This window comes from Strongylocentrotus purpuratus, unplaced genomic scaffold (assembly GCF_000002235.5).
Source record: "Strongylocentrotus purpuratus isolate Spur 01 unplaced genomic scaffold, Spur_5.0 spur5_scaffold_7, whole genome shotgun sequence".
Lineage (NCBI taxonomy): Eukaryota > Metazoa > Echinodermata > Echinoidea > Camarodonta > Strongylocentrotidae > Strongylocentrotus > Strongylocentrotus purpuratus.
The window spans coordinates 27408800-27552978 of NW_022145613.1; the positions used below are offsets into that span (position 1 = coordinate 27408800).

General features: G+C 37.3%; 6 protein-coding genes across 6 annotated transcripts in view; 3 read left to right on the top strand and 3 right to left on the bottom strand.

Annotated features, from left to right (window-relative positions):
- Positions 1–21119: 21119 nt before the first annotated feature.
- LOC583821 (carbonic anhydrase 14-like) lies at positions 21120–38459 on the bottom strand. Its single transcript, XM_030974906.1, has 6 exons — positions 38206–38459; positions 26966–27148; positions 26582–26739; positions 24265–24366; positions 22730–22969; positions 21120–21484 (listed from the first exon to the last, which is right to left on the bottom strand). Exons 1-6 carry the CDS (start codon positions 38264–38266, stop codon positions 21266–21268), a joined length of 963 nt encoding a protein of 320 aa, XP_030830766.1. The 5' UTR covers positions 38267–38459; the 3' UTR covers positions 21120–21265.
- Positions 38460–46983: 8524 nt separating this feature from the next.
- LOC115919993 lies at positions 46984–50194 on the top strand. The gene is made up of 3 exons (XM_030974788.1): positions 46984–47301; positions 48671–48960; positions 49212–50194. The coding sequence occupies exons 2-3, from the start codon at positions 48724–48726 to the stop codon at positions 49311–49313; spliced, it is 339 nt and encodes a 112-aa protein (XP_030830648.1). The 5' UTR covers positions 46984–47301; positions 48671–48723; the 3' UTR covers positions 49314–50194.
- Positions 50195–54331: 4137 nt separating this feature from the next.
- Positions 54332–65818, bottom strand: LOC574582 (disks large-associated protein 5). Its single transcript, XM_030973987.1, has 11 exons — positions 65723–65818; positions 63974–64166; positions 63096–63154; positions 62469–62604; positions 61804–61905; positions 60567–60715; positions 59850–60010; positions 58590–58688; positions 57730–57943; positions 57032–57297; positions 54332–56386 (listed from the first exon to the last, which is right to left on the bottom strand). Exons 2-11 carry the CDS (start codon positions 64123–64125, stop codon positions 56282–56284), a joined length of 1443 nt encoding a protein of 480 aa, XP_030829847.1. The 5' UTR covers positions 64126–64166; positions 65723–65818; the 3' UTR covers positions 54332–56281.
- Positions 65819–70001, bottom strand: LOC115919896 (transcriptional regulatory protein AlgP-like). Its single transcript, XM_030974502.1, has 5 exons — positions 69902–70001; positions 68498–68652; positions 67645–67737; positions 66497–66634; positions 65819–66070 (listed from the first exon to the last, which is right to left on the bottom strand). Exons 1-5 carry the CDS (start codon positions 69999–70001, stop codon positions 65819–65821), a joined length of 738 nt encoding a protein of 245 aa, XP_030830362.1.
- A 6199-nt stretch (positions 70002–76200) lies between these two features.
- LOC105445695 (biogenesis of lysosome-related organelles complex 1 subunit 4-like) lies at positions 76201–82977 on the top strand. The gene is made up of 5 exons (XM_030974792.1): positions 76201–76391; positions 78665–78735; positions 79549–79650; positions 80396–80518; positions 82859–82977. The coding sequence occupies exons 2-5, from the start codon at positions 78694–78696 to the stop codon at positions 82973–82975; spliced, it is 384 nt and encodes a 127-aa protein (XP_030830652.1). The 5' UTR covers positions 76201–76391; positions 78665–78693; the 3' UTR covers positions 82976–82977.
- A 58102-nt stretch (positions 82978–141079) lies between these two features.
- The window catches only part of LOC578571 (ras-related protein Ral-A), a 14659-nt gene continuing 11559 nt past the window's right edge, over positions 141080–144179 (top strand). Inside the window, exon 1 of the mRNA XM_030974923.1 lies at positions 141080–141280. Coding sequence (XP_030830783.1) covers positions 141176–141280 — 105 coding nt within the window. The 5' untranslated portion in view covers positions 141080–141175. The remainder of the gene's footprint in view (positions 141281–144179) is intronic.

The window sequence follows — 144179 nt, forward strand, 5'->3', positions numbered from 1 at the left end:
GGAGGGGCTATGCTTTTCTTTTCACTTGTAGATTCATCAACAATGGATTACCAGCCATAAAGTCTGAAAAGGATTCTTGAGAATTCTTTCTAAGAATGTAGGCCCCTGCTTTAATCCGATTGTGACATTTTCTCCTTCAAAATGGTGTCTTACGTAACCAGATTGTTAATGCTTTTGTAAGGAAGCAGATTTAGCTGTTTTAACGGTTATGTTACCCCAAACCCCCAAGAAAATGAAAAGACGCATGTTTCAATGGATACACTTGGCTTTGGCGACTTAAGTTGAAGATCGGTATGGCTGGAAAGGTCACCAAAGGGTCATGATAGGTCCAGCTGAAAGAATCGTCTCCACAATACTTCGGTATCAAAAACAAAGTTGAGTTCTGAAAGAAACTCTCTTGAAGCAATAGACCAGTTTACTATAACATATTCAAATTTTAGACATACTTTTATAAAAAACAAAGCTTGTTTCTGCCAACCCGAAAGCTTGTCCGAGGCTTGCCGACATAGACACAAGTAATGTATGCAGATTGGATTTTGATTATTGTAATGGAATAATTTGTCACTTTAGGTCGCCATGCAGGAAAGAAACATCCATACATTTGAAAATGTTAGTAAATCGGTCTAATGGGAAAGGTTGATCATGACGGTATCAATTAAATACGGTGTAAATTGGTGTATAGGCCTACTGTAGGGTTTGGGAATAATGGAAATTATAAGAACTTGCTAAAGTCGAATGCAATGTACATAGAAATGAGTCTATGGGGCTACACAACCATTTGGCATGAAAGTGTGGTCTATTTCTTGTCATATTTTGAAGATGAGGGCATTTGAAGAGCTATCCTTTTTCAGGGAACACTATTTCTATCATACTCTTCCACGCAAACATAAAAAGAATGAAAAGCTCACAGATAAATGTTTACCTTTCCCGGAACTTGAACTCAACCTTCTCTTTTAGAGTTATCCAATCTCATAGACTCTTTGATATATAAGCTTGGGTAAAATCCTGTTTGTCTGTAACATTCTTGAACAAGAGGCATTGCAGACAAGAGGGGCTTAATTTTCACGTCTCTGGAATTATTTAAAGACCGGTAGTGGTGTCAAAGATCCAGGCGGGGATCCAGGGGGGTCAAGCGGGCCTTGCCCCCCCCCCCCCCGCAAAAAAAGGGAGAGAGGGAGAGAGAAGGAAAGAAGGGAAAGGGAAAGAGGAGAGAAAGGGGAAAAAAGAAGAGGAAGAAGAAAAGAAAAGAGGGAAGAAGTCTCTGGATTTATTTAAAGACCAGTAGTGGTGTCACAGGTCAACAAGAGTAAAATAAACTTACATTTTGGAAAGATACATTTACTTTGCAACTATGGTAAACCTGGCAGTCGTTCTCGGAATGGATTTACTCTTTACTACCAAAAAAAAAAAATTGTAACAAACTTCAACGAGATGCACTATACATTAAAAGGGACTTTGATATGTTCCACGTCTGTGTATCTACTTAAAGACCAGTTGTAGTGTCATAGGTCAACAAGAGGAAAATAAACTAACATTTTGAAAAGATACATTTACTTTGCAACTATAGTAGACGTGGCAGTCGTTCTCTAAAAAAAAAACCTCATGTTTTGTAACAAACTTCAACTAGATGCAGTTTAAATCAGAGGGGACTTTGATATGTTCCGCGTCTGTGTATCTATCTAAAGACCAGTAGTGGTGTCAAAGGTTACAATTCAAAAAAGATACACGTACTTTGCAACCGACCGTGGTAGTCGTTCTCTGAATGGATTTACTCTACAAACTGACTCTTTACTCTAAGAAATCCTGTTTTGTAACAAACTTCAAATTGAGGCACTTTCTATCAGAGGGGACTTTGATATGTTCCACGTCTGTGTATCTATTTAAAGACTAGTTATGGTGTCAAAGGTCACCAAGAGTCAAAGGCTACAATTTTGAAAAGATACTTTGGTAACAAGATGTGGCAGTCGTTCTCTGAATGGATTTACTCTAACTGGCTCAAAGTTATTTCATTGAAAATATGTGTTTTGGTAGTCTGCCAGCACAGACTCTCATTTGACAGTTTACCACTTAATTATTTCTAAACCCTGGAGCAGAGCCTGGCACTGGCAGTTTAAGTATTATATAGACGCGCAGTAAACAGTGGTGTCGGCATATAGTATCTTAGTTTAGTCAACGACTAACAAGGATTCTCGCCTGCAAACTATATTTTTGGATGATGTTTGACTGACAAAACCAGGATATTTCCTTTGGCACTTTAACAAGATATTAACCTCTATATGGCCTAGTTAAAAGAGGTATAACCCAACGAGAATAAAAATCCTGGAAAACTTTATGACCCACATCGTAACATAACTTAAAGAGAAGGTTGAGTTCTGGGAAGAGGTGAAAAGTAATTTGTGAGCGTTACTCATTTTTATTATGCAAGTGTGGAAGAACATCAGATAAGACATGTTCCCTGAAAAGCATGGCTCTTCAAATGCCTTCATATTCTAAATATGCATGTAACATCGTAAAAATCAGGGGGGCGGCTTTTTACGCCACGTGTTCGTGTAGTCCCATATACATCTTTCTGTGTACAGTGTTTGTAACTTTACCAAGACTTGGCAAAATTTCTTATCATTTTGATGATTCCAGAACCTTGCAATACACACAAATTCTTATATGCTAGATGATCAACCTTTTCTGATCGATTCCACACCGTTTCTTTCACAATGCAATCGCATGACCAGAACTCAACTTTATCTTTAACACACCGCACTTTCATTGTGTATAAAAGTTGTCTGTTGAAAGTACAAGCTAGGAGGATTCAATTACACACTAATAGTTGTTGCCACGCCCTAGTCTCCGTGGCGGAAACTCGCCCACTTGTACGAGCTGCTTATATGCAAATCACAACGGGCCCGGACTGACATGACAATTAATTAATGATACATACAAAAGATTGCCTGCTATACAATCGTACCGCAGAAAAATAACAAATAACAGTACAGAACCACCCTGTACTCAATGACATCTTAACATTATCTCTGCTGTGCTCGAAGTGAATCATGGCTTTCTATACTGTCATCATCCTTATTTATTTTAACACGCGCTACGATCAGATTATGGTACTATACATGTATTTACAAAGTTCTTATAATGTAGCCCGGGATTGTAGCAAACAAACGAGATCAACGAAGTATTTCGACTAGAAAAGCATTCTGGGGATCACTTTTAAAAAAAGGGGGAGGGGGTTATGATGTAATAAGGCTCCACAATATTCCAACTTGGGTTATGCAGGATACAAGTTGAAAGAATGTAAACCATACTCTGAAACCTATGTCAAGTCTGAAACATTCAATTATGAAACTGGCGTACTGATGGTTGCCCCCCCCCCCCCGAGAAAAATCATTGGTGGGATTATTTTGTCGGTTCACAATTCCGAAGGTTTGTAATACCGAGACAAAAATGGCACACTGGAATCGTTTTCGGATTTACGAACCTTCGGAATACATGAAGTAATGAACCCTATTTCATTTTTCAGAATTATGAGTCCCCTAGTATGCAAAATGCGTGTGGAGGAATTATCAACCTTTTACCATTTTATCTCGGCTATAACATTCATAAACCAATTCAAATACCTTTCAACAAGGAAAAATATGCATTCTTTATTCGCCTTCGTTTTAAACTCGCGGTAGGCATAATGATTATTATTGTCATAGCTTTATTCCAATTATCAAACCCTGAATAATTGTACATGTTTATTAGAACTTTTTTCAATAGCATTTATTCATAAACTGAAGACTTGTATTTCACATTCATATCAAAATATTAAACAAAATCAGATACAGTAGGAAATCTAAACAAAGGTTTACCAGTTTGCTTAACTTCTAGTCTGTTTCGTAGTTCAGAAGCAAATAAAAAGCTTATGAAAACATCTTCATTGATTCGTGGTGCATTCATAATACGGTTGTGTACAAAACAGGACAAAATACCATTAAAGGGATAGTTGAGCTCTGTTTTCAGACCGCAAATGCCTTGCAAGTGCATGGTTATTGCTCTTATTCTTATCTATAACATTTCTAGTGTCCTTTTAGAACCTAAAATTGCTATGAAGGTAATTTTAGACCCCAAAATATATGAAATTAGCCAATACGATCATACCAATTAAGCTCCACTTTAAAAAAAAATACGGTGACCGTAAATTAATTATCTAATTAAAAGTAGCAATTCATGGGCCGGCTGGTTGTGCGTAATATAACCAATACGAAAATGCCAACAAAAAAGCCAACATCGGTATTGGCTGAAATACGATGTAAAAGGCGCTGTTTCGTCTTTTCAACGGCTTTTTCAAATTATCTAATATTTGTGGTGGTACACAAGTATTAGAAATCGTTATATTTATGGATATTTCAGCCGTCTCTGAACCGATTTTGATGAAACAAAGATGATTTTGTCATTTAAATTGTATGTTCTTTCAAATTTGACACTCAGTTTTTCATTATCTCACAAAAAAAATATTTTGTGTAGCGCCTTCTGCAACAGAGCTCAACCATCCCTTTAACCGTAACTGTGGCACCATTGATGTAAGATAATAACAGGCAGGGATTACACTGTCTACCATGACATATGTAAACAACGTTGTCTTCTTGGTATCAACTTGGTACATCATTATCTGCTTAGTTCATTTTCGGAACTTTCTTCACTGCGTTCTAACAATAACCAGTGGATTATATAGTGAGCGTACACTTCAAACTTGTTGTGTAACGACTTTACACAACAGATGGGTGGTTCACTTCTACGGTTGTGTTAAATTGTGTTTATAAAAATTACAACAAGGGCTTTTTTAACACAAACTTAAAGGGACTTGGTAACATTGTTCAGATGAGAGAAAATGGTGCTAAGGTAGTGACTTCAATGCTAGATGTACAATTAAAGATAATATGAAAGTTTGAGTGAAAACAGACCATTATTCTAAATAAAAATTGGGAAAAATTGAACTGATCTATTCCTTGATTCTCCCAACTATATTATTACAATTCAATTACATTTTGGTGAATGTAAATCTTCATAAAGCAATGAATTGGCTTTATATACCATTCCAGGCATTTAAATATTGACATTTTGAAAAGCCTGTCCTATGTCTTATTTCCATGGAAATAAGGGGGGTGTTGCACAGAGACACCTTCAAAGAAAACAATAAATATCATTGTAGTTTGAGAATTTTCTCAGGATTGTTTGCTTGTTGGAGGGTTAGTACATGTTAGAAGGTTAGTAACATTTCATACAAACATTGCGCAGTTTTTTCATCAACCTTCGACAATGTTACCGAGTCACTTTAACACAACCCCCGTGTAAGGAGTGTACCACCAAACCTGTTTTTTTTGTAAAGTCGCTACACAACGAATTTGCAGGGTAGCATGAATTCTGGAATGGTATTGAATTTCATCTATTGTTATACGCACGCATCATTGCCATCCATGGGTGCACGTGAGAATGGCGTCATTTTCTCAAGAGAAAGAAAGGGTCATAAACCAATATCATAAGGACATCAACTCTGACATCCCCAACCTTGACAATGACAATGAGTACTCAAGGGTTCGGTGACACAAAGATGTAACTCCATATTTTGCCAAAAATGAGTATTTGATATAAAAATGTTCAGAAAAATGTGGGCTTTCCAGGAAACACAAAGACTTAACTCCACCCAACACCCCATTGAAGTCAATGGCTAGTGAAAAATAGACTTAACTCCTTAAGGCCCAAGTGCTCAGTGACACATAAAACCACTTTTTCTCAAAATGGAGTTACGTCTTTGTGTCACTGACCCCTCGTAATGTTCATGCCAATATATTGTGAGAGAGACTGTGTATAGTGTATAGGTCTATACACAAAATCATGACCATTACACTTCTGGTTAATCCGAATCAAAGTTATCACAACAATTCTTAATATGCACCCAGATATTTTGTGCTACTTTTTTTCGTTTAAAAGCTAAGTCATCAGAATATACATAAGTATGTGCTCATCAAGTAGAACCTTTCAACAAAAAACGAAGACCTTGTTGATGAACAGGGCGTACCGTTAACGTTAGGATTATTATCTGAGTTAGAATATTTGTTTTTCTTACTTTTGGTTATTAGTATAATATCTGTAGTTATGTTGACCATTTGTTGCCTTTTCATTTTGTAATATCTTAGATATGTTGAATGTTGATTAGTGACCATATACATGTACTTGTAATGTGTTTGATTTGTTGATATGTGCGCCAATGGTGCCTTTATTATGTTGGCAGAGTTGTGCGCAATATAAATGAAGAATTATTAGAATTATTATGTAAACGGACGTCTTCCCATGCATGAGTATTATGGTTTCTTAAGATTTGCATTCATAATGATGTGATACTCGCGCAAAAAACTAAATAGAGAAGTCACAATGGAATATTTATGTTGCAAAACTTTATCACACGTTCGCCCACGACACGTTGTTTATGAAAATCTCCCGTGCAATACTTTTGTTACAACTTCGTTCCAGTAAGTAAAACATAAGAAAAGGACGCCGAATAATATATGACAAGAAATCCGGTCTCTTAAAAAAAAATAATCAGACCAGAAAAGCTGATGATTACAAGAAAATCCATCATGAGGCAATAATATCCAACCTTTGAAAAGGCATTGACAGCTGTAGAATATACAAGGGCTGAACAATACACACTTTTAGAATGGAACATGAAGTAGGCCCATTGCATTTGTTTGCCTAGTAGCTCACGTGATTGATTTTGTTGGCAATGTTTCAACATTCCATAAGTTCACTTGTATATTTGTATGTTTCACGATTTGGTCAACGTGTAAAATATGAAGGAAAGTTGTAACCGTATAAATATTCTTTTGTTGGGGGGGGGGGGGGGGTTAGGGGCTATGAGGCACAATCAGTTTAATTAAAGTGTTACGAACATGACGAGAACAACTAGTGAAATATAAGATAAGGAAATTGGATAACCTGTATAACTCAATGACACTTCTTCATTTTGTTGATTTTAATTTGTTGATTGTGACCACTGTTAAAATACAAGCGTTTGCCAAATTCGCAGTGAAAACGAAGGAAAAAGGGGAGCTTTAGAAAAAATATATACTGAACGGTTATATCTTGATTGAAACTTTGAGTTTTTTCTTTTTTGAAGCGATTCGGGGTTGATTAAACCATAAAGAAGTTGAATATTACTTTCACGCTGTATTGTAACTATAGCAACGACTAACCCAAGTAATAATGATTGTTATTGTCGAGGGAGGGCCTCCAAACGGAGAGCGTTTGGAACTCGAGTAGGAGGGTGTAGACATTTGATTCATGGCAACGTCATTGATGGCGTAGCATGGGTCTGAAGTACAGCTACTCGAGTTTCAAACGTAGACACGAGGGGCAGGGGCAACTTGATGGGGGGGGGGGACATCGGTTTAATTCCTTCTCGGATGAAATGCAAATTAACGAGTCCGTTATTTAGAGAGGATACTGGAGGGGATTCGTAACGTCTTCTTTTCATATCCTCCTCATTCTCTCACTCTCTTTTTTCTCTAATTTAATTAGCCCACCCTCTTTAATCGCCTTTGATTTGGGATACACGTACCCCATACCCTCTTATGGATATACACAACTGTAAAAGTAGATAAAGTGGAACGGGGTGAAATTTAATAGAAAAAGAAAAATTGTCGACTCGAAAAAAGAAGAGTACAGTGCACTATGCAACGAAGTATACCTGAGTTTTGTGCTTTCATGCCACAGATTCATCGTCTGTTCAGTATAATCTTATTTGGTAGTAAGACCGGCTTAAGAAGACAAAAGCGCATTGTCATGTCAGGTGAATTATGAAAATCTCATGGTTTAACCATATTAGGCTCTCTCTCCCCTCTCTCTTTCTCTTCCACACGCACGAACGCAGTCGTAAGTCAGCCGTAAATCTCTCTTGATAACACTACTATGTTCATGAAAGTTTCAAGTCAGCCTGCAAAGAAATAAAGATCATGCCCCATAATTATTTAAACCGAACACTAAACTTTTACCTTATAATTATGTTTCTCGCTTATCATTCGTTTTAATTTGGTAACCGTGCGGAAACGTGGACCTGCCCAATATCAACGAAAGAAAAACATCAAAGTGTTGAAAACCCCGTGCCCAAGCTTACTACAGCAGCTCAATATTATTGTCACGATTTGGGTGGCCTTGTATATTTCTACCTCATTGTTACCCCATTATCATCCCCGGGAATGAGAGCGATTGTCGCCAATATATAGACCTTGAAGTTAATAGTAAATTAGCTTTATCATGAGATCATAAGCCTCGGCTGTTGTTATATTACAGACAATGCACAGGATCATCTTAAAAATGAGCTGAAAACGTTAGGGTTCGAGAGTCCTTTACGTAATCACAGCGTATCTTTATGCGAAGGAAAAGGAGACAAGATAATACCTTTTGACATGCAGAGGCCACAATAATGCCAATTTGGCTGAAAATCGGGTTGAGGAATTTTTTGGTTTCATAGCATTTTCCTGTGCTTTTCCTTTCGACGGCAAAATATGGGGTAGTTATGGATTGTGGAGAGAGAAAGAAAAGAGAGAGAGAGAGAGAGAGAGAGAGAGAGAGACATGGTCCTTTGAATAATCATTTAGATCGATATCATTTTTATTCATTGGTAAGTTATGGTTGACTTATTTCTGCCTCCTTTTTTTCTCAGTTTGATCGCCCTGCAGACAAAAAAAAGTATTATTAACTCTGCATGCCTACATGACACATGTCAAAAACAATATATATTTTTTAGTAGGCTATAAAGGATTAAGAACTCATTTATTAATGAAATTAAAGGGATTGTAGATTTTAAAAAATATGCAGAATTTGATAGAGATGGGTTTTGTTCAATTTGTATTCATTCTTTTCTCTAATAATAAAAGAAGTACATACAAACACTATCATATATACACATCATTTTAAAATGCAAAATAAAAGGTAGTTTATATCGATTCATGCAAATAAGTAGAGCAAATGAATAATCAACCATCATTGAAAGCATATTGAGGTTTGACAAGTCAATGGTCGCAAGAATTACAATCAATAAATTATATATTTATATAACTATGAATGAATAGATATCAATTATCTTGGTGGAAGTGAAAAGGTAGCGAAAATAACAGGTTTTCGAAATACACTGTAATAACTCAATCATTTACACAGCTGATAAAATAATATGCTTACAAACTACATGCACATTGTATTGATCAAATGATAACAAGTATAATTTGAACGTTCTCTTGAATTAATTAAGAAATCTTAATGAATTCCAAACAACTCTCCCAAAATGGCGAAATGATTTTGGAGATGACTTGAACTTAAACTCACATCTCCCGGAAGTTACTCTCCATTCATGAAATTACACATTTTAATGAAATTCGTGGTTTAAAGGATGTTTATCTTTAATCAAATGAACAAAACTGGAAAATACGTATTTTCCAGGTCTCATGCGTGAGGGCATATTATGTTAGCAACAAGAATATGGTGAAAACAAACAACAAATAAAAGGAGAAAATGCGTGGTTGGTAGTAGGTCTTCAAATGATATGAGAAAATCCCAATTTCTGAGAAATAATAATGAAGATACTTTCTCGCTCACAGAAGCCTTATCTGGATCCAAGGAGGTAAATATTTCGATTTCTTTCTCTCCTCGAGGATACCATCACTGCGATTACTCCCGTCTGCGCATATTTTTTTTACACAACTGTTTAGCCACTTCAGTCAAATATTCTGTGCAAACGAATAGAGACAGAGTCTAGCATTACCCTTAGCAGTTTTGTTGGATTGCTGGAGCTGTACATGTCTACATACTCGTTATTTGTTTCGGGTTAAATCTATCCTCTCTTCTCTTTCATTATGTATTTCTGTGTTCTCCTTCAATCTATCCTCTTCTCTTTTGTCATGTATTTCTTTTTTTCCTTCAATCTATCCTTTTTCTCCTTCGTTGTATATTTCTTTGTTTTTCCTTTAATATATCCCCCAGTTCTCCTTCGTTATGTATTTCTTTTGTTCTCCTTCATTCTAACCTCTTCTCTTTTGTTTTATGTATTTCTTTGTTTCTCCTTCAATCTATCCTTTTCTCCTTCGTCATCTATTTCTTTGTTTTAATTTGATATAGTTTCCCCGGCCTTAATTCTCGACCTTCTTTTTGTATTTCCCTGTTTTTCCTTAGTCTAGATCTATGATCCTCTTAGCTCTTCAATTATGTATTTCTATGTTCTTCCTTTGACCTATCCTCTTCTCTTTCCTTATGTGTTTCCTTGTTTTTCCTTCTCCATAATCCTCTCCATTATCCTTGTAAGTTTCCCCTTTCTATCATCTTCCCTTCCCTGGATGCGTGCTTGGCGGCATAGTGCACTGACTACTTAGACTCTTTCACCAGAGCACTTCTTGGAATTTTTTCGCGAAAATGGCTAAACAGTTGTGTAAAAAAAATATGCGCCTCCCGTCTAAACTGTGCAAGAAAAGGACCGTCGAAAGCTAGGGCGAACCGATTGAGGTCAATCGGTTGTACGTGCTTGGTGGTATAAAGAAAAAGAAGAACAAAATCTGTGCAATAAATCATTCCTAGTAGATGTTTTTTCCTTTTCTCTTTTCTTCTGGGCATTGGTTGCTTGGGCTTCTGTTGCCATCATGGGCAGTGATTTCTCGTATTGACCGTCGAGCGGGAAAGGGTTGTGCGGGTACACCCCAAAGAAGATTTTGCAGTATTAAAATTTTGTAATACATGTGTATTCTAGTTGATATTCGCTAAAAAATATATCGTTATTTACAAGTGCATTGTCTTTAGATGTATGTTATAGATCATTTTCGATCTCACAGGCAAATCCAAATCTCTATTCTTTGTTCTCCTATAGAATGTGGTTACCAGTCATTGATTTGCCTCCAACACTGTGTTTCTCGATTTTTTTTTAAGTTTTAGAGGGGAGGCCGAGCTACGACACTTTCGTAGTTGTTAGTTCGGATTCAAAGGCGCCCGTCTCTTTCAATGTTGAATATTTGAGTGTTGAAGGGCTCTGTGCGCCTCCAGTTCTTTCCGGATCGTCCGTCCCCACTGCGAGCGAGACGGGGAAAGTAGCTCATCCATTTCGCAGAATTCCTTTTCAAAAGATCTTACCTATTGTACTGCACGTGCATGTATATAAAAAGATTGGATTATGTATAGGTGTGTTATATAATAAAGGCCTTTACCGCATTGTATTATAACGACTAGGTTATGTAATCGGTTTATGAAAGAGGCATTTTAAAGGGAATTTAAGTCTACCCTGATAAGTTGGTTTCAATAATAATATGCACTGAAAAATGGGGGAAACAGGTCAGCGAAATTTGAGCAAATTCCGATTAAGAACAAAATTGGCAACTCTGTGACGTATCTTGCGAGCTCCCTTTCCATTTATTTGCTCTGTACTAAAAATTTAAAAAATCGATCAGAAATGTTTATTTTCCCTGAAGAGATGTTCAATCATACATGCACCCTAAATATGAGTATTGCAAATAATTATGTTCCTATTCAACCCCTGTATGGTGACAAATTAATTCCGTAAACAATTTTATGAAATGTTATGTACAGAGCAAATTAGAGAGGAGCTCGCATAGATACGTCACTGTGTTGCCAATTTGTCAGTTTCACTGATGACAAATTCAAAAATAACTTTTTATTCTTATTATTGATCGGATATTTCTCTATTAACTTGCACAGACTTGCACTGCTTTCATTAAAACAAAAACCAAACTCATATCAGGGTGGACTTCCCCTTTAATGTTCGCGATCTACAATGCCTCAGACTGTTACAAGTAACTGAACACAAGCTACCTCAGGGTCGATATCAAGAGACAGTCCAAGGGTTTTACCATGTCAACACGAAAACCTTCCTGTAAGTTTGTGCGTGGTAGAATCATTGCCTATTATTACCCGGGCCTGCATGTAAAATGTATTGTTAGAGGTGCGTGTCGAATTTCAATTAAAAATATAAGCCCGTTCAAAGAAACTTGGCATATATCCAGTGGGAAATTTAGGGGAACCAAAGTAGCATCGAAATGATAATTAGGAATGTGTTTATAAACACAATTTGAAGAAGAAAAAAAAGAAAGAAAATTGCAACTGGAACTAACTTGAATGGATGACACGTCAAAAACAACAAGCAAACACGAAACCAAACCAAATCAAAAAGATAAAGAAAGTGGTAGAATATTTTAGTGCATCCCTTCTCTCTCTCTCTCTCTCTCTCTCTCTCTCTCTCTCTCTCTCTCTCTCTCTCTCTTCTCTCTCTCTTCTCTCTCTCTTCTTCTCTCTCTCTTTCTCTCTCTCTCTCTCTCTCTCTCTCTCTCTCTCTCTCTATTTCTTTCTCTCTCTCTCTCTCTCTCTCTCTATGCCATTAGCACATTAAAATAAAGTTACCAAAAAAAGAATACACCCCTTATCTGCATGTCAGATGTTTAGTTGATTAACATATGAAGTTGTGTTTCTTTTTTCCATTTCGTGGATCCGCCCCAGTTACTGTTCGCTTTACCAACAATTAGAAACATTATAGGTGTCATTTATTGCCAACTTGTTTACGACACCATGAATATGGCAAGTGTCCAACTTATTTTTTCTTCCTCTAACCCTCAAGCGAGGTTTTTTATTTCCATATTTCAATACATATTTACATTAATTAAAAATTAATACTCAATGGTTGAATGAAACATAACATGGGCTAAAAATTACAGTATCTTCAACAATTCTTCCAGCTTAGGATTATTTTCTTTGATAACAAATTCATAACTTGGAATAATCTTAGCAACGGTCAGTGGTCTATTTATATTTTGAGCTCTGGTTCCTCCTGCGAAAAAGAAAGTTAACAAAATATGACGAAAACCAATCAAGATTTATATCTAGCTTTTTAATTTTTTGTTTTGTTGGGGGGGGGGGGGGGGAGGGGGTGGGGTGTCCAGAATCTGGCCTATTTAATTTTGATCTCCATGCACCACACCAACGCTACCACCCCCTACTTACTTGCTACCAGCCGAAGATGGCGTAGGCTGGGCTGGTGCGACTGGTGAGCGTATAATGAGTTTCTTGATAACGCTATCTTCGGCGGCTTGAACAGCTATGAAGACTGGACTAGGACTGGTGGAGGGGGGGGGGGGGGGGGGGGGGGGTAACTTCCTCGCGACATTTACGATGTATACAACATAGGGGGCGGTCTTCATGCTTAGAAGGCCCATACGTACTGCTCAAGTCTTTGTAACTTGATCTTCCCTCATATATGATGAATTCTGGAAAAGCGGGAAAATGTTTTTATACTCATAAAAGAGTAATTAATCTCGGAAATTCATGAATAGATACATGTGCTGAGTCTTTCTGGTCAAATTCCTAGACTCTGATTTTGACCCTTACTATATATTTCTTCCCAAGACATTTGATTTGATTTGATTTGATTTTATTTATTCATCATCAATAACATCAGTGATTAAACATTTGAATACATCGTGAATGGTACATGTTCATAAATGAATATTATAGATCATATTAAAGAAAAACCTAACAAAGTATTGATATGCTAGACATATGTCTTTTCTCATAGAATATAGAAGGTGATGAAAAGGAGCCAAATAATAGCACATGTGCTAGTCGAGTCTGGCCCCTGTTCTTAGCACACACTTGGCAAAAATAAATATATCATTATCAAAAAATAAAACTTGACAGTAGAAGTATACATGTTGAGTAATACCGTAGCACAATTTCTACACTCCAAATATAATTATGAAGAGGATATACCAGGTTAAAAAGTCATAGATACATGTATCTACAGATTATTTATACAAAAAATTGCATTTTTTTGACAAAAAAAAACAACAAAAATGTAATATGGAGATTATTTACAATATATACATGTGTACTTGCATAATTCAATCACTTATTCATCAAGTAATCGTTGAGATGTTTACGAAAAGTGTTTCTAGACCCTTTGTTTTTGATTTCATCGGGAAGTTCATTCCATAATCGGGTTCCTACACAAGTTACTGAAAATTTGCCTTGTGTTGTCTTATACAGTGGTATACGTAGATGGCCCTTTTCTCTTTTCTTGTATTGTATCTATGCTCAATTTTATCACAATAATCCGTCAAACAGTGAGGTAAATTATTATGTACTAGGTCATACATAAATGTACATAGAGACAACTCATAGAACTTGTTAATATCTAAGATTTTCAATTCGTAAAACAATGGTGCTGAAAGACTCATAAAATGGCTAAATGTGATTGTCCGTATGGCCATCTTCTGTGTATACAGTATGCAATTTAAGTGAGACTTGTAAGTGCTCCCCCACACTTCAATTCCGTATGATATATGAGGTTGAATAAAGGTTTTATACAACAACACTAGGATATTTCTAGGCACAAAATGCCGTAAGCGGAAGAGGATTCCTACTTTTTGTCTGATGCATTTATTAACCATTTGTATGTGGGGTTTCCAAGTCAAGTGTTTATCAATCTTTATCCCAACAAAGAGCGAAGAATCAACTTCTATTATTTCAGCTTCTGATATAGCCAGTTGCCCTTGAACATTAATCTGCCGTCTCTGGTTTCTTATTAGCATATAACTCGTCTTTTGTAAATTAATTGTCAGTTTATTAGCATTACACCAGTCTGAAACAATTTGAAGATTTGTGTTCACTTCAGTCATATCAATTTCTTTTTGCCCTTCAGGAAATGTATGGAATAAGTTTGAGTCATCCGCAAAGAGTCGAAAGTTAAAGTAACGTGTAGCAAATGGCATATCATTAATATAAAGTAGGAAAAGCGTTGGGCCTAGGACAGAGCCTTGCGGTACACCACATGTTAAAGGCAGCATGGGAGATGTTACATTTCCGTACTGTACAAATTGAAATCTTCTATAAAAATAGTCCTTAAACCACTGTAATGCTATTCCTCGTATTCCATAGTGTGAAAGTTTGCTGTATAAAATATCATGATTAATTGTATCAAATGCTTTCTTAAAGTCTACAAATATCCCAAGTGTGATTCTTCCCTCATCCATTGAATTCCTCAAAGTGTTAACTAAATTTATCATTGACAATTTTGTACTGTATTTTTTACGGAAGCCATACTGGTGCTCATATAATACATGATTTTTTTCAAGAAAGTCAAGAAGCCTATTATTTACAATTTTTTCAAAAACCTTCCCAAGAACAGGTAATACTGAAATAGGTCTATAATTTCCTGCTTCATCTTTAGGTCCTTTCTTATAAACAGGTGTCACTTTTGCTATTTTAAAGGCATCTGGGAATTTACCAGAGGTGAAAGACAGATTGAAAATAAATGTAAGGGGAGAAGTTACATAGTGCACAGCATCTTTTATCAGCTTGATTGGCATATTATCATACCCACTAGCTTTCTTTACATTCAAGGCTATTAAATGGTTGTTAACCTCAGTCTCAGTAACTGGTTTCCAGAAGAAAGATTTGTCTACACCATCGTCTAAAACTTTCTCTGTATTACGATTTGTGTTTGGTATGGCATTCGCCAAATTTGGACCAACATTAACAAAGAAGTCATTAAATGCATTTGCAATATCTTGTTCATTACACAGGGTTTCATTAGTACCAGTATCATTCACACACAATTTATCCACCACTGTTGGCTTAAACGAATTGTTTCCACCACTTAAAATCTTGTTTACAGTCTTCCATGTTTTGCTAGTATCACCCTTATTTTCAAGGAATATCCTACTATAGTAATTTCTCTTTGAGTTTCTGATTATTGTAGTTAACATATTCCTGTACTTCTTGTATGTTGTTAAATAGACAGGATTGTGGTTGGTGGCAAGAACCTGTGAATACATTGTATGTTTCTTTTTTATGGAATTCATTATAGCTTTTGTAATCCAAGGTTTCTTAGGTTCGTTCTTTCTCCTTTTACCGTGTTGAGCTACAACTGGTGCATGCTCATCACACACTTTTGTCATGATTTCACAAAAACGGGAGTATGCGAGATCAGCATCATCCGCTGCATAAACTGATTCCCATGTTATATTGGCAAGCTCAGCATGGAATTTTGTAACATCATAGTTCTTGTAAGAATGAGACATTAATTTTCCTCGGCAAGACTTTTTCTTAAATTGTATATTAGACTTAAAAATGGTAAAGATCGGAAAGTGGTCTGTAACGTCAGATTCAATTATTCCTGCATGAATACTGGGAACATTCATATTGGTATATATATGATCAATCAAAGAGAAGCCATGTTGCGTTACTCTAGTAGGAAAATTAATCAATTGATGCATGCCGATACATTGCATGGAGGTGAGAAAGTTATCAGCTGCCATTTCATCGCCTAGAAGATTGATATTGAAGTCTCCAGTTAGCACACATTGACTTTTGTCTAATTTCAGATCATGTACAATACTTAACAGACTATCCTGAAACTCATGAATATCTGTATTTGGCTTGCGATAGATGACACCAATAATGATCTTCTTTTCATTAATTACTACTTCCAACCAAAGTGATTCAGCATGTGCTACTTCAAAATTTCCCAAAAGCCTGTATTTAAGGGAAGAGTGAATGTATGCACCAACACCTCCACCTCTTAAAGTATGATTGCGGCATTTCACCTCTAAAGTATAGCCTTGTATGCCCAAGATGGATGTGTCTGGTACGCTCCACACTTCAGATAAACATATTATATCAAGTTGTAAAAGTGAGCATCAATGCTGTTTATTCTCATTGAAATGTTATATGTACAAAGATTTCCAAAGTATTTTTATATTCTTTAGTGGACTTTGAGCAGATAAAGTATCCTCATTTATGTGACTTTGATTTTTGCAATGGCATCACTATTTTGGACCGTTGGTAAAATAACACTCTCGCAAATGTAAGTGCCACATATGTCCCTGTACCCAACACATGTGCCAATTAATCCACTAAAAAACAATGTGTGTTTTCAGCCATTTTGCTATGTTCACAAAAACATCTAAAAGTTGTTAGTTTTAAATAGAGATACAGTTAACTCTGCATTACTGAAAGTTGCACAAGTAGAATTTTCCCTAATTCAAAATCATTTTGTTTTGTTTTGACCACACTCTGTAAAGCATGTGTTATTTTCACTTCCTAAGTCAATTTTGCTTTCTAGTAACTCAAACTACTTGTTTTGCAATCCCAATAGATTCGACTTACCTGTATGCAGAGTTTACCTTATGACTAATACTATTTTTTTAACACAAGTTCATAAATAAAACAAATAGCGGGACACAGCTTTTATCAGTGTTAATCATTTATTTTATTTACATTTGTGGGTGTATCATAATCATAATCGTTTACATATTTACATTTCCTGTTCATAAAAAAGAAAAAAAATATGTTACACATGTATCAACAAATCAAATTTAGGGATGAAAGGATCGGTATCGACCTTTGAACTTAATATTATAGGACCTTAGATCAATATCAATGCAATTATGCACTAACGATTTCAGGCTGCATTTATTTAAGAAAACTAGACAAATTGAGACTTTTCCATCTAAAATGTTGTTAGATTTCAAGCCCATTTACGATGTATCCAACATAGGGGGCGGTGTTCATGCTTAGAAGACCCATACGTACCGGTACTTGTATCATTTTCGCTCAAGTCTTTGTAACTTAAACTTCCCTCATATATTATGATTCATTCTGGAAAAGCGGTAAAAGGTTTTTATACTCATAAAAGAGTACTTAATCTCGGAATTTCATAAATAGATACATGTGCTGAGTCTTTCTGGTCATATACCTAGACTCTGATTTTGACCCTTTCTGTATATTTCATACCAAGACAATGTTAAAGTGACTCGGTAACATTGTTGAAGGTTGATGAAAAAATTTATTAATTTATTAGGAGTGCCAAAATGAAAAGAATTTGTAGTTGAAATGCCAACCTGTATGTTTGACTGTGCTGCGAGGGAGTGTAGCGACCAAGCAGACAATGGGCGCGGTCCAGGGGCGAAGCCCCGAAAGCCACAGCGGGGGTGCAGGGGGCAGAGCCCCTTGAAGCTTGTGGATTTTAGGTCTTTTTTAAAGCCAATATGTGACACTTTTAACACCCATTTATTCCAAAATATATCAATAATAATTGTATATTGATGTGAAAAAAAATAAGTACAATTCCTGGGTGAAATTACACTGGCGGTAAATTTATATGTACACTAATAATCATAAAGGTGGATTAATTAGTTTAACCCCAATTTATGGAATGATTTTTACAATGATTTATTCCTAATAGATCTGAATGATAATAAACGTTCTCAGATTTTATTGAATTATAATTTGCGAGTGTTTGTTTTGCGTGACAGCTAAAGCATGTGTATTCTACTATGCTAATCAACTAGGGGACCTACGCCCTTAAGTCATAACTGGAAGTAATGAGGATTAATGCCTCACAAAAGGGCACTAATATGTATATTAGTGCCCTTTTGTGAGGCTGATCAACACGGTTTTTATCCTGGGGCCTCACCTTAACGAGACCGTTGTTTAGCCACTGAATCATGACTGTACTCAGCGGGGGCTAGGGTACGCGGCCGCCCCCACAAATCCAAAAACAAAGAATGTACAATAAATTATCAATAATTCATTGCATTTTCCCCCGGTCGCCAAAAGGAAACGTTCCTCTGGAGATTCGGTGCCCTGGGATTTTATACTAAATTCTTCTTCTAAATTCTGTATTCATGCAACCGATACTATGAAGGGGCAGCTTGTGTTCAGCACACGAGCCCTCCCCTCCCCTTATCTATTGTAATGCATTCTTCTAATATTTGTTTCTCCTGTATATTATTCTCTCTCTCTCTTTCTCTCTCTCTCTCTCTCTTCCCTTTCTTTCTTCTTTCTTCTCACTCTGAACCTCATCATGCCCTTCTCTCGCGTGGTCTCTCTAATTAACAGTTTCTAACTACTTTCCGTTCACAGTCTTTCTGTTTATAATACACTGTTGCTCATAACGTTGGAATAATAATTGTTGCTTAAACATCTTTTCACGAAGTGATTGCGACAATATGGTTTACATTGTTAATAGATAAATTTTATTATTTTCTCAGAACTTTACTGATCATTCTCAATGACTCTTTAAATTGATCTACAAAGTTCTGAAAAGATAAAAACTTTATCTACAATAGTAAACCATAATTATCAGAATGCCCTCATGAAAAGAGATAAGAAAAATATTCTAACTCTCTCTATAGATGGGCAACAGTGTACATGCCTTCGTGTATGTGTGTCCCAGCTCTTTAATATATATCTCACCCCCCTCTCTCTCTCTCTCTCTTTAAAGAGGGGTATTTTGGTAGTAGTATTGTCGCTGTCGTGAAAACTCTCATCCATGTTATTTCCCACTCTCCTAATTTTTCTCTCATTTAGGGTTGCATCATGCACACTTATTCGAGTAATAAGGGATCGACTGAGACTGGCAACCGAATCTCGATGAAAGTCAATAAATTTCTACAGCTTCCAAGACCAAAACTTGACAAGGAACTTACTGAATGAAGAAAAAAAAATCATATAAAGGATTTTATAATTTTACACAATATTTTAGGACAACCCTACACAATCAATAACCCTAAATAATGTTATGGCACAAACAGCAAAATCTCACGTTGTAAAGAACCTATATATTACTTCCATATTTTGTAATGAAGAACACTTTTATTAAGAATATTATACAACAAGACAGAAATGATTATTATAGTCCTTCAGAAACGATAAAGCTTTCTATGTGATATAACATAATAAATGACATACATCGACTATGCATCGTCCTAACCCCATATTCTTCGAACCTCACTAGATTATGGTTGCCAATTAACTGAAATAATTTTGTTGAATACTCATTATTATGTGACCAAATCTCTTAAGCAAATATTACTTAGCAAGCAGGGCCAACATCATTAGGCATTAATAACAACAACATTTTATACAGCGCTAAACATCTACGACGTCTCTAACCAATTTACAGAAATATTATTATCCTAGTCATCAGATTTAAGCATGTCCACTCCCATTCCAACCCGGCGTCATTTTACAGACGCTCAAAATGCTGAGCAATGTCCAATGACTTTCGCATTCTGATGGGATTTCAAGCGACTAAGAGAAATTTCCCCCAAAAAAATCTTATTTTTTTCTCGCTTGCTTTGCTCAATCAAAAATGAATTTTCAGACCATCACACCCAACTACAAAGTATGATGCTTAAGCTATATATTATATGATGACGAGAAACAAATATTGAAATCATCCCTTATAATGTAATCATAATATAGGGGTATATACCAATATCTAAAAACTTGTATATTTTCGCTTTGAGTTTGCCCTTCGAAGGTACCCTTTTTTGTTGGTGTCCCCCCCCCCCCCACAATTTTTAGGACAACCCCCTCAATTTATTTGAAATTTAAAATTCCCCCCCCCCAACGGAACGAAAATATCGATCGGCCTAATTTTCGGGACAAAAAAAATGCTCTTAATGAGAGTATTACAAAGCAAATGTAAATAAGGACATTTTTCGCGACACATAGTATAAACTAACAGTACTGTTTCACATACATGAATACCTTTCTATAAAATTAAGTACTATATTTTTGAAATCGTTTGACCGTTTCCCATGTAATAATTATAATAAGTGAAAGACGGCTAATTTATCTGCTTGGCACAAACACTATATAAGTATATTCTTCTTTTGTTACGATAATACATAGTACACAATTATGTCTATTATTTTTCATACACAGAAAGACATTTATAACAATCAACAGTACTGTAAGAAATTTTTAAAAGTTACCGCTAAGACCTCAGTAACATCGATACAAGGATTCACATGATTCACAATCAAATTTACAGCTAGGGAGATCAATCAAATAAACTCATTTTTTTGTTGTTGACAGTTGTCGAACAGAAAAAGGGATATTGTTTTCACTGTTAAATACATTACTCATATTTTCATTTATTTTCTCAAAGCGATCAGATTTACTTCCATTAACATTCAGAAACTGAAGTCCTATTCATTATAGATTAAAAAAAAAGTTCATTAAACATGTACCAACCAATCATTACAAATCAAATTGAAATGAGTTTCTTTTAAGGTCAAGCACCACCACCCCCCCCCCCCCCCCATCAGTGAAAGCTGTTAGATTTGACAGGAATATTGTGTTTAATTATTCATATTTGTTGAATCCGTAATAACTTAATTCCCCAGTAAGAAGAAGAAAAAAAAATCACGTCAGTGTCTGATTAAACCTAAAAGCGATTGAACAACATACAAATTGTAAGTGCCACGATAAACAGTGCCCTCATCGGTGAGATGGTGACTGCACCGCCATCAGTAGACTCGGGAGTAGGTCTGCTGTAATAGACTGTGCGGCCATTCAGAGGTTGAAGGTAGCGGTAGTTGTCGACGACTTCGTAATTGCCTTGTGCGTCAGCATGCTCGCCGTACACGGTGCGGAATATGTCAAGCTGTTAAAAGAAAAAAGCAAACGAATTAATTGTTATTGAACTTTCTAGAAGTAGTCATTCCGAATCAAATACTTAGACATGATAAGAAAATCGGAAGTTGTAGCTTGCATCGGAATGACAAACTTTCTTTCTTTATTCAGCCAGTTAATGTTACACTGCTCTTGATTTCAAGTTTTTACTACTACTTCTACCAAACTATTACTGCTTCTTTTTCTTCCACTACTACTACTTCTCCTTCTACTACTAAACTACCACTATTAATACGACGAGTACTAATACTATACTCTTCTACTACTACTACTACTACTACCACTACTACTACTACTACTACTACTACTACTACTACTACTACTCCTACTGCTGCTACTACTACTACTACTACTACTACTACTACTACTACTACTACTACTACTACCACTACTACTACTATTACTACTAATACTACTGCTGCTGCTGCAGCCGGGGGGGGGGGGGAAGTGAGCACTATTCTTTTTTACTCAACAACCCCCCCCCCACCCTACCCCACCTTGAGCACAAAAAAGGTTAAATTGTGGTTACAATTAAAAAAAAACTTTTGTTGTTGCTGCCAGGGGTGGGGCACCTCTTCTTTTTTTTAAAGGTAAAATTGTTGATACCATCTATGTTTTTTACTTTTTTTGCCAGGGGTGGGGGCCCGTGCCCCCTGGCTCTAACCCTGGATCCACCACTGACTAAACTTCAACTATTACTACTACTACTACTGCTACTACTACTATTACCTCTACTACTGATATTACTATTACTACTACTACTACTACTACTACTACTACTACTACCGCTGCCGCTACTGCTGCTACTACTACTACTACTACTACTACTACCACTACTACTACTACTACTACTGCTTCTACTACTACCACTACTACTGCTACTGCTACTGCTACTGCTATATTCACTTCTTCTACATTCAGGAGAATAATAATTAAAAAGAGCAAAAACGTCAAAACGATGGAACTTGCTGTGGGCCTAGATCGTGCCTCGGGTCTGCCAAGGTATTCTGCCCCCCCCCCGGAGGAGGAGGATTTGTTGTGCCCAATACGTGAGAAAATATTTAGCGGCGAATTAGCCAGCCGGTGCATAAGCGGGGTGGGGGCACTATTTTTATATATATATTTTTTTGGTCAACGGGGGATAATGACCATTATTTTTTTTACTCAACAAAAATCAACCCCCCCCCCCCCCTCGAGACCCCATTCTCTCACTCACCTGAGCCTGGGAGATAGAGATCGTGTCTGTAAAGATGGTCCAGATGATGGCCTCGTTGCAATCGGGCACCGCCTTGGAACCATTGTAACGGTAGAACTTCGACAGGTCAGATGGCAAGACGCTGCGGATTGGGAACGATGGGAGGTTGCCCTGGCCCAGGGAGGTGACGCCAGAGGAGTAATTGGCGATCTGGCTGATGTGACTCAGGAAGGGATCGAAAGCAGTGTTATGTTCGCCAACCTATAGATGGGGGAAAGCGGGAGAGAGAGAGAAAGAGAGAGGGGTAGGTAGGGAGAGAGAAAGAGATAGAGAGAGAGGGGAGAGGTAGAGGGGAAGAGAGAGATAGGGAGAGAGGGAGAGAGAGAGAGGGGAGAGAGAGAGAGCGAGAGAGAAAAGAGAGAGAGAGGAATAGGGAGAGAAAGAGAGAGAGAGAGAGAGAGAGAGTAAAATCTTTGCCATAATAAAAATGTACAGAAGACAACAATTACTAAAAATGTCCGAATTTTAATCCTCTTACACCGCTCTTACGGACAACTTAACAATATTACAGACAAGCATACCTAGAAGACCAACTATAATGAATGAATATGATACTCGACTTTACACTGGTAAACTTCTCTTGATCATGCACAAGATCTGGGCGTAGACATATTGGAGATGCAGCACAGTCATCGTGTAATACCCAATGTACATGAGGCGTCATTCTACTGACGCAAGGCTGCGTCAGCGACTGGCGCGGCTTTTGACGCGCCATATGAGAATGGGGTACCAGAAAAAGGGTTTGAAAAGTAAACAATGCCTCGGAATACTCGTTTTAATTGGCACAAAGGTCTATATTAGCGCAGGAAAAATAACGAAATCGTAATGACCCATCGTTTGCAAACTTGGCGCTATATTTCAGCGTATTTACCGGTCCTTATACGCCGCCCTTATGGCGATATATTCAAAAGCGATATTAGAGAAGGCAGTCTGGCGCAATAGACCAGTTCACGGTTAGCACATTACTGCAATGACCCTGAATATCCACAGATCTTCAAACATGAAGAGGTCCCACTTTGTAGATTTTGAAATAATCACTCCTACAGCGATGGAGGTGCTACATAAATAGCCCTTTTCCCCCTTTTCATAGAATACTTCAACCTGTGTATCATGGAGTGCATAAATGAATAATGATTACATAACTTTCATGAGCACGTATCCAGTATTTTGTTTCAGTGTATTTCACAATTTGTTCTGCAATGACCTTTATCTGCTCATGCTCAGATTGCAACCGTGAACTGGCTTATTGAATCGTCGTCTGACTTTGATGACTTCCGTCATGCGTGTGGGTTCGAGTCCCAGTTAACTCGAGGTCCCATGTGTAAGAGAATGTAAGAAAATCACAACCTATATAGCAATTCTCACAAAGAGTAGGGTGTAAACAGGGATTCCGGTGTAAACTAATGTTCGACACGCAGATGTTGGTGGTAAGCTGCATGGCCCATTGAAGATTTACAGTAAAAGAAGAAGAACAGAAAGAATAGGGGCGCTCTTACCTCAATAAATGCACCCAGTATGGTGGCTGCATCCCACTGCATGCTGGTCACAGCTGCCGTGAGATCGGCGTATTTGGACTTGTCGTAGTGAGCCACGTGCAACTGAATAAATGAATAATGCTTTCATAATTATGATTGATAATTTATTCTAATCCACAAAATTAATGTGGCCAAGCACACCAGCAATACAGTGAATTAAAATAGAAAATAATAATAAACTAGATTTGTAATACTTGTTTGGAACAAGTATAGGTGGGCTAGTCCAACTAAAAGTTGAGACAAAATGAATGGCTTATTTGAGATAGCTAATTGTCTCAGCTACAACATACTTGAAGTTCAGCATAAACGAAGCTAAAACGACGGAGATATTGCTCGCGAAAGACGGGAATGTAGAATCCATTTTTTGAGAAAAAATCATGTCCCATAGAGAATACACGCAAAATGTGAAAAAATGACATGCCTCCTTTAATCGCAAATATACGCCATGATGCCTTTATCAAAATGTAAAATTGTGGGTATTGCATTTGAAGACAATCGTCTCAGCTATACATATCAAAATTGTGAAGAAAATCGATTTTCCAAAAATATGCTGACGTCATAATATGCAAATTGAAATTTTGAGTTCGGAGGCCATTATGATGACGTCATGAGTTAATTGAGGGTCAAATGAGACATGAAATCATATCTCCGATTCATACTCTATCAAAATATGAAAAAAAATTGGGGTCACCTTGCATTCTAAAGAGCTACTATGGATTTTGATTAGGCATGTTTTTGCCCATAATATATGCTATGTATTACAAGAGTTCGCACGCACGGAAATTTATGTTTAACGGTCGATCATTCCGTCATTAATAGTCATAAAGAGATAAACATGGTATCAATTTGTTTGTAAAAATATGTGGAATATTATGGAAGAAAAAAAATGGCGATTCTATGTTGTGCAATAGTTTTACGCGCGAAAACGCGCACGCATGCGCGTGTGCGCGATTTTTTATAAAATGCTTAGAATGGCCTAAAACGTATATGCAAAATGATTTTGAGACGATTTTGAGCATTTTAAAATTTTGCATTATTTGACCTGAAAGTGACCGGACGGATATTGACCTTGATCATGATAAATATGAATGAGAAATAGCTTTTGGTTATGAAGATATGATCATGTGTTGATTTTCGTAAAATTTTACAAAATGGCGCCTAGATGATGTCATCAGTGAAGGTCAATGTTAAAAACATTATTGTGCTTTGTACATATGCCTATACATATGTGTGCCAAATTTGAAGGCATTTTATTGAGCCATTTTCAAGTAATCATGCTTACAAAAAAGTGGTTCAAAATAAGAAAAATAAAGAATAATAAATAAATAAATAAATAAAGGCAATTCTTACGAAATTATAAGGTGGTCTGTACGTTATACAGCCCACCTGATAAATAAGAAAAAAAGAAGGACAGTACAGAGACATAATACAACCAAACAACCAAACGAATATCACGAACGTTCACAAAACAAACGGGGCGTAGCTTTATCTTCTTTTCCTTCATTTTGTTGTTCTTTTCGTGATTATCATCATTTAATGTAGTTACACCTTGACACCATTGAGGTCGATTTACGTTATGGAACTCCCGACATCCTTCGACCAGTCACTGCAGGGTCTAGTGGTTCACACCAGGGGTGTACGCAGGATTTTTTCAAGGGGTCGGGGGGGGGTTTAAAATATTTAGCTCCCGAAAATTTGAAAATCGCGCCGGCCGAAAAGTCGCTCAGTGGGGGGGGGGGGGGGGGGGGGGGGGGGGGGGGGGGGGGGGGGGGGGTAAGGGGGACACTTTTTTTTTTGGTCTCGAAATTTCAAAATTTGACATTTTTCATCGTGGGGGGGGGGGTAAGGTCACCTTTTTTAGGATAGCCGTGGTATAATTTTTTTTTTTTTATTTTTTTTTTAAATTAATTAAGAAAGAAAAAGAAAAAAAAACTAAAGGGGGGAGGTTTTAGGTTTTTTTAGGGGGGTTTACACACATAAAAATACCAAGGGGGGGGGGGGGGTTTGAATTTCGATAAATGCTCATATCGTATTTTCCTATTTTCATTTTGCCTTCACAAGAATTATCTCACCAATGGTCGTACAGAATGGTCATACGGAATGTCACAATACACATGTGAACGATGTAATCTACATAATAACATCATTTATTGTTTTTCTTTGTTCAGTTCACTTAAAGGAGGAAAATATCCTGAAACTATAACATTTATCGAAAGGAAATTAAAAACAAGGGGTCACCCCTTCCCTCTGACGACGCCCTGCACAGTTTATGACTCACCTCAGCAGGGTAGGGAGTGCTGTCAATCTGATGTTCCGAGCCTCCAGAGTTCATAGACCCCCAGTGGAAGTGAATATGGGTAGCTGTGTAGGTAGTAGGGAGACCGCCCCCAGAAAGCTTGTATAAGTCCTCAACGTCATCATGAAATTGGATGACAACTACATTGGGAGGAGAAGATAAGAGATGAAACAATGGTTATATTTTCATAGCTTTTACACGTAGCTTGTAGTCATTTCATTCATCATAATGTAGTCATGCTATAGTCATGCTGTTTATCATTATAAAGTCATTTTATCTATCAAAATAGAGTCATAAAATGTTGCTTTATAATTACTTAGTCATGTTTTTTCATCAGAATATAGTATTTGATTTTATTTTCCTTACTTTTGTTCCCGTTGTTTACCAAATCCATGTTAGTGTTTTCGTCGGTATAGCCATCGAGCACGAAGGAACCGAGATCAGTGGTGGTGGCGATGCTGGAGTTGATATTGATGGGCGACTGGGAGTTACCATTGCATTGGCTACCCGAAATGAGAGGCCAGGTTTCTTGGGTATGGTATGACCAGTCTGCAAAGAACAACCACAGAAACAGTTTTTTTTGGTTTTTTTTGGTTTTATTTCCACTTTTTCATATCAATACAAAGAAAGATACAAATAAATATGATGAATAACATGTAAGTTTGACAAAATTTGTTTCTAGTTAAAATAAAAGTTTCATACAAAAGGGAAAAGCAGGAGACCACATGTCGTAAGCGTAAATGCTTGAACATGACCGTGGCCTCTGCCGAGTTAACAAAATAAAAGAACAACCCATGCAACTGCATTGTATTCAATGTTAAATAAGATATAATTGAAGTGATTTAAAGTGAGCATGGCTGAATTAATTTTGAGCGAAAATAACAAAACAAATTTAGTGAAATATTTCGTGTTGGGAATTGCATTTGTGCAAGGTGCAAAAATTTAGCTTGGTGGAATAAAAGTTCATAGTCAAGTTGTCGTATTATCATCATTTTATCTTCAGTTAACTATTCTGATTAAACAGTTCTTATTCACATTGCTGTACCGTTATCTGTATTGTTTTTAATGTTATCATACCTTTAAAAATTCGATAGGAGTAGCAGTATGACAGTTAGTAATAATAATAGTAGTAGTAGTAGTAGTAGTAGTAGTAGTAGTAGTAGTAGTAGTAGCAGCAGCAGTGTAGTATATTAGTGGTGCTAGTAGTAGCAATAGTAAATTAGTAGTAGTAAGAGTAGTCGTTGACGTAATGGTATTGGTAGCGGAAGCGGAAATAAAAATAGAATGTGGAGGGCCAATAACATACTTAATTATAAACAAATTTAAGAATTACATGTTGCGTCATTACCTAACTTCAAGATTTGCATCAATTTGAAAATAAATGTCTTTTTCTTATTCGGGAATGATTCATTAACACTACAGTTAGACGCAGGAAAAGAGGGAAAGATGAAAAATGAGGTTCCAATGAATGATAATTAAAAAAGTTAAAAGAACGTTCAGAGCACTGATCTACAACACCATATCGTAGATGCTGCTAAACCATTGTCTTTCATTTTCTCTCTATCGCGTTTTAAAGCGGGACTGCACTACTTGTAGCTACCGTGCGCCCTCTATATAGCAAACAATGCCTAAGCGGTACCCGTTGGTCCCCCATGATCCCTTTTTTCTTGTGTTAATTGAGAGCTGATTTGATGAGATAACCACCTGTCAGTGACCACGCAGCAGGGGTGTAAATCCGTACCGAGGAGAGGGGGGATGATCGCCGCGATAGCCATCACATACTAGCACGAGCACACGCCCACACTAATTTACGCAAAACACACAACACTTTTTTTTTTTTTTTTAACAATTTTGTTTTATTTCTCCAGATGTGTAATACAAACCATGACATACAATTGAATAAAATAAACGTGTTCAATATTGATGCTTTTACATAAACATAATTAAACACAAACTTATTTGCAGTATAATATAACTTAGCAACAAAGTAAACGTATAAGTACCTAAACATAATATGTAAAGTGTAAATGTTATTTACTTATATATTACAAAAAAAAACTTAAACAAATCTGGAGGTAATTTTACTGAAACAATCCTGCCCCCTCCCTGCCCCCTCCATCACACAAACATACTCACCCTCTATCACACAAACATACTCACCCACCCACACACATACTCACCCACCCACCCCCCCCCCCCCCCACACACACACACAGTACTCACTCAGTGGATGTCTGCCAACATTCTCAACTCAAGAAAAATATACTAAATAAGTTATCCAGGCCGCAAAATCGAGTTACGCTTTTAACAGGCTCACGGTGGAGAAGAAAGCAAATCTTAATTAATCTTAAGCTGCTCCCACTTTAAGAAATGTGATCCTAGCTTTCCCATTTTAATTGCTATTTTCTTTTCCTCATCCCTATACTTAAAATGCTTTTTTTCATCTTTTCTAAAGTTAGTACTCGCCCCCCCCCCCGATCTTGACATAAATGTAACATACTTCACCATGAAAATGATAGTATTACACATTTTTATTCTATATGAACTACCTACCAACCCAACAAATATATCTCGCCATTCTAAATCTTTAATTTCATCTAACTCAAAAAGTTGTATTAAAGCCTGCCATATCCTTTGAACGCTCCCACAAGATAAAAATAAATGTTTGTATGTTTCTATTTCCTGCTTACAAAACGAACATAAATTATCACCAACAAAACCAAATCTATGAAGATGCTCATTAGTGTATGGGTGCGTTCAATCGAATTTTCGAAGCTAGAATCACAAACATGAATCACAATTCAAAACGCCGTTACAAAAAGCAAGGTCACTGCGGTTTGCGTTCAAGCGATTTTTCATCAACGCTGATTCTAGCTCATTGCGAGCCAAACCACTGCGCAGTATGGCCCAGGAACTTCGGCGCGCGCTTTCTGGAATTGTTTACGGCCGACTGTCGACTGCTGTTTTGAGCATAGATCGCAATAATAAGACAAAGAATGAGAAGGTGATAGAAGGAAGAAACAAAGAATAACATAAGGAAAGACAGAAAGATAAAGTCGATAGAATGATTAAAACAAAGAATAACATAAGAGAAGGTGAAAGAAGGAAGAATCGAAGAATAACATAAGGAAAGACAGAAAGAGAGAGTGATAGAATGCTTAAAACAAAGAATTACATAAAAGGTGATAGAAGGAAAAAACAAAGCATAACATAAGAATAGAAGGAAGAAACAAAGAATAACAAAAGAGAAGGTAATAGAAGGAAAAAAAAAGAATAACATAAAAATAGAAGGAAGAAACAAAGAATAACATAAGGAAAGACAGAAAGAGAATGTGAAAAAAGGAAGGAACAAAGAATGACATAAGGAAGAACAGAAAGAGAAAGTAATAGAATGATTAAAACAAAGAATAACATAAGAGAAGGTGAGAGAAGGAAGAATCAAAGAATAACATAAGGAAAGATAGAAAGAGAAAGTAACAGAATGATTAAAACAAAGAATAACATAAGAGAAAGTGATAGAATTATAAAAACAAAGAATAACATAAGAGAAGATGATAGAAGGAAGAAACAAAGAATAACATAAGGAAAGACAGAAAGAGAAATTGATAGAATGCTTAAAACAAAGAATTACATAAGAAAAGGTGATAGAAGGAAAAAACAAAGAATAACATAAGTATAGAAGGAAGAAACAAAGAATAACATAAGGAAAGACAGAAAGAGCAAATGATAGAATGATAAAAACAAAGAATAACATAAGAAAAGGTGATATAGAAGGAAAAAAAGAAAGAATAACATAAGGAAAGACAGAAAGAGCAAATGATAGAATGATAAAAACAAAGAATAACATAAGAAAAGGTGATATAGAAGGGAAAAAAACAAAGAATAACATAAGGAAAGACAGAAAGAGCAAATGATAGAATGATAAAACAAAGAATAACATAAGAAAAGGTGATAGAAGGAAAAAAAACAAAGAATAACATAAGAATAGAAGGAAGAAACAAAGAATAACATAAGGAAAGACAGAAAGAGAAAATGATAGAAGGAAAAACAAGGAATAACATAACGGAACAGGCCACGATGGTATAGTGAACGCAAATTGCATGCAAAGCGGGCGCGCGGTTTTCCCAAACCGGAAGAGGCTTCGTCATACAATCATGATTGAGAACTCCGTCCGTTCAATCGAATTTTAGCGACCGTGATTCTTTTGAATCATGATACAAAACGCATCTTTTTCAGCGTTTCATGTTTGTGTTTTCAAACACGTTTATTTTTACGACCGACGAAAAAATCGCTTGAACGCATTGCGTTTTAAACTAAACGTCTTTAGAAACCGTGATTCTAGGGTGAAAAAGTGTCGATTAAACGCACCCTATATGGCTCCATGCAATAATTTAAATTGAAATTCACGTTGTTTTCTAATGAGTATAGTAATTCTTGGTCTAACAAATATTTCTTTTAATTCTTTATCTATAAAATCATAATCATTTTGCCCATCCCTTACCTGCAAATCATACGTTTGTTGCAGTGCTTTGATAAAAATAATCATAGATTGTTCTTGAACCCACATCCACAAACTTTATTTTTTTACTAGAAATATGGAAATAAGTATTAAAGCTTATCAAATCAACCTCGAGGAATTCTATTAACCCTGAATCATCCTTCCATAACCTGGGTATCGCATCATAAATATCAATAATCATAAGCAAATTATTACCTTTCATACCGAGGTTCATAAAATATTTAACAGACTTAACATGACCTTTCTCAACCAAATGATTCAGTTGAACAATCCCTCTTTCAAACAAGTATCTATCAAATATACTTTTTCCATTTATACATATATTCTGATTATTAAAAATAATTGGATTAATATAACCCTCCAAATATCTTAAATTACTTGTCTCTTGCCATGCTTGCAACATTTCCATATAGTATGGTGGAATATCTAAAACGAGTTTAATCTTTTTTAAATCATAATCACATAAAAAAATAAATATACCACCCACAAACTGTAAGCAATGATCAAAAAACAATTTCCATCCCAAACTTTTCTCTCCAATTATAAAAGACGTTTTATCCACATTATGCGCTGTATTTTAACGGACATTTCAAAATTAATCATTCTTAATCCTCCAAAGTCATAATCCTGATACATTATTGCCCGTTTAATTCTATCTTTCCCCCTCCATATGAATTCAAATGAAATTTTTGCAACTTCTTTATATACCCAATGAGGGACAACAACGAGAGATGAAATATAATTTAATTTTGAAAGCGCATAAGTTTTTAGCAAATGTATTTAACCCATAATAGTTAAATCTCTTTGTTTCCACCATACAAGCAATTTTTTTATTTTACTTAGAATTTCTTTATAATTCAAATCATCTTTTAATCTTCGATCTAATGAATAACTAACCCCTAAAATATGTATTTCCTTAACCAAATTTCCAAATAAAGGCCCATCAGGTTTGTTCTCATCCTCACCCATCCACATAAAATGTGTCTTTGTTTTATTCACTTTAAGACCACTAATTTGTTCAAATGATTCAAAAATATATTGCAACCTTCTAACCGAATCAATATCCTTCAAAAATATTGTCATATCATCTGCATATTGCCTAATTTCAGATTTTCCAAATGCAATCCCTTTAATACCGTTGTCCCTCCTTACTGCATGCGCCAAAATTTCGAAGGCAACCAAAAACAAATATGGCGATAATGGATCCCCTTGCCTTACTCCCCTTTCTATTTCAAAATACCCCGTGGAGTGACCACCGTTCATAACACAACTTCTTATCCCTTTATACAATAATTTTACCCAAGAGCAAAATGAATCTCCAAAACCGAACAATTTCAATATTTGAAATAAATATCTATGAGATACAGAGTCGAAAGCTTTCTCAAAATCCACTGCACACAAAAACCCTTTCCCTTGTTCCCCATAATGCATAGAATAAAATAACATGTCATCTATCAGTCGTACAGCTTCCCCAATATTTCTATCTTTTATATATCCAACTTGATCATGATGAATTATTTCATTTAAAACCTCTTTCATTCTTTTTGCTAGAACTTTAGATACAATTTTATAATCTACATTCAAAAGCGTGATGAGTCGATAATTTTTTATATGGAGAGTATCTTTCGCTTCCTTCTCAATTAAGGTAATTACCCCTTGTTTTTGAGATGCCGTTAATTCCCCCTTTCATATGTTTCATTCAATACTTCTACTAACAAATCACCCAAAGCTGGCCAAAAAGTATAATAAAATTCAACTGTTAACCCATCATTTCCCGGGGTTTTATTCAATTTCATTTCTTTTAAAACTTTCAAGCATTCATCTTTAGTTAATTTACCTTCACAGATTTCCCTATTGTCTTCATTTAACTTTGAAATATCATTAAAAAAGAAAGGGTCGTTTTGATTTATATCAGCCCTTAAAGAATATAAATCTTTATAAAATAGTTTAATTTCCTTTAAAATTTCCTCCTTATCTCTAGTAGTTTCCCCATTTTCTTTGTACACCTCCCTAATTACACTTTTCCTTTTATTCGATTTTAACAACTGTTCAAAATATTGCGTATTGTTTTCTCCATCTTCAAACCAAGGTGCTCTTGATCTTATTTTAATGCCCTGTCGAGAAAAATCATACAATTTATTTAGTTTATCCCTTTTCTCCTCAATACAATCAACAATATATTTAGTGGGTCCCACTACCAGTTCGCCTTCTAAATCCTTGATTTGTTTCTCTAACAGTTCTATTTCAACCCTCCTTGCTTTTGCCTTTTTCCGCGAGTATGTTATAATAAATTCTCTCATTTTCATCTTTAAAAAATCCCAAAATACTAATTTATTCAAAATCTGTAATGACCATTCAGCTTTTAATTCCTGTATTTCCTTATTCATCTCTTCAACAAAATCTTTATCCATACATAAACTACTGTTAAATTTCCAATATGATTTCCCAAAAACAAACTTATCAACCAGATCATTAAATTCTAGCCTAACGCCAGAATGATCTGGCGTAATAGATGTCAAAATCTCACACGTACCCACCAATTTTTCAACACTACAAGGTATAAACCAATAATCTGAACGGCTTTGCACCACCGGCCAATTTTGTCGAAAAGTAAATTGCTTTACATTCGGATTTTTTTTCCTCCATTATATCTTCTAAATCGTATTTATTTAAAAATTCCTTAATCAAATCAATAACCCGAGATTTCACCGGTGTTTTTGACCCCACATAATCTAATTTTCCATCCAATATACTATTGAAATCACCTCCTAATAAAACTAAATAGTCCCGATCACACTGATCAAAAATACTTTCATCTAACTTCTACAAAAAATTCAATTTGTAAAGTTTCTTTATCTCTCGTTGGAAAATAAACATTAACCAATAGCATTTTAACCCTTTGTATTTCACCTTTAAAAATAATGTATCTCCCCTCTTCATCTACTTTAATTTTTTTCTTCTTCAAAATCTAAATGATTAGAAAATAAAATAAGAACCCCTCTACTATGGTTTGACCCATGACTAAAAAACATTGGCCCTCCCCAATCTTGTTTCCACCGCTCTTCTATCTCTACTGTACTATATGTTTCTTGTAAGAAAATTATACTATTCTTTTTAGTTTTGCACCATTCAAAAATATTCACTCTTTTTAACCTATCTCTTATTCCTCTAACATTTAATGTCATGAAAGATAATTTCACTGCCATGTTATTTTATGTGTAACTGTATCCAAAACCTTACATCGATAAACTCCAAAGAAACTTCCACATAATCTATTTCCACCGTGAGCAAATGTATAGAAAAAAACTATCTGCAGCCAAACATACATGCATACTTATCGTCGAATTATATAAAAAAAAATGCAAGCAGAATCCACCCCGTACCACACAACCCAACGCATTCATACACACAAGCATATTCACTACACACACAACACCCCCACACAAAACAACCCAAATCTGCTCTTCGGTGTACGTAAACATCCGAGAGCAAGAGCCTCCCCCTTTCCCTGCCAATTTAACTAGACCAATGACAGAACTCCTCATCTCAATTCTAAACATTTCTTCTTGCACAAGTCGATGAGAAATACGTTGTATTGTTATATAACCGTAATCTAATTATAAAAAAAAAAAATATATATATATATATATATATACATATATATATATATATATATATATATTACAAAGAGCTTTTATCCCTTAACAAATGCCTTAAATTGTATTACGGAACCCGCTCGTCATAACTAAGTTAAATGATTTTCCTAAAATGCATTACAGTGAATTGACCGGCCCGCGTACCTAATCACAATACGCACCTTCTAATCAAAAATAAAAACACGATCCCAATAAACCAAATTCCCCCAAACGACACCAGTTCGGCAACCTAATAAACTGTTCGTGCAAACCGAACCCATCATGCTATCATTTACCAAGTTCTATAATTTGCATAATATGCCTCACCCATGAATGAATAGACCAGCTCACGCACCTGATCATTTTGTATGCACTCCGTAAAAAAACTCCTAAAGGGCGTTCCCGACAACTCGAAAGAACACCAAACGTCAGCCCGACATAATGATAGGCAAGCATGCATACCGGATCCCAACACGTTCCTCCCTCTCAAAACATCACACCACCACCTGGCTTTAAAAAAAATAGTTTTGGCTGGGTGAACAGATCGGACCATTATCCAGATACTCGAATTGTTTTCACTTTACAGAAAAAGTTTTAAATATGTATCAGTCATTTACTAAGATATGTGAATTTACATAAAATGCGTTATCGAAATAAAGCTCATTGTAATATAAAAAAAAAAAAAAAGCCGTCGTTACCCAGATACTATGGCATTGTATAAAGGCGTTGCAATATACATCGTGAAAGAAAGCGGACGTTCAAAAGAGCATTCAATCATCTACCCACCTATTTGAATTTACATAGACTGTGTTTAAAAATAAGCACCTCGTAAAGGAAATGTCTCCTCTCACCTAAGGCGTGCCCAGGATTGTAATACAATCCCGCTGCCATTTTATATCATTATGCCAAGTTATATACTTTGCATGAGTTACAAATGATGAACGGACAGGCCCTCTCACCAATCATAATTGCATACCCCAAAGAGAAAGGGCGTTTCCGACACCATTTCCGCCATTCCGAGAACCCTTTCAATTCAGATGTGGTCTTGCATTTGAATTTGTAATGCTATGTTTACAAAGGTTTATGGAAAGTACCTTGCAATAAAGCTCATTGTAATACCAAGAGCCGTGTTACCCAGATATCATGTTTTGCATAAATAGGCGTTACCACAAAGTACTTAAATATCGTGAAAGAGAACAGATCCCCCCCAAAAGCCGAAGTTTCCCAGATACTATGGCATTGTATAAAGGCGTTGCAATATACATCGTGAAAGAAAGCGGACGTTCAAAAGAGCATCCAATCATCTACCCACCTATTTGAATTTACATAGACTGTGTTTAAATATATTGAACTAGTCGATATACTGTTTAAGCACCTCGTGAAGGAAATGTCTCCTCTCACTTAAGGCGTGCCTAGGATTGTAATACAATCCCGCTGCCATTTTATATCATTATTATACCAAGTTATAAACTTTGCATATCATGAGTTACAAATGATGAACGGACAGGCCCTCTCACCACACACACACACACACACACACACACTCTCTCCCGCGCGGAAGCTTTGGCATTTCATTAAATTATTAGAGAAAGTAGACGATTTGTTAAACCGTGCTCGACTCTTAATCTTTGTCTGAATTTGGTTTACCCCTCCCGCGCAAAGCGCGGACGTTTTGACGTTTCGTTAAATTATTAGAGAAAGCAGACGATTCGTTGTACCGTTTTCGACTCTTAATAAGCCCTATTTATCTGAGTTCAGCTCCCCCCTCTCGAGCGAAGCGCGGAAGCCTTGACGTTTCCTTAAATTATTAGAGAAAGCAGACGATTGGGTGTACTGTACTTGTTCTCGACTCTTAATTCTCGTCTGAATTCAGTTTCCCCCTTCCCGCGCGAAGCGCGAAAAGCTTAGACGTTTGATTTAATTATTATAGAAAGAAGACAATTCGTTGCACCGTTTTCGACTCTTAATAAACCCTATTTGTCTGAATTCAGTTTCCCCCTCTCGCGCGAAGCGCGGAAGCCTTGACGTTTCCTTAAATTATTAGAGAAAGCAGACGATTGGGTGTACTGTACTTGTTCTCGACTCTTAAGTCTCGTCCGAATTTAGTTTCCCCCTTCCCGCGCGAAGCGCAAAAAGCTTAGACGTTTGATTTAATTATTATAGAAAGAAGTTAATTCGTTGCACCGTTTTCGACTCTTTTTGTCTGAATTCAGTTTCCCCCTCTCGCGCGAAGCTCGGAAGCCTTGACATTTCCTTAAATTATTAGTGGATGGACACTCAATACTTGACGAAAGTGATGAAACAAATATCTTAAAATATACCAAAACAGTGTACCAAAACGTTGTGTTAGTGATAATGAATAACAAGACAGGTACATGTAGTAACTAATTTTAAACCTAATTGTTGTCATCAAGATATACTCCATGGAATCATTTCACATAAAACTAATGACAGTAATAAAGCTTGTATTGCAAACATGTCTCCGAGTCTTTGTAATAGTGAAATAAGATATTCCTCAGTTTCAGGAGAAAAAAAATCCATTGCAATCTAGTCAATGATTTTCAGTCAAATATTATTAGAAAGTATGCGACAAATCGGGCCAAATGAGTTTTAAAATTAAATTTTCTTTCAACTTCTGAGGGGGCCACACCCCCTCCTCATACACCGCTTCATATTTTACTCCATTAACGTGTCTCCCCTCCCCACATTAAAAAAAATGATTGACGCCCCTGCTACATTTAACAACGGGGAATTTAAGTGTTTGCCGTTTAAGATTTCAAATGAAAACTTGTTAAGGATGATTATCGTTACATGAAAATTTGATATATTATTTCCGTAAAGTGAAGCGTAAAGAGTAACGTCAGAGTAGCGACCGTCCGATTTGACAACGGGTCGATATTTAGAGAGTTAATTTGGTAAGGAAAAAAAAGATGGCATGAAATTGACGAAAATTGACATATCTATTTATCTATCTATCAAGGTGTGGAAGTTGTTTGCAATATTCCCACACACATCTCTGTTTTATGCCATTCTCCATGTCGAATGGATAAAAACGAAAATCATTTAATTCGTGTATCTTTGACCAATAACTATTCATTACGAAGTAGGTGGATAGTAGGATATTGGGCATTGACAGAAAGAAGAGGTAAGGAAAGAGAACTGCATTGTCTACATGTATTCTTTCAGAATCTCATTCTCGGGTAACGTCCAAAGAAAAGTATAGCTTCGGCAGAGATGGCTGGAGGAGAGAGGGGTTAATGATAAGGGCCTGGAGCTGGTGGTGACGGCCAGAAACGGAGGGACACCATGACCGCCACAGAGAGAGAGAGAGAGAGAGAGAGAGAACAACGAAAAAAATAAACCGTCAGTCGAAAGCAGATCCACATGCACGATTCACAATCACGTTTGTGCTGAAAATGTGAAACTTTAAAAACAAAACAAGTATCACTTACTATTAACACCAAAAACAGCAGGAACCACCGCCAACAGAGCAACGCAAACGAAGAACTTCATCTTCAAACTTATTCAACTTTTCTGCTAGGCAAGGAGAAAATTGTTAAAAATTGGATTTTGTCACAAACTGTCGTAAAAAAGGAGTTACACCTGCTGTTTATATCCTTGGGCCAGATATCGAATATCAGGCAAATGCTACGGGATGTCGTCCTTCTACCAGATGGGAAGAGGGTTTCTGCAGTGGTCCGGATGAACGGAGGAGATGCGAATGAACTAGATAAAGTTCGGTAAGTTTATATAATGTGCATGGGGCTGTCCACGGATGTCGATCTCAATCAGTAGGGACTTTTAGATTTGGACGACGAGAACGTGGACTGCTAGGTGTGACATCCTTATAAGGCAATGTGACGTCCTTTTAAAGGCACTGGCAGTCCCTGGCAGTGCCTGTCAGTGCCCGGCAGTGCCTTAACCTTGAGGTTTTCTTTGATTTCTCAATGCACGTAGTTCAAGTTGGAACATATTTTTCTTACCTCTTTTCATGAAATGATTGTGACAATATGATTTTATTTTATTCATGATAGATAGAAATCATAACATCATGTAAGATATACAGCTTCGCATAAAGTCAATGTTGCCTTTCGTATTTTTTATTTGATCCATTGTGGAAATGTGTTATAGAGAACACTTCTTGACGGCCGTCTGGAGGCCGCCAGCCAGGATAATACAAGTCACGTAAATATATAGACTGTTGCCCTTCAGTTTGAAACATATTTTTCTTACCTCTTTTCATGAAATGATTGTGACAATATGATTTTATTTTATTCATGAAAGATAGAAATCATAACATCATGTAAGATAAACAGCTTCGTATAAAGTCAATGTTGCCTTTCGTATTTTTTATTTGATCCATTGTGGAAATGTGTTATAGAGAACACTTCTTGACGGCCGTCTGGAGGCCGCCAGCCAGGATAATACAAGTCACGTAGATATATAGACTGTTGCCCTTCAATTTGAAACATATTTTTCTTACCTCTTTTCATGAAATGATTGTGACAATATGATTTATTCTTGATCAAGGCTCAAAATACACGGGAGGGGGCGGTGGGCGATTCGCCCCCGTGAGCTTCATACTCGTCTCCGTCAGATTGCTCACGGGGGCGATTGCAAAATTAAATATCGCCCCCGTGGAATTATAAAATATAGATTTTCTTTTCTGTTATAACTTTCACACACTATTGAGTTTCAACTTTCAAACCTTAAAAAATGAAATGGAACTATATGGAAATTAGGTTAGCGTGCATGATTTCTCGCTCGAATTTTAGCAAAGAATTTAGGAGTATCATGGGTACCACCAATTCAATGGAAATTTGTATTAAAAAAGAGCCCCTTTCAGTACTAAAAGAGCCCCCGTAGACAAAAAATTAATTTGAGCCCTGTCTTGATAGATAGAAATCACGAGAGGAACACGCATTTGTACACTGCATTTTGTCGGAACTGTGCTCCTCTTAACATTTTGTGATTATATAGTCAAACCTGTCTATAAAGACGCAGGCCACTCAAAAGAAACTGAAAAGTGGCCACTGTAGACAGGCGGCCTTTCTAGGCAGGTTCTAAAACACACATTTTTTTGCAAGGGTGACAAAATTAATGCACACTATAGAGAGGTACAATTTATAGAGAAGTGGTCGCTAAGACAGGTTTGACGACTGTATATATTTATATATACATGTATGCAAGGGTGTCGATTTGTATCCGTGGTTGGGGGGGGGGGGGACGATAGGTGCCGAAATAGTTTCCCCCTCCCCGGCGAAGCGCTGAAGCATTGACGTTTCAAATTATTAAAGAAAGAAGATGATTCGATGTACCATTCTCGACTCTCAATCCTTGGTTGAATCAAGTTCCCCTTCCTCCGCGCGTAGTGCGGAAGCTCTGACGTTTCATTAGATTATTATAGAAAGAAGACGATTCGATGTACCATTCTCGACTCTTAATCCTTGTCTGAATCAAGTTCCCCTTCCTCCGCGCGTAGCGCGGAAGCTCTGACGTTTCATTAGATTATTATAGAAAGAAGACGATTCGATGTACCATTCTCGACTCTTAATCCTTGTCTGAATCAAGTTCCCCTTCCTCCGCGCGTAGCGCGGAAGCTTTTACGTTTCATTATGTTATTAGAGAAAGAAGACGATTCGTTGTACCGTTCTCGACTCTTAATCCTTTTTTTCCTACGTCCTCTTTCTTTCTTTCTTCTTTCTCTTGTTTTTTCTTTTGGGCCGGCTTTTTTTGAGGGCGACCGCTCCAACCGCCACACCTGGCAATGCGCCTGCCCATCCCTTCCAAGTTATTAGCTTTTTCAAGACACCCTCAATAAAGATAACATTTCAGAGAATATATGAGAGTGGTAATAAAATTAATAACATGCTAAATGTTAGTCCTGACTCTTGCCTGCAGTGTAGGCCTACCAGACTGTTATCATCTAAATTTAGACAATAATGAGGGATATCAAGTTCTGAAAGTATTATGTTACAAGTGGGCAAATGCATTAATAAGTAACCAGGAAAGGTTCATGTAGACAGAAAATTCTTTATTTCCTGGTGATAGAAACATAAATGTTATGAATATTGATGTCTCCAAACAACAATCAAAACAAAAAAATAGTTCTCATTAGTAAATGAAAAACATATTGCTTTTGGTTCTTCATTTGACTCTCTTCCTTCTTTAATATTGAACAACTGAATCGTCTCTGCGGGAAACTCAATTCAATGAAACAGAATATCACTGATGCAAAATTTGGTTCTCAAAATGACATAAAATTTCCACTCCTCATGCATACAAACTGTCTGTTTCTTAAAAACATAATATAAAACTTACGTTCCAACTATCAAACAACAAACTTCCATTATCTCCTTCTTCACCCAGATATACTTATCATACCAGATACGCTCTAAAATATAAGCATAATATTCTCCTAAGGCCCTGACCATGCAGAGCACTATTTTTTTTCCTCAAAAACTATAACTTAATCTACTTCTTGCTCTCAAAAGCAAAATCCTCAAAATAATCTTAGTGATGTGGCATTCTTAGAAGGTGCATTATTATTATTGGAAGGGTGTTATAAACAAAACGTCAAACTTAATAACATTCTAACCTTCAGAAAAAAACCTTAACTATCTTATGCCTGTAACGTTTGAATATAATACAGAGGCCTACATCAGCTTTTCAATAAAAGATAATAATAATTTGTGACATAATAATCTTTCTCATATACGGTTGTCTCATTAACTTCGTTTTCTATTGATATATGTATGTATTATGAAAATGAGATAGCAAAATGTGTATATTGATGGTCATCTTGCGAGTAATAACCATTAACTACTCTCATCGGGCTCAGTTTTCTATTCATTTTTTTTTGATGGTGAATTATCGGGGGGGGGGGATGATTGTACAGGCCATCCCCCACCTGAAATATTGGGGGGGGGGATATATCCCCCCACCCCCCCCCCACCCCCCGGGATCGACACCTATGCATGTATGTACATAATACAATGAAATAGAATACATACAGAACATTCCAAGAACTTTCTAATGTCCGTCTTACTATCATGTTTGTAATCTGTGTATCAGAGAAGGAAGTTGAAAGCATCATTCTTCTTCAAAATTTGTATAAACGTTGGTAAATTAAGAGAGCTGAATCAACATATTCATGGTGTTGACAAAATAACCCAAACGTTCCTTGAAAGTTAACCCAGATCGGTTTATCAAGCTTTAGCCCTCCTTAATCCTTTTTTCCTACGTCCTCTTTCTTTCTTTCTTCTTTCTCTTGTTTTTTTCTTTTTGGCCGGCTTTTTTTGAGGGCGACCGCTCCCACCGCCACACCTGGCAATGCGCCTGCCCATCCCTTCCAAGTTATTAGCTTTTTCAAGTCACCCTCAATAAAGATAACATTTCAGAGAATATATGAGAGTGGTAATAAAATTAATAACATGCTAAATGTTAGTCCTGACTCTTGCCTGCAGTGTAGGCCTACCAGACTGATATCATCTATTTTTAAACGAAATTTAGACAATAGTGAGGGATATCAAGTTCTAAAAGTATTATGTTACAAGTGGGCAAATGCATTAATAAGTAACCAGGAAAGGTTCATGTAGACAGAAAATTCTTTATTTCCTGGTGATAGAAACATACATGTTATGAATATTGATGTCTCCAAACAACAATCAAAACAAAAAAATAGTTCTCATTAGTAAATGAAAAACATATTGCTTTTGGTTCTTCATTTGACTCTCTTCCTTCTTTAATATTGAACAACTGAATCGTCTCTGCGGGAAACTCAATTCAGTGAAACAGAATATCACTGATGCAAAATTTGGTTCTCAAAATGACATAAAATTTCCACTCCTGATACAAACTGTCTGTTTCTTAAAAACATAATATAAAACTTACGTTCCAACTATCAAACAACAAACTTCCATTATCTCCATTATCTTATATTACCCCCCCCCCCCCCCCCCGCTTATTCAGCGGCTGGCTGAGTCGTTGCGAAATTTTGGACCCGATTTATAAATGTTAAACCCCCCCCCCCCTTGAAAAAATCCTGCGTACGCGCCTGTACTACAGTCAAACCTGTCTTAGTGACCACCTCTCTATAAAAGCCACCTCTATAGTGGCCATGTATTTTGTCTCCCTTGAAAAAGAAATATGTGTTGTAGAACCTGTCTAGAAAGGCCACCTGTCTACAATTGCCACTTGTTTCAATTTCCCTTGAGTGGCCTTTATAGACAGGTTCGATTGTACTTTGATTTATGAGTCCCATTGACCTCATAGATGTCTGTCTAGTGGACCCTCCTTCTTCTTGGCTGTCCATATCACGTGCTCTCAGGATAGAGGGCTCTCGGTCTAGTACTGGGATGTCCCTGCATGGGCTGCTTGTCAAATTCAAATTAGTGTTATCAATATTACGTTTTACTCTCTGCTTGCTTGGTATATGGTTGATGAAATCACAAAATTATATTTTACCTATGAGATTGTTTGGCATTTATCCATCTTTTAAAAAAAATCTTTAATAAATAGTATGAAGCACATGCATGAAACACATTATGAACAGATTGCCTAACGATATTAACTCAAGGCCAACGAGAATATTAATTAATATTTGCTTTTTGCGGTATTTTTTCTTCCTAACCTTTAAGTCAACATTGTTTGAATCCTGTCTCTCTGTTCTCTGCCTCTCCCTCTTTCTGTCTGTCTGTCTGTCTCTCTCTCTCTCTCTTTCTTTCTTTCATTTATTAATCACAATAGAATTATAACCCACGTCAGCCCACCATCCTTCAATATGGTACAAGTGGATGCAGAAGTACAATCAAATAATGCACCTTTCTTTGTCCTGTTGTCTCATCTAATGTTCTATTCATTTCACAGATTCATAGACCTGTGTAATATCTATGTGGGTTCCAAGGTTCCATAATGTTAGTGACGCCACGGGAAGCTTGTGAATTTACTTTAAGTTTGAATTCTATAGCCGAAAATATTTCACAGTTTCATTCAATTTCTGTAGAATTTAAAATCAATGGGAAAAACAGTGACGATCAGAATGTATACATATGCCAACCCGACGTGAACGGAGTGAGGTCATCGCAGTAAAACAACAGCCCACGATACTAACAAACCATGGAAATGTAAGGAAATATGGAGAAAAAAAAGACAGTTTTGAAAAGGTCCATGAGGTCAACTGCCCATGAGACAGACTGACAGACAAAACAAGTAACTTATGGAATATATAAATATATCGCTCCTGTGGGCTGTCAGTCTCGTTGGACGTCGGTCTAGTGTTACTTTCAAAGAGCAGACCTTACAAAAAAAATCTATGATATTCCTATGGTACGGCTCTATGGTGAATGGTATTTCTATGATATATTATATGGTAGAATATATTTCTATGGTATACCACACAATTGCTGAATGGTGGAGTTCTATGGTCAATGGTATATCATTGATGCCGTCCTATGGTGTATGGTATTTCTATGATATATTATATGGTAGACTATATTTCTATGGTATTTCTGTTGAATGGTATCCCTATGGTGGAGGATATTTCAGTGGTAGCTCTATGGTGGATGATGACTTTATGGTATATCTATGGTGGTTATGTGACTCTATAATGGCTCTAAAGTGAATGGTAGATCTATGGTAGCTCTATGGTGGCTGTATGGTGTATGGTATTTCTACGGTATGTTATATGGTATAATATATTTCTATGATATTTCTGTTGAATGGTATCCCTATGGTGGAGGATATTTCAGTGGTAGCTCTATGGTGGATGATGACTTTATGGTATATGTATGGTGGTTATGTGACTCTATGGTGGCTCTTAAGTGAATGGTAGATCTATGGTAGCTCTATGGTGGCTGTATGGTGTATGGTATTTCTACGGTATGTTATATGGTATAATATATTTCTATGATATTTCTGTTGAATGGTATCCCTATGGTGGAGGATATTTCAGTGGTAGCTCTATGGTGGATGATGACTTTATGGTATATGTATGGTGGTTATGTGACTCTATGGTGGCTCTTAAGTGAATGGTAGATCTATGGTAGCTCTATGGTGGCTGTATGGTGTATGGTATTTCTACGGTATGTTATATGGTATAATATATTTCTATGATATTTCTGTTGAATGGTATCCCTATGGTGGAGGATATTTCAGTGGTAGCTCTATGGTGGATGATGACTTTATGGTATATGTATGGTGGTTATGTGACTCTATGGTGGCTCTTAAGTGAATGGTAGATCTATGGTAGCTCTATGGTGGCTCTTAAGTGAATGGTAGATCTATGGTAGCTCTATGGTGGCTGTATGGTGTATGGTATTTCTACGGTATGTTATATGGTAGAATATATTTCTATGGTATTTCTGTTGAATGGTATCCCTATGGTGGAGGATATTTCAGTGGTAGCTCTATGGTGGATGATGACTTTATGGTATATTAATGGTGGTTAGTGACTCTATGGTGGCTCTAAAGTGGATGGTAGATCTATGGTGGCTGTATGGTGTATGGTATTTCTACGGTATGATATATGGTAGAGTATATTATATGGTATTTCCGTTGAATGGTATATCCCTGTGGTGTAAGATATTTTAGCAGTAGCTCTATGGTGGATGATGACTTTATGATATATTACTAGAGGTTAGTGACTCTATGGTGGCTCTAACGTGGCACTTTTTACATAAAAGGGCCCCTTTACTTTAAAAAGTGCCCCTATTATTTTTTTTAAAGTGCCCCTTCCCCTTTCCATCTCTGATAAGTGCCCCTTTTATTTTGATACGTACCCCTTTTCCTTCGATACGGTCCGGTTTTCCTTTGCAATAAGTGTCCATTTTCCATTCTCATAAGTGCCCTTTTTTCATCTCTAGTAAGTGCCCCTTTTCAGATACGAGAAGTGCCCCTTTTCACTTTTGATAAGTGCCCCATTCACCTCTAATAATTTCCCTATTCAAATCTGAGAGGGGCCTTTCCCCTTTTAATAACTACCCCTTGTTTAACTTGGATAAGCGCACCTTATATTTTCACATGTGCCCCCTTTCCTTTCTAACAAGTGCCCCCGTTTAAAAGAGAGCCCCTTTCCTTTATCATAAATGCCCCCTTTTCATCTATGAAAACAGTTACTTTTCATTCTCATAGTCCCGTTCTATCTTTAGTAAATGACCCTATTAAATTCTGAGAGGTACTCGTTTTATTTTGACAAGTGTCCCTTTTCCTCCTGATAAGTGCTCTTTTCATCTTCAATAACTGCCCCTTTTATTTTGACACGTGCCCCCTTCCCTTCCTAATAAATGCTCTTTTTCCTTCTTTTAAGTGCCCCATCCCCTTCCTATATTTACCCCTTTTCATCTCTCATAAGTGCCCCGTTTATCTTGACATGTGCCTCTTTTCTTTTTAATAATAGCCACTTCCCCCTTCTCATAAATCCCCCCCCCTTCCCCTCGTATTAAATGCCCCTATTAAAAACTGATCGGTGCCCATTTTCGTACAACAAATGAACATTTCCCCTTATTATTAGTGCCCCTTTTTCATTCTCATAAGTGCCCATTTTCTTTTCACCTCAGATAATTACCCTTTAACAATGATACGTGCCCCATTTTCACCTTCTGATAATTACCCGTTGTAATTTGACATGTGCTCCTTTTCTTTTCTAATAAGTGTCACCCTTTTCGATAAGAGTCCCCTTTTCCTCTCATCACGTGCCCCTAATTTCCAGCTACTAGGAGCAATATCACCCAAAGCACACTCGCATTTCTAGATGTTATAATTATGGTACTTATCAAAGGTCTTTTCAGTCTTCTGTTATGATAATGTAATAAACCCATCAGGATTGGGTTTTTCTTCTTTATAATTGATGTAATTTTTCGCACTGCGACCTCACAAATCTTATTTATAAAGATAAAAAAAATATTGAAATCATCCCTGATAATGTAATCACAATATAGGGTGTATAAACAAATGTTATTTTTTTGTTTATATATATATTTTCGCTTTGAGATTTCCCTTTGTAGGTGCCCTATTTATTTTCTCCAGAAAGTGCCCTTTTTTGCTGGTGCCCCCCGGCCCCCGCCCCCCCCCCCACTTTGGAAGTCGCTCCGCTGCCTCTGTTTGCACTCAATTAGTCTCAATCAATAAAAGAAATCATTAAATAAAAAATTCTAAACCAAATTGTAACAAGTAATGTATATCAGCAGAAAGTAGATAACAAGGACTGTTTGCTGCCACCTTGTGCCCAAGATTTGAATAACTCTTCTAGCCGTTGGTCTCTAATTTCTACTCCCGGTTTCTACTCACTGAAAATGCTTCGCAAAACTCCAAAATATGTGAGGAAGAGGAAGGTTTTCAAAGGAGATCAATACCAGGTATTACAGAAGAGTAACATGAATGCTGGAGAGGTGCCAGAAGAACTAACAGCTAATTCAGAGATCGAGGAAGCTTTCCCTGAATAAGTGTTTGGACAGCCCTATTTTTGGCCCTGGTCCCACATGTGAAGATCCGCGTCATTAGTGGCCCACAACTTGCAGCTGCTTTGCAAAAGGCTCACGTGTGTCTGGAAGGTATGTACTTACTATCAAACAATATTTTTAGTTTGCAAACTGTTACTTTGAGATTGTATTGCATGCTCAAGGGGTGAATGGCTCAAAAAGACAAATCAAATGATTAAGAATAGGCACGGGAAGCTCCGGCTTGGGATACCTGCTCCGGCCGCTAGTGCTATAGATCAGTGGGGAAACGCATGGCGCGCTTGCTTGCTTCCTATTGACTTTGTACATGCGGCCGAAAACTACCTCCGAAACAGTGAAAATGGAAATGAATGTTGTCATGGCAATTCATAATTTTTTTTTCTGGGATTCTTTCTTTGTTTGAATAATAATAGTATTTGCTTCATGATTTGAACAAGAAATGATAATAAATAGGAAGTAAAGAGTCCAAAAAATAGGATTTTGTCTTAAGTGGCCGAAAAACCCCTCCTTTACTCTAGACTCTATGGTGAATTGAAGTGGGGGCATCGGAATGTATAAAAATAAGGATGGGGTCTAAAGACTACTCCAGCAAAGCATAGAGAATAAGAGAGTCAATGCTATTGCGTATTGACCTTAAGCACTGCACTACGCGTTAATAAGTAGCATTTGCTCACATAAATAGTCAATACACTCTCAATAAACAAATGCACACAATCATGCCGATGTGACTAATCGGCATGATTGTGTGCCTTTTGTGTATTGAGAGTGTATTGACTATTTATGTCGATGTGGCTGATCGGCAAGTTTGACAGTAGACTTACAATTTGAATTTTTAAATTATTCTTTCTCATATTGGTACGTTAAAAAATTGTATTTTACTGCTATTTAGGTGTCATCAATTGTCACTAAAGTACTGATTTTGAGTGAAATTAGTTGAGTTTTGGGCGCTAGTTCAGAAGCCTACCCAAAATTTGACCCGTAACTCCGGCGTGGATACCCAAAGTCAAGTAAATGTTCAATAAATGTCCAAATAAAGATCATGAGTTACACGTTGTTATGTTGATTACCCGTTTCGTGTCAATTTTCTTGTTATTTTTGGAGAATTTTGTGGTAAAACATAATTGATATTAGTACACTTTTTCACAGGTTTCACGTCAAACTGCTGCACAATACAAGTGCATACCGATGGTGGGTTGCGGGCGGGCGCACGTCTGTGTGAAGTTATCTACCGTAATGAGGATCCGAGACATTACGGTAGATAACTTCACACAGGCGCGCGCCCGCCCGCAACCCACCCTCGGTATGCGCTTGTATTGTGCAGCGGTTTGTCGTGAAATCTGTGAAAATGTTTATTTGTGTAATACTACATGTATGTCATAACTAGCACTTTGTTATTATTTGGGGATTGTGCTTTTCAAAATATTTTCCCTGTTTCATAAAGTGTTTTGGATATCTTTTACAGGGCATCTCATTCCTCTGGAAAATTTGTCAAAGAGGAATTGGTTGAACTGCGCCATGGTCCTTGGTTTCTTCATTTGCAAGAAGGAGAGGACATTCTCTTCATCAGAAAATGAATGCGAAGGACGTGGAAAGTCTGCAGAAATAAACCGCAGAGCTACTCTGGCAGCAACGGAGGTTGGTTTGGCACGGGATAGCTTGTGCGACTTGCTGACCATCCTCGGAACAGCCCCACTAGTCGAAGCCCCTAGCTACAACAGGCACATAGCCACTTTATCTTCCTTATCCCAAGAGGTTAGTCACCAGCCTTGTGTTTTCTTCATTACATTATCTTAGCTGTACGTACATTTAATCAAAACATATTTTTATTTCTTAGTTATGGTCGATAGACAGTATAATACATGTACATCAATATCCCTTCTTGTCAAATCAAGGGATGAAAATTAATCAAATCTAAATATTTGTAATAGAGTCTAATAAGTAAGGGGCCTGAGGGAACTTGAAATTTACTTGTTATTTATTACAAACTCTTTTTTTTTTTGCAGACCAGTAAGGACCAGAAGAAGAAGGGCCATGGACAAGGATCTGACCATCGGGGAAAATCATTATGTGGACGTGGCAGTGCCCTACCATGGAACATGGCATAGACGAGGTTACACATTGAATCATGGGGTGGGGGTAGTGATACCGATCGATACAGGAGAGATTGTTTGACACAGAAGGTCTATCAAAATCATGTAAACAGTTTGAGTATAGAAAGGGTTGGGTCTTCAGTGTTCTCAGCCAGAGGGACCTTGATCGCCTTCAGAGATTCCAAAACTGAGCAGCAAGGCTTGTCTTTTCTGCTCCTCTTCGAACTCACATACAACCTCTTTGACTTGAACTTCATTGTATACATGTTTATACAATGTTTTAGAACATTTCTGTGCTGCAACTCAGTGCCTTAGTTTTTATTGTACATGTTTATATATTTTTAACTTGCCTTTCATTTTAGTCATGTTTACATACACACTATATATGACATTTTAGTTATTTAGAGGAACTAGGGTGATATATATGTGGGTATTTATTACACCGTAAGTAGTAGAATAAGTCCAAGTAATATGTGTTGCAATTATGAACTTGCCTTTCATTTGAGTTTTTATTGTACATGTTTATACAATGTTTTAGAACAATCCTGTGCTGCAACTCAGTGCCTTAGTTTTTATTGTACATGTTTATATATTTTTAACTTGCCTTCATTTTAGTCATGTTTACGTACACACTGTATATGACATTTTAGTTGTTTCTTTTTAACTTGCCGATTATTTAGAGGAACTAGGGTGATATATATGTGGGTATTTATTACATCTTAGTAGAATAAGTCCAAGTAATATGTGTTGCAATTACGAACTTGCCTTTCATTTTAGTTTGTAGTGTACATGTTTATGTGATATATTTTTTACTTGCCTTTTATTTTAGTTTTTAGCATATGTACATGCATACAACTTTTGATATAAACCAAATACATCCTGCCACTTTCATTCAATTCATTTTTTTAATAAGCATCATGTGTGTATTGGAAGTTAACATTTAAGTTTAGATTTCTCACAAATTCAATATATTATAGTCACCGTTCGGTTTACTATAGAACACACTACAGCCACCATTCTGCTAACCATAGATCAAGACCCAAACTACCATTCTGAATATACCATTTCAAAATGCTACAATTAAGCGTAACATTTTGTTGCAAATTTTGAATGGTAGTGAATGGTAGATGAATGGTGGCTCTATGGTAGATGAATGGTGGCTCTATGGTAGATGAATGGTGGCTCTATGGTAGATGAATGGTGGCTCTATGGTATATGAATGGTGGCTCTATGGTAGATGAATGGTGGCTCTATGGTAGATGAATGGTGGCTCTATGGTAGATGAATGGTGGCTCTATGGTAGATGAATGATGGCTCTATGGTAGATGAATGGTGGCTCTATGGTATATGAATGGTGGCTCTATGGTAGATGAATGGTGGCTCTATGGTAAATGAATTGGTGGCTCTATGGTAGATGAATGGTGGCTCTATGGTAGATGAATGGTGGTTCTATGGTAGATGAATGGTGGCTCTATGGTAGATGAATGGTGGCTCTATGGTAGATGAATGGTGGCTCTATGGTAGATGAATGGTGGTTCTGTGGTAGATGAATGGTGGCTCTATGGTAGATGAATGATGGCTCTATGGTAGATGAATGATGACTCTATGGTGGCTCTATGGTAGATGAATGGTGGCTCTATGGTAGATGAATGGTGGCTCTATGGTAGATGAATGGTGGTTCTGTGGTAGATGAATGGTGGCTCTATGGTAGATGAATGATGGCTCTATGGTAGATGAATGATGACTCTATGGTGGCTCTATGGTATATGAATGGTGGCTCTATGGTAGAATATGTAGGTGTGGCCTAATTTGAATAAATGAATAAATTTGTCCCAATTATTTTAATTAGTTCTATGGTATTTGTATGGTAATCTATGGTAGATTTGCTATGGTGTTTGTATGGTGTACCATAGAGATTTTTTTTGTAAGGGTCATATATGAGTTGCATCAATAATGAAAGAAGAGGATCTAAGCTTAACAAAATATGTGCCATTTATTAATTATAATTGCGATTAAATTATGATAAAACATCGATAATAATTCTCGGTTTCGTTTTTTCTAGCACCTGAACCCGAAATAGAGCATCGTCTCATTATTGCTCCCTGTTGACTGTTATAAAGTGCTGTGAAACTTTATAAAATAGAGTCTTCATTTTCGTTATAATAAACTATTAAGTCTTCTATTTTTTTCTCTCTCTCTGGCTTCATATTACGCATTATTATTATGTTTATTGATTTAAATATATCTTGTATTTCTTGTCACTTTTTATTTTTTATTTTTTATATGTATCTTTTTTTTTGTTATGTACCAATCATTATTGATGACCTGTAAATAATGTGATATTAGTTTTGATTTAATAAAACATACAAATACAAAAAATAAAAATTGAGTCTTCGTAGAAAAACTGCCGGGTGTATTTTTTATACTGGGCTGTAGTACATTAACGCTACGAAAGATCGTATAATCGTATAATTAAAGACACGTTGGAGGTCCAAAATACGTATGAAATAAACATATAATTATAAGCATCTGTAAATCGGAGCACCAGACGTCTGAGTTGGCTATCGTATGGAAGGTAATTGAGAAAAAACGGTCCCAGGGCGAACCGATTGAGGTCAATATCGGATTTACGTGCTTGGTAAAAAGAAGAAGAAAAAATATTAACAAAGAGCTTATAAAAGAACAATGACCGATCTACTTGGACTGACGTAAACTCGCGTGAACGAAATTTACTAATTTTTATGATATTTGCAGGAGTGAAATGAGTGGCTAAGACCTGTGTACGACTCGTTCCGATCTACCAACGAGTATCAAGATCTTCTAACGAGTGATAAGAGTTTTCTACGAATTATGCGATCAATTAAGGGGCGGGAAACGCATAATTTTGGCGCTCTACAAAATAAAGATTGATGCCAGAAGCATTTTTGCACTGCTGGAGGAAGAACAGCAAATTATGGTGCGCTCGTCATGCTCAGCACCCTGCACTCTGCTCATTCGAAATTCGAAATTCGCCGTAAGTCCCCGCGCATTAATCTCATGGGCAGCTCGGCATGACTCGAAAACATTTCAACTATACAAGAACAAGAACGCGGGGGGGGGGGGGTGTCTGAAGGAGATGTGCCCTCCTCAGAACTTGAAGATTCTTTTGAAATTGATGCATAAATGGCTCGAGTTGGTGTTTACTTCTTGCCAAATTAAAACAAGAAACAACAGCAACAACGCAGGGGGCTGTCTGGAGGAGGATGTGCCCCCCTCAGAAGCTGAAGATTTTTTGAAATTGATGCTTGATTTGGTGCATGATTTTATCCAAGTTAAAAGTTCAACCAACAAGAACAGCTCTTATCAAATGTAGGCTGGCTCAGCCCCCCCCCCCAAAAAAAATGTCCAAGGTCGGTTGAACTTTTTTTAGACCCCCCCCCTTTTTTGTATTACCTCGATCGATTACATGTATGTGCCCCCCCCCCCCCCCCCACATCAAACGCTGGCTACGTGCCTGGGCTGGCTTACATTTAATGATGGGAAATGCTAATTACAGTATTACAAACATACACTACTTTTTATTTACTTCTGTCAAAAGAAACTACAATTTACGGGGATGATTTCGGGCAAATGCGTCAATTACTTTGTTTATATCTTTATCAATATCTCTGTTTAAATTGATGCGGGAAGTGAAGACAAACGTTTTTGGGTCATTGTTGATCGCAAGTACGTTTTCAGCAATCGAAGTTCACTAAATGAACGCTCATCAGAAACACTAGTAAGTGCGAAGGTCACCATATTTTTTAGAGGGGTCATTATAGATGAATGTGTCGTTTCCATTGAACAATCAGCCATGAGGTTTAGGAGATACAAGGGATTAATTTGATTTTTTTTTTCTTCAGTTGGTGAAAGGTTCTCCGTCGTCAACCAATGTTTAAACTTCCGGTGATGTGAATGTATAATAACGCGTCTATATCTGATCGCCTGATTTGGCTTGCTTTTCTACCTTTTCTCTACCTTTATTTTTTTTTCTTTTCCCTCTCCCCGCCCTCCTTTACGTCATAATTTACATTTTATAGTTCTCTTCCTCCTGGCCTTCCTCCTTCTATATATATTTATTTGTACATTTTGAAGGATATTATGCGAAGGAGCATAGCGACCGAGCGAGAAGATGTTAACATTTGTATTAGTCTAAACGCTGCACTATTGGGCCCTACAGAGCCTAAACGTGTGTTGCAGTCTTTAGTCAGTATTTGATGTACCATTTAAAAAAAAAAAAAAAAATTGGGGGGGGGGGGGGGGGAAGGCACTTTTTCAAATTTTCCGGGGGAGGGGGGGGGGGGTCGATTCCACACCGTTTCTTTCACAATGCAATTGCATGACCAGAACTCAACTTTATCTTTAAGATAAAGTTGAGTTCTGGTCATGTGATTGCATTGTGAAAGAAACGGTGTGGAATCTATCAGAAAAGGTTGATCATCTAGTATATAAGTATTCGAGTGTATTGCAAGGTTCTTGAATCATCAAAATGATAAGAAATTTGGCCAAATCTTGGCAAAGTTACAAGCACTGTACACAGAATGATGTATATGGGACTACACAAGCACATGGCGAAAAAAAACCTACCCCCCCCCCCCCGATTTTTACGATGTTTCATGTCATATTTAGAATATGATGGCATTTGAAGAGCCATGCTTTTCAGGGAACATGTTTAATCTGATGTTCTTCCACCCTTGCATAATAACAATGATAACGCTCACAGATTATTTTTTACCTCTTCCCAGAACTCAACCTTCTCTTTAACTTTAATTAGAAAAACAGTTAACTCTGCATTACTCTGTCGTACAAATCCAATTTTCCCCCAAGTCAAAATATTTTTTGTTTTACCACATTATGCAAAGCATGTGTTATTTACACTACCTAAGTAGTATTTTGCATAATTCAAACTATTTTTGCAGTCCCAACAGATTCCACTTTAATATGAAGAGTTTACCATATGAATAATACTATTTTTTTACACAAGTTCATAAACAAAACAAATGGCGGGACACAGCTTTTATCAGTGTTAATCATTTCTTTTATTTACATTTTGGGTGTATCATAATCATAGATCGTATATATTTACATTTCTTGTTCATAAAATAGAAAAAGACGTATGTCACACATGTATCAACAAATCAAATTTAAGATCGACCTTTGATCTAAATACTATAGGATGTTGGATCAATATCAATGAAATTATGCACCTACGATTTAAGGCTGCAATTATTGCAGAAAGTAAACTCAGACTTTTTTCATTTAAAATGTAGTTAGATTTCAAGCCCCCTAAAAGTACTGTTATATGATTAATAGCAAGACTAGTGAGTTGGAACAAACACTTTAGATCACATGACATGATGACCATATTAAGAGTTGTTCACATATGCCTTGTTATACTGCTGGGGTAAGATAAAATCTCATTTTATCTGAAGAAAGCACATTTCTGTATTTATAACAAAAAGATATCAAGTGAGAACACATGAAGTTGTTGCATTTAGATCCTGTTTTTTTTCCACCCACTCACAATCTTGCCATTTTTGTACATGAAATGAAAAGAAAGAAAGAAAAACACAAGATTCAAGGGTATACCACATTTTAATTGAACGCACCTTATGTTGTTGGAAGATGTGAGCTGTTGGAAGATACAAAATTTCAACCACAATGTTAAGTATCACATGAATTCAAGCACATTTTACTTGGCTTTTTCCTGTCAAATTTGCATAAACATGTATATGTGTATGTCCAATGTCGGTTGTCCAAACACTTTTGAGGTAAACATTGATATGATTTTCTGTTTGGCCTATAACTACATTTAGTCTATAAGTCAATGCAATTCACTATTGGCTTGATTCTGGGGCACTTAAATACAGAAATACATGTATACAAGACATTCCTCCTTATGTGAAAGTACAGTGCATCTAAAAACTATTTACATTTAATATGATGATATAACCTTAATATAATATAATCTCAAGACCAAATGATTACAATCCCTGTATATCTAAATATTCAAATTGTCAGTGGAAGTTAGAAGATGACATGGATGAAAAGCTTTACGTTAATATAGCCGATAGAGGATAAATTTTGCCCAATAGAAACTGACTAGCTTCTCCGCTATTATCTGGACAATGCCTGTGAGAGCTGTGACGCCTTCACGGGCAAAATTATCCTGCTTTTAGAAGGATAATTCAGTGGAAGCTAACCATATAATGTAATTAAGTAGAAACTCACGCCGTTCCCATAGAGTGCACATAACGGAGAGAAACCAGAAATCGGAGTGATCACATGATCAGAATATTTGACCCCAACACTAAAATCCCAGGTCCTAGCAATCCCACAATGCTCTAAATGATAGAAATGAGCGGCTGCTTTAAATCATGTACTTAACATTGTATTCATACTGGTATTAGATGGCTCAGATAAAACAGACAAGTGATAAGTAGTGGTTGGACATGTATCAGTCCCAGACGACTCACTCATTACTTGCTTAAGTGGTGCTGTCTTCATTAGATCTAAAATTCCCTGCGTGTCTACAGGATACCATATGATGGTCACGTGACTGAGGCGGTCTAGTGTTGACAAAGCAGACTGGACATTTATCATTCACAGATGATTTATTTGTTACATAATGTTTTAGTTGATTATATTCCCTTCAGTATATAGACTTGTCTGTACAGTCTCATGTGCAACAGCTGCTCTTCCATAAGATTGGTCACATGATCAAGATGGTCACATGACTAAGGCACGACGATGACAATTACGGCTGGGCTGGACACCTTTCACCCAGGAATGATTCTCTCATTACAGTTTCTTTAATCAAACTGTTGTCTTCATTGCATCTAGATTTCCATCTACCGAAATGTCAGACTCATGTGCAACAGGTGATTGCCTCAAGATAGTCACATGGTCAAAATGGTCACATGACCAAAGCGGTATGATGACGATGACAGCCAAGGTGAGATCTATCAGTTCCATGAGATAAGATCCTGGACCGGGGCTCCTTTCTCTGGGGTATCCTTCTCAGGTGTGAAGAGGGATGCAGCCTTGCTCAATCCAAAGCCCATGGAACTCTGTTAACAGGACAATCAAGATTGAAAGAAACAATGTCTCAGTGGATGTTATGGAGACATGCAGTTACGCTACTTTAAAAAGAGGAACTCACAAAATGTAAAGCAAATGGCCCACATACTAACAACTGAACTACAGAATTATAATTCTGCAGTTTGCAAAAACATTCTGCCATAAAAATAGTCATTGTTGAGAAATTGCCAAAGCTTCAGACTTTACAGCACTCTTTGGGTCAATTGTTTATCACTGTCAGCATTCCAGAGATACTGCTAGATTTTCAGATAGTATACACAAACAAATACATGTATCAGATTCAGAGTTTAACTGGTTCCAACATACATATCAATATAACTTTTTGTTTAATTTCTCATCAGATTTTATATAAAATCTTTAGTCTACAATCTACAATCTTTCTTGACTCTTTCTATCAACCAGAACTAGAATGTTAGTCAAATTCTTATGGTCTAAGAACTCTTTGATCTTCTTAGAGATTGTCATTTAGTTCTTTACCTATCTTTCTAGTCATATTTTCTTGGACTAAGAGTTTATTTGGTCCTCTTCCATTTTGGATACATTCTTTCTTTGCAGTCCTGAACTTATCTTTCAGAACTGGTCCTACATGTTTGGTCCTCATTATCTGGTCTTACCTTCCTGGTCTTTCTCCTGATTGGACTGCAGAGATTGGTTAATGGACTTTCCATCATCTTGGTCCTCTTGGACTGTAGAGCTGGACTACACAAATTGGATCCTGGACTGGCCATGATGGTCATCTTCTTCAGGGCTGGACTACACAGAGTAGATGCAGGACTTGCCATGATGTTGGTCCTCTTTAGTAGGGCTGGGCTACGCAGATTGGATGCTGGACTGGCCATGATGTTGGTCCTGTTCTGTAGAGCTTGACGACTAAGTCCATCTGGAATAATCACAAATATTTGTTAACGAACCTATGTATTTTCATTAAGGGGTAGTTTGGGAGGACTACGGCAATTAGCCAGGTTTGAAGTATGCATTTTTACCTGTTTATTACCAATGTAAGTCCCCTTCTTGGGGAAGAATGAGCATTACTATTTTTCCCCCAAGTCCCTTATGCATGGTATTAGTGCGAAGGATGAGAATGATGATGATGATGATTATAATGACAATAACAACAACAACAACAACAATAATAATAATAATAAAGAGTATTTTATAAAGCACCCTATCCTTTGTGCAAAATACTCAAGATACTGGGAGAGTATATTGGTTGAACCGGCAAGAACCCTGTTTACATGTCTTCTGCTTCTTATTCTTTGTGAAATTTATTTAAAATACTAAATGTAAGAAAATGGAATCCTCAAGCACATACCTTCACGGAGCTCCTTGGTCTTGGCAGGAGTGGCCTTCCTGGCCGGGCTCTCAACCTTGAAGAAGCCTCCTTCAAAGACCACCTTCTCCGACTCCGCCTTTCTCGTTGCCTTGGCCTGCATCGCTGCCTTGGCGGCTAGGAGCCTCTCCCTTGCAGCAATACGCTTAGCAGCAGCTTCACCTCCGACCAGCTTCTTGGTAACGGGCTTCTTCTTCTGCAAAAGGGTAACAAAAGAATGGACGGCAAAATTACGCTACCGCAGAAAGAGATCTTGGATTCATGCACACACCAATCATATGTTTTTGTTGTTGTTGTTGTACAACACGTGCTCAAGCGTCAATTTCTCTGCAGTCAATATCCTACCCTTACCAAACCCCTAACCTTAACCCTGGGTCAAACTGTTTACAGATGAAGTCCTAGCTGCAACACTAGTGCTACTGCCCTTTGGCAAGCTATTAATCTTTATTTGAAACCCAAAACCCAAATGCAGTAAATAGTACCTGGTAGCAAGTAATTCCTTAATTGCTTTCACCTTAAGACAAGCTTGAGGGATAAACCCAAGGTAATATTATATACTGTGTGGGCACCTTGAGCACCCTCTGGGCTGGATATCTGCACAGTAAACGTGTTGTTATCAATATAATCTAGTTATTATCATTTTAATTATAATGTAGTGCTATTTTAATCCACACTAATAAAAGTTAGCTCGTGAAAAAGTGCTCAAGTGTGTCATGTCATGCACAGTTTACAATCCTAGTGTTCAAATATATTATTACCCCAGCTTTAGCATGGCTGCCGTTGAGCTCTGATATTATGTTTCTACCAGGTACCCACTAACTTCCCCTGATTATAAATCTTACCTTGATGATCTTTGGTTTGTCGACCTTCTTCTCCTCTCTCTGCCAGTTATTAGCCTGTAGCTTCTCAAGTTCCTTGAATAAAGTATCTACATCCTCCACCTGTAAGAGTGTTTCAGATCATTTTAATCGTTAGCATTTTCCGAAATTCACAGAGCTTTAATTAACATATCATACAGGAAATTAAAAAAGATAATATCATGAGCAAGAGAGAGTGTTATTAAAAATCAGATCAAATGAAAAAAATAGGGCCAGAACAGAGACAAGAAATATGAGGATTCAAGAGAAAGAGAGAGAGACACAGAGAGAGAGAGAGAAAGAGGGGGGGGGGGGCTCAAGAGACAGAGTAAAAGAGAAAAACAGGGAGAAAAAGAAAACTGACCAAAATTTAAAATATTTGGATACAGGGGGGAAGGAAGACAGAAAATATACCACACAACATAACACTCCAGATTATTATGCTGTTTTTCGACCGGATTGAACTAGTTACATTTCCTGTGTTCCACAGTCAATGTTGATTTCTGTCATTCCTTAACCTACCGGTATACTAATTTCAATACACTTATATCTATAAAACTAGATGGAATTCGACTGCGCGCAGTCGAAAATGATGCCTCCGTCATAGAGCAATTTTACAAACCAAAACAGAAGAAATTTTTCGAATTCAAGTTCAATTGTAATCCATTGACAGGTTCTCAGAATATCGTGATTACAAGCAATTTCTCATATACATATATGACCCTTTGATCTTTGACCTCATGACCCTAAAATCTACTCAGTTCATTGGCTCTGCAAGATGTCCTGAGTTAAATAGTAATCCATCTGTCAGTTCTAATGAGAATGCGTTCACAAGCTATTTTTGCATCATAATGAGCCCATGATCTTTGACCTTTGACCTTATGAACCAAGAATCTACTCAGTTCATTGGCTCTGCAAGTAACATACATGACCTAATTTTGGCAGGAATCCATCAATCGGTTCTTGAGATAACGCGATCACAAGCTGTTTTTGCATACATAATGTGTGCTGTGGCCTTTGACTTTTGACCTCATGACCCCTAAATCTAATCAGTTCATCGACTCTGCAAGTAACATACATGACCTAAGTTCGGCAGCAATCCATCAATCGGTTCTTGAGATAACGCGATCACAAGAACGGGACGTACGTACGTACGGACGGACAACCCGAAAACATAATGCCTCCGGCTACTTCGTAACGGAGGCATAAAAACAAGTGTAAGATTGATAAGTGAGTGTCACTGACCTGGAAGTAGATCATTTCCCAGAATCCTTCTAGGTCAGAGCAGTGGGTGACCTTCTCACCGAGTCCAAATTCACAGTTCTTGACGAGGCCTAGGAACTGCTTGAAGCGCTGGTCTATCAGGAGTTTGGCCTTACCGATGGAGCTGCGGATCTCGCCAAGCACTGAACAAAGATACAAAGGGGATGCAGAAGGTATTCAAAACAACTGGAGATTCTTCCAATATTACTACATAGAGATCAAGGCTCATATATTCTTCTAATTCACTTAAACCTAAGACAAAGGCTAAAGTCATATTAAACAAAGGGATCGCTAAGACCTCTGTCTAACTTCCTCTGTTGAACTTGACTTTGTAGTGAGCTTACTTTCAGTTTTAGTTGAATACTAACCCAACAGTTTATACAACTGTAATAGGATGTAGATGAAATAATAGCTTATAAACCTTATCAACTGTGTACTCGTAAAGGTCGTCCAGATATGACGTAGTAAACCGCCGCAAACAAAAACTTTTTGTTTTTATAGTGTAAATTAATGGCAACTGCGTACAACAAAGTTCCTGGGCATATCAAATAAGCTCTGGGTTATTAGATGGGAAATGTCAAGCGTATTTAACTTTACTCAACTTAAAGAAACGGTCGCAGGTTTGCAGCATCATATCTGAACAAGGTCTTAGTGTATATAACGAAAACAAAAGAAAACCAGATGGACATAAAGCTTTACCTTCCTCTGATAGTTTGTTGTCAGACATGATAGTCTCCCAGATGCTGCACCTATCAAGCAGTCTTGTCGTCTCTGATGATACCAGGTTCTTGAAGTACTGCAAATCTTTTTCCTGCACTGGTGAGGCATCTGTGCTTTCTGAGGGTTTCCTGAAGAAAACAAAGGTAAAGGAGAAGAGGAGTCGTAAAATGGGATCTGTTATTGAGTTTGGATTGTGCACAAATCTACTCTGAAGCCTTTTGCACAATCCCATCGATGACTCGATGGATTCTAACCTGGAATCTCATTATGATTAGAAATACAAATATAAAGGGAGTGGATTGTTGGTTTCCATGTGCAGAAGGCCATAATTTCTTACACCAGACTTGGTAGAAATACCATTAATGGTGTACAAGTCTGCACACAGCAAACCCATAGGCCAATCAAGAAATACCCCTTAGTCTCTCAGAGAGTCTTCGGATGAGGGAAAAGTCAGAGCACTACATAAGGCCCATTGGTCATAAAACAGAAGGCTAATCCTGATGATTGACAACACCCATAATTCGGTAAATACTTGGACGGTGTCAAATTCCCCACGAGAGCCCACTACTATGCATCTTTAAAGAGAAGGTTGAGTTCTGGGAAGAGGTGAAAAATAATTTGTAAACTTTATCCTTCTTATTATGCAAGTGTGGAAGAACATCAGATAAGACATGTTCCCTGAAAAGCATGGCTCTTCAAATGCCTTCATATTCTAAATGTGTCATGTAACATTGTAAAACTCGGGGGGGGGGGGGGGGGGGGGGGGGGGGTAGGTTTTTTACGCCACATGTTCGTGTAGTCCCATATACATCTTTCTGTGTACAGTGTTTGTAACTTTACCAAGACTTGGCCAAATTTCTTATCATTTTGATGATTCCAGAACCTTGCAAATGCTAGATGCTAGATGATTAACCTTTTCTGGTCAAAACACTGTTTCTTTCACAATGCAATCGCATGACCAGAATTCAACTTCATCTTTAAACAGTAAAACCTTCCTCGTTGAGATTGCTATATCATGAATATATCATTTGAAATTGTGGCATGTTGCAGGCCTTCTAGACAGAGAAAATTCTTCATTTAGGGATGGTCTTGTAAACTATCAAACTGAGTTTAATTAACCCTTTGCCTACGACACCAGGTGGTCCCTGTATCAAGCCTATGGGACTTTGACAATGCTGTAGTCAACAGGTTAAGAACTGCCTAGCTGACTTCTTACCTCTCTACTGGCTCTCCTGTCACAGCTTCTCCTTGTACATCCGTTTCCGCTTTTGCAGTGTCTTCCGTTTCCATAGCGACCTCTTCCTGAGGCACAGGTGTCCTGAAGGCAAAGAAATCAATCAGTTCCCACAGCAATGAGAAAGCTAAAACATCTAAACTACATATTCAGTGAATTTCTATCTCCAATAATTGCTGTACCTAAATATTTTGTTTAAAAATTCCTTTCCCTGTTTATCAACATCTACAATCAAAATCAGAGAAAGAGAGGGTTAAAATTACAATGTTAACCTGGCGTTGTTTCACAGAACCATCATAAGTACAATTTTGACGACATCCCATTGAAATGTCTGTAAATTTTAATACACACCTTTCAATGGGATGTCGGCGAACTTGAACTTGTACTGTCAAAACGCTGCCCAGAATACGAAATTCTAGCTTTAGTTGAAGTTTATATGCTAGAGAAAAGAGACATGCTAACAATCTTTCTCCCCACAATATTTTCATGATTTTCTTCCAAACAACAATTTTTTTCATTCTCTTTTAGCCTCATTTCTGATGCATATTGATACCACATTTATACAATGTTGAGACAGTTATCATGCAGCTAAGAGATCAATTCAATGTCAGGTCTATTATAAGCTACCATCCAAAAGTTCCTCCTACCTCTCATTTTCAGTAGTTTCTGGCTTATTTTCTGTCTCTGGTTTCACATCACTTTCTGTTTCTACAGGTTTACTTGTGTCCGTTTCCATGGCGAAATCTTCCACCTCTGTCAAGATTGGTTGTGGAGGAATAGGTCCTGAAATGCAGAAAAGAAAATCTTTATTCACATCATCTTGCAAAAGTACTCTGTGGTTTACAATTATTAATGTCTCTTCAAAGTGCTACGCTGGTTTGGGCCAAGCTGATAAACTGCATTGAGAGAGGTGCCTTCAGATAAAAAAAAAAGGCATTGTCTAAATGCAACAGGAAGGGATGTGAACCCTAAATATCGATGACAAATTTGCTGCCAGCCAATCAAATGCCTTGATTCTATAGTAGCTTGTAACAGCTTCTGTAACTTGTTATTGATAACAAGTTATATAAAACAGGGCCCAGCTGATGCTAATTCATGTTCAGAACTCCACAATACTTGGTAAAAAATATGGAACAGCAAGAGTCCAATTGTTGTGGACTTGCCAAACAACAAGTATGTTGCAGATATCCTCTCCTCTTCATCTTAAGAAAATTGTTGTGACTCTTTCCATTGCTATGTATTCTGGCAGCCTATGCTGTACCCCTACAACTAACCTTGTTCTTGCTGCTTGCCTAGTGATCTCAGTGGTCTCAGTGAGTATGGAGTGGAGCATCTACATGGTATTATTGAGAATAGAATTGACTTTACATTACTAGGAAAGTTTAAACATGACTTACATGAAGATTTACATCAGTCAGCTACACAAACAAAAGACATTGGTATGTCCCTTCCCATCAACTGACAACCTGCTCTCAATAGCATTGCATGTTTTTATACAATGCCCACTAACATAATTCAATTACATTTTTAAGAAGTTGCTATGTCAGAAATCTCCAAGCAATGCCATGAAGAGAAGGGTTTCAATGGGCTATACCATATGACAACATGCAATGCAAATGCAATAAGTTACTCAGTGGGTGAGGACATACCACTGTCTTTTGTGAACAGGTGGTCAGTTGATGGGAAGGTACATACCAATGTCTTTTGTTCATCTAGCTGACTGATGAATGACTGGCATGATGATGTCACAAATGTCATTGCTTTTGGAGGGTTTTTTATTAGGGTTGAAGCTTAGCAGGTAGAACAAAAGTAATACAAAAAATGATGTAAAATAAAAAACAAATAAACAAAAAAGTCAAAAGATCAACACAAGTCAACATGATGCACTATCTGAACTAACAGGAGTGAAATGAGATCCGGACCTCTACATGAAATCACCCTTAACATCAATTTTAAAAATTATAACCGATGCATTGAACAGAAGCGAAGCTAAAGTCACCTTCAAAGAAGGGCTTAGTGCTGTGTTGGGCTTTGCAGTAGAGAACGATTAATGTGTGAGCTGGGCTGATGTGATGGTAGTAAAGGGGACGTTGGACTCCTTTGTGAGACCACCTTTAACACTTACAAAAATAGGATGAAAATATGAGCTCACCTTCGCTGAGAGGGTGTTAATGCTGTGTTGGACTTTGCAGTAGGGAAGAGGAAGATTGATGCACTAGCTGGGCTGATGGGTGTGAACGGGAGATCTGGTACAGCCATACTGAATGTGAATCCTTCTGGTCGACCAAAGGTTTCTGCTAGCATTGACGATCCTCTCTGATTGTTTATGTTGAATGTGGCCTCGTCTGAGAGGGGAGATAAAAGAATATAACAAATTACATGAATATGGAATAGGGCCCCTGGTATGTCAAAAATATGCAAAATCCATTCCCCCCTGTATACTTGCCGTGATATGTTTGTATAAATTTTCTTCATGACATTATAGCCTCTAGCGGCCGTATGCATCATTTGTACAAAATTCACAACAGAGCAGCATTTTTGTTCAAATCAGACATTTTCGAGAAAAAAAAACATGGGGGCTCGGGCGAATAAGCCCCCTAAATGCTAAAAAGAGCCCCGAAAGTCATAAAAGAGCCCAAAAGATTTGCATAGAGTTCAATGCAAAAAAAATAAAGAGTGTTATTTTCATGCAAGCAAGCTTGAAAAGTAGCCCCCGACATTTTTAAAGTATTTTTCCCCCTGATTATCATACAATGTAGAATTGTTATACATGTATGTAATTGTGAGGATTCAATGATTATATGATGATTTATTCAAGGAATATTATAGTAAAAAGGGGGAGAGGAGAGTTGGATGGAGATAGGATTCCCCTGGCTTGAGAGATCACCAAAATAACATAGCCTTTACTTCAGATACAGGAGATAAGAGCAGACTAAAAGGACCTTAACCCTATTTAGCCCGGGGGGGGGGGGGGGGGGGGGGCTTTAGAAGCCCCCCTCGTCAGTTTTTGCAATAATTTTTTAACGCAAGAAAATCTTGCACTAAAATTTTGTGACTTTTTTCTTTCGAGTCTTGCGCATCTTTTGAAAGAATTTTTCGAAAATCGTACCTACCATTACGAAGTCACATGTCCTTTTGTCTTTGCATGTCAGCCCGAAAATCGCTCATTTTTGTGATTTGTGTACAAAACATATGGAAATCTCATTTTTCAAATAAAGAGATAAAACATTGGTTATTTGGTCTTGTTTACAGTTAAGGAGTTTATTTTGGGGTCAAAAATAGTTGAATTATAGTTGTAAATGAAATAAAACAACAAAAAAAATAAAATAAATAAGTTAAAAAAACAAAGAAATACATAAGAAATTATCAAAACAATAGATAACATAAGGAATAACCCTGGTTTTTCATTTTTTTTGTGTTGTATTATTATTCCAAATGGTCTAACAAATATATGTAGTGAGAAAGAATGCTTAAATATGAATAATGTCTGATTTATGGGCAAAAAATGTGAATTTGATGACCTTATTTGCATAAATTACCATAAATATGCAAATTACCATAGTATTTTATACACTTCACAAATTTTCGTGGCGATCGGTCGTTTCACGGCCGAGATCATAGGGGGGGGGGGGGGGGGGCCTTAGAAGCCCCCCCCCCCCCCCCCCCCCCCCCCCCCCCCCCCCCCCCCCCCTTGGCTGTGCAGTTTCAAAATAGCCCGGGCTAGATAGGGTTAAATATTAAGCGTTATCTTTGAGTAATATGAGTGAGTGATGCGGGACCCTACCAAACTGCTGATATTATTGCTGACACTCTAGACTTGTCGATCCTTTGATATGCCTTCACAATGGACTGAAGGAATAGGGGAAAGCATAAAATAACATATAAAAAACAAAATACTTACCAATAACTGGTTTTGCAGGCTCCACCTCTAACTCTACATTCTCCTCCTCTACAATCTCCTCCTCTACAGTCTCCTCCTCCTTCTCTACTGCTGGAGCTACTTCTCAACCACTGGAGCGGCTTTCTTCACAACTGGAGCAGGCTTCTCCACCTTGGCCCCCCTGGTGGTGCGACCAGTCTTGCTCTGGGGAGGGGCTGGCTTGGTTGCCAGGCGTGCCGACTGCCTGGTCGTGGGCGGGGCACGGTTGGTTGAGACTGTTGTTCTTGTGCTTGGCATTCTTGATGATGCTGGTTTGGAAGTAGGAGGAGGAGGGGGCCCTCTCCTGGCTCTGGTTGATGGGGCAGGTTCCTGGGGGGTGGTGGGTAAAGAAAGAGATGGTAATCATATGTGAGATACAACACTCCCTGAAGCAGGCGCGTACGCAGGGGGGGGGGGGGGGGGGAGGGGGGTTGAACCCCCCCCTTCCTTTGGTATGTTTTATGTGTGTATTTTGAAGGAAATTAATAAATTATTTTAAAAAAAATTGTGCCAATGGCTGACCTAAAAAAGTAGACCTTACCCCCCCCCCCCAACGGAGCAAAATGTCAATTTTTCAAATTTCGAGACCCCCCCCCCCCCCCCCCCCCCAAAAAAAGGTCTCTTCTTATGGTCAAGTCTTTCAGATAGTGAGTTAAGATGTTGGTGCCAGATGTAAATGATCATTTCTCATTAATATGCGTCTGTAAAAATCCAATTACGCACACACACACACACACACACACATTCATTGCTTACAACTTTCTTGACAGGAGCTCTTGTCCTTGAGGTGTCCTTCACTCCATTGGTTGGTGGCTTTGCTGATGACCTTGTAGATGACCTTGTAGACCTCTGAGGTACTGGTGCTGGTCTGCTAACAGGTTTGCTGACAGGTTTCTACAATGAAATGTAATGAGAAGGTTAATGTTAAAGGTAAAGACCAGTATTGGTAACGCCCCAATTTCAAAAAATGAAATGGAAGCTCTCATTACCAATCATGTGAAAGAATATGTTTTGACTAATACATGATGATAAAAAATTTGCCGGGAAACCGCCTACTAATTCATATATTTGGTAAATTTATTTCTCTCATGGTCGTGTGAGAGAGATAGGGTAGTCCCATATACATCTTTCTGTGTATAGTGCTTGTAACTTTACGAAGAATGGGCCAAATTTCTTATCATTTTGATGATTCCAGAACCTTGCAGATGCTAGATGCTAGATGATCAACCTTTTCTGATCGATTCCACAACGTTTCTTCACAATGCAATCGCATGACCATTACTGGTCTTTACCTTTAAAGATAAATTTGAGTTCTGGTCATGCTATTACATTTCATGAAATGACTGTCTGGATGCAATTAGGAAAGATTGATTATATAGAACATAAGAACTGCATTGGGCCTATTTTCACAAAACTTGTCATCAGTGCCAAATGAGAGTTTTTGTTTAATATTATAAGCTAGTGAAATCCTTGCTTCTGATTGAATATCAGCAAATTTGTCAATGATTTTTGTCATTTGTCATTGGAAAAAGGCTTTGTGAAACAGGTACATGGTGTCTAATGTGAGGTTTTGGAATCAGCAACATCAGGAGAAATGGACTCAATCTTGCTGAAAGTTACAGGCACACAGAAATGGGTATATGGGACTACACTCATATGTTAGCGTGAAAATTAATTGGTTCAATTTCATAGTTGTTTCTAGTCTCCTGTCTGATATAAGGGCATTTAAAGAGCAATCCTTTTCAGGAGGACATTTCTACTATGATATTCTAATTCCAATTCTTCTATACAGACATAAAATGAATACTACTTGGTCTCACAAAATAAAAGAAATATAACAAAAATAAAAGAAAGATTGAGGGTGCGATTTCAAGTTTCCATTTCATGAGACACTCTATACTCACTGCTGCTGGTTTGGCTGCAGACTTGGTCTTGTTTTTTGAAGACATGAACAGATTTGCGTCTTCTTTGTGGTCTAGCTTCGACACTTTGAACACCTGCAAGTCAAGTCAGATCATCAAAAATGGTAAAATTCATTGTAGTAAATGATGAACAGTTTATAATTTTGGGGTTTTGTTCTCAGTTTGTACCAATTGTTTACATTAAAGTCTGAAGCTACACATGGTATAAGCATGTCTGCCAAATGTAAAAAAAAACATAATAATATTAAATTGAGTAACAACTGAACTTACTGAATGAAGGACAGCATTGCCCACACCCCCAAAGGGGGGGGGGCACCCTTTTTAGGGTTAAGAGTAAGACTCATTCAGACATGAGGCAATGCATTGAAATATGGTGGGGCAAAATGAATCATAAGTGTAGTATGCTTCACAAATTTTCTGCATCATATAGTGCATAATAGTACAATGGGAGCACTGAGGTATATTTGTGAAGGATCTCGACCTCTTACAAGAAGTCCATGGTTCGATCATCATTGAATAGGGTGTTTTGTCCACATTTTCTCCTCTCCATGCACCCAGATGTCTGAAATGAGTGATAATAATTGCAGGGCGTACAGTAAAAGCAGAAGTAATTACTGATGTGGCTAGTTATCCTGGGTAAATAAAATCAAAGTATTATTTATTATCATAATTCAGTAATTACATAGAGATGCCACTGTTGTGATTAGCTGTGTGCGTAATGGATATATCTGTTTAACTCCAAGATGTTATCAGCGCTTGCCATTCACTCACAGAGTTTAGGGAGAATCACCTTTGTTCGTATATAACTTTTTGACTGGCATTTCAAATAACTTACCTGTGGTTTGGCTTTACTAGCCATCTGTTTTCTTTTCAGTTCTTTTTCCTCTTTCCATTTGTTGAGTTTGTCTCTCCTGCTCGTAGCAGATGCTGGAACGGCAGCCTTGACTGAGGGGGCCGAAGAGGACTTGTTGTTTGCTCCATTACCGGGACCTAGAAAAGAGGGGGATTGTACATGTATTCCAATCCATGATGAAGTTGAGGAAGGGGTTGTGGGGGTGTGGAGGGGGTGGACGGATTTGTCCAATCTTGACATTGTGGCACTGTTTTTAAAGAGGACCTTCAAATAAAGTTGGCTTAATTGGCAGACAGAAAAGCAGAGAAAAATATTAAATGAGGTTCAGAAAAAAATTGGACAAAGGTTGAAAAGAATTTCTGTACCTAATGTTAAAGTATCAAGAAAAAATAGGGACCTGTTCAGTCACTAAACAAGAAATTGATATATTTTAATACTTTTTTTGCACAACATATGAGACAGCCATTATTATTTTCACATGTATTTAAATTAAGAGAAATGATTACTGATTATGATTGGCTGTTGTTTGCTTGTATTGATGTAGACTGTCGTAAACACTAAACTTGATAAACTATACACATTTACCCAACACCCTAGTCATTATTTTCAAATGTATTTTAATTGCATGAGATTTTCAGCTGTCAATGAATCTAAAAATATTCACATAAGCCAAAAACGGTAGAGGATATCCAACCCTCGCTTCCTTACGTTTGATATTACATGTATGTATAAAGTATTATATTCCACATACTAAGAATCTTGCTCTACGATTGGTCATAAGTAAATCACGTGAATGACGTGATCAAAGATAGTTCGCCCATCATTGATGGGAGAAGCAAAAAGTTCGTTGCCCTTTGTAGATAGTACTACTATCTACAAAGGGCAACGCACTTTTACTCAAGATAGAGGTACTATCTACAAAGGGCAACGCACTTTCACTGAAGATCATCCAAAAGCGCACTAAAACAGGCGTAATTAAGCGCGCATTACCAATGAGCGCAATTAAAGCAAACACATGCGCGCACCATACCCTCAAGGGGTTGTGTTAAACTTTTACCTTTTTTGGTGTGAATTTGGGCCTGATGTCTTTCATGTAGATGCATACACGTCCTTTTCTTGTTGTAGTTAAATTGTTTTAGATGTGGAATATAAAGCAAATAATCACCTTTTGGTTTCAGGCGATGGCAAACTATCACTTCCTCGTCGATCAGAATGTATACGCTATCTTTCCTCAGCTTCGCTTCGGAAAGATAGCTACATCCAGATCGACTCGGAAGTGACAGTTTGTCCCATCACCTTCACCAACGGTAGTTATTTGCTTACTAACCAAGAACAGCTTGAAGATTACCAAGTAAATGCCAACCCTCGATCACCTTTCTTTCTTACCCTTTTTGGCTTTGAGAGGAGCTGCCGTTGGTGGTGGCATGGCTGCTTTTGATCGATCTTCCTTGACTGGGGAGAATGCTAACCCCTCCAGGTTTCCCATTGTTCTGTTATCCATGAAGCCCATCCCCCTCACACTCCTCTGGTCGATGGATCTTCTGTGCAGCCGGGGCAAACTTGGCATCCACGGTGGAGCCCTTCTTCTTGAAATAGTCTGCTCTGTCCATTATCACTGTATTAGTACGCAGTCAGAAGTAGACCTAAATAACAATTTTTTGGGGAAAAGATGGTACACCTACAAAAGTAAATGATCAAAATCTAACAATTCCATGTGGGTCCAGGAAATAATCGATGAGGGAAAAGAATCATGATGCATAATGCATGCATGTCATGTAGAATTAAATCTATCATAAACTTGATCTAAACTTTTGTCATTTGATTAAGAATAGTCTCTGGTTTAGTTGACAATGTTTGACAGCTCTTTATATCTGACTCTCAATCTCTAAACAAAAAAAATCAGTATATTTCATTCAGGGATGTGTTTAGCTGAGACCATGGGCGTAAATCCTTACGTAATACCTATTGTTCAGGGGGGGGGGGGGGGGTGATCTATTCATTCATCCCCCCCCCCCTGAACAATAGGTATTACGTAAGGATTTACGCCCATGGCCGAGACTTTACCTGAAAGTGTCAAAAGACAAAATATTTTTTAAAAATTCTTTGACTCAAAGCACAGTAATAACTTAGACCAAAAGCTTCTGTCTCTGAAATCAATAATTATTCCTTTTAAACTACATCTTGCTCCACTGAGCGCCTCTATACAGAGAATGAAGTACGTTGTACAGGTTAGTGAAGGGAGGTTACGCAATGCAGTTTGTGTGTGACTGCCAATAAAGCCGATCTCATGCGCACTTGCGCAGTAGTTTATAAACAAAAAATGGAGAGTAGATAGCTGACTGTAAGTCCTTATATTGATATGTTTTTAATACAATGATTTACATTATTGTTATAGGATATGAAAATTAAATCTATTTTCTTTCCAATAATTATTTTTTCTAAATCAAACCGAAAAAAATGTCAAGGGATTCAATACAGGGAAAAAATTAATATTTATTTTTCGGGGGCTACTTTTCAACCTTGCCTGCATGAAAATAACATTCTAAAATTTGTTTTGCATTGAACTCTATGCAAATTTAAGGGGGCTCTTTTCTGATTTTCTCTTTTGGGCATTTCAGGGGCTATTTCGCCCTGAGCCCCTGTGTATTTTTTTGCACTGATTCAATAATACCTTCAACTTATCTTTGCTACGCCTGATACAAGATGATACATTACTCCCATCTAATAGAGCCAAAGGCCCAGGCTAGAGTCAAGACTGATTTTTTAAAACTTGAGATCAAACTTTGAGTTGGCTTTGTCTTTGAGCAGACGCGTACTAAAAAATGAGAATCGTCCTCATTTTCGCGGACGATTCTTATTTCTAGGGCTGTGCTCAACAGTGTAATGAGGTACCCGAGTACACTCCCAGGCTCACAGGCGAATACTCGAATATTCGGACGCCATGTTTTTTTAAATTTTTTTAATTTTTTTTAATTTTTTTAAATTTTTTAAATTTTTTTTTTTTTTCTTTTTTGCCACTACCATACCCTCGGCAGTTTCTCAGGTCCCTCGCTGAAAATGCATGCAACTTTACTTTGAGTTGCAGTTGAAGGCGCCGATTTAAAAAGAATAATAACAGTAAACAATGCTGTTTTAAAAACCAAAGATGGCAGAATAATCCATTTGCTCCAAGTCCGAACAGAAATCTGGACATTTGGTCCCAGTTTCTGAAAGGTGAGTTTGAAAGTGCTTGAGTTGGGAAACATTTTTACCGATAGTACCATGCCAGCGGATGCCGCTCTCCCTGGCACGGGTAAGCGTGGGCCTGGAAATTTTTTTTTTTAATTTTTTTTTTTTTTGCGGCCGAATATTCGGGTACGAGAAATCGTACCCGAGTAGTTGTCAACCGTGCGGGTACTCGAGCATTCGACTACCCCTCGCAGCCTTACTTATTTCCGATCCGCGCGTTGGCGATGCAAAAAACGGATTCAGCGATGATCCTCCTCGATGCTTTTTACATTCACTTTGCACAGAGACTTTAACATAATGAATGATAAAATCCGGGGAAGATGGGCAACCCATGAAAGTAGACAGGAAACTGGGGCTATTTTATTACGCGTAATCTCTTTTCACATTAATTGCCAACCCACAGATTGGGAACCCTTCACCCGCAGAGCGCTGAAGAAAAAAAAAATGCAGACGATCCTCATTCTCTGACCAGCGCCCCTAGCCTACTCACCCACTGTTGAGTTTACTCTGTCAAGTCTGTCACTTGTCAAGTTTTCAGATCTAGACTATTTGTTATGATACTCTCTCTCTCGTCACTCCAGCAAAGCATAGCCATAGACTAGACCGAAAGCTTCAGTCTCTATACCGTCGGTTGTTCCACTGAGACTACGTCTGGCTCCACTAGACCTCCGGTTATAGAGACAGAACGATCGCCTATGCCAGCCTATGTTGAAGATATCACGGCTAGATTTTAGCCGTTAGGCCCCTCCCACAAACATGAACAAACTTGCCACGGCCGTATTGTTATGCCCCCAAAATGTCATTTTACCTCGTGCATATCCAATTTTACATTAGGCCTAGGCTATAATACATCGGTTCCACTTACTAACTTGATTGAAATAATCCGTTTAATGGTCCCTTTTAAGGAAATTATGGGTCAAAATCGACATCCATGTTGAAAATCTTGCAAGCCGTGTTAAACTCTCGCTGCTGTCAATCTCATTCCTTCTAGTCTACGCCGAAGGCAAAAATGATTATGAAGGAAAAACTGTGATAACGCCATTACGAACGTGTAGATGGCGCACAGTTTTTAAACGGATTATTTCAATCAAGTTAGTAAGTGGAACCGATGTATTATAGCCTAGGCCTAATGTAAAATTGGATATGCACGAGGTAAAATGACATTTTGGGGGATTTGGGGGGGCATAACAATACGGCCGTGGCAAGTTTGTTCATGTTTGTGGGAGGGGCCTAACGGCTAAAATCTAGCCGTAATATCCTCAACATAGGTTGGCATGGGCGATCGTTCAGTCTCTATAACCGGAGGTCTAGTGGAGCCAGACGTAGTCTCAGTGGAACAACCGACGGTATCTAGAGACTGAAGCTTTCGGTCTAAGCCATAGACTAGAGAGTCAATGTAATGCGTATTGACCGAGCTAGCATTGCACTACGTGTTAAAGGTAAAAAATGATTGCATTTGCCTAGGACTAGGTCTAGACCCTAGGCCTAGATAGATCTAGTCTAGACTCTAGATCTATTTCATTTGTTTCTTTTTCGGCGGATTTTGACTTTTCTCAAACTTTTTTCTTAGAATTTAGAAAATATCTAGATCTAGGTAGGTTCCCTATTGACCGCGTGAGGGCGATATTGCAAAATCACCCTCTCACTGCATTGGACTCTTTGTCACCAGCGAACGTGCTTTTGTGCAGTGTGTGCCAATACGAGGGGCGGATGAATTTCACTTTCTTTATTTGTGATTCACCTCTCATGAATATTTATAAGCACTTACCTTATTTGGAAAACTTTACGAAGCTTCTGACATCAGAATCACAGTCAACCCGATCTGTCTTTGCCTTCAAATCACCTTTCAGCTCAGTAGAAAGTGCAATTTTGACCGTGTATGAGCGATTATTTGTGCTGTTCTTATGAAATGAACTATGAGACCGGTAGGGACCACCTTAAAGTGTGGTATTATCGGAAAGTTATGTAATTTGTGATTGAATGTTGACAACTCCAGAGGCCCACACCCTTCAGCGATAGAACATACCAGTGCTAATGATGCCCTTCCCGCCCCGGCCGGGTTCAATTTTGAGAGATTTCGCGTACGGAAGTGGGCAGTTAGTGGCAGTGCCATTTTTGGCCAAAAAAAAAAACTCTTTATTAATTAAATTTTGTGATTTAGGGCAAGTTCTCAGTGAATTTGCTTTTCATATATAATGTATAAGATAAATCAGTATACATCTATCGCCATTACGGGAATTTTAATTGGAATTTTATTTTTTCATAATTATGACTAATCTAGGTCTAGATCTAGATCTAGATCTAGATCTACCTAGAGTCTAGATTACTAGAAGTCTAGATCTAGACTAGAAGTCACTAGATCTACACAGAAATAGGAAAGGCAAACAAAACAACAGCCACGGTCAAATTCATGATTTATATTTATTGCATTTTCCATTGGCACGAATCATTGCAAACATGACAAATTCCAACTTCGGAAACACTACAGAATAATGGGCTATTGGGACTACACGACAGAACAGTCGGGCAAAACTATTTTCTAAATGATCACACATAATACTAAAAGTCCTCATTTCACCTGGGGGTATACATGATACAAATCGAATTGCTTTTTGCCGACATACTTACCGAACTTTACTTTCAAATACTGCTAATCTTGGGTGAATTAGAGGATAAAAGACATCTGTCCTGTGGAATGTGATTTGAGCTGTGTTCCTGTTAATGTGCGAATGAAACTGTGCGGCAATTTAAATTGTACGGTCTTTCCTCGCTCGTCGCTGATTGGTCGAATCGCGACGAATGGCTAGTTCGGGTAGCTGAGCTTGATGGCGCTGAGCGGATCTGTGGGTCGGGCTATAGCCCCACCCCCCCCCCCCCCCCCCCCCCCCCCCCCCCCCCCCTCCCACCCCCCCCACCTGGCGGACCTAGGATCTAGGAGGGACCGGGGCCCCTCCCCTTGCCCCCCAAAAAAGAGATAATTTAACCTTTTTTTAATAAAAAAGAAGACGGGCCCCTCCCCCTGGCGCAAGGGGGGGGGGGGGGGAGGGGGGGGGGGGTTGTTGATTTAAAAAAAAAAAAAAACAGTGCTCCTTACCACCCCCCCCCCGCTTATTCGCCGGAGGCTGACTCGCCGCTAAATATTTTCTCACATCGAACTAGCAGCACTTGGTTCATTAGGCCTAACAAAAAAAAAGATGTTGTATTGCCCTTTTCGACCGATCCCAAAATCTTTAAATCTACGGTCGGCTTTTTAATATTTTTTTAAACTGTTTTTGGAGAGAAAAAAAAATAACAAAACATTCAAGTCTGAAAAAAGTCAGTTCAAAGAGGGAGAAAGAAAAAGATTTCCGACCGACTGACCCACGTTTTGGCACCTAAAGGGCAAGAGAACATCTTTTTTTTAAAGCTAAATATATATGTTTTCAAATTACTTCTGAAATGTTCATATGTTTCTATTCGGGCAAAAGTATATAAAAACAGCACTGGCTGCACATGAATAATTTTGTCACAATTTGAGGATTACCTGGAAGTTCTTGAACGCAGATTCTTTCTGGTTAATGTATTAATGATGGCTATGATATATGATAGAGCAAGCCATTGAAAAATCCATAAGTTATAAAAGTACTTTAAATTTGTTATGAGTAATTTCTAATAATGAATTTTAAGTCGAACCCCCCCCCTCCCCCCCCCCCCCCCCGTCCCCCTTATGATGATAATCCCGTATGTCATCCGCTGCAGTGCGTGGTTTTTCTTATAGGGCCTGCTATCTGGCTCTCCTATCTGTGATTTATTATCATCATTTTTTGGTTGGTTTTGTTTGACATTTGTAATTTTTGTAAGTTTATCCCTTGTCTCAAAGAAAATTGAAACCAATAGCCGTTGAAATTTGAATGATGAAAGGTGGTTATTAATTTAATTAGGCTTAGCCTACATGTGTTTGAAATCATCAAAAACAAATTGACTTGTCATGATCAGAATTTACCTATGTTAACTTTCCTCGCTTATATTACAGGTAATAAATACAAATATTAATTGACTATATAGTATAAGAGAGATAGAGAGAGAGAGAGGGGGGGGAGAGGGAGAGAGAGGAGAGAGAAGAGAGAGAGAGAGAGAGAGAGAGAGAGAAGAGAGAGAGAGAGAGAGAGAGAGAAAAGAGAGGGAGAGAAAGAGAGAGACTGAATGAAAAAGAAAGAAACTCAATGAAAGAGAGGGAGAGAGTAGAGGAAGAGAGAGAGAGAGAAGAGAGGGAGGAGGGATGGGGGAGGTGGGGGTGGCTCAAAGCGAGCCATTCCTCGATTGTCTGCGATTGTAATCTTCTTCTTCTCCTTTTTTTCTTCTTCATTAAGATCGGATAAAGGAGCATAAATTAAAGCAGCTATAATGAGATTCAACTCTGGATGAGCATAACATCATTATTAGCGCTAAAAGCAAGCTAGCGCAAGCTGGATAAATTAAAACAGCGCCACCTCTTGAACACAGAATTCATTTATCTCTGGAACTTAATTACTTTTTGCAGATTTTCAGCTAAATGACATAAATGGCAGAAGTTGCATCAGGTTCAGACTGTTCACGATCTGTCGAGGATTGTGTTTGGGCAAGCAGCTTCAGATATGCCAGCTATTTTGAAATAGAGCCCAAGAAACAGGTGAGTTTTTAAGTTGCTAAATATCTTGACTGTTGTGAGCTGGATGGAGCCGACACGGGCACCAGGCCGAGGCGAACGTGGCCGCCGCGGCTCTGGCTGACCACACTCTGCACTGTCCGCTGGCTCGCTAGACTACAACGCTCGAGTCACTAGACAACTGATAGAATATGATATTGATATTACATATTGATACCTAGTGTCATTATCGTGAAATAGGAAACCATCATTTGCCCCATACAGTAGCGATAGCGCTATTGTATTGGCATTGCCATAGCCTTTCCCATCCCATATGATTGGGGGGGGGGGGGGGTACAGACTCTTAACAAAAATAGAGGCCTCATGTTTGATTTAGTAATTTACAATAACTAGTTTTAGCACTACCGGTAACCATCATGATTTTTTTAATGAATATGATATTGTCTAGGACGTAAGTAAGACTAAGTTACATGTTTTTTATTGCATGTAAATTAACTTCTTCAACAAGATCTACGTCAACTGTCCGGATACACAACCTGTCTGGAGTCTCTGGATACACCATGTCTGGGTATACATGTGTAAATATTTCTATGCTGACTATAATGAGTACGAGCTAGACTTTTACTCACCACTGTCTTTTGTTGTGTAGAAACTTGAGAGTGATCCTATATATGTAGTATGAAGATGACAATGGCGATCGCAATGTGTGTTGATCAAATATACAATGTCGAGTGTAACACGTTGAAGAAGAATTGTAGAAATTGACACTCCTAAATGTTGGGGAACAGAGGGAGTGTTCGTAGTAAATGTCCCCGACGACTATATACAAAATACTAGACTGAGACTGAGAGAAGTGGAATGTAGTTGTGGAAAGACTTGGTAATATAAACGCTATCTAATAACCGGAGGCCTCGGCTAAAGTACGAGAAGCGGATCGCGTTCTTCTAAAGTTGTGGCAAAAATGAAGTAACGTAAATATAAACACCCTCGGGCTAGCACAAGCGTAAATCAAATATGCTAGCCCAGGAAGAAAGTACACGAAAATAACCACTGGCGCGTTGTAAATAAACCGCGTATTCCAAGTGAAATAAGTGTCAGAATTGAAGTCACGAGATGTCGAGTCGCGAAAAGAAAACAAGCAGTTCGCTATTAACAGTTGTCGTGAAGAAATCACAGGCGTGTACTAGTGGAAATCCAACGGAAAACGCTACACTATGTCGCCGTAGCTGCTGGATGAAAAATCGCGAAGATCGCTATAAAAGTGAATCAATCCAATACGTGATGATCTTACGAGATCATGCAGGCTAAGTCACGAAAACCCCAGCTCCGTGGCGAAAACGTGACCAGCGGAAACTGTGATTGGTCACATTACGAAAACAAACCATGGCGACGAGATATGTGAAGGCAGGTGCCAAAATGTGTCAAGAATGTGAAACGTACGACATCGCAGGAAAACTGCATAAATTATCAGCGTAAATTTCTCAAAAAGTTGTCGGCACAACAAGGCAATATCAAAACATTACATAAAGTTCGTTGACACTATAATGGAGCATAAATTCACTACATATAGTCCCCCTCTAGATTGTTGCTTGAGAAGATATGAAAAAGGAAGCAATCGATGAAGATATCAAGTAGTGTTCAACTCACTGCAAAATACTGTACAAAACGTGCAGGCCAATGAACGTGTCTCCCTGACCTGGTCGTCTTCACTGGAGGAGGAGTAGGCGTTGGAGAAACAGGAGGCGTACATCCTTCCAAACGTGATGTAGGAGCCTTGACAAGAGGAGGAGCCTTGACGGGAGGAAGAATCTTGTCAGAAGGAGGAAACTTGTCAGAAGGAGGAACCTTAGAAAACTCTGAATCGATGTATGCCGGCTTCAGTCTGTCGACACTGACACTACCATGTTTTCCACGCACATCGAGAGTGAAAAACTTGTCAGAACGCTAAGAATCTGAAAAGGACCATCATACGGAGGTTGTAGCGGCTTCCTCACAGCATAATGTCGCACAAAAACATGTGTACAAGTAGATAAATCAGGAAAACTGCATAAATTATCAGCGTAAATTTCTCAAAAGTTGTCGGCACAACAAGGCAATATCAAAACATTACATAAAGTTCGTTGACACTATAATGGAGCATAAATTCACTACACATGTGCATGTACATGTATGAGCATAAATCACAATCAGTTTTCAATTTTGACTAAGGGGCTAGATAGGGCCATATATAATTGCTATGTTTTTTTTTCTTCTTCAATGTTTTTCCATTTTGTCTCCCCTTTTCATCGTGCTTGTAGAGTCAACACTTAGAAGAAGAATTGAAGAGATGCTGACCAAACTTGATGAGTTTTGTGCTGTGGTGGACATGGTGAGTACAAGGCAACATCGCTTTTTCCTTGTTTCCATTGTTGCGTGCTTAAAACCACTGATGGTAAAATTGTTTTTACTCCCAAATGGTTACTTGGTCCAAAATGCTTAGAATACTGGTACATGACATTGACATTGACATACATGTACATGTACTGTACCTGTCTGAATCGCAATGTCTGTGATTTTTTAGCCATTCGCTGTAGGATTTATGTGTCAGAGTCAGAGACATTTAGGGCTAGAATTTTATTTAAACTTTTAGGATAGGTTTAACATTATCGTTTTGGGGTTACGGTAGCATAAGGTTGGGTTCAGGAATGAAGTTAGGGACTCCGGTTAGTGCTAGAAATTGATTGCAAAGCAGTTGTGGCCTGAGCATGTATCATACAACCACACATAGTGCATTACTATCCTGGCTGTGTATTAAAAGCTGTGCTATTGATTCTCAACATTTCAAACACCACTGTACAAAACTCAACTGATTTCATTCAAAATCGGTACTTTAGTGACGATTGATCTCACCTAAATAGCAGTGAAATACAATTTTTGTCAACTTCCCGATGTTAGAAAGAATAACTTAAAAATGCAAATTGTGAGTCCACTGTCAAACTTGCCGATCAGCCCGCATCAGCATGATTGTGTGCATCTGTGTGTTATGAGTATATTGACTATTCATGTATTCAAATGCTGCCTATCAACACGTAGTGCAGTGCTAGAGGTCAATACGCATTAGCATTCACTCTCTATGCTTTGCTGGAGTGCATACAACCTTTGACCCGAGAACTCAACCTGCTCTGCTTCTATTTTCTTCTAGGTTAGAACAGATTCATCCCTTGCCTTGAACAGAAGTCTTCCAGAGATTCATAACAAAGCTAAGAACATGGAGAAAATCTTCACAAGGATTGACCAACTGGAGGTAAGTAGGGGGGCAGTCAGCCCGCCCCCACCAAGAAAAAGGAAAAAAAGAAGAAGATAACACACAAGGAAAAGGCTGATTTGACCCTAAGATCTTTAAAATGACCCTGTAGATGAAAAAGAGCCACTCGTAAAAAATGTGAATGTTGTCAAAAGTGATAATGCATGAAGTTGCTCATGCAAAGAATGTTACCACATATGACATTTGATTTGATCATGGGTACATGAAATGGCGAAGTAATTTTATTGAGGTAATTCAACATTTCTGGGTGTAATTTAATCTACCCCCATGCAGAACTAAAAGCAGAACTGCGTAAAGTAAATTATCTGTGATTTGTCCATGAGTCTTCAGTCCTGAACATTTAAACTCTGTCTCTAAAAGTTATCAATGTATTAAAAAAAAAAAAAATTCTATCCCTAAGCTAGAGCTAAACTTTGACTAGTCAGTGACCCTGTAAGTTCCAACCATTTTAACCCCTGCCTCCAAAAAGTAGGAATAATGGATATTAAGGTTGTCATATTTAAAACAGAAACAACTTAAAACACTAATAAAAGAAATAGATGGACGCCCGCCAAGCCTAAAAGATATGATATACCGTAGTAGCCTTCTAGCAGCTTTAACATGTATCTCAAATTGACAATGGTTATAGACCTCCACGTACTGTTCCTTTAAAAGGTAAAATGATGGATGAGCTTGCGAGAGTCATAAGTTCAGGGAAGTTTACTATGTTCTTTTTATGTTGCAGGAATTTGTATCAGTTGTAAAAAAGAATGTTAATGCCTATGAGGAACTTGTCAACACCGCAGAGAAAGACCTTGGGACTCTGAATTCCATCAAGTCACTGTTCAGCTCATTACCACTGTTTTCAGTAAGTCAAACATTGTTGAGAATTTTTGTTTCATCCAATAAATATAAAATGTATACCGGTAAGCTTTTGTCCTCAAGTTTTCTGTGGTAAGTCTGAATAAAAGAAAACATAAAATACTATTGTCAATTTAGAGCGAAGCTTGCATTTGTTATTTTATTCGACAAGAATGTGTTTAAAGGAATATTGATCCCTTCAATTAGCAGTCCCCATGGTTACATATATGAGACTTATGTGTTCATGGTTCTTTCATCAATTAAAAGAATTGAAAACAATGTATCATAACAATGTTATGAAAATATTTTCCAGCTTGAATTTAATTCTAGATATGTTTTGGTCATATTCCAAAGTGAGCTTTTGCTGGTCAGATGGAGGAAGTATAATCTTAATAGTCTTTTGGGATAGGTTACATGTACTAAACTAAATCATCAGGAATCAAACTCTTCTGACTGATGTAATTAAATTGAGATGAAACCACTTAACCCTATCTCGCCCGGCATGTTTTGCGATAATTTTTAACGCAAGAAAATCTTGCACTGAATTTTGTGATTTTTGTCTCGCCTGCGTAGCAAAAAGCGAGACATAGGCGCCGCTTTTCCGGTGACGGCGGCGGCGACGGCGACGGCGACGGCGACGGCGACGGCGACGGCGACGGCGACGGCGTCAACATCAAAACTTAACCTAAGGTTTAAGTTTTTGAATTTTTGGTATAATTTTTAAAGTATAAGTTCTTAGTCAATGAAACTTGGACTATAGGGTAATCGAGTATCCCCCATCATGTGAGTAGAATTTCAGGTCACTAAGTCAAGGTCAAGGTCATTTCAGGTCAACAGACTTGGACTATGTTGTAGCATCATCATCAAAAACTTGACCTAAGGTTAAGTTTTTGAATTTTTGATATAATTTTGAAAGTATCAGTTCTTAGTCAATGAAACTTGGACTATAGGGTTATCAAGTCTCCCCAATCATGTGAGTAGAATTTCAGGTCACTAAGTTAAGGTCAAAGGCCATTTAAGGTCAACAAACTTAGACTTTGTTGTGGCATCAACATTAAGATTTTCAAAATGCTTCTTCTTCGTTATTTTTCAACCGATTTTGATTCTGATTGTTTCATATGATAGGGCTAGGATGGGATTTAAAATTTCTACACAGAATCGTGAAATTCATTATCTATGCTAATTTATGCAAATTTATTCGAAATCACAAAAAAGGCTTCTTCTCCTTCATTTCGACCGATTTTGATTTGGTTTGCTTTATATCGTAGAGCTAACTTTGGTACACAAAACTTCTACACAGAATTTTGAAATTATTCTCCATTAATTAATTATGGTAATTTATGCAAATTTATTCCAAAAATACAAAAATTGCTTCTTTTTCCCCTCATTTCTTGACCGATTTTTGCCTTATCTGGTAGAGCTAAATTTGGAACAATAAACTTCTACACAGAATTGTGAGATTTTGCTCCATTGATTATTTATGGTACTTCATGCAAATGAAATGAAATTATGTCCCTTCCAGGGCATCAATTTCTATTTTTTGACCAGTTCAAAAGTGGACCACATAAAATTTACGATATTTGTTGTTGTGAGATGCGGATGAGCGCTACGTCATTGACGTTCTGGTTTATCATATTGAATTGCGTTATGCAGGCGAGACCGCCGAGAGCGTTTCCCTTGTTTTCTTTCGAGTCTTGTGCGCATCTTTTGAAGAATTTTTTCGAAAATCGGACCTACCATTACAAAGTCAAAGTTAAAAAATCGCTCATTTTTGTAATTTGTGTACAAACCATATGGAATCTCATTTTTCAAATAAAGAGATAAATCATTGGTTATTTGGTCTTGTTTATAGTTTAGGTGTTTTTATTTTGGGGTCTAAAATAGTTGATTTATAGTTGGAAATGAATAAAACAACAAAAACCGAGATCAAAGGGGGGGGGGGGGCCTTAGAAGCCCCCCCCCCCCCCCCCCCCCCCCCCCCCCCCCCCCCCCCCCCCCCCCCGGCTATGCAGTTTCAAAATAGCCCTGGCTATTAGGGTTAATTAGGGTTAATGTTTCATGCCATACTGTGATAAAAATTATTTAGATTGTACCATTTGAAGAGCCAAACAACTGTTACTCAAATCATCAATTTGCTTGATCATGCACACCAAAGAAGATTTGATAATTGAAATAATATTCTGAGCTTTACAGTTGTCATTACCCTGGTTCTCGGATTCACAGTTATGGCATATCATAATATGACAAATACAAATAATGCTTTCGTCATTCTACCAGGTCCCATTTCTCTCCTGAGTATGGAGTGGCAAATGTAAATTAATGCCTTGCCAATTCTATTTCTCAACAGAAAAAGGTAGCAACCGCCACCACGCAGAAGAAGTTTGCTGCGCCTGAAGTCTTTTCCACCGGTGACTACATCACCAAATCACCCACACCTACAAGTAAAATGGAAGGAGACTCGTAGTGGTAGCTCTCATTAGTTTGTCTTGTTTGAAAATGTGTTCTTCCAGAGTTAGACCTGGGGGTGTTTCACAAAGATCCTAAGTTGGACTTAACAATTATGGAAAGCCATTAGCATGTTTAAAAATGATTTGTAAAAGGTATTTTTAAACGGCATAAAATGTTGATTCAAATTATTTACATGTTCTTTCATCATGGAAGATTTCATGTCCTTGATGTGGAATTTATGAAAAGTCTAAAATACTTGAATTTTGCATTTTAATATATTTTATTTTAAGGCTACAAATGGCTCTCCATATTGTTTAAGTCCAACTTGGAGTTAAGTTTGACTTGGGATCTTTGTGAAACACCCTCCTGTACTGTTTCATGAAATACTCAGTACTCTTATACAGTCAAACCTGTCTACAGCAACCACCCAAGGGAAACACAACAAGTGGCCTTTGTAGACAGGTGGTCTTTGTAAACAGGTTCCTTTAGTACATGATTCAATGAGAAACCATTTTCAAGGGAAACAACAAATGTGGCCTTTGTAGACAGATGGTCTTTGTAGACAGGTGGTCACTAAAGCAGGTTTGACTGTACTTGTAGATTTTACTCAAAATTAGCGTTGTGAGTTTTTATCAAATACTTTGATTTGGCTTGTGCTGTCCATCCTCTATTCATCTTCTCCCAAAAGTGAGAAGTGATTTCATTCTGTTTGTTCTACCTGAAGGAGCTTGCTGTTATTGTAAATGCACTGTAGCTTCCCCAAGGTTTGCATGACATAAAATGGATAATCTATGCAAATTTATAATGGAAATGGGATTTTAGAAATCAGAAATGCCATTGGACACTTGGGAAATTGTGTTCACAATAACTTCACATTACAGTAAGCTAAAGATAGGTATTTGAGAAAACTCAAATAATGTATTTATGTTGATGTTAAATGTAGATGAGTAAGTAACCATATTTGTTAAAGAATTATGACCATATGCCAGATTGCCAGTAAATCATTATAACATGTGGCATATTGACGGAGCTTAATCATTTTTCTCAGCAGTAGACCAACTCTGAGAAATTGATGGATCTTGTTCATTAAATGTTGTACATTTTTATTTCTAGGCAGCCTAGAACATGGATCACATATTCTTAAGCTTTTCCAAATTTCCTTTTTATGCAAACTTGATGGTACACAAATATTTCAAGCTGTGAGAGAGCATCGAGGAAATCATTCATCTGAGAAGGGACTGCCATAGTACTATAGCAGTTCCTCTGAAGATATATAATTTACACTATACTTTCGGACTAAATGCTTGGTATATTTGTTTTATATCTCTTCTTTACAACTAATGATTTATTTTTATTTTTTAAAGACAATCCAAACTGATTAGCCACCAGATGATCAGGAATGAGCGCTATATAGCGAGGGGCTAAAGTACCAGTGACTTGCGCCTATACTGTGGGCGGCAAGGTTATGAGCAGTTCGTATAAAGACTCGTTCAGCGGGTCGTCTGCGTGTTCAAATTTAACACAAATTTTGTCAATGAACAGTGAGCATGCACAGTAGTGTAGTGCCTTTGAAAAAAATATTAAATGGAGCATGCACAGTTCTGCCCAGCAAAAACATAGTGAAAGCTATTCGGAGCTCTGGCAGAGATTTGTTTTTCCTAGTGAAATTATATTTTATCATGTGAGCACCAATTGACTAATCATGTATTTAGAATACGGTACTCATGACTAGCGGTATTATCTATATAAGGCTTCCAAGTGGTACAATAAATCAATGTATTCAATATCTTTAGCGCAGTACCCGAGGACTGACCAATATTGTTTTCGTATTGCTCAGTCATCGGGTAACCTCAACTATCGATATCGATATCATATCGATATCACACAAAAACAAAGCCATATTTACCGAGGTTAGTCAAATTTTGTTATCTCGCCAGTCAGACTAATAAAGATAATAATAATAATATTTTATGGCTTTGTTTTTGTGTGATATCAAGATTATTCTTTTAAAATCCTAGACAACATCTCATTCACTGTACAGGTGCATATAAATGAAAATCTCTTGTCTTGCTAGTTGCTAAGCACCATTCTACAACTCACAAGTTTGAATCATATTCAGTGAAGATTGCTATTGACAACTTGATTGATCCAGAATATTCTGATTATGCTTACCTGTCCAAAACTTACCACTGTATTAGGGCAAGTCCATGGTATTTGGCTATTTGGTACCCAATACAACAATAATTATTGATCATAGTTTAAATTAAAATCATAATTGCCCTTGATAAGTGTGATCCAAGGTACAGTAGGGCTGTCAGATTCATGCAATCATCGGGTATGTTATACTCTTTGATGTGGACAGTATATGCATGAAAAGGAAGGAAAAAAATAACATACACTTTCCAAATTTCCCGTCTTGAGAGTTGGCAATAAAAGTGTTGGACTGAATATTGGCTCGGCCCTGTTTAGGAAATATTGAGTCATTACAGGATATGAGCTATATTTCTGTTTGGGAAGAATTGTATGGATTCCTCATAAACAGTGTGTTTTGTCAAGCTTTCCACGAATGCAAAAAGTATAATGATGTTACCATGTATAATCTATAGATAACATACTTTTTGATGGATGGTGTATATATATGAAAGTGCTATTTTGTATTAACAGATGTTATGAAGAAGTTTTATGAAATGCAAATGTTAAGTGCAATGTCCAAAAAATAAATGATTTTCTATACAAAGCCTTCCTTTATTTGTGCACTTGAGTTGTTGTTTGTTTCAGATATTTTTGAGAGTTCAATTTTGTTTGTTGCTGTCTGAATATGTTTAACTAAAATCGATATCAATTCACTGTCCAGTGATTTCCTAACATTGATGCATGGTAGTTGCAGTGTTAGCCATGATATACATCCCCCTTTACATCTCTTTCTCACATCCCTCTTTCTCTTCCCTTCTCTCTTCTCCTCTCTCTCTCTTCTCTCTCTCTCTCTCTCTCTCTCTATCTCTCTCTCTCTCTCTCTCACTTCAGCTTTCAATATTGAGTATAAAGTGAGACTTCGAAGATAAGTCTACCCATTTAAAACTCGCTACATTTTTGCCTTCTCTCTCTCTCTCCTCCTCTCTTTCTCTCTCTCTCTCTCTCTCTTTCATTCTCATGATTCTTTCATGTCATTCCATTCCCTTTCCCCTATTGAAATCTTTTAACTTATCCCCCTCCCCTATTCTATTTTTCAATATTTTCAATCTAGACACATTTCATTCTTTGATAATGAAGATACTTTCATATACCGGTTCTAACAGTAGCTTTAATCATTTGGCAAGAGGAATGTGTGATCATAAAACACAGGACACGGAAGCTGGCATGGTTTGTTGGCTTTTTGTCAAATAAAATTTTATCTGTTCTGAGAGAGAAGTACATGTATATGTATAAAGTGAGTGCCCGCATCGTGCAGACTATATTTGCCAGTTTTATTAAATAACATTAAAAAAAAATCAATATGGGTGCCCCATTAGTAGAAACCAGCCACTCATTTACATGTATTTTATAACCATATTTAATGTGCATCAATCTATACTGCTATCATATGCAATATGATTTTAATATGGACAATATTTTATCCCCTTCAAGGCCAATTTATTCAATCATTGAATAGACAAGGTCAAACAAAAATAAGAGAAATATAAAAGTGGAATCAAGCTGGTAGCTTGATTTTGGAAGAGTTATAATAAACCATCTGTATGGCAGTCTGCCAATAAAAATAGTTCCAGCACAGAGTTATTGGCATAGCGCCAGGCTAGGCTAACATGTACATTCGCCCACGACATGTGCACGTTATTTATAAACTATGTACCAGGTTCCATATATTATAGGGGTGATATTTTACACCTTGTTGCCCTGCCTGGACATCGACCCTGTACTTGAACTACAAAAATCATAGACACAGTTCAAATACACTTCACTATACACCTATTGATTACTCTTGAACCATGTTTGGACAGGTAAAACCAGTCTCAGCTCACCTCCCTGGTATAACAGTACTTCATGCTTTATTCTGTCAATAGTTTAGGGTTCAAGTTGCGATTGGGATTTTTGATAAGGTTTAGACGAGGGTAAGGGTTGTGTACATGTATTGTGTTTGATCCAGGGTAAATTTGGTCCGTGTGAAAATGGACGCAGAGCAATTGTCACCGAAGCAAGTGCATGTGTTGTACAACCAAACTTCACTCACTTTTTCCTTGGCAATTACAGACAGTATTGAAAATGTTAAGTTTGCATTTGAGGTTTAACTAACTCCTTGTTATATTTGCTGCAACTGATGTTGTACATATATGTCATGTAGCTTTGTCTTTATGTATTTCTTTCTTTCTCAAAAAAGAATATATATATATATATATTTCTTTCTTTCTCAAAAAGAATATATATATATATATATATATATACATATATACGGTATATATATTTCCATGGGGTGACCATTAATGTACCAGTATGTGGATTTTAAATGCCCAAGAGTGAAAATGGAATGGAAAGATTAATATAAGGGAATAAATAATGGAAAATGTATCAAACGTACAGACAACATTTTTGAGGGTGTATTTGTCAAGAAACCATGTGCAAAGTATATTCAAAGTAATTTTTATCGAGCTTGCCCTATTTTGTCAATTCATGAGTAATGAGATGAAATCACGATTGTTTTTATTGTAACAGGCCAGGCTACATGTACTGTATCAGAGTCTCCTAACTTTAATTTATCTTTCTCCATCCCCAAAGATTTAGTTTCTCTCACTCACTGCTCTCCATTTCTTGTAACATCCATGATCCATTTCACACATGCAAATTCATTCCTCTTCAATTCATGCACAATATCATATCAACTTCATTTGCTCAGAGCTATAAATCCTCTAAATCACACTAAAACAAGATGTACATCTAACACTCATTCCTTACTTTACTGTTAAGAAATGGGAAAAGAAAGAAAAACAAATCAGAGACAATGAATATCATTTATGTTTTTTTTTTATTTGTTGTCATTATGACAAATATAAACTTTTTTTTCTTTTCAACAACTCAACAATATACTCAAAACAAATCTGTGATGACTTTACCACAATGCCATCACTAGCTAAAACCTTGCAATACATACTGTACACGTGCTACAGATTCATTTTTTCCCTTTATGTTCCAAAATGAATAGTGTATAAGTCTTAAGCCTGTACAAACAAGTATGTTTACATAATGCAGTGTCTTTGGACCACAAGAGGAATACTGATTGTGGTCGTTCAGTCAGTACTTGTGTTACAAATTAGAAAACAAATGTTATGCTAAGTCGCAATCATGCCATAATAATACATCCAGACAACGTATAATATAAAGTATAAAATAATTGCATCGACCAGATATCAAAAGTGCTGTAGAAAAAAACAAGAGAGTATCGATACAAGCCCACTTGTGCATGTACACATTTACCAAACACCATATTATATAGGCATTTTTTACAAGCAATTTATAAAAATACACAGAGTTAGTGTACAAAATATCTGAAATAAATACATGTAGGTAATAAGAAATTAACAGTAAGACTACATTGTATCGAAATGATAAGTTAACTTCCTTTTTCCCTTCTTCAATTATAAGGGGAAATTTGTTTACTTGTTAATCAGGGTTAGCATAAAACTTCTATTTTTATCAACACCCTCAGTTTTTTTAATCACACACTTTGTTCCCTAAAACAAATTCAACTTGTTGACATATGAAGCTGCATTATTTTTGGACTGATGGAATTAAAAAAAAATCTTTTGCAAAATGATGGGACTTGCATCTCCGTATACAAATAGTCTAGCTGACAAATAATCAGCCTAATAAGTAAAAGAAAAAATACAAAAAGGTGTCAATGCTTTGTTATCCATTTGATGTATTTCTGCAAGGAAAAAAACAAACTTCAGAGACTTTTTCTATTTTTGCGAGGGAGAAAACCTCATCTCTTCATCGAATTGAAGTAAAAAAAAAAATTGCAGTATCATCATATCAAGAAATAGAATGTAAAAAACAGTATCCACAGGATAACATCGGGGGGGGGGGGGGGGGGGGGTGGGTGTCCAGATTTGAACAAAGAATAAGAATAACATCAAGATGGAAACATCATGTTATCCATGTATGACTAGCTGTCCTATTTGAAGGCCTCCAGGGTCTAATGTTGTGGGTGAGAAACCAAAATATGGGGAGAATGTGAAATGCTCTTTGGCTGGCCTGCTGCCCGGGCTGCATGCCAAGACACCCTAATTGAATTTCCAAAGCCAAAATGTGCAAGGGCCTGTTGGCGATTCCCATGGGTTTAAACATGCGCATATACATGTACATGTGATACATGGCTAAGCCTTGGCCAATAAAATGCCATCACCATCATCAACAACAACACGCGGTGATTGATGAGTAATACACACTTGAACCTTCTGAAGGGTCACACGCCGGTCAAAGCACTCGCAGTGAACCATAGCAATACAAAAGCAGATGTTCGGTCTGAAGCAACTGCACGATCCCTTACATACTGCACAGAACATGTACGGTATACATGTACTATAACCATGATCAAGTAATTTAATTTAATGTTTGACATGCATGGGTACAAACATGAACACATGACATTGATGGAATTAATATGCATGTACATGTACATAACAATTTACAGACCGTGTGTACCCTGTATACATGTAGTACATCCCTAAAAGACACACATGTATTGTCTTGCAGTGTATACATGTACATGTACATGTGTACATGAAGTTAACAATAACTACTGTAAATGACAAACATGTTATGTTCCATCTACCCTGGGAAATGATGAATTAACACAAGGTCAACAGTATTTCAACATGTGTTGTGATTCACAAAGTTACTACCAGTACATGTAGTGCTAAGTATTAGTAACAGACTGCTGGTGGGATTTCTGGTAAACAACCCAAATTAAAAAACAAGTGTGATGACTCAGGCAGTCATGACCTCAAATTAACTGAGCATTTCAAAACAAGTTATTTTGGTGCATGAAGACAGAATACACTGTGAATACGTGTACATACATGTAGGCTGATACTAGGCCCGCAATTTTGCTCGTTTGCTTGACTACCTTCCCATACATGTATATTTGTACACACATAAATGCATGAGTGCACAACTTGTTGGCGGGAATTTTCTTCAAAGGGTCTCCAACTCTCCATATGTACATGTAAATGTATTCATAAGATTATAATACACAGCATGCACCATGGCCCATACAAACTGCAATCTGTTACTACTGTACATTTTTGTTGGATACGAGGAACTACATACATAGTAGGCCTACTACCGGTATGTAAAGTCCAAATAAAATTGCACATTGGACTATTTGCACTAACTGTGTCTGAAAAAAACAAACTCTGAATTAAGCTGATCAAGCACGAACTCTCTAGATACAAACTGTGCAAATATACTGCATAATACCACTAAGTATTGTTCCTGTACATGTATATTCTTGACTTCACACAATATTCTGTTAAACAATTGATATCTAACCAAATTGTCAATGTTTGATGTGAGGAAGAAAAAAAAAGGATACAAAAATCATATACCGGTATTTTGTTTCTCTTCCATAATTCAGTGTTATGAATTTGTTTCTTTGGCACCAGACCACTTGGCAAACAATTTTCCTTTTCTTTCTTTTTTTAGCAGTCCTTTACTTTGTCAGAATGATATTTGAAACACTGCTTGAATTAACAAAACATCACAGTGAACGTAAAAAATGGCGAAAACCAAATGCTAACATTCAAAGAAATCAAGATAAAATCATAAAGGCTTACATGTTGTCTTCTCTTTTTTAACAAGAAATGAGAGATCGAAGTTCCTGGCAAAGAAACGAAAAGAGCCTTTGAAGTTTGATTGCAATCAAATAGAATTTGAGGTTACCTAATGGCAATGTACTACAGCACCAAAGCTGTCTGGCAAAATGCCAAGTACAATCATGTTTGCAAGGGAATACAAAATCCCAAATTTACTCTGCCAATATCAGTGCTTTGGACCCATTCCAAAACACTTACAAATAAGATTGGAGAGGTATACCAGCATGTGTTAGAAAGATAGGAAACAAACAAAGATATAAAACTCATAAAAAGTAGAACCCTGGCCCCATCCTTGGCAAATAAAACCTTTAAATGAACTGTTAAGACAAATAACATTCAGGATTATTTGAAAATTTAAGTAAGTTTCAATTCGATCTTTGCCAATGTTTTCTCAAAAGTACATGTTCTGATAACGTTCATCATTGTCTGTGCCAGATTTAGAATTCATCAAATTGTTTTCCTTTGTTTTGTTTTTAAATATTGACGTTACATACTGTACATGTATGGGGCACAATAGTGCATCTCCAAACAAAACATGAAATAACTATATTTTGGACATTAAACATTTCCATACCAATATGGTAATGAATTCCGTTTTAAAGAAGTCTGCTGGACGGCGGACATCTTTCTTTTTCTTTTCTTTTTTGAATTAATATTGTCATCAGTAATGTTTTTTTAATAGAGGCATAGACTCTAATTGAGGAAAAACAAAATTAAATAACTTAAAGGTTGAAATAGGGCCAGGGTCAAGGCCTACAAATTGAAAGTCACAAGAATATATTGATGGCTGTAGTCATTAAGCATTAATTGGTTAATCTTGTTGAGGAAAATTGCTTAGCAGTTAAATATGTACTGTAAGTGACATGAACAAAATTAACTTGTAATGTTGTATTTTAAGTAACTCTTATAATACAATTGGGATGATTTTCCAGTTGCATTTGCAGGCGCAACATTAGACAAGTACTTCGGGAATAGATATCCAGTTGAGTGTGAAACATCAAGAAGTGTTGAGTTGAATATTGTTGAATCAATGACATGCTACATGTACACTCCTACAGCGAGCATCAGCCCATTCTCCTTTAGTTTAGAAGTTTAGTTCCAGTCAGCAGGTAGCAGTGGTGGGTCGAAGTGACGACATCAACACAGGGATTTTGGGTGCTTTTTGTGATGGTCTTCTTTATCTGAAGCACTTCAAATGCCAATGGGTAGAGGAGCAAGCGAAGATTGAAGATTGAAGATTCTATGGCGATACATCAGGGTTGAGTGAAAACTCAGACCAGGGGCAGCCGGCAGAAGCTACACTGCCATGATGGGAGTCAACTGTCAAGTTTGTGTGATGTCATGATGACATCATCTTTCCTCAGTTGAACTGTATTTTGGATGAGTATGACCCAAGCTGTTTCATGACGGAGCACCTCAGCTCTGTGTGATTTACCAAGTTGGATGCCGTACTTCACCGGTTATCAGTATGTGTTAAAAATGGCCAATTCCCACAAACATATCTCAGTCTGAACAACATCCAACGATGATGATGGCCAAACTCAAACTCAAGATGATGCAAGTCGTTAAAAAGAAAATGTTTCCAGTTCAGACGGTTTCAGTTGAGTAGTGGTTAACGTTAGCTCCTATACATGGTAGAGAGTAGTGAATATAACATTCCACCACTTCATGAGGTTGTAAGTTTTATGAGTTGTGAAAGACAATAATAATTGTTACAAATCAGCTGCAGGCAAAATCACTGTCTGATGCCGATATTCTGTTGGTGAGCAATGGCAATGCTTCGTCGAGTTTGGACTGCAATCTCTTCACGGCTTCTGCAATGAGTGATTTATCCCTGAGAAGGTTTTTCAATAGTTCATGAGGATTATCAGAACAAGAATTTTCACAAGATTGTCTTCTACTTCTGTGATATTTGCACTGTTTCTGGCATTTCAGATATTTCTTTGGTGTCGGCAAGGTGTAAGGCGTAGTGCGTTGCAGACTTCTCTGTGCATGCACCTTTTGTTTACAACTCGCTTTCAATCTCAACGAGTCCGTAATTCTCCTCATCAAATCCTCCATTTCTCCGGTCCCAAAATTGCTTTCCCGAGACTGAACTGTGGATTCCGAGGTAGAGCCACTCACAGACGGCATGTTGGCAATAATATCTTTGGTTAAATTTGGCGAAATAGTTCAATTTTTAGTACTTTCCAAAGAGTATACCGTCTGACAAACGGCTCGTGTCCCAGTACGTTTCAGGAAGGATGAATGAAAGAAAAATGTTATTTGTTGTGACCTGATCACATTGCTGAGAATAAATATCCATCCGCACACGGTATTAGAGAAAACTTATATTTTTCATCTTAAACCTTTGAAAAAGATCATTAAATGTATAAAATAATCCCTTACATGAACCAATACATCCATTTGCAGGGATTTTCATTAAAAAAACCCTCAATAATTAAATATTTTCGTATTACAGCTTCTTTAGGCGCGTATGTCCACGTCTAGGGCGTATCGCACTATGTGTAAACCGTCTTGTTGTTGTTTTGATCATAAAGAAGTAGAGAGATCGACCGCGATGTGAACTGTCCACGTGCTATTAAAAGACGTGGAGCATGCATCTCGGAGAACGAATTTTCATTGGTCGAAATGCGCATACCATCGTCTGCGGTTGTTTGTGTTCGAAAACATAATAAGCGTCCTCGACCGGATATCAGTATTTAGTGTTTTGAGGTATCGTGTAAACAAACGGAGACTTTTTTCAAAACATGTTTGCCGGAGGGGGGGGGGGGGGGGGGGGGGGGGGGTCGAGTGTAGTTGTAGCACTATTATTGGTAGTTGTAATAGTGCTACAACTATCTTTTTCAACTTTTTCTAGTACAGCTAGTACCGGTACCAGAAAAAGTTTTTTTTTTTAAATAATACTGTAGTATGATTTTATACTACTACTACTACTACAAAGAATGATAAAGACTATTAATAATAGTCTTTATCATTCTTTGTAGTAGTAATAATAGTATTATAATAATCCTGGGATAATAATAGAATCAATGATAACGATAATAATAACGATGTATCGATGATAATAATACTGATAGTAATAATAATAATAACAATGATAATAGTTTATTACCAGTATTGTAAGTAAACTTTATAGGACATGTATCAGTTATTCTTTTCAGGAATCCGACTAGGGATAAAGACAATTACAGGCTAATAATGTGATTGAAATTTTGTTCACCTCTAAAACGGGAAAGGGTTATATATGTGAGAAAACAAAATGAACGTAGGCTTAAATGGTATTGAATGTAAAGTAAGAAACTGAGAATCCCTCTTTTCTAGCTTCTAACTTTTTTTAAATATATTTTTAAAATGCACTCGACAAATGCTATACTTTTGCTAATGTAGCCACAGTCTTACAGAAACGTACAGCTCCGTATTTTGACGTCATAATAAAGTTCGCGAGGGCACTAAAGCTTTATTGTTACGTCATAATGGATTGGCCGAACAAATCCCCTTGTAGAGTTTTTAGACCGTCTTTCTTTATTTTTCAACTTTTTAATTAGATTTTAAAGTTTCTTATCATTACAGATATATGACTAATTTTAAAGAGGTATGGGAGAAAATCTATACTAAACGTACGTGACATGAACAAACATCAAATAGATTTGTGTATGTGCGAGCGTGTGCGTGTGTGTGTGTGTGTTTGGCTTTAGTACAACTTTTTGAGTCAGATGAAATTAAAGATTTAGAATGGCGAGACATACTTGTTGGGTTGACAGGTAGTTCATATAGAATAAAAATATGTTATACTATAATTTTCATGGTACTGTCGCTCATACAGTTGGAATATTTTTTTTTACCCCAATTTATGGAATTATTTTGACAATGATTTATTCCTAATAGATCTAGATAATAGTATACATTCACAGATTTTATTGAATAATAATTTGCCAGTCTTTGTTATGCGTGACTGCTAAAGCATGTGTATGCTACTATGCCTATCAACTAGGGGACCTACGCCATTAAGTCATAAATGACAGTAATGAGGATTAATGCCCCACAAAAGGGCACTAATATAGCTCATCGACACGGTTTTCATGGGGCCTCACAGTTGCGAGGCCATTGCTTTGCCACTGAATCATGACTGTACGAAGCGGGGACTAGGGTTGGGGGCACTTCCCACACACACAACAAAATGCAATACATTTTCAATAATTCATTGAATTTTACCCCGGTCCCCAACATAAAAAAATCCTCTGTACGACCATGCATTATGGCTCAAGGCGACAGTGTATTTTATAGTTTTGTCAAGATCGGAGAGGGGTCAAGTATTAGTTTTAGAAAAGATGAAGAAAACCATTTTGAATTATAAGGATGAGGAAAAGAAAATAGCAATTAGAATGGGAAAGCTGGGATTACATTTTCTAAAGTGGCAGCAGCTTAGTGTTAATTAAAATTTGTTTTCCCCTCCACCGTGAGCTAATTGTTAAAGAGTAACTCTATTTAGTATATTTCTTGAGCTGAGAATGTTAGCAGATATCCACTGAGTGAGTAGTGTGTGTGGGTGTGTTTGTGTGAGTGGGGAGGGCAAGGAGGAGCAGGACTTTGTTCCTATAGTACCAATAAAATAACCTCAAGATTTGTAAAAGTTTTTTTTTTATATAGATCGAACAACATGTACAATTGATTAATAAATTATATTTGTATACTTTAAGTTCACTTTGTTGCTCAGTTATATACTGCAAATGGGTTTTTGTTTAATTATATGTATGTATAAGCAATTAATTTTGTTCAATTGTATGTTGTTCTTGTTTGTATTAAGTTTGGGGAAAAATAAAAAAGGAAAACAATCTCTCTCTCTCTCTCTCTCTCTCTCTCTCTCTCTCTCTCTCTCTCTCTCTCTCTCTATTGGGTTATGTTCAGCCGTTGTCAAGACTCAGTCAAATAATTGATAGACCAGTTTCTCTCTTTCCAGAGTCCAGACTATTCCACTTTTAAAGTGGAACAGCCTTACAAAAAGTTGTAGGTAGGTCTTTACATAATCTAACAATATCTTAGGATACAGAATCTATGATACAGAATTATATCACTGGTGTTAAGTAGTCTCTGTTAATTTCCAAATACATGAATTCATGAGCATTTATTTATGAAATACGATTTCCCCCCCCCCCCCCCCTACCATTCCCTCTCCCCTCCCCGTTTTTACGTTTTCACTTTTTTCCGTCTAGAACAAAGCGTTGCAAGACTTCTCTGTATGGGGCTAGAGTGGGGGGGGGGGGGGCACCAACAAAAGTTTACCAACACAATTGCCTCATACCCCTACCTCCCCCCTGGAAAAAAATATTTTAAACATTTCGGGGGCTACTTTTCAAGCTTGCTTGCATGAAAACAACACCCTTTAATTTGTATTGCGTTGAACTCTATGTACATTTTGGGGGGCTCTTTTATGACTTTCGGGTGCTCTTTTGGGCATTTCGGGGACTAATTCGCCCGAGCCCCCGTGTATTTTTTACCCTGCGCCCCCCCCCCCCCAACACAATCTTCCCCGTGTGGCTGTCGGGGCGGGGGTTATTTCATAATTTACGCCTTGAACCTAACAACCGACTCACAAATAGAAATGAACACCTCTGCGAATAAATTTCTTTAAAGTATAAAAAATATTCTTCACCATGCATCGCCTTTTTATTGAGAAATGAAAAGAAAATGTTCCAAGTTGTTCAACACACTTCAAACGGCATCCCCATGACTCATATCACATGTCACATGATGACTCTGAACCAGTATGCCGTATTGCGCCCTCATAGGCTCACTCTATATACAGACATAAAATTGACAGCTGATTATCTATTATAAAATAAAACGTGGTGATATTTGTCATTTAAATGAGCGTGACCGACATAACTAATGTTGACTAAGTTTCTTTATTTCCAAGGTTTTTTTTAAATAACCTTTTGAAAAGTGATTTGATCCCGGGATTTGACGCACAATATGTTTTCTCGTTCTTCTTTATAAACCCGATCACCTTCGAATTCTCAATGGTATATAGGCATTATTTTAATCAGTGTTTCTATAAAAAATAAAAAATCTAATCCTAACCCTATATCTGATACACGTACATAACAAATGAGTAATAACCTCAGCTACATTCGTTCTCTAGTGGATATTTTTAGAGACATGCCTCTAGTATAAACCTGACTGATTTAATAAAAACCTACCCTTCTCAAATGTCATAGTCCCAATTGGCTTATCCTTACCTTTGCGTGGAGTAAAAGGATATAGAGTATTTAGATATTTTACAACAACAAAAGAGACCCATGTAACTATGGGCTCTCATTTGCGCCTTGTTGGAGGTTATCATCACGTTTTTACCGGCATCTCTTTTTAGTATTTCTTTGTCTTACTAGGTGAAATTTTAAATCATTCATCATATTTCAAATTATCTACAATTATTTTACGAGGCAGTGACTTTTTTTGGGGGAAACAAACATCGGACAAATCTATGCAAAGAATGATTAAAAATAAGAAAGTTATGAATTGTTGAAGGCAGAACATAAATTGGCAACTCTGTAACGTATCTTGAGAAACCCCCCCCCCCCCTCTCCCTTTTTGCACTGTACTCAGGCGAGTACACAGCGGTTTTTTTTTGTTTTTGTTTTTGTTTGTTTGTTTTGTTTTGTTTTTGTTTGTTTTTTTTTTTTTGGGGGGGGGGGGGGTTTGAACCCGCCCCCACATTTTTTTTACCAAAGGGTGACCCCCCCCAAAAAAGTGACCTTACCCCCCCCCCCCCCCCCCCCCCCCTGAGTCATTGCAAACCTTTTGGGATCCTCCCCCCCCCCCCCCCAAAAAAAAAAAAAAAAAAAATGTGCTTAAAAAATGTATATATATATAAGATTCCTATTTTCAATGGGATATTGCTCAAACCAACGGTGTCGATTTGTATCCGTAGTTGGGGGGGGGGGGGATGATAGGTGCCAAAATATTTTCGGCAATGGATCAAAGCAACCAAGAGGTAAAAGTATGTGGCAGGTTGCACCCCCTCCCCTACAAGTTATTAACTTTTTCAAGTCACCCTCAATAAAGATAACATTTCAGAGAATATGGGATTGCAACTTGGGTTATTATCCTCTCAAGCGCGTAGCAAGGATTTTATTTTAGGGGGCGGTAGTGAGCACGCGAAGCGCGCTCCCTAGGGGGATGGCTGCAGGGAGGGGTGTTTCCCCGTCCCACGCGAAGCGCGGAAGCTTTAAATTGTTATTAAATTATGAGAGAAAGAAGACGATTCGTTGTACCGTTCTCGTCCCTTACTCCTTGTCTAAATTCAGTTTCTTTTGACGTTTCATTACATTATTAGAGAAAGAAGACGATTCGTTGTACCGTTCTCGACTCTTAATCCTTGTCTGAATTCAGTTCCCCCCCTCCCGCGCAAAGCGCGGAAGCTTTGTCGTCTCATTACATTATTAGAGAAAGATGACGATTCGTTGTACCGTTCTCGACTCTTAACCTTTTTTCTTCCTACGTCGTCTTCCTTTCCTCTTTCTCTCTCTCTCTCTCTCTCTCTCTCTCTCTCTCTCTCTCTCTCTCTTTTTTGGCCGGCGTTTTTCTTTTTTTTTGGGGGGGGGGGCGACCGCCCCCACCGCCCCCTGGCTACGCACCTGTATCCTTTCTGTCCCTCATTATCTCTCTCTCCCACTCTCTACTTCTTTTTTGCGCTTCGCGCTTAACATTATTTAGCTCGTTGCTTTTTAACGCTGCGGCTTTGCATTTGGCGCACTGCATTTCTATAATGCTGTTGATTGAATAAATTGAATAAATTCATCAATTCCTGATGAAGCCGTACGAGCGAGAATTCCATTTATTCTTGTCCCATATACAGTTGTCTCATTTGTATTATGAAAATGAGATAACAAAATGTGTATATTGATGGTCATCTTGCGAGTAATAATCATTAACTACTCTCATCGGGCTATCATCATTAATTTTTCTCTTCATTTTTTTTTTTTTAATGTTGAATTATCAGTTTTTTAAATATATTTGGGCAGCGATGGGTCCATTTGTAAGTTTTTTTTCATACATTATCTATTGTATTGTATAATGCTTTACCTTTGAAAAAAATCAAGGATGGCGTTCGTCAGTTTTCACAAACGAAATTGAAGAACTCTTAATACATTGAACAGAGATATAAATGTTGGTGTTTCCTTATTGACCCTGTTTCAATGTTGGCTGACCGGTGTGACCAATTAGGAGGCAGTGCATCTTTTCATTCAATTTCTTGTTTTTTAATTATTTTTTTATTAATTCATTAATTCATTAGTGTTAAGGCCAAATAACAAAATAACGTGTTTCTCGTCCGGACTTTAACACAAAAGGAGGAGGCAGGGCATTACTATTTTGCAAATTTTGTTTTTTTGCATTTTTTTCCAAGATGCCTGCCATGCTAATTTATGGCTGGCCAAGCCTATTTATTTACAGATATTTTGCTATGTGAGTATACTGATGCAATGTTCGACAAAAAGAATAATTTGTATTACTTTAGAAGCTATTTGAACAAAATGTATATCACATGCTTCTTTCTTTTCTCTTCTTTTGAGTAGTAAATAGTATTGAAAAAAAATGAGGCGACTCCAAAAAAAAAAAAAAAGGCGGGCGGGGACGAGAAACACTTCATTTTTGTTATTTTGCCTAACTGTTATTGACTGAATCTTGCCATTGCCACCTTGAAATCTAAATCATACTGTTATTCATGCTTTATACTCACAATACCCCGTGTGAGTGACTGAGTCAATAAAAATCAACAAAGTTGTTGAAACAAAACATGCAACAAAAATCCGGGAAGTGTGAACTTGTCAACATAATAAATTGAAGAAAAAAAATAGCTTGTAGAAGAGTCATCAGTCACTGTCAGTTTGTGATAAACTTGCCGTAGAAGCAAATGATTACACTAATAGGAATAGGCCTAATAGAGTTCATTTTATTTGGAATTTTGTAGGCCTTTTGAGTATCAACCTCCACTGTCCATCCAATGTTTGTACATGATTGTAATGTTTATTAACGTAGAGGGCTCACTACTCTTTGAACTGCGGAAGCGGCCATCTGGGAGGATCTCGCTAAACGGAGCACCTTCCTGTCACTAACTGGCATTGCATTGCAGAAACTCAACTCAGCCCACAGTCATATTTTACTTCTAGGAATTAATTATCTGTTAGGCAGAACTTTGCACAAGGCAGGAGCTTGATTAAGTTGGGAATAATCTATTCAAAACAGTAAAAAGGTCAGTATAACTAGCATGATAAACTTCTCGTAACGAAGCGATTAGAAAGGAAGTGGCCTCCACCGCACTTTGAGGTCAGAGTACGGGGAGAGTTCGGGGAGGCTTCCCATGATGTTCCCGTTGACGTGGATCATCGAGCGGGCAAGCTCCAAATCGAAAATGAGTTTGTGTCCATGAAGTATGATTATGAATACGAATGATATGTATTTTGTGTGAAATAAAAAAGCTCATGATGTTGTTTTTCAATGTTGAAAATTAAGGTAAAATTTGTTTTCATTCTTTTTCTTTTGTTTTTTAAATTGAAAATGAAATGGGCTTGACTTGTGAGAAAGATTTTTTGGAGTTGATTGACGAAGACAACATCAAACTAAAAAAAATAAAGTCAAATATTTCTTGACATTGTTCAAATATTGGGGCATGGTTTTTGTCAATAAAACTAGACGAGAAATACATACATGTAATGTCGATATGACTACAGAGTACACATGTAGAACTTTAGCTTACAATGAATTAGCGCATGCGCAGATCGTTCATCCGATCTCAGCCTCATTTTCGTAAGTTGGCGCCTAGCCTAGCCGACATGGGGCCTTCAGATTGGCTATTGCTGTTCACCATTCACTCAATGCTATAACATATTTGTGCGAGGAGCAAGCTTGCGATTTTCTGTTTTTTTCAATACCCAAATTATGATATTTCAGTCAAACCCTCTAGAATCTAGATCTATTTGTTATGATTTTTTCATCAAGTACATGTATTTCACTTAAGTATTTCACGGAGGCGCGATGGCTCATTCGGTAGAGCAGTGGTCTCGTAATCCCATGACCCGGGTTTGAAACCAAGGTAAGGCATTAATCCTCATTACCAGGCCCCTCGGAGAGGACCTAAAGCCGTCGGCCGTCTAGTTGCTTACTTACAAGCATTTATGCTCTCTTAGCAGTCAGGTAAAATAACCATCACTTAAGTTTTACTTAACTATTTTTTTACTTTGAACAATTCTCATTTTCGTCATATTTAAGGTACAAACTGGAAATTTATCCTGAGATGTTCGTTGATTTTTCTATTTTATGTGTTTGCAATGCCGTGTGAGCCTGTAAGCTGGGGCTTTGATCGTAGCGACATTCTTGCACCTGTGATCGGTATCAGCAAATTTTTTAATGCTGAAAATTTTCAAGTTTTTGGCTATCAAATGCCTTTAAAAACTGTAAAGCTGGGATTATTTTGTCATTTGGAGTTGTTGTAGACCATGTTTGTTGATATTTGGTGCCTTTTCATGACTTTGAAATTAATAATATTGGTCCAAGAAAAGAGGCAAAAGATGCGGGCCGCCATCTTGGATTATAATGCATGTCTATATTGTAAAGTTATATCAAAATCACTTGTACAATTTTACTCAGATTAAATCTAAGTTGGCTAAAAATTTATGAAACAATAGTCCCTGATAGTGTTTTAAGGCAAGTGGTCCAATTTCTCTAGAAATTGTTTGTTCTCAATGATGACAATCGGAATTCCATTTGTACTGCAGTACAAGTAAGCCTTGTTGCTTTGTGGGGGTTCATTAGTAAATAGATGTACATGTAAGTTCCATTTTACCATTGGTGACTTACAATGTACATGTACATGTAGAGAAAAATTGAATGGGACGACTCACTCCCTATTTGTTTTGTGTCTTGGTTACAAAGTTTGCAAACTGTATGTGACGTCTTTGTACTCTTTGTAGAAATGACATCATACATCATAAAATTTGCCATTTCAACAGACAAACAAACTGTGTAGAATTTAGGAGTTGAAGAGGTTTCTGTGCGTGTCCCTAATTCTAGAAAATCTGTCTTTATCTCTCAAGGTTCAAAGTTCATTAATTAGTATTTCCATGCAGGCTTTGTAGCTGTATGTACATGTACACAAGCTGTATTTGAAACAAGAAGAAGGATTATCTTGTAGCAAGTTGATCTCTTTGTTTAATGGTGATCTATATTCTTTAATATCATTTCAATTTTCAAGAAATATTCAACAAAGTTAAAGATTTAGCATGTTTTGAATCCTATAATGAGTCGATCTTTGATATACTGTTGTGACTCTGTGTTTAAAGATTGACTTAGTTAAAATATTGACTTCAATTAATCTGAAATGAAAGTAATAACGACATCCTCTGGGCTAATGGTCAATGAACAGAAACTGGTATCATTGTTCATCAGTCACATTGAACACAGTTTCTTCTGACTTAAGTTCTAATTGCATTTCTTTTATGGTACCTCTTCACACTTCCAACAAGAAAAGAAAGGCTGAATTGATTGAATTCTATATCTTTTACGTTACTAGAAGGAGAACAATTAGATTCATGGGTAGTTAATAACACTTAGTGATAAAATGTAGTTGGGATCAGTTACGGTCTGGAGATCCTCCTTGGCCTACCTGCCATAAGTGATTTCGCAATTCTGTGTTAAATATTTCTCATAAGTTTCTCTTTCCTCATTGTACTGGAGTAGTCCTTTTTCCTCCATAGTTGATGTAAAAAAAATGTACACACATGCATATGTATATTACCCAAAGTATTTTAGGGTTGACCGTTTTATCATGAAGAATACTGTACGTGTACATAGGGAAGGGGAACATGGACAGAGTTTTAGTAAATATACGTAATGTACATTCTGCTGTACCCTACTACATGTACATGTACATGTGTACAGGACATCAAACTTCTTGACTAAATTTTCAATGGAAGGATCTCCTATGGACTAACTTTTAAAATCCCCAACCTCCCTATTCTTTGTTAGTCTATATCTAAATTTGATTTGTTTCTAAGATTTTTCTGCGTCCTCGTGTGTAAACTTCAAGCCTTTGTGGGTGTTCATTAGTTATTAAGTTCCATTTTACTGTAGGTAACTTACATGTACTGTACATGTTTGTACAGTATGTAGAGAAAAGTTGAATGGGACGACTCGCTTGTATTTGTTTTGTGCCTTGATTACAAAGTTTGCAAACTGTTATGTGACGTAACTCTAATAATCACTTCCTGTATTTTCAATTTTTCATGTTGAACTTCCTGTTTCTTTTTTCTTTCTTTTTTCTTCGTTTTTAGTCTGCAAAGACAGTCTGTCAATCAGAAACTGTGCAATATAAAGAGTAGCAAACATTTTGTTGGATTGAAACAGCTCATAGATTAGAGGGAACTCAAAACATTGTCGAATTTTGTATAAGGTGCTGTCTTTGAATTGTTTTGAAATGCTGCTACTGCGTGGTACAGTACGTGGGTATGAACAATAGCATCTCCCACATTAGCGTATACTTTAGTGTGTGCTTTACTGCTGTTTGAGTGAGAATAGAATGTTTGTGTTTTAAATGTTTTGTTTACCAGCACATTTGTTTTTTCAAGAGTGAGGAATGTTGCAGTAATTTCAGTACATCATTAGACTCCAATAATTTGCTTTAAAAATGAAATACCGTATTTGCCAGCATAAAGGCCGCAGTATTTTTGGAAGAGAAAATATCAAAAAGTCGGGGTGCGGCCTTTACGGCGAAAGAGTAAGAAACAAAACAAAAAACTCAAGTCAAAACCAGCACAAATTTGCACACATGGGACTACGAACGGTACAATAACTATACCACTATGGTATAGGACATTTCCACACATCTTACCGACAATTTTATCTTGCTTTGTTGACATGAAGACGAAAATAACTTGCCAATAACTTCCTAAAACAACATTTGCCGATATATCTTGATCTAATTTCGTGCCAATGCATTGCAAAAGTAAAGAAAGGGACCGTTTAACGTACCCGCCGCGAAGCATCCATGCGAAGAGTCGCCATTTTGTTTTCCATTTCATGCAATTTCGCATTACACCGTACATTGTGGTAGGGGTATATCGGACACCAAATCTGCCTGCGATCACTTTTTTAGCTAAACTTCCGGTAAATTATAAGAATATTGATGAATTTGGTATCAGTTTGTAAAAAAAAATAGTGTTTTAAGAGAAAATTATGATTATTTTGTTTTGTCCGTTGGTTTTTTTTTTTTTTTTCGTTTTTTTTTCTTCCCCTCTTTGAAATGTCTAAATTGGGGTGCGGCCTATGCGGCGGTGCGGCCTTATCGCCGGCAAATACGGTAGTCTTAAGATGTCCTTTTCAGCATGATTTAAGAACAGTACTTGTACAAATAAGCATGAGTTACTTTATAATATAAAAGGGTTATTTTGACATGGGTGGTGGAGGATAATTGTTTAGATAATGGCATGATAATTAAGTACGCAGTCAGAAATTCATTTTTGGTTCTGTACCGTATTTAAAAATTAATACCGATGCATCCCCACATAAACTCTGTGTTTTACATTCACCAAGTTATAAAGAAACAAAACTACATGGACAGTATGCCAACTACATTGTAACCCTGTGCTTTCCTCTTTTGTTTAGATTAGATTAGATTTGAAATAGCCTTTGAAATATTCAAGGATTGTCATGTATTGGCTCTATTGAACTTGACATTGGCAATAGAAGTCTATGCAGGAAGATTGAGTGAGCCTGGATGTGTACAATATACATGTTGTATTTGCGTACATGATGTGCTAGTTCACTTCAGTGTGACAAATTACATTATTTTACGCTCCACTGGTTCAAGAATATCCAATTGTGGCTGCATTTCCTTCAGAATGCGCACATGAAGTCTACACTCTACTGTATGCCCGCCCGCCCTTCATGTTCATACTAATTTTGTGAATAGAGTTGGGAATAAATTTGTACCTATCTGACAGTAAAATGTACAGTACAAGTGAGGCATACATGACATGTATGTCAGATTTTTAGTGAGATGGTTCTAAATTCTTTCTATCCTCTCTTCACTCCCCACCAACCACTGAATAGGATGAGTATCTTCATCATCGTGTCTAGATTACATCAGTGTCACCTAAGCCTGCTATCGATGGTATGGAGTTCTCGCTCACCTGCTCTAGAGCAGTCAAACTGAATGGTCCCTCACACACCCACCTGCACGGCCACCTCTGCGACATACAAATAACATTGAACATCTCTGTTGAGAATGTCAGTTAAAGACTAAATTATCCATACCGGTACCCCTTTAGAATGTGATGTCTTTTTTTTTTCTTAACAAAACTTGGACCGTTGAATTTGGTGCTTTTGTTGAATAATTTTAGATGTAAACTTTAATTTCATGGAATTTTTTTAGTTTCTGACTACCATCCTCCAGAAATTACTTCAAGCTCTAGAAAACATTTCACTTTTTAATACCTGTATTTTCCTCTCCAGAGGTTACCCCCCCCCCCCCCTCGTACCCCATCACAATGCACTGAGGTGAACTCAGAAGACCCCTTGTTGACCTCATGAGGAAAGAAGGAAAAAATCCTGCAGTGACCAAAAAAATAATGGATTTGGAGCTTTTTTAAGCTGCAGGAAAGACCCAAAAGAGATCTGGCAATAGTAATGAAAACAAAATATGAAAGCTGTAGAAAAAAAATCCCAAGCTTTCAATCAATTTTTTTGAAAGAGTTCAATGGAGGTCTACATGTACATAACTTTTAGACATACAAGAAACACTGCTCTATCAGAGCTGCCAACCATTACGATTTTCCTGGAATTATTCTGTTTTTTCTCAAAATCACAATAGTACGTTTTTTCTTCATGAAATATGTTTTGTTCTTCTTTTTTTTTTGTGTGTGTTGTGTGTGTTTGCACATAACCTAATGCCCTTAAATGTTGATCACTCCTTCAATAGAGATTCATGATTTACAAATAGTAAACAAAAAAGATAGAGAAGCAAATGAAAGGCGTAAATATTCTCAAAAAGAATGAAACGCTGATAATACCCCCCCCCCAAAAAAAAAAAATGGTACCTACACTGTACTTGTAAATAAACTATAGGCCCTAAAATGAAAGGCGTAAATATTCTCAAAAAGAATGAAACGTTGATAATACCCCCCCCCCCCTCCCCCCCCCCCAAAAAAAAATGGTACCTACACTGTACTTGTAAATAAACTATATGTCCTAATATGGAAATAACAGCATGAGGAATTGACATTTCTGGATAGGAAGTGTGTCGCGCGTGGTTGTAAGTTTTGTTTCAATGAATTCCCTTAATTGTTTGAAATTACTTTTTTTTGCCATCATGGTTCCTTTTTTGGGTTGCACAAGATTGGCAGCTCTGCTTTATATACATGTAGGCTTCATATTTATTTAGAATGTCAAGCCTGAAGAAATGTGTATATTGGCAACCTTGGGAGAATTTATGTGTGTGTTCAGGCATCAATAAATACCATTCATGTCAGTCAGAAATGTCAATTGAAACTGTCAATTATTTGTTTGTCAGCTCAACCTGCAAATGTTATGTATTTTATTATCAATTTATTATATCCAGGAATGTATTCATCATCAATAAATAAAATTGTCAACATCTCTGTTTACAATGTAATTCAATGGAAAATCTGAGAAAAAAAGAACACCATGGACAAGTGACCTTCTCTGCATGCCATGTACATGTATACAGTGTATGTCCTCTTGAATGCCAATGTTTGCTTGATATGATCAGTCTGTATCCTACTGATACTAATAATGTACAGCTTTGTCCATGAAATCAGGCAGCATCTAAATGCTCTTTCCTATTTTCTTTCTCTATTCTTTCACTTCCTTTGCTAATTTTGGTATTTCCTGACATTTCAAATCATCAGTGGTTGAGTCATCTATACACATGGTGAGAATAAAGTCCACGGCGACAAATACTTCTTGATGATGCCATGTAACCACTTTCATACTTCCGTCGTATGTGGGTCGAGTGTGGACTATTAAAGTAACACGGTAAAAAAGCTACCGTAATGCATTCTGGTGCTTCTGCATTCGTTTTGTGTGTCTCGAACCAATTCATGAAGTGGATGGTCAGACTAAATGGTTAGAAACCACAGCAATAAACGATTCATGATGATGTCTTATAACCACTTTCATACTTCTGTTGTATGTGGGTCGAGTGCAGACTAACAATGTCAGAGAGCTAATGCATTCTGATGCTTCTGCATTCGTTTTGTGTGTCTCAAACTAATTCATGAAGTAGATAGTAAGACTGTTAAATCGGTTAGCAACCACAGCAATAAACAATTCATGATGCTGTCTTGTAACCATGCACTTTCATACTTCTATCGTATCCTGGTCGAGTGCGGACTGACAATGTCAGAGAGCTAATGCATTGTGATGCTTCTACCTTTGATTCATGTGTTTCGAATCAATTCATGACTTGATACATGTAGGTTTGTATTGGGCGAGTTGGCACAGGAACTGGGTTGTGTGTTCTTGGAAACACGTGAACAAAAATTGTCATGTATTACAAATTTGCCAATTTGAAGTTCCTATAGTGATTTCAACTCTAAATCTCAACTTGCTTATCGTTTATCTATTATCTTTTAAAAAAAACTATATTTATTCTGTGTTTCTGATTTTTGTCCTTGCTATAATGATTTGATTGTACAATTCCACCAGAAAACCAAATCGCATTGCACTATGCACCCAACCTTTATGTTTAGCATAAACAAAGGATTTTATAAAGGATTTAATACCTAGCCTTTAAGCTTACATATAGCTTATGTGGTAACATGGACAGAAAAGCACACAGGTACAGGGTACAGGTATATGTATTTTCCGCATATCTTTGAAGGTGAACCGATGAAACTTTGCATTCATACTGTAACCATAGTCAATGAGAAACATTTATACAGTTCTGACTTGTAGTTATGTGTGAAGTGACACCCATACCCATCAAATGTCACAGCTACAGTATTTTCCTCTTTCAAGAATAAACTCGGATACAGTAAGGTTGAGCAATTTTGGGGCAAATCCCGAAGATTTCCTTTGGGAGGCAAGAAGATCAGCACTAGGGGTTCACCAAGAGGTGCGCATCTTTCCTGAAAATGTAATCCTTTTCAAGGATTTTGGCCTTCTGGGTCTCGTTAGTACTTACTGATATGCATAAACGAACATACACGTACATGTACCGGTACATTATACAGGCAGGCCTACAGAATGTATCATGTCAGATACAAGCAAATAGTATTGAAACTTGAAAGACATAGGGTGCGTTTAATCAACACTTTTTCACCCTAGAATCACGGTTTTCAAAGACGTTTAGTTTAAAACGGAATGCGTTCAAGCAATTTTTTCGTCGGTCGTAAAAATAAACGTGTTTAAAAACACAAACATGAAACGCTGAAAAAGATGCAGAATCACAGTCGCTAAAATTTGATTGAACGAACGTAGTCTCAATCATGATTCTATTGTGGCCTGTTCCGGTTTGGGCAAAAACCGCGTGCCTGCTTTTCGTGCAATTTACGTTTATCGTGGCCTGTTCCGTTATATTATTCCTTGTCATTTTCTCTTTCTTTCTTTCCTTATGTTATTCTTTGTTTCTTCCTTCTATTCTTATGTTTTTCTTTGTTTTTCCTTCTATCACCTTTTCTTATGTAATTCTTTGTTTTAAGTATTCTATCACTTTCTCCTATGTTATTCTTTGTTTTAATCATTCTATCGACTTTCTCTTTCTGTCTTTTCTTATGTTATTCTTTGTTTCTTCCTTCTATTCTTATGTTATTCTTTGTTTCTTCCTTCTATCACCTTCTCATTCTTTGTTTTATTATTGCGATCTATGCTCAAAACAGCAGTCGACAGTCGGCCGTAAACAATTCCAGAAAGTGCGCGCCAAGGTTGACCTCTACTTCCTGGGTCAAACTTGTGCAGTGGCTTGGCTCGAAATGAGCTAGAATTAGCGTTGATGAAAAATCGCTTGAACGCAAACCGCAGTGACCTTGTTTTTTGTAACAGCGTTTTGATTTGTGATTCATGTTTGTGATTATAGCTTCGAAAAATCAATGGAACGCACCAATAGTGAAAGTTAAAAGGCACTTTTTAGGCGTGAGAATTTGAGAAATCATTTGCATGACAGTGGTATCTCTCAATTGACTCGCAACTCAGATGTCGAGAGTTTGAATTCTTGTCTGATTCCTACAGTACATGTACATGTACATGTATGTCCTATAATGTACATGCATTTCATGTAGAAATGCTTCTCTCAACCCAGGTTTAGGAAGTGGGTACTTGGTAGAATTATGTGAATGCTTTGTGCATGGCAATGGCTGCTGTGGGATAAATCTATACCAGATATGGGTAATGAAATTTATCTGTGTGATATACATTCTGTGAGAAATCATTGTTGTTATCATTTTGATGAAAGATATGAATTAGTTTTGTTCAATCCATTGGGTTTTGATGTAGCCAAAGTAAACCCAAAAGACGTCAATAGTCAATACCGTTTACACAGTAACATACATGTACATGTACTGTATGTACAGGTATACTGTACACGTATTGGGTGTGTGATTGCAGACTACATGTATGTTGATTTTTCAAGTTGCAAAAAGCCCCGCCTCCCCTCCCTAATCTCCTATTCTTGTCCCAAGCACCCATCATTCAGTGATCAATTTTACAATGTTGCTCTCCGGTAATGTGAATTCATTGCGTTGGGGGCCGATTACTTTCAATAAATAATAAGTTTTTTCTGCCTATGGTAGCCGTTAGCACTCTCCATCCTCGTTGAGGACATACCCCCTCCCCTTTCAGACCACCAAGTTTCATTGTATAGCTAAACAAAATCGTATTACTATACTATTAGAAACTAAGTTTTTTCTAGTCTGAATGTTGTATAATTCAAGATTCAAGATTATTTTATAGGTCCATGCATGCAAACATATCAAAATTTTGCTTCCAATGGCTTTTTTGACAGTGAAAATACAAATGATAGAAATGACAATATAACATTTAAAAATAGATAACAATGTACATAAATATGGATAATTATTTATAATGTGCATGTGCCCCTCAATTTCATATTGCTTACAATTAAAAATGCATCATAAATTAAAATGTCTCATAATATAATATTTCTTGTCAGCTCCCCCCCCCCCCCCCATCCGCTAGCTCCCAATCCACAGTCTCCAGTTATCTGTTTAATTGAACTTCAAAAGAATCTATTGAAGTGCAATTAAACGCATATCTATCGAAAACAACAATAACAATTTCAAATCCAGTAGGAAATATATGATTATAAAGATAGGTAATGAAACATTGTGTAGCAAACCACCTTTACAAAACAATTTATGAGCATCGTTTTGAGTTTTGAACAAATATTTGATAAAGAACGAGTGTCCACTCCACTCCCTTTGTGAACATTGTATCATGAGAGATCTGTATATATATCTGGGTGGGGTTTATCCTGATTGCACAACAATGATGGGCCATCTGCCATTTATGCTGACTACAAAAATACATGTCCATGTACATGTACATTATATCAACTGATCTCTTTAAAACTAGTTAGATTACACAACGTTTCTTTTAAAGACCCTTTTTCATGTGTGTACGCCCTTTCTGCTGATCTTCATACTTTGTTTTTATTTGCAAATTACACCTAACTTTTCCTGAAGTCTGAATAGGCCATCAGACATATTCATGTTGATAAACATGTGCCATGGAACACAAACATGGCATTTAGCTTTGCATGACGCTGCCCTTGCCTCTTCAATCTTGATTTCTTGGGTATACTAGCAGAAGATTGGGTAGAAAGATGCACCGTTGCAGCCAGCCGGGCTGGCAGAGAGATTCCTCATTGCTAGCTTTGACTTGAGGCTGATGGTAATCTAGAGTACCTTAACTCCTTAACTGCAGTGAATGAGCATCTTGTGAGAAACTGTCTAGTAGCTGACTACAATGTGTGATTGTGCAGCTGGTGTCGTTTAGACAAGTTGCCAAGATGTAAAAGAAATTTTTACAAAACACTTCCTGAAAACTACATGTGAAATGGACATACATGTATACTGAGAGTTTTCAACTTTAATATTGAAGATGAACTAGTAATAACTGATTATAAATCTGTGAAACCATGGCAGACGCCTCATAGAGTTTAAAAAAAAAGTATTTTGTGAAACAACTTACAAATTAAATATTTTGCATCAAATTGATTAGTTAGCAGGTCTAGTATTTTATTCTTACCTAATTTAAAAATAGTGCATCTTGTGATGGGCCATTCTGGAGCTCTATCTTCAGTTCACAGGGTGGTGCGTAACTCAGCTATTCCAATCTCGTAAATTGCGTATCCCGCTTCAGAACTCATCCCGGAGATCGATGTGATCATCCGTACCCCTCTGACTTCCAGAGGAGGTAGTCACCCTTGGTATCCAGCAACAAAACGTGCCTCTTGGATTGAATGGGTTTATAGATAGAAAGTGGTATTGACTTTATGCCTGGCCAAAAGTTCACCGAACCCCCGTTTTGAGTCAACCTGTGTTTTCCTAAGGGTAGCGTTTCAATGCAAAGATGCAGGTGCGAGGGAGGGAACTTCAATCGATCCCATCTTCTCCCCTTGTCCACTACCTGCGACCCATTGAACTGAATTCGATGTGTTTACTTTAAAGCTAGAATGTGGTACCACAGAAAAATATATGGGTGGGAATGCGGCCTGCTGGCAGTAACAAATCTATTAGTCGAGATGCACATAGAGCTGTTCAAGTTGGTTTCTATAGCCAAAAAATATTGACTCCTAGTTTCTCGTCTTCTTCCTTTTCTTTTGGCCAGCTGCAATTTTCTCTTGTTATTATAATTTTTGTTTATTCAATAAATAACTATCTGAGAATATATCAACAATAGTGTTAACAGAAATCATTAATACATGTGCATTGTAATTGTACCTTGTTTCTAGCCTCTTTCATGTATACATGTTTATGCAAATGAAATTTAATTAAGAAAATTTGAGATGAAATTACCCTTTGGTATTTGAGTGTACTGAAAATATCAAATATGAAATAAAATGAAATTTCCTCCTTCTCATTAAAAAAGAACTCAGGCCTAATAATGTCAAACCCCAAACATTTTGTTCATGAAGCTTTTATGAATGTCACCAGTGGACCAAATTTGCCAAAGATTCTTGTTGTGAAAATATTGAATTACCAAACTACATTTTTGCGATTTAGGGTGCGTTCAATCGAATTTTCGAAGCTAGAATCACAAACATGAATCACAATTCAAAACGCCGTTACAAAAAGCAAGGTCACTGCGGTTTGCGTTCAAGCGATTTTTCATCAACGCTGATTCTAGCTCATTGCGAGCCAAACCACTGCGCATCACACTGCGCAGTATGGCCCAGGAACTTCGGCGCGCGCTTTCTGGAATTGTTTACGGCCGACTGTTGACTGCTGTTTTGAGCATAGATCGCAATAATAAGACAAAGAATGAGAAGGTGATAGAAGGAAGAAACAAAGAATAACATAAGGAAAGACAGAAAGACAGAAAGAGAGAGTGATAGAATGCTTAAAACAAAGAATTACATAAAAGGTGATAGAAGGAAAAAACAAAGCATAACATAAGAATAGAAGGAAGAAACAAAGAATAACAAAAGAGAAGGTAATAGAAGGAAAAAACAAAGAATAACATAAAAATAGAAGGAAGAAACAAAGAATAACATAAGGAAAGACAGAAAGAGAATGTGAAAAAAGGAAGGAACAAAGAATGACATAAGGAAGAACAGAAAGAGAAAGTGATAGAATGATTAAAACAAAGAATAACATAAGAGAAGGTGAAAGAAGGAAGAATCAAAGAATAACATAAGGAAAGATAGAAAGAGAAAGTAACAGAATGATTAAAACAAAGAATAACATAAGAGAAAGTGATAGAATTATAAAAACAAAGAATAGCATAAGAGAAGATGATAGAAGGAAGAAACAAAGAATAACATAAGGAAAGACAGAAAGAGAAATTGATAGAATGCTTAAAACAAAGAATTACATAAGAAAAGGTGATAGAAGGAAAAAACAAAGAATAACATAAGTATAGAAGGAAGAAACAAAGAATAACATAAGGAAAGACAGAAAGAGCAAATGATAGAATGATAAAAACAAAGAATAACATAAGAAAAGGTGATAGAAGGAAAAAAAACAAAGAATAACATAAGAATAAAAGGAAGAAACAAAGAATAACATAAGGAAAGACAGAAAGAGAAAATGATAGAAGGAAAAACAAGGAATAACATAACGGAACAGGCCACGATGGTATAGTGAACGCAAATTGCATGCAAAGCGGGGCGCGCGGTTTTTCCCAAACCGGAAGAGGCTTCGTCATACAATCATGATTGAGAACTCCGTCCGTTCAATCGAATTTTAGCGACCGTGATTCTTTTGAATCATGATACAAAACGCATCTTTTTCAGCGTTTCATGTTTGTGTTTTCAAACACGTTTATTTTTACGACCGACGAAAAAATCGCTTGAACGCATTGCGTTTTAAACTAAACGTCTTTAGAAACCGTGATTCTAGGGTGAAAAAGTGTCGATTAAACGCACCCTTAGAAAAAGGTGTCTTCCCTCAGAAAAAGATGTTGTTTACAAATCACAAATTCTAGGTTCTTGAGTTTTTTAAATTGTAAAGTATGTATTCTGTTGATAGAGACTGCCAGTGAGCAGAAGTAGAAGATTTAAGGAAACTACTTACTTGCTAAGCCCTGTTTTCAAAATATGCCAAGTTGGAAAATCTGTATGAGAGACATGAAAACAATTTCTGATAAACAAAACTCCATATTATCTGAAATTCCATGACTGACTGCTGATATGTCTACCGGGCTCCAAAATACCAGAGATATTTATGATGTACCGGGTGAATGAATGTGAAAATAAATACCATCCATCATGTATCCCCTGGGCTCATCATGTTAGAGTACTTGAAAGCTCCCTAATGACAACTGAACAGTTCATAAATACTCTGGTTTCATTAAACATGATCCGGACTCTAAATTGCACTTAATGGGAATACATACCCCTTTTTTGTCTACATTTCTCAGTTGCATTCTATTTTAGTGGAGTCATAGCCTTGAGCTTGATATTTTATCTTTTTGTTTGCATCACTGTCTTTCATCTTTGTTTTTACTATCATTTGTCTTCTGAATTTATTTTCATTCACTCCCCCCCCCCTCTCTCTCTCTCTCTCTGTCTCTCTGTCTCTCTCTCTCATACATGTAAATTTTTTTGCAATCGATGTCAGTCAAGTTCTCATACCAATATTTCATCTCACATCCTCCTCACCTTTTCTCTTGTTTCTCTTCTCTCCCGCTATTAAACCTTTTCTCATGCATGTCCTCTCACGCTGAGTTCATTTCATATCAGTCAATTTCTAGACTAATGTTGCGACTGAAAACCAGATGGCAGTAACACATACATGTACTGGTGACTTTTTTCATTCAGTTTCTCAGAGTTTTGATATTTCATTTCTTTCATATTCCATCTTTTTCCATTTTGTGTAATTCCTCCCCTTCTCACTATGCAACTCTCAACTGCAGGGCTGATGGGGGGGGGGGGGGGGGGGAAGGGGGTGACCACCCCTTCAATTCAGATGATTTCCTTAAAATTTGCTTTCCATCCCCACTTGTGGGTTTATGGCTAACTTGTTTGCAAATTTGTTGTGACACCCTGTACCTCTCTCCCCTTCAAAATCAAATGTATAGCAGTACCCCTGCTCACCTTCTTCATGTTCCCTTTGTCTTACTCTGGATAATGAATATCACTATAAGTTCAATTCCAATTAATATAACTAAATCACTTTTATCTTTTCTTTTGTCTTCTCTTCCCTCTTTCCATTCCCCCATAAATTTGTCTTGACCTCTTTTCCTGTTCCCTCTCTCTCCTTCTCCGCCTTAGACGTCACTATCATTCAAGTTCTTCCAGACTAATATTTCATCTCTCCAGGGAATACTCACTAAATTTAATCAACTCACTGGCGATACGCCATGACTTTTACAGGCCCTAGCTTTTTACTCGTGCCCAGTTATTTCTTTGGTAACCTTTGCAAGGAAATTGCTCAAGAATCTATTACATTTCTTTAAGTAAGTTGATAAATGTACATGTACAAGTATGTATAGTTCGTATACAGTACTTTAGTCTATACAGTGTGGGTCAAAAAAAAGTTTACACCTAGAAAATTGCTAATTATTTTTAAAATCATCTATGAACAGTATGTGTTCACGCTTGGATGAACACTTGGCGCAAGTCGATTTTTGCACTCTTGCAAACAATGCCTCCTGTTCATCCAAGCGTGAACACATACCACACAAAAAGTTGCTTATCTGATGTTTAAATAAAACAATTGGAATTTGGGTATTAAATCAGTTTCGCACATCCAAATAACATCCCTGACAAAATTAAACATGCCACACATATCAAATATCGAATATCAAATATCAACGAACATTTTGTGCGCGTGTGTGACTTTGCTTCTGCAATGAAACGCATTTGCAATGCATTTCATTTGATACATTCAATTCATTCTCTCACTCCGCTAATCCCAACATAATACATGCTGTAGGCATCACTTTGGCGCAAGTCGATTTTAGCACTCTCGCAAACAATGCCTCCTGTTCATCCAAGCGTGAACACGTACCACACTAAAATGATACCAAATGATTTGGGATAAAACACTTGTTCATATGATGTATAATAATGTATTGTTTATAGAGGATTTTAAAAATAATTAGCAATTTTCTAGGTGTAAACTTTTTTTTGACTTACACGGTAGATATGATTTTGTTTTAGTGTTCAAGCACATTAATTCATTACTTCCTGGAACAGAGTGCTCCCTGTATTAAGCCAATGGGAATAAGAGAATTAATTTGTCAATGGGTTAAGTGAGTATTATTTGTATTAGTGAATATCAAAAATACTCCCCATCTCCATTATGAGTCTTTCAAGAATGACTGAATTTCTGCATGCTGCACAGTGTACTCCTCTTTGGCACTCAGCAACGGTTGGAAACGTAAATGAAATGCAGTTGAGAATATCTTAGCTCTTAAAAAAAAGAAGAAGCTATGGATAGCTACAAGAGAGTTCCATAATAAAATAAAAATCCCTTTTAAGTTTATATGAAAATTCCACCTTTGAAATATGCATTGCATTATCAAGCCATACCGGTAGCTGTTTCTTATTCAGAATTATGATCTCCATATAATCATACCCACAGCATGGTATGCACATGTTCAGTGTTCATTATACATGCACATTCATGTAGTTAAACCTTTGAGCACTTGTCCAATTCATTTGCATGCATGAAATCACACTGAAAATTAATGGGCCATCAAACGTGCAAATTATAGCCCCGTTCGCTCACATTATCATTCAACGTTTGAATTATTCATGAAATCAACTTGACATGTCTTTACTCCACTCCTCATTATCCTTAACACATCTCTTCTTTCCAAATCCGTACAGTTTAGATGCTATACGGGCATTTCATTTGTACCTCATTTACAACATCAAACCAACTCCAGACCAACAGAATTTTGGCCGTCAGGGTGATGCAACTGTTTGTTCTACCTGTGCCCTGTACCGGTAGTCGGTCTGGTATCAGCCTCACTGGTGCGACTGAGGTATTTGAATCTGTCCACCGTCCTCTTCTCTTCTCTTCTCTTCTTCATCTACCTATTTCTGAACTAAATTACGAAGTAAATTTTTACTTGCTTCAGTAACTTCTAGAACTTTTAGAAGGTACATGTAGGCCAAATAGAATTCTTGCATTGTTCATACAGGCTTTCTAGGGATCAGAGAGATTAACATATTTCTTTTTGTTATGCTATGGTCACAAAGGTTCATACGAACGATAATTTCGTACAAATCTCCCTGTTTTTCCATTGTCTTCCCGAATTTCCATTGTCTGAAAATCGTTCATACAGCGTTCGTAGCAGTTCGTAATGGCATTTGTGACCGAGGCTTTAATCACAGCTAATCTGTGTAATCTATCTTAAAGGCCCACTGCACCACTTGTAGCTACTTACGCCCTCTATATAAAAACAGTGCCTAATCGGTGACCATTGGTCCCCCATGATCCTCTTTTTCATATGTTAACTGAGAGCTGAGTTGATGAGATAACCACCTGTCCAGTGACCTTGCAGGGCAGTATAATCCCTCCTGTAAACTACGGCAGATAAGCTTTAAACATCTTTTTTGTAGAGTGATGTAATGTGATCAAAGTTAGTGGCCCGAATTCACAAAGGAGTTTTGTAGAAAAACCTAGGTTTATGTGCATCATATAATAATAATAATAATAGTATACTTACAATGTATATAGTGCATATCACAATTTCGGACTAAGGTTTGCCTGAACCTTGGTCTGAAACGCATCGAAACGCGTCATATGACACACATAAACCTAGGTTTGTCCACAAACCTCCTTGTGAATTTGGGCCATTAAGTTTAACTTCACATCTTCCCTGAAGCAACCACAGATTAAATCATGGCTTGAGGCCAGTTTAGTTTTCAGGTGCATACAGGGCAGAAGACATTATACAGGATTTGAGAGTGCCCTTTACACAACGCACCAGTAGTTGTCTCATGTTACCCAAAACAGGCCTCAACAAATAATGCTCACAGTATCGCCTTGATGATTAAATTATCAAGTTTCGGTACGATCTGTCTTTATTCATTTTCCTTCGTAGTCGTGAAATATAACAGTGGTTTATTATTTGCAAGAGGCATACATTAATGTAGTTAACATTAGTGATGTATCCAACGGCGCATCCATGTTTCTTGAACACCCCCTCACTAATCATCATCATAATCAATGCCGACACGAGATATGCTCAACATAATGATGAAGGATTACTGCACTTATGATCATCCAACATTGTTATCCCTGCCCTAGGACCTAGCTAGATTTCACCCCGACTCCATTGATCGATCGTGATTTTTTCTTGGATTTGTCTTTGCCCATAGTACAAGCAAGAGATACTAGGGCAATTTATGTTGGCAGCATTTTGAATGAATCATCATCATCACCAGCATGTTGTGTAGAGAGATGCATAATTGCACATTATGTACACATCATTGACTCAAGACTCCAGCTGGTGGTTTTGCCTCGTGAATACCGTTTCTTGGAAAAGGGGATTGCTTGAATTTATGGGAGATTTGGGATGATTTGACGAGCTGATGATGTTCCATCCCGTAGAATGTTTTTAGTTTCATGTGCAGTGCTTAGATTTTGCATGAATCATCATACATTTATCCTCACATTTTATCATTGATGATGGATGCCTGAATCTGTGACCTTTTTAAACGAGAACTTCAGGATGAATTTTCCTGTGATGCTGGCTTGGGGCCGGCTGTAAAAGAACAATTTCAGAGAATCCAGGCATTCTTTACCCTTGTATATTTTATTGACATACCTTCTAGCAGTAAGTGAGGATGGAGCTGCTCTCATGAATCATTTGATTCTCGTCACCGTTTCTCGTCGATCACGAGCGAGCGAGCGTTGCTGAGCAAACAGGGTGTGGAGCTAGGGTTGTGTATCAGGCCTGACGACGATGCTAGCTAGCTCACCTCGATCGTATCTACTACATCCCGTGATTAGTAGCAGGAGGTTCATGCTCGGAAAGAAAGAAGTTTGCCATGGACATTGATCTAGCTCACCAAAGTTGCATCCATATTCAGACTTTCATAATTGTATCATGATGATCATCATCGATAACGCGTTTTGATTGCCGTCATGTCTTCCTGAGGCCTCTTCTCATCATGAATAATTGCGTTTGAGCAAGATGTGAGATGGACTTGACACATGCATTAAACGCTAACCTATTAGAGTTCTACATGCACTTCTAGATCATTCTCAAGTCATTGAACAGTATGTGCATGTATTTATGTACGGAGTAAAGTACATATAGCTGTTGTACATGGTGAAAATGGATGTGGATTGTGAATACACACTTTGAATTTGCATTAGGTGTCTTGTCTTGGAAGCGTTTGTGGATTAACATTTGTGGATTAGGGTCTGTGGATTAGCGTTTGTGGATTATACAGGATTTCATCTCAAACACGGTGGAATAACATGCACTTCATCTCGCTGTCTTAGTTGTATTTAATGAATGTACATAATACTGGAAATGTCATTTTCCTTCTGAGCGATTGTTTATGTGGAGGTCTTTAAAGGCTACAATTAATGCTTGCATGTAGATTGAAAGCTGCGTATGTTCATTATACAGCACAACACTTTTCATTGACACTGTCAGTTGCACCATTTGTCAGCTTATCAAGCCGTAGCCACGAGTGATGATTCAAAGTTCCATAATTAGCAAGACACCCAGACAAACTGTCATGCCAGAATGACTGTGTAAAGTCTGTGGTGTGAATGTTAACAAACATGCATCAAGCATCGCTGCATGCAGTCAACAGCAAGAGCGAATGAGCCTTTGTCTCATTTCTGATCATGACTTGGGAGAGAAACGCGTACACATCTTTAGCTAGAACATTTTTAATTGATTAAGGAACAAATCAAGACTATTAAAGAAACTGTTGAAGTTGTCTTGATGTGCATTCCCTTCAATTTGCTTGCACCAGAATCTACATCTACAGAGTTCCTGTCCTAAGCTTGGAGCCATCTGTAGCGTTCCAGTTGATATTGCCCAAAGGATAATCATCTGAAAATCATCTAATGCAGGAGACAGTATTAGTATAATTAATTCCTCTTCTGCTGTTCCTAATAGTGGTATTTTTGAACTCATAGAACATCATACACAATAAACACCTGTTGGATGTAACTGGATTGGAACTCTGGAGGATTGACCAAGAAGAAGGTCCATGGGTTTACCATCAGAACGCATTCCCTGCCATCTTTAAAGGAAAAGAAACCAGACTACAATTTCCGAGTTGAGCGGTCTTGAAGGAAACTCCAACTTGAGTGGTCTTTGAGGAACTCTATGTAGTGGTTCCATCTTCAAGGAACTCTCGGTTGAGTGTTTCATTTGAGAGAATTCTCAGTTAAATAGTTTTTCAGGAAACTCTGAGTGGTCTTTCAGGAACTTGAGTGATCTTGAGAAAACTTTGAGTAGCATTTTAGGCAACTCTCAATCAATAGGTCTTTGAGGGAACTCCAACTTGAGTGGTCTTTGAGGAACCTTTGAGTAGCATTTGAGACGACTCTTAAATCAAGAGGTCTTTGAGGGATTCATCATGAGCAGTTCAGAGGAAGACCGTGTGGATGGCCATCTACGATGTCTGGAGCTGCTACCATGCATGCAGGGAGTAGCTGATCAACCACTCACAGACACAGAGTAGGTCCAATTATGCTTCTATCCTAGCTGATAGGATAGTGCACTCTTATCACAGCTTGCATCACACTCTGCTGGCTGAGTACTGTCAAATTAAAAGCTATATTTTTTAATTTAACTTTGTCTTACGATATGTTTATTACATTATTATGTCTGCAGAACAGCAGCAGTAGTGAAATGGAAGTTAGACTGTCAATGTGGAAAGGTTTGAGGCGTTAATTATGTACTATGCAAATTAAAAATTAAGAATTAAAGATTAGAAATCAGACCAAATAGAAAAACTGCGAACAGAGCGGATCATGAAGTTGTAGGCATGCACATTTTGTTTTGCAGGACTCGGTGTAAGGATACCCGTGTTTGCAGTAATACAGACAGTCATGATGTGGATATAATACATGATTGATCAACTTTTGATCAACTTTCAGAATGATGAATGATAACCTGTAATGATGTGGAGGTGATTTTGTTCACAGTACATGCAGGTTGCGTTTATCTAGGAAATTTTTGGCTAGAATCAGGTTTCTCAAACGTCTTTCAGGCAAATTTAGAAGTAGATAAACGCAAAGTCTTTTTCAAACGTCTTTAGATATGGGCATATCAAAAGACGCAAAAAGGTGCATTTTGTATGTGACATACAGCCAGAATCACGTTTCTGAGAGGTCGATAAACGCAAAGCTGTTTTGAACGTCACATACAAATAGGACCACACAGGTGTTGTGTACAAGCATGTGTGTGAATTTGACCTCCGAGAAACTGTCTGCTTCCCGGGTCAAAACAGCTGGGCAGACACAAGGCCTTTATTTTGAATCGTGAAGAGTAGATAAACGCGACATCCCGCAAATCACGATCGTATAGTGGGGTATGATAGTGGGGTTCGATAGTGGGGTACGATATGTACATATCTAGTGGCAAGCCTAGATAAATGTGCTCATAGTCATATAAACCTTGAATGGTTCTTTTAAAAAAGATAGGTGGAGAGGATAATTTTGTACCGTATATTGCTCTTGCATGTTGATACTTGAAATTCGAGATTGATGGCACATTAAACTGCTGTACTTTTTCCTCAATTTTTTTGAAGAGTTTAAAGCGGTTTTTCAAAATGGCATCACCCATACATGTATGTAACATGCATATAGAAAGTGTAAGGATGTGTCCAATGTTATTTGTACAAAAACATGTTGTAGCAGATCTTATCAACCCATCAAACACCCTCCAAAAGCCTCATATTACAACTATAATGCCTGCAGCGATAGCTTAAGAGAGAATGCAGCAAGTTGACAGGAATTAGGGCTGCCTTGTCACATAGTCTGCTACCTCAATAGACAAAATTCATTTCAATTTCCATGTACCGGTAAATGACTAAGGTGCATTTGTTAGCGATCGTGGAGTCTATTATGATCAATGTCACCATGTATGCATTGGATAGTTTTCTCAACCATTGTGATATCTTTGGCCTTTGATGATTACATGCATTTATACATGGAGCGGATGAAAGTAGCAGCTTTTGTCAGCAGCCTTCGCCCATGGGCATCAGGGAAATGTAATAGGTCTGGAGCGTTCATGCTTGTTTAATGCTCGGATTATTTTCTAAGGGTTTTATTTTTGGCTATATTTAGCTTCTCCAGCAGCTAATTTGTGAATCTTCCCCCCGGCTACATCTATATTTATTCCGCTCGTACTTTAACTGTTTTGTTATAGTCTCCCCTGTTTTACCTTCTCATCTCTTTTTGCCTACCGGGTAGATGGATAAAAGATTGTTTAATGTTGATGTGAACACAGTACATGGAAACACCCTTAAATATTGTGTATTATTTTCCATTATGATATTTTTAAAATTGATGGAGGGGGGGGGGGGGTGGGGTGGTTCATTTGTTTAGAGCTCCCCTGCCATTTGCTCTGTAAAAAAATTTCAATAACTCGTTGTTGATGATGGAATAGAATTATTTTGTATACTGCGGCTGTTTAGAAACATATTTGCAATCTAATTATATTTAGGGTGCATGTATGATTTACAATTTTCTGGAGGAAAAATAAAATGATATGATTTTGTTAGTACTGAGCAAAGTAGAGGGGAGCTTGCAAGATACGTCACTGAGTTGCCAATTTGTGTTTGATTAATCGCAACTTCTTGAATTCATAACTTTTTTTATTTTTAATCAAAATTTGCTCAACTTTTACTGACATTTTTCTTCTTCTAAATATAAAAGCAACTTAATATCAGGGGTGGACTTTTCCTTTAACGGACATGTAGTTCATTCAGTGCACAGTAGCCCAATCAAAGTACCGTAAGAGAATGACTTCAAGATTGTTATAAATAAAAGGTAATTAGTGTTAATGGGTTTATTGATTGAAAGAGGAGATGATCCGCAGTGTGTACCCCTCTCTATTCCACTTAGGACTACTAACTACTATCTGTACATGAACATGTGCATTGCCTAGGTATCGTGAAAAGCTGAATTGTTTCCTTATGCTTCCCAAATTCCTTATCTTTCTTTTACTCATCTCCTGGCCATTTTAAATTTTCTCCCCAAAATTAATTTGAACATATCGTCCCTATTTTCACGAAGTGACGGTAGTGAGGAAAATCGTAACGCAAAGTGTATGTGATTTTCATTCACTACCGTCACTTTGTGAAAATAGGGACGATATCATTTATTTGTGACACATGTAGTTGATAATCAGTGTTTGTTTCATTTGATCTAGTAAGAAACTTTTCTTCCCATATTACCAAAAGGTCAAGTTACACTATAAACCATAGAGAAGCTGCAGAGAGGTGAAATACCTTCAAACATATCCCCTATATATTGAAGGTTTTAGAATCCAATACATTTTATTTAACATTCATGAGTTAAATCAGCATCGCTTTATCAGTTTCCTTGAAGCAACCCACTGTAAATGTAGGCCTTCTCGATAAACTTTTACAAGGATTTTAGTATTCATTACGTTTGTGTACAAGACTCGAGACCAATCCCATTTGTAGCTCTGTTTACAATTGACATCACGCTATCATCCTTGAGATACCTTGAAGCACCTCTTTTTTAGGCCTGCCTTCATCAGCTTGAGATTGCCAAATAGCCCGCTATTTCTGATTTGGGAAATAATCCTGAAGTTACATATTGCGTCTTCATCAGCTCTAGACCTGACCCTGAAACTTGAAACTCAAGCTTGAGATATTTTGCTCAGTGTTCCCGCATAGTGCGAGTCTTCAGGGTGGTGAAGACGCACCAGACAAATAGCAGGATATTTTGAAAACTAGCCCAAGATATCTTGGATGATTATCTCCACCAAATATCCCGCTAATTGCAACTTCGAGCTGATGAAGACACAAATTAACTGGATAATTTGTGATCGGGATAGTTCAAATAGCGGGATATTTGGCAATCTCGAGCTGATGAAGACAGGCAGTGGCATCACGCTATCATCCTTGAGATACCTTGAAGCCCCTCTTTGTGGCAGTTCTCAAGTCAGATAAGGATGCTCAGAACCCTGATCACATTGATATGTTTAGCTTCACAGAAAGAAGATTTAACGCTTAATAAGATTTCGAAAACGATTGTCTTGAGTCAGATAAGGATGTCCATTACCATGATCACATTGATATTTTTAGCTTCATAGAAGGAAGCTATACTCTAAAGATTTCGCATACGGTTGTCTTGAGTCAGATAGTTTAGGATGTCCATTACTCTGTTCACATTGATATTTGTAGCTTCACATCAGGATGTCGTTTTTCCTGTTTACATAAGGCTGTCTCAAGTCACTTAAGGATGTTCATTAACCTTTTCGCAATAAGCTCATTTTCGTACCCGGTTCATGCGTTCTGTCTTCTAGCAAATAAGGATGTTCATTATATTCAATTCTAGCAGTAGCAGACATGAAGTCTGACTAATCCTATTCTTATTAGAATGTTTTTTGCATAAGGATGCTTGTTTATAACCAGCTAATGTATTCACATTAAGGATGTCTTTAATAAATGGGTTTTCATTACCCCATTCATGTGGATGTCATCCAGCAGATGAGAGTGCTCATTTTCCTACACCTACGGTACATGATTTCTAGTAATTATGATTACCTTTGTAACACTTGGGGTATGTTTATGCTCAACTTTTTCTGGCCAGAATCAGGCATCTGTTACGTGTTTAGTTCAAAACATGGTTGCGTCCTTTCGTATTTTGTGGAATCACCGAAAAACGGCTATCACGATCGCCGATCGTAAACTCACAAAAGGTGCGTTTACGATCGGCGATGCTGCAAAATCGGCGATTCTGGGAAGCATAAACGCACAATCATTTGTAAACGCGTTTAAATGGGGTCAACACACTGACCTCTAGTGGGTCTATGTAGCATGCGCAGTAAAGGTTTGCAAATCCAGCTGCAAGGCCACCCAGCCAGATTTGCCTGGAGGAGCCAGAGAAGTAAGCATAAACAGTACACCGTGGAACTGCGATTACGATGAGCGTTTACGATGAGCGTTTACGTTGAGCGTTTCAGATCGCTCATTCTACCTTCAAAATCAAGCATATAACCAAACTTGGATGACTTTGAGCAGACATCAACGCTCACTAATACTGGTCACACAGATCACTGTACAACAGAGAATCTCATGGCCAGTTCTCAGTAATACTTTGATCTAGATGGGGATTAAAAGATTGTCTATTTGGAGCCATAATGGTTTTAACTCATATACTTTAACACAAACAGCTTTCTGGCTCCTATATAACGGACACTGTACGGCACAATATCAATGCACCAACATTTATCAGGCTACACAATGTAGATTTTTTATGTGTAATACATCTATCCTTGTTGGCTTCAGAGATTTTTTTTAGTACCTACAGCAGGGGATCTGACTTTTCCTTGACTCCTTAAAACTGTGCCACAAAACAACTTCTTGTGAATTTATTTTGAGTTCTGGTTATTGGAAAATTCATTGAGAGGGATACTGTTATGGATCCTTTATTTTGCTATGGAAAGCTAGCATAAAAATGTGGCTAGTGGTGTCCTGTTGACATTATGAATATGTAGATGATAGCTGAAATAGGTCTGCATTAAGTTTTATCATTGTAAATGGGGAACCTGTCTATAAAGACCACTTATTAAGGGAGACAAGAAAAGTGGTCTTTATAGGCAGATGGTATTTATGAACAGGTTCCTTTAGTACATCTATTGACATAAATACATAGATCTTGTTCATCATTTGCAGAAGGAAGGAGAAATGCCAAATTGTCTTCATGTCTGGACAAAAGTGCTCATTAATTTACAGACACACATGCTTCAGAGTCAGACTCACTTGCCCGACTATACTCAGTCCTATACTGCTTTCTAACTGGCTTCTATCGGAGTCACACCGATGAAAATACCGATTGAATTTATATGTAAACAAAGGTGAAACCGCAGTTTTTCCCCTGTCGTTTTCTAACTGCCGGTGAAATTCACTCGCTGTGGCGAGCCCTTGCCGGAAGTGAAGAATTATTGCGTAATTATTAAGCCCGCGCTCCATCTAGCTAGCATGCAGCATGTTCAACCATAAGTAAAAAAACACAGCTGGTTACGATAAAGCGCGCGTACATGTATACTGCGACCTTGGACCATTTTAATCGCTGTTTTAATCGCCTTTTTCTCCCGAACGCTTTCTAACTGGCAGTTTCATCGGTGTCACACCGATAGAATAAGAATTTCTCCTGGTCTTGAGCAGAAGAATTTAATCGCCTATTTCTCTTCTTTTCATCGGCTATTTAATCGCCTTTTTCTCCTCTGTTGCTTTCTAACTGGCCATTTCATCGGATGCGTCCAGATGCATCCAATGAAAATCAGTGCAGTTAGAAAGGGTACTAGTCCTACATGTACATGGATAATGCAGATCCAGGTTTTTTTCTAATTAAAGAATTAAATACTGCATCAGTATTTTAAGCATGGGCTATCGCATATATGTCAAGGGCCATATATTATAAAGCATTTTGATTGACATAAAACGTATGACCATTCGGTACAATTGTCTGAAAATCAAGACTATTACTTTTGGGCTCTATAGCCCTAAAGTCGATTTGACAACTAATAGTCATTATTTTCCCACTTAAAGACATTTTCAAGCCCCACCTTTTTTAGGGAAGTTGTAAATAAGTATTATCTTTCAAATGCAGTTGGAATTTAACTTTTTCATTTTTTGGCCTGCAAATGGGACATAGTACTTTTAAAGGAAACCAAAACCTTCATACTAAGTTACTTTTATTGTAAAGTTTAAAAGATTTGAATAAAATCAGTGAAAATTTGAACAAAATCGGGCAAGGAATAAGGAAGTAAGAGCTTTTTGAAATTACTAGTCACTTAGAGGGCGGTGACATCATCTGTGGACAACTCTCCATGCCTTTTGTACATCAAATTTCATGTTTTTCCTTCTTTCTTGTGATTGAGATAATGTACTCCCCTGAAAGCAAGATATAGAATGCAAAATGATATTCTACTTCACATGTTTTAAAGTCGGATCAAGAACACAAATAAATACGAAGAAAACATAAAAATTGTGAAATTTTATGTACAAAAGGCATGGAGAGTTGTTCACAGATGATGTCATCAAATTGAATACCGCCCTCTAGTGACTAGTCATTCAAAAAGCTCTAACTTTCTTATTCCTTGCCCGATTTTGTTCAAATTTTCACTGATTTTATTCAAATCTTTTAAACTTTACAATAAGAGTAACTTAGTATGAAGGTTTTGGTTTCCTTTAAGATCAATCATAACTCTTTATGATACGCGGCCTTTGACTTGTTTACTTGGCTTCAACATGGAAACCATTCACAACCACATTCATTTGGGCAATCCGAAGGGATCTCTATGATTACGGTATACATCTCTTTTCTACAACATAACATGAACATGTACATGTAGGTCTACACTAGCATGTTGCACAGGGCCAGAAGGTCATTAATGTACTGTACCACTTCCATGTATGTAACACAAATTTGACTCCCTTTGGTTATCTGCAGATGAACTGTAGTTACTATGCACATGGATGTATACTCATCCATGCTGATATTATTAACAAATTCATTTTGAAATAATTATATTTCATCGTGAATCAGCAATGGTGATGCAAAGTGAATGTAGGTCATGTACAGCAACGTGAAACAAAGGATTTATTCAGCAAACCACTAAAATCATACACAGGATGTTTTCAAATATCAAAGTCTTGATATGGCCTACAAACAGCAACACTTCGCATAATTGCAAATCCTTCCTTGTAATTAATGCACTGCTAAAGTTATTTAGGGAACTTACACTCTGTCATTGTCAACAAACAATTCCTTTGCATTTGCATTGACTGTGTTTGCATGTCTTCTTTATATTAATATTCCACTGTAGATAAGTCCAGCGGTTTTCACTTTTCAGTAGGATTTAAATGGAGTGGTGATTGTGGTTGTGGTGGTTAGGGAGGGGGGGGGGGGATGTTGATGAATATTATGAGCATTGTTGTACCTCTAATAAGGAATATCTAGGCCCGTCTTATAAAGAGTTGATATCATTCCAGGGATGCCAGTTTTCAGGCCATTACAATTTATTTTTAGGCCTTGGCTCATTCTTGGTGATTTTCAGGCCCTCTGAACAATTCTAACTGGCTTCTCTGTCAATCACAACTATGTACATAAGAGATAGGAGACTGCAAACTTGCGATTGATTAGGAGGACTTACGATTGATTTGAATCAATTGTAACTCTTTATAAGACGGGGCCCAGATATCTAATGGTAGGTGTTGAAATAAATCAGTACTGGTCATTCAATGAAAGAAAAAAATATCTGGAAGCAGTTTGAAGGGTTGATTATGGAGTACGTAAGAATTCATAGATACTACAAGGGTTTGGAGTCATCAAAAGCATAAAAAATTGACTCAGTCTTGCGGAAAGTCACATGCACACCAAAATGTGTGAATGGGACTGCACATACATGTGGCATGAATGTTTGGTCCAAAAGTAGCTCTTCCTCATCATATTTAAAATATGAGGGCAATTGAAGACATATCCCTTTCAGGAGATGGTCCTACGGCATGTATGTTATTTTTACAAAATGATTTATATAGATTGAGAAACCTCTCACAATTAAAAAACAACAATCTTCACCAGAACTCAACCTTCTCTTTAAAAGCACATCTAGTATAAGATGGATGGCTCTGTTAATCTGTTATCATATGCAAGAATAAATGTGATGTAATGCTTGGCTTGTGAGTCACTCCAGGCAATCCTTTTCAGGGGACATTTCTACTATGAAACTCTTCTAGACTAGCATAAAGGAATATGATTGCTCACAAATTATTTTACCTTTACCAGACAGAACTCGACCTTATTAGGCCTAAAAAAAAAATTGATGACTTGGCGTAACCTGCCCGACCCTATTTTTATCGCCGACCCTACGCTTTTTTATTTTTTTGGATCCGATTGCGATTGCGTAAATATCGATATCGCAGTGGGGAAAACCCGGATGTTTGTTGCTTTCGTTCTGGGCTTTGCCGCGCCGTGTTTGGGCCAGCTCGCGCGCCGAGTGCAGCGGGCAGGTACGCCATACTGTAGGCAATTGTATCCCCAACATGGCGTCCTATGGCGTTCAGTTCACGGGTAAATTTGGTGCTCACTTTGCTCACACAGTGTGTGTGTCCATATATGTGTGTGTGTGTGCGTGGAGTTATTTGAACATATTGTGGTCTACCCCTCTCATCAGATCATCCCCAAGGTCTGAGGACCTATCTACGCCACTGTATGTATGTATGTGTATGAATGGCTAATTTCATGTATGCAAATATAAGCAACAACAAAAAAAAAAAAAAAAAAAAAAAAAAAAAAAAAAAAAATCGCCCTACCTACCCTAATTTTCAGTGACCCGTTACGCCAAGTCATCAATTTTTTTTTTTAGGCCTTAGCTCTTTCAAAGCATATCTTATATGAGATGGATGGCTCTGTTAATCAGTTATCATATGCAAGAATAAATGTGATGTAATGCTTGGCTTGTGAGTCACTCCAGGCAATCCTTTTCAGGGGACGCTTGACACGTTTCTACTATGATACTCTAGAATAACAATGCTCACAAAGTATTTACCTTTACCAGACAGAACTCGACCTTCTCTTTCAAAGCATATCTTGTACGAGATGGATGGCTTTGTTATCATATGCAATAATGAATGTGATGTGATTATGAGTGTGAGTGTGTGTGTGTGTGTGTGTGTGTGCCAGTGAGTCACTGCAGGCAACGCGAGGTCTCTACTGATTAATGAAGCGCACATAAATAGCGCGCTCTCACTAATTATAGAATACTGACTCAAAACACAAGGCAAATTGGATTTAGCAAGGTCTACAGGTTCATGTATGTATTATGTAAATGTAATAGTGCACAAGCCAGGATAAAAAGAGAGTACATCAGGGCTGAATATGGTTGATAAATTTTTTTTTCTTCTATATATGGCTTAGAGCAAATGTTAACAAAATTGTAACTTTTACTCTGGATCAAACCGATGTACAGAGTTCTTTTCAGTGCATGCTATGCTATGCTGATGTACACTGTACATGTACATTTACAACTTATGATTTGATATAGTCCGCTCAAAATATTGTGTATCTAACATGGTTATGTCCTTATGTTTTGTTGTGTACTGGTAGTTGTCTTTTTGTTACGTCATAAAACCGATATAAATTTTACACCGTAAACTGTCGGGGAAAAAATTTGTTTACTCTGTTTGAATAGAAACTTTATACAAATACATAATTGATCCGTTTGTTGTAGGCAAATACTACACTGCAAGGAAACTATAGATGCATGGGGGCTGACAGCAATTTGTCTGTTACACTCCTGCAAAAATACACATTGAGTAGTACAAAAGCTACTGTTTGATAACATTCTGTTTAATAATAGGTGGATTATAACGTAAGAAGTCTCTGAACACAAAAGCCTGACAGGTTGTGAGTGAAATTTTGATATTTTACCCGGTTCTGCACATTAAACTAGAAAGTACCGCAGTAAAGGTTGTCTGAAACGTATTTCAACACATACAGTGTAGTTTAGTCTTTCACATGCCATATGCTTCTGTGTACATAAGATGGGTACCTCACACCTCCAAGATGTAGAGGGTTTCTCAGGTTAAAGACCTCCATCCATCCATCCTTCCTTCGTCAGTAAGCCCCAGTGTCACTCTGGCCTGGTCCCTCGTTTCCATGGCTGTCCTATGGCTGTCATCTCTAGTTTTCTCATCGTCCTAATGCGTGCTAAAAATCAATGTGCCTGGATCATTATACCATCCCTCTTGATTTCATAACCATTAGGCCCGTACAGAGGATGTGGCCTTTCATTCCAGACCCAGTGATGGGGGTTGATCAACTCCATTAGCTTTTACAGGGGTCTTAGGGCAAGAAGGGCGCTTTATACTGATAAGATGTACTCAGACTTAATGCCCTTCTGGCTCTCAATTAACAGATGAAATGATCCTAGCTGAATTTTAAAATGGCCCCTAAATGTTCAGCAATTATTTTTCATGGAGATATGAATTATGAAACTGGACTCCCTCTCTTTGTATTGTTTTGTTTCATTAGTGACTGTAAAACAGGAAAATTTTGCTTGCATGAAATGTTCATGAATTTTATGAGTGGTTCAGATTCATAAAAGTTTGCTGGAAAGTAATTGAATCACAACCGAGGCTACACTGAAATTTTGCAAAATTTTTTTTGTGTGAAAGTTTCTTGTCCTGAAAATCTCTTTCATTTACAAATGAAATGATGAAAGTTTCCAGTTTTGCAACAGTTTTATATTGTTTGCTTATCTTTAGAATGACCTCTTTACATGCCCATGTACATATGTGTTTAACTATGTTGTAGGCATTCTAAAGTATGGATACTCTTTAAAATCGAATGATTTTGGTTTGACAAATATTAAACCAGCATGATGATAATAATCATGTCATGATTGATAGCAGCTGCAGTAAAATACCTACCAGCATTTATGTAAGAGTTAGTCTATACTACATAGTTGAGACCCTGCAATATGTGAATTTTCATGAAGAAGGGTGCATGAGTTATTTCCAGCTGCATCCATTTTATGTTTTATGTGCACACAGTCCCTAATGGATGGAAGTGCCCCCCTCACAAAAAACTCCTGTTCCACCCCCTCACATATATTGATCATCAAATCAATGGTACGATATTGCTTCACCAATGCCCCCTTCCCACCCACCACTTGTGTAATATTTTGAATCTTTGTAAGACATAACATGCCTCATTTTTTTTTATGTTTAAAAAAAGGTTAAAAACTTTCACTCACAAATGTATGTATCTGGTGGGCAGAGAAACAGTTTATTTAATTAACACGATTCTGTAAACAACTTTGCAAAATCGATTAAACTTTCAAATTGAGGCTGCAGTCGTAGACTAGACTGTTGTTAGAAACTGGTAATCCTGAAGCCATCTCGCTGTGTGGTGATCGCATCAGACTGCAGGAATGCAATCGGGATGCCCTGACAAGTCTACATCTACTCTGGATTGTTAGAAGCTCAGCTATGTCCAGTCATAAGGAAGGCAGCTGGAAATTAGTCTCCATGTGCAGTCCCTTTGAGAGTGCTATGAAGGGGTATTGATATAATCATACACAGGGCAGTGATTTTGTTCTGTATATTTCAAAGGCTAAAGTAAGAGCACTGAAAAAGTCTAAAAGATTTTACAATGATGTGATAATAAAATATATAGAATCCAAACTGAGCTTCAGTGAACAAACATATTTGAACTCTAATGAGAGTTATTCAAGAAGACTAATAGTGTTACCTGTAGTTGTGGTGATTTTCTTTTTCTTTTTTCCCTTTTTTTAAAACTGAGGGTGCATTTACCGGTACTTTCTAGGTAGGCAATCTTTTGGAACCTGTAGAGGTTTGCGCACGTCACTACGTAAAGGAAATGTTGACGCCCCCTAATGAATATGCATTATGCTTGTGCCGACACGGCGTGTGTACTGTCCGTACACGCTGTGCATGCATATCTATCTAGGCTATGACAGCACATCTGCACTACTGATTCAAGCAAGAGAATATATGTATATTTCACTACACTTTTATTGTTTTGAATACATTAATTGCATCTATACTTGCATCAATTAAGTTAGTGCATTTCTAAATTTGTATTGTACTGTTGTGACTTCATACTTGCATCAATATAAGTTGTTGCATCTAACCTGTTCCAAACTGCATTTTGCGTGTCCCAAATTTATATCTTTGTCATGGTTGCATTGTTTGCATCAATCAAGTTATTGCATTGTACATGTTCCAAGCTGCATTCTACGTGTTTCAAAATTTCTATCTTTCGGTAATTGTATTGTTTTGACTACACACTCCAATTATTTAAGTTATTGCATTGTATATGTTCCAAGCTGCATTCTACGTGTACCAAAATTTCTATCTTTGGGTAATTGTGTTGTTTTGCCTACACACTCCAATCATATCCAAATTATTGCATTGTACATGTTCCAAGCTGCATTCTACGTGTACCAAAATTTCTATCTTTGGGTAATTGTGTTGTTTTGCCTACACACTCCAATCATATCCAAATTATTGCATTGTACATGTTCCAAGCTGCATTCTACGTGTTCCAAATTTTCTATCTTTGGGTAATTGTATTGTTTTGCCTACACACTCCATCATTCAAATTATTGCATTGTACATGTTCCAAGCTGCATTCTATGTGTTCCAAATTTTCTATCTTTGGGTAATTTTATTGTTTTGCCTACACACTCCCATCATTCAAATTATTGCATTGTACCGTACAAGTCATGTTCCAAGCTGCATTCTACGTATTCCAAAATTTCTATCTTTGGGTAATTGTATTGTTTTGCCTACACACTCCTATCATTCAAATTATTGCATTGTACATGTTCCAAGCTGCATTCTACGTGTTCCAAAATTTCTATCTTTGGGTAATTGTGTTGTTTTGCCTACACACTCCAATCATATCCAAATTATTGCATTGTACATGTTCCAAGCTGCATTCTACGTTTTCCAAATTTTCTATCTTTGGGTAATTGTATTGTTTTGCCTACACACTCCCATCATTCAAATTATTGCATTGTACATGTTCCAAGCTGCATTCTACGTGTTCCAAATATATCTTTGGGTAATTGTATTATTTTGACTACACACTCCCATTATTTAAGTTATTGCATTGTATATGTTCCAAGCTGCATTCTACGTGTTCCAAATTTTCTATCTTTGGGTAATTGTATTGTTTTGCCTACACACTCCATCATTCAAATTATTGCATTGTACATGTTCCAAGCTGCATTCTACGTGTACCAAAATTTCTATCTTTGGGTAATTGTATTGTTTTGCCTACACACTCCAATCATATCCAAATTATTGCATTGTACATGTTCCAAGCTGCATTCTACGTGTTCCAAAATTTCTATCTTTGGGTAATTGTGTTGTTTTGCCTACACACTCCAATTATATCCAAATTATTGCATTGTACATGTTCCAAGCTGCATTCTACGTTTTCCAAATTTTCTATCTTTGGGTAATTGTATTGTTTTGCCTACACACTCCCATCATTCAAATTATTGCATTGTACATGTTCCAAGCTGCATTCTACGTGTTCCAAATATATCTTTGGGTAATTGTATTATTTTGACTACACACTCCCATTATTTAAGTTATTGCATTGTATATGTTCCAAGCTGCATTCTACGTGTACCAAAATTTCTATCTTTGGGTAATTGTATTGTTTTGCCTACACACTCTCATCATCCAAATTATTGCATTGTACATGTTCCAAGCTGCATTCTATGTGTTCCAAATTTTCTATCTTTGGGTAATTGTATTGTTTTGCCTACACACTCCCATCATTCAAATTATTGCATTGTACATGTTCCAAGCTGCATTCTACGTGTTCCAAAATTTCTATCTTTGGGTAATTGTATTGTTTTGCCTACACACTCCCATCATTCAAATTATTGCATTGTACATGTTCCAAGCTGCATTCTACGTGTTCCAAAATTTCTATCTTTGGGTAATTGTATTGTTTTGTCTACACATCACTCAGGCGCGGATCCAGGATTTTCCAATAGGGGGTTGGGGGGGGGGGGCGGAAATTTAAAAATTGCGCAGACCGTTTTTGTCCAACTCAATATACCAATACTGACAAGGTCATAATGGAAGCACGATACCGGAACATCGGGGGGGGGGGGGGGGGGCTATAGCCCCTTGCACGAAAAAATAATTTTCTGGTTTCACAATTCGGCTAGAGAGCGAGCAAAAATTTGAGCATAAATTGTATTTTGTGAAAGTGTTATTTGTCACCAAAATAAATGAGAAAAGATAAAAAAAAAAAATCATATTAGGGCAGCTCGCTGTTCCCCCCTCCCATTACTGGCGAAGCGCATAAGCTTTGTAGTTTTATTAAATTATTAGAGATAGAAGATGATTCGTTGTTCCATTCTCGACTCTCAATCCTTGTCTTAATTCAATTTTCCCCGCCCGCGCGTAAACTTCTGACGCTTCATTAAATTATGAGAGAAAGAAAACGATTCTTTGTTCCATTCTCGTCTCTTAATCCTTGTTTCAATTCAGCTTTCCCCCTTCAGCACGAGGCGTGGAAGCTTTGACGTTTTATTAAATTATTAGAGAAAGAAGATGATTCGTTGTTCCATTCTCGACTCTTAATCCTTGCTTGAATTTAGTTTTCATTAAATTATTAGTGAAAGAAGACGATTCGTTGTTTCATTCTCGACTCTCAATCCTTGTCTGAATTCAGTTGCCCCCGAGCGAGCGAAGCGCGGAAGCTTTGACATTTCATTTATTATTAGAGAAAGAAGACGATTCGTTGTACCGTTCTCGACTTGTCAGAATTTCCAAAAATGTTTCTTTGTCTGCTACTTTTTCGTCCTATGTCCTCTTACTACCCCTACCGCCCCTAGCTACGCGCCTGCTTTAAAGGGAAAGTAAAACAATCATGATTGTGATAGCACATAATTAGGTTAGTAGAAATAAAAGAAAAAACAGATCTATTACACCAACCATGGATAAATCACGGCCCGGGAGCGTCATATCATAGTTTTGTGTTATCGGGCGAGGACCGGGGTGTATAGCGACCAAGCGAGATTTTGCAATGTTGAATGCTGAAATCATGTATTCTAGAAAATTCCTAAGCTCAATATGTACGTTCTTTCCGCTAGATTTCTTTCTAGCTATATTACTAAATTTTCTGGGGGACGTGTCCCCGTATCGGATCCAGGATTGCCGCCCCTGTCCATGATTACTACCAACATGAGTTCAAATACAAACACAAGCGAGTTGGTTGTGAGCTGAATCCAAATGAAGGGCAAAATAAGAGTTGTGAAGCGCCCTACCGTTTATTTAAAATCTGACTGTTGAGTGTATAGCTTCTATTTAAAAGAGATCCAACATATTGTGCCCTTTTCAAATTTCTCACTAAAGAGTGATGACCTTTGTAGCGCAGGGGCTGTTTTTAATGTTTAACTTTGAATCCGCGGCTCGAGATTTTATGCGGCCGGCCCGGCCCCCTCTATTCAATAACGTTTGCCAAGCCTTCAGGAATGACCCCCAAATCTCCGGATTACAGTTTTCCCTTATTCGTCGTTACTGTCACTTAGCGCCATTTCCTTTTCTTTTCGCCTTTCTCACCCGACTTTTCTCTTCCCCACCCACTCAGTGTTATCTAGGGTACGCACAGGGGCGTCGCTAGACCCTTTTTCTCTAATAATTTTATGAAAAATAAATTCAAACAAGGATTAAGAGTCGAGAATGGAACAACGAATCATCTTCTTTCTCTAATAATTTAATAAAACGTAAAAGCTTCCACGCCTCGTGCTGAAGGGGGAAAGCTAAATTCAACAAGGATTAAGAGACGAGAATGGTATACAAAGAATCGTCTTCTTTCTCTAATAATTTAAAGAAAACTGAATTCAAACAAGGATTAAGAATCGAGAATGGAACAACGAATCATCTTCTTTCTCTCACAATTTAATGAAGCATCAAAGCTTATGCGCTTCGCCAGTAATGGGGGGGGGGAACAGCGAGCTGCCCGAATATGATTTAAAAAAAAAATCTTTTCTCATTTATTTTGGTGACAAATAATACTTTCACAAAATACATATTATGCTCAAATTTTTGCTCGCTCGCTTCGCTCACTAGCCGAATTGTGAAACCAGAAAATTACCCAAAGATTACCCAATTACCCAAAGATAGAAATGTTGGTACACGTAGAATGCAGCTTGGAACATATACAATGCAATAATTTGAATGATGGGAGTGTGTAGGCAAAACAATACAATTACCCAAAGATAGAAATTTTGGTACACGTAGAATGCAGCTTGGAACATATACAATGCAATAGCTTAAATAATGGGAGTGTGTAGGCAAAACAATACAATTACCCAAAGATAGAAATTTTGGAACACGTAGAATGCAGCTTGGAACATGTACAATGCAAAAATTTGAATGATGGGAGTGTGTAGGCAAAACAATATTATCCCCTAAAGATAGAAATTTTGGAACACGTAGAATGCAGCTTGAAACATGTACAATGCAATAATTTGGATGATGGGAGTGTGTAGGCAAAACAATACAATTACCCAAAGATAGAAATTTTGGAACACGTAGAATGCAGCTTGGAACATATACAATGCAATAATTTGAATGATGGAGTGTGTAGGCAAAACAATACGATTACCCAAAGATAGAAATTTTGGAACACGTAGAATGCAGCTTGGAACATATACAATGCAATAATTTGGATGATGGGAGTGTGTAGGCAAAACAATACAATTACCCAAAGATAGAAATTTTGGAACACGTAGAATGCAGCTTGGAACATGTACAATGCAATAATTTGAATGATGGAGTGTGTAGGCAAAACAATACGATTACCCAAAGATAGAAAATTTGGAACACGTAGAATGCAGCTTGAAACATGTACAATGCAATAATTTGGATATAATTGGAGTGTGTAGGCAAAACAACACAATTACCCAAAGATAGAAATTTTGGAACACGTAGAATGCAGCTTGGAACATGTACAATGCAATAATTTGAATGATGGGAGTGTGTAGGCAAAACAATACAATTACCCAAAGATAGAAATTTTGGAACACGTAGAATGCAGCTTGGAACATATACAATGCAATAACTTAAATAATGGGAGTGTGAAGTCAAAACAATACAATTACCCAAAGATAGAAATTTTGGTACACGTAGAATGCAGCTTGGAACATATACAATGCAATAACTTAAATAATGGGAGTGTGTAGTCAAAATAATACAATTACTTAAAGATATATTTGGAACACGTAGAATGCAGCTTGGAACATGTACAATGCAATAATTTGGATGATGGGAGTGTGTAGGCAAAACAATACAATTACCCAAAGATAGAAATTTTGGTACACGTAGAATGCAGCTTGGAACATATACAATGCAATAACTTAAATAATGGGAGTGTGAAGTCAAAACAATACAATTACCCAAAGATAGAAATTTTGGTACACGTAGAATGCAGCTTGGAACATGTACAATGCAATAATTTGAATGATGGAGTGTGTAGGCAAAACAATACAATTACCCAAAGATAGAAAATTTGGAACACGTAGAATGCAGCTTGGAACATGTACAATGCAATAATTTGAATGATGGGAGTGTGTAGGCAAAACAATACAATTACCCAAAGATAGAAAATTTGGAACACGTAGAATGCAGCTTGGAACATATACAATGCAATAACTTAAATAATGGGAGTGTGTAGTCAAAATAATACAATTACTTAAAGATATATTTGGAACACGTAGAATGCAGCTTGGAACATGTACAATGCAATAATTTGGATGATGGGAGTGTGTAGGCAAAACAATACAATTACCCAAAGATAGAAATTTTGGTACACGTAGAATGCAGCTTGGAACATATACAATGCAATAACTTAAATAATGGGAGTGTGTAGTCAAAATAATACAATTACCCAAAGATAGAAATTTTGGTACACGTAGAATGCAGCTTGGAACATGTACAATGCAATAATTTGAATGATGGAGTGTGTAGGCAAAACAATACAATTACCCAAAGATAGAAAATTTGGAACACGTAGAATGCAGCTTGGAACATGTACAATGCAATAATTTGGATATAATTGGAGTGTGTAGGCAAAACAATACAATTACCCAAAGATAGAAATTTTGGAACACGTAGAATGCAGCTTGGAACATATACAATGCAATAACTTAAATAATGGGAGTGTGAAGTCAAAACAATACAATTACCCAAAGATAGAAATTTTGGTACACGTAGAATGCAGCTTGGAACATATACAATGCAATAACTTAAATAATGGGAGTGTGTAGTCAAAATAATACAATTACTTAAAGATATATTTGGAACACGTAGAATGCAGCTTGGAACATGTACAATGCAATAATTTGAATGATGGGAGTGTGTAGGCAAAACAATACAATTACCCAAAGATAGAAATTTTGGTACACGTAGAATGCAGCTTGGAACATATACAATGCAATAACTTAAATAATGGGAGTGTGAAGTCAAAACAATACAATTACCCAAAGATAGAAATTTTAGTACACGTATAGAATGCAGCTTGGAACATATACAATGCAATAACTTAAATAATGGGAGTGTGTAGTCAAAATAATACAATTACCCAAAGATAGAAAATTTGGAACACGTAGAATGCAGCTTGGAACATGTACAATGCAATAATTTGGATGATGGGAGTGTGTAGGCAAAACAATACAATTACCCAAAGATAGAAATTTTGGTACACGTAGAATGCAGCTTGGAACATATACAATGCAATAACTTAAATAATGGGAGTGTGTAGTCAAAATAATACAATTACCCAAAGATATATTTGGAACACGTAGAATGCAGCTTGGAACATGTACAATGCAATAATTTGAATGATGGAGTGTGTAGGCAAAACAATACAATTACCCAAAGATAGAAAATTTGGAACACGTAGAATGCAGCTTGGAACATGTACAATGCAATAATTTGGATATGATTGGAGTGTGTAGGCAAAACAACACAATTACCCAAAGATAGAAATTTTGGTACACGTAGAATGCAGCTTGGAACATATACAATGCAATAACTTAAATAATTGGAGTGTGTAGTCAAAACAATACAATTACCGAAAGATAGAAATTTTGAAACACGTAGAATGCAGCTTGGAACATGTACAATGCAATTACTTGATTGATGCAAACAATGCAACCATGACAAGGATATAAATTTGGGACACGCAAAATGCAGTTTGGAACAGGTTAGATGCAACAACTTATATTGATGCAAGTATGAAGTCACAACAGTACAATACAAATTTAGAAATGCACTAACTTAATTGATGCAAGTATAGATGCAATTAATGTATTCAAAACAATAAAAGTGTAGTGAAATATACATATATTCTCTTGCTTGAATCAGTAGTGCAGATGTGCTGTCATAGCCTAGATAGATATGCATGCACAGCGTGTACGGACAGTACACACGCCGTGTCGGCACAAGCATAATGCATATTCATTAGGGGGCGTCAACATTTCCTTTACGTAGTGACGTGCGCAAACCTCTACAGGTTCCAAAAGATTGCCTACCTACTTTCTAGTTCAGATCGATGCAAGCTGTGGACGTTTAATAGATGTAATTTCATTTTTTATCGGAGACTATAATTGATATCTTACACAGAATTTTTATAGCAATTGAAGAAAGTTTGAACATGGGGTCTTTCTCTTCCAAGATCACCATAGAAAAAGTGAGGAACTGCAATTAGTAATTAGAGAGACGAATGTGCATTAGGAATTCAGGGAAACTGTTTACTGGTAGATAAAGTCAGTATTCTTAAAAACTCTGATTCATGAAGTGGTCCAAGTTGTCTGTTTTCTGTTTTATTTGCAAATAACATCATAGTCTTCGATATGTGGAGGGAAGGCACATTCATTTAGGATGCTCTGACTTATATACATGCATAATGCTCTGGTGACAATTGCTCCAGACTTTATGTTTTCGCGAGACAGAGGATTAGGTATTAGGGTTATGGTTGGAGTTAGGGTTGAGGTTAGGTTTGTGATTGGGTTTTAGGATTAGGGTTAGGCATAGTGTTGGATCCAGGGTGGAAGTTAAGACATCAAACCAGTGGAGGCAAATGACCTCAAAGCGATTTGTCGCCGGAGCGTGGTACAGTACAAGCTTCATGGATGAACTGATGATAAGCCCTGATTGAGTTGATCCCCTCTCTCTCTCTCTGTTTACATTCTCAACATACTGAGATGGAAACAAAATATGGTGTTCAAGTGGTGTTTAAAGAGAAGGTTGAGTTCTTGTAAGAGGTGAAAAATAATTTGTGAGCGTTGTATTATGTATTATGTATTATTTATCATTGTATTATGCAAGTGTAGAAGAATATCAGATAAAAAATGTTCCCTGAAAAGCATGGCTCTTCAACCTTTTCTGATCGATATCACAATGCAATCGCATGACTAGAACTCAATTTCATCTTTAAAGGTGTTCATGATTTCTGGAATGAGTTTACCACATCATAGATGAATGAGCCATTATATGTGTGGAGGTCCTTCATACAGGCACACAATATCATGAGCTGCATTTACACCACAAGCAAAAATGGTTTCTTTTTCTCACACTACTGACAAATACCATACAAAATTACAAATTTTTAAAAAATTGAAAAATCCACAAATTTCACAAATTTGTGAAGTGTAAATGCTTGCCCTCAAAACATTCCGGCTTTTGGTCACATGATTCTCCTTGCTTCTATGCGCTTTGGTCGCTTGTAACTGGTAAAGTGCATTTTAACAAACAGTTGTTATTGTTATTACGATCATGTGGTGTCCGCTCTTCAGTAAATTAATTTGATTGAGGCTATTCCATTTATCGTTCCAGAAAGGGGTGGAGCAATTCTGCTGCCGAGGACGACCAGAACCCCATCCAGCACGAGCCAACCGAGGTCAAGATGTCGAAACCAAAGAGCCAACAGCTCCCTCTACACAAGGTCATCATGGTGGGGAGTGGAGGGGTCGGCAAGTCGGCGCTGACCTTACAGTTCATGTACGATGAGGTAAGAACCTGGCGTTACGGGACATGTCGTCTATTTGGAGCCAGAAGGCAGTAAAGTCATAGAATTTTTACGAAGAGTTAACAGCTTTCTGGCTCCAAAGAGACAATGTTGAAATGTCTATGGGGAAAGTCAACACATACAGTAACAGGTAGGGTCATAGATGTTCTACAAATTCTAGATGGAATCTGAACACTTTCTGTTCAGACTCATATTTACCAAAGTGGGCTAGCCCCACCTATAGTACGGGGTTAGCTGGCCCTGCAAAATAGCAGGGCCAACCCCGCAATTGTGGTGCTAACTCCTGCTAACTCCGCAATTGCTGTGCCAAGCAAGTGAATGAGAACAGAAACGAAAAATAGTCCGGTACTACTCAATGGAGCGTATCGCAGCTGGCCAGATGCGAAGTAACGAGCCCACTGTCCAATCATAACATTCGCGATATCCGGGGCTAACGAATCGCCGTGAGGACAGCGTGAATTTTCTTATTCCGGAATAGGCGCTAGTACGGGACTAAAAATAGCATGTGTGAAAAGCCAAAAAAGTTAGTTCGGGGTTAAGGATAGTACGGGCTAAGCAAAGTACTGGGTTAAGCAAAACCAGTGTGAAAAGAGTATTAGGCTGCGTTTATGCTTGATTTTGAAGGTAGAATGAGCGATCTGAAACGCACATCGTAAACGCTCATCGTAATCGCAGTTCCACGGTGTACTGTTTATGCTCACTTCTCTGGCTCCTCCAGGCAATTCTCCCTGTGTGGCCTTAATTGGCCTAGCAGCTGGATTCGCAAACCTGCACCGTGCATGCTACGTAGACCCACTAGAGGTCAGTGCGTTGACCCTATTTAAACGCGTTTACAAATTGTAAACGCATCTTTTTGTGAGTTTACGATCGGCGATCGTGATCGCCGTTTTTCGGTGATTCTACAAAAGTGAGCATGGACGCAACCGTGTTTTAAACTAAACGCATAACAGATGCCTGATTCTGGCCAGAAAAAGTGAAGCATAAACACGCCCTTAGACTCATAACATCATTTCCTTGACAATTGTTTTGATGTGGAATGTATATGTCCTCTGTAATTTATTCATCAACAACCTGATTAGCATGCAGTTATTATTGATGCTTGAGGTTTGAGGCTTGAGGCTTGTACATGCTGCTTGAATATGAGTTTGGAGAAGGAAATGAGAAGTAATGTAATTACCCATCATAACCACATGTGAAAGTGAAAAAAAAAAATATGCACAACTTGAATTCTATTTAATTGAATTTGCAGTGTACATTCTGCTTTCTTAAATTGTATGCAGGATGTTTAGTTATTCATATCATCTGCACATGGAGTGAATCCGGTAGGAATGTAATCAAATTAATAAATGCATTGTTAAAGTGCCTCATTGCAAATTATTTAATTTGATATAATATATTAGTTGTTGCTAGGTAGGACATACATTAAAGCTTGTCATACCTAACAACTCGGAATGTATGCAATTCACATTCTGACCATTGAAATACAATTATTTGTAACAGGTGAATGAAATGATTTGTAACGAGCCACTTAAACAAAGATATGTGCATTAGATTTGATTACATTACAAACATGGCCCATAATTGCCATGTAGCTGTGCATTTCAATGTGATGTAAATTTGCACATTGTCAGAATATAGATTTGTGCACATCCTTTTTGTGTGTGTCCCGTTCTTTGTCATTCAAACTCACTCAAGAATTGTCAATCGGTGTACACTATCACAATCACACAATCATACAATCATACAATCTGAAACAATTATACATTACTAACAATTCAAGAATTGTCCATTTAATAGTGTACTTTCACAATAACACAATCATACAATCTGTCACAATCACACATTATTAACAATTCAAGAATTGTCCATCAATATATTCTCTTTCACATTAATAAGCAAACAAAGCTTGAGGGTACTCTTTTTATTGGCATTGCATTATGAATTTTAATGAAATTTGGCTTTATTGCTCTATTAAATTACAATTCAAAGTTTGTATTGTTTCTTAAAGTTAAAGAATTTGTGATTCCATTGAATCTAAATACATTAAACATAGGGTTAAAAAAAAAATGGATACTGATTGTTTTGAAGTATCCACTTTAAAAGATAAAGCTTTTAAAAGTTAAAACTTTTAGAAATAAGAAGAAAGTGTCACAAGCATTAAATACTACATCAGGATGTCTTAATTCAAAATCATGGCATGATAGTTTTCTCCTTTCAGAAATAATAACATTTTACATTGCCTAAGTGATTAACTATTTTGACATTACAACCTTATTATTTATGCCTTTCACTGAGCAAGATGCACAAATGATTTTCTAATGGACAGCCTATTCCCAACCACAATCTCATGTTAGTATAATTTGATTTCTAGTAATAAAATTGTCCTGTGTTAGCGCTTCAATTGAATGACAAGACCTTGGGCTTGTTGAATTAATAAGGGTACAGACCTGCGTGTGTGTGTGTGTGTGTGCGTGTGTGTGTGTGTGTGTGTGTGAGTTATTGTTGCATGGGTTGGAGGGGTGGAGGGGGGGGGGGGAAGCATACAGGCAAAATGTGAAAATGAAAGGAGTTCTTGGTGTACATTATTGTTAATATCTCTTATTTGTAGTGATCATGTTCAATTTGGTAACTAAACTTTTTTCCCTTTTTTTATGATTAGGGCAAGCAAATTTATGTTGATCTTGTGGTGCAAAGGTGCAGTTAAAATCAGTATATTATTTTCTTATGCCATGGGAGCCCTTTATACATGTAGATGTTCTATGAATTGAGTGGAAGTTAAATTGTATATTTCTATGGGGCAATATATATTTTTACAAATAACCCAAGTGTTATGAAGTGATTAAGTTTACTTAAAATCCTAGGCACGCGAACACTATATCGC

Excerpts from the sequence above, each read along its gene's own strand:
- LOC115919896 (XM_030974502.1), bottom strand. The coding sequence starts at position 70,001 with ATGGGAAACCTGGAGGGGTTAGCATTCTCCCCAGTCAAGGAAGATCGA. Across the intron at positions 68,653-69,901 it reads TCCTCTCAAAGCCAAAAAGG|GTCCCGGTAATGGAGCAAAC; the intron begins GTAAGAAAGAAA and ends CCTCTTTTCTAG. Across the intron at positions 66,071-66,496 it reads GAGCTCCTGTCAAGAAAGTT|GAACCTGCCCCATCAACCAG; the intron begins GTAAGCAATGAA and ends ACCACCCCCCAG.
- LOC574582 (XM_030973987.1), bottom strand. The coding sequence starts at position 64,125 with ATGCTAGCAGAAACCTTTGGTCGACCAGAAGGATTCACATTCAGTATG. Across the intron at positions 63,155-63,973 it reads TTAACACCCTCTCAGCGAAG|ATGCTCCACTCCATACTCAC; the intron begins GTGAGCTCATAT and ends AATACCATGTAG. Across the intron at positions 60,011-60,566 it reads CAACAAACTATCAGAGGAAG|TGCTTGGCGAGATCCGCAGC; the intron begins GTAAAGCTTTAT and ends ATCTTTGTTCAG.
- LOC583821 (XM_030974906.1), bottom strand. The coding sequence starts at position 38,266 with ATGAAGTTCTTCGTTTGCGTTGCTCTGTTGGCGGTGGTTCCTGCTGTT. Across the intron at positions 22,970-24,264 it reads TACTGGGTGCATTTATTGAG|GTTGGCGAACATAACACTGC; the intron begins GTAAGAGCGCCC and ends CCCCATCTATAG. Across the intron at positions 21,485-22,729 it reads TCTCTATCTCCCAGGCTCAG|CTTGACATATTCCGCACCGT; the intron begins GTGAGTGAGAGA and ends TTCTTTTAACAG.
- LOC115919993 (XM_030974788.1), top strand. The coding sequence starts at position 48,724 with ATGGTCCTTGGTTTCTTCATTTGCAAGAAGGAGAGGACATTCTCTTCA. Across the intron at positions 48,961-49,211 it reads TATCTTCCTTATCCCAAGAG|ACCAGTAAGGACCAGAAGAA; the intron begins GTTAGTCACCAG and ends TTTTTTTTGCAG.
- LOC105445695 (XM_030974792.1), top strand. The coding sequence starts at position 78,694 with ATGCTGACCAAACTTGATGAGTTTTGTGCTGTGGTGGACATG. Across the intron at positions 79,651-80,395 it reads CAAGGATTGACCAACTGGAG|GAATTTGTATCAGTTGTAAA; the intron begins GTAAGTAGGGGG and ends TTTATGTTGCAG. Across the intron at positions 80,519-82,858 it reads GCTCATTACCACTGTTTTCA|AAAAAGGTAGCAACCGCCAC; the intron begins GTAAGTCAAACA and ends ATTTCTCAACAG.